The sequence below is a fragment of the Phaethon aethereus genome, assembly GCF_964289735.1.
Source record: "Phaethon aethereus genome assembly, chromosome: Z".
NCBI classification, from domain to species: Eukaryota; Metazoa; Chordata; class Aves; order Phaethontiformes; family Phaethontidae; genus Phaethon; species Phaethon aethereus.
In genome coordinates, this window is record NC_138577.1 from 48,151,294 (window position 1) to 48,256,915 (window position 105,622).

The 105,622-nt window shown below is 42.0% G+C and overlaps 3 protein-coding genes across 3 annotated transcripts; all 3 read right to left on the bottom strand.

Moving 5' to 3' along the window:
• Positions 1–43,116: 43,116 nt before the first annotated feature.
• Positions 43,117–66,080, bottom strand: HSD17B3 (hydroxysteroid 17-beta dehydrogenase 3; the record flags this gene model as incomplete). Its single annotated transcript, XM_082013047.1, has 11 exons — positions 43,117–43,227; positions 43,910–44,059; positions 44,364–44,429; positions 45,581–45,662; positions 46,688–46,722; positions 48,802–48,837; positions 49,981–50,048; positions 50,766–50,873; positions 57,629–57,704; positions 63,809–63,855; positions 65,927–66,080. The coding sequence occupies 11 exons, from the start codon at positions 66,078–66,080 to the stop codon at positions 43,117–43,119; spliced, it is 933 nt and encodes a 310-aa protein (XP_081869173.1).
• Positions 66,081–70,939: 4,859 nt separating this feature from the next.
• SLC35D2 (solute carrier family 35 member D2) lies at positions 70,940–92,066 on the bottom strand (the record flags this gene model as incomplete). The annotated part of the gene is made up of 12 exons (XM_082013553.1): positions 70,940–71,042; positions 71,642–71,724; positions 73,549–73,627; positions 74,390–74,457; positions 78,242–78,334; positions 79,731–79,833; positions 80,877–80,945; positions 82,826–82,897; positions 84,963–85,030; positions 87,845–87,931; positions 89,542–89,575; positions 91,927–92,066. The coding sequence occupies 12 exons, from the start codon at positions 92,064–92,066 to the stop codon at positions 70,940–70,942; spliced, it is 999 nt and encodes a 332-aa protein (XP_081869679.1).
• Positions 92,067–95,310: 3,244 nt separating this feature from the next.
• Positions 95,311–99,578, bottom strand: ZNF367 (zinc finger protein 367; the record flags this gene model as incomplete). The annotated part of the gene is made up of 5 exons (XM_082012766.1): positions 99,222–99,578; positions 98,521–98,671; positions 96,689–96,808; positions 96,136–96,274; positions 95,311–95,548 (listed from the first exon to the last, which is right to left on the bottom strand). The coding sequence occupies exons 1-5, from the start codon at positions 99,567–99,569 to the stop codon at positions 95,311–95,313; spliced, it is 996 nt and encodes a 331-aa protein (XP_081868892.1). The 5' UTR covers positions 99,570–99,578.
• Between the last annotated feature and the right edge of the window lie 6,044 nt (positions 99,579–105,622).

Here is a 105,622-nt window from a genome sequence, read left to right on the forward strand (position 1 = left end):
TGAATTTTCCTACCTCTCTTTACATTATAGAACAAAGATGCTATTTTCAAGGGGAACTTCTTGCTGTTTCTTTTTCTAAAGAGCCCAAGTATGTATTTAGGCAAACCTGTTTCATATTTCATGCTTCATTGGTGCTTTGCATCATTTTAAATAAGTTTGAGTTCACAGAATTCTGTGAAGTCAAAACCAGATTTTCTAATGATTAGTGGAAAGGTATGAGGGCAAATTCTCCTATGGACTGTGGTCATCATCATCCAAACCCAAACCTCAGAATGGAATATGCAGACCTACAAAGATCGCTCAAATCCCAGTGAGGTTTTCAGGCGGTATTGAGTTGGCTTGGAGGCTGTTGGATTCTCCTTCCCTGCTGTCCGCAGCAGGAGAAAAAGGGCCAGGCTGAACCTGTCCCTTACCAATTTGTGGATATGGTTTTAATTCCTTGGGGCTGAGAGCTGTAGTTGGCATTAGGTTGCTCTGACTGAGTATAGGAAATCAGAATGTAACTGAAACAGGAAAGGGATTAGAAGGATGGAAAAAAAGAGAAGGGACACAACCACAACCCCAAAACAGTTCCTACTGCATGCAATTCAACCCGCGCCTATTGTGCTGAGCTGCCTTTTCCCATGCACTTGTTTTTGATCTATAACACACGCGACGGTGGTAAATACTAAAACCAAGGGAACATTTGCAAGCTATCAAAGGAGGTGGAGTCACTCAGGCAACTGGAAAGGGAAACTCTGCTATTTCTCAGGATATTTATAGAAGGGTACCCCCACTGCCATTTGTGCTTCAGGGAGGTCCTTCCCTTGATTGCTGATAGTGTGTACTTTAGCCATGTGTGGTGCAGCAGATTGGGCTCAGCGCTGTGAGCCACAGTTCTCCTTTCCCAGAGCTTCCTTTGAACTTTGCAGCCCTATGCAATAAAGTTACGTGTGGTGCTGGGCTGGCCCACCCAGAGAGCGAGATATTTCTTGGAAGCTGGCTTCCACTTCCCTATGGCAAGCTACTGTGAAAATAACTATGGTAGGCTCTCTGTGTCAACACTGCCTCTCCTTCCCCTCCTCGCTCCAGCCTGCCCACTGGAGGCAGACTATCCCAGCTGGAGCAGCACCCTTTGCTCAGTGTTGACTCTGATCTGGGACCTTTCATTACTGTCCCACTCTGTGTGGCTTGCTTGCGAAGCAGGGTGTTCAGTGACAACATCGCATTTGCCCAAAGCTATTGTTTCAGCTTTTGTTTTTAATTGCAGCGTTCTCAATAGCTGGCCTTTTTTCCTTTTCTTTGATTATGAGAGAAATGGGGCTATGTTCCATGTGTTTCGTTAGTGACGGTGCCTTTTAAATCTCCTGCCCATTCTCAAAACAACAGTTGGAAAATACTTTTCAGGTCCCTCTCCCCGACGGCAGCTGGTGCGTTTTCAAGGACTTTGGTTTAAGATGAGAGAAACGAAGGGAACACCAGAAGGAGTGAGCAAGCCCGTCAGCTCTCTTATCCAAACACACTGTCATTCCCATGATTGATGGGGTCCTTGGCCAAAGTCTGGAAGGCTTTCAAACACACTCTGTTCTGGGGTGGTGTGAGTTTCAGAGGGTCATTCTGGCAGGTGTGACTATACACAAATTAAGTGTTAGCTCCCCAAATAAGTACTGACTCCAGGAAGAAAACAAGTACAAAATTTTCACAACTCTCTACCTTTGAGCAAAGCAAATTGTCTTAGAGCTTAAGTATATGCAGGAAAGACTAAGAAGTTGACAGTTCACTAGGCACCAAGCATTAAGTAAGTTAATTATTTACTACTTCTGCCAGTAAATATATGCTTCACAGCCAAAACTGGGAATGTATGTTTTTATTCTATGCCTTTAAAAACAAACAAACAAACAAACAAAACCCAAACAACAAAAACAACAACACCCCCACCACCACCAAAAAACCAAAACATACAGTCAAAGTAATATTTTAGTCTTGTATTCAGGAAAATATCCTGTTTACTCAAAAACATCTTCAAGGACAAGCTTATCAGCAGGAAGGAGCTTGTGATATAGCTATCTTTTCACTGAGTAGAAAAAACCTAACTTCAGATGGCTTTCAGAGTCCCAAGCTTGAAGAGAAGTAGCCTTATGTTCATTGTTGATACAAAACAAACATTTGATACAATGCACAAATTTAAATGAAAATTTGAGTGACTCAATTTGACAATTTCAAACACACTATCTGAGTGGAAGGGTCAAATAACGATGCACAGCTTTTAAACTGGACTCTTGATTTTGATGCCCATAAATTAGAAATACATATATTTCTAGTGTTTTGTTCTACTGCGAACTATGACTAAAAGTGTGTGTCAGCCTATAAATGCGTTGCTCGGACACCTGTTTCAATGTCAAACAAAAGCACTTCCTTCTGCTTCCAGAAAGTGAATCACCATCTTTTTTCTTTTATAAAAAGTACTTTGCACATACAACACCTTCCCCCAAAATCTCCAGAAGTGGGAAAAGTCTCCTTATACCTTTGGGAGACCGGAAAATGTGAAGCGAGGAAGAGAGAAGGTGTTAGGTTCCCAGCGACCTAGGCACAGTCAGAGCAGATGTAAAGAATCAATTCCAGTTCACCCCTCTGCTAACGTGTTGCTGTAACTATTAAACCTTACCCTCCTCATATTAATAACAGGAAGTCAGTGGAGAGTTACCCACCCGGCTCATGGATCCACTTGGAAATACGCTTTTTCTGTGTTTTCCCAGGGTTCTCTGGAGAACAATAGACTCATAGGTTTTCTCTGGAATTGGCATAGGCGGATTAAAAGGAGAAACCCCAAATACTGTGTGATATTTGTGAGTCTATACATTTGGTGGGGCTCTTGGTTTTGCCAGCAGGCAGATGGGTAGAAATCAAAGACTGTATTCAGTCACTGTATGAGCTTTGCGGCTCCTTCCAGATGAAATACCCTGGGAATTTGCCATTATACTGGAAAATGCTGGAATTAATTTTGCTTTTACAATTGCACTAACCATGGTCAGTGCTTCATCCCCTGTCACTGAAGGACAAGAGAAATTTTCTGCCACGGATGAGTCAGATTTGTCATGCGCAAAAATCTTGCTCTTGGCAGATCCTCATAATCAAGTCCATTTCTCGTTAACATGGATGCTGCAGTATTGTTTCTTCTGCTCCGGCAGCTGCCTCAGATCCCTGCCTCTTTAAAAGTCCCAACTAACTTGTCGTGGGGGCCCAAACTCCTGCACGTGTCTGAGACTGGAACATTTTAGCACTTTACAGCCTACTCAAATCGGATCATTGTGCATGTGCCTCCGGTCTGCCCTGGCACATGAATCACCCTTTAAAAGAGGACTCTTATTTACCATTATACAACTTTAATGGTATAAAGGCATCTAGATGTTCCGTTTACAACTGGGTTCTGAATCCTGGCCTTGAGGATCTCATTCTGGTTTTAATTTCTGGAATACTTTTGTTTTGAATACATTGTCAGTGATTGAAAGTGTATACAGGGTGGGAAGGCGAAAGGCAGCAGAAGAGTTACCACTTTACATAACTTGTGAAAGGCTGGAACAGGACGGCTGCTGTAGAACAATGCACATTTAGAAAGGCGCAGAGCCTGTGCTGGCAACTTTAGGGACATTTAAAGTGATGTGGATATAGTGTGTCCCCGGCATGAGGCTGTGTTACCCTGCCAGAGTACTGCGATGGAGACGTACTGCCAGAGGCGTAAATGCAGAAAAGCTCCCAGTGTCTCCCTGAACACGGAGCTATGAAAAGCAGTCACAGAGGGTGCTTTGTGGCTCAGGAGGGGCAGGGCTGATAAAGGGAGGGAATTACTTTCTTCCACCACCCCTGCCCCCATATATGTTGACAGTGTTGCCTCTATGATCCTTTTATAGATAATGGAGATAAATCAGCCCTCTGTGGGAAATACCAGGCTATTTCAGAACCTACTTTTAAGAGGAATAAATCATTCCCTACGCCACGCTGTATATGGACTTGATAGCTACTGACTATGAAAAGACTTTGGAGTGACTAGCTCATAGACAGATGTCTACGTTGTAGACTTTATCTGACTGCAGTTAGATAAAATCCCACAGAAAATAACTCAGCACTGCAAGGACATCTTCCAGAATTGCTTCATATACCCCTTGACCTCACTGAGTCTTTTGTTAGGGAGGGCCTTTGATGCCAGCATGGCAAATAGTAACTTTTGTATTGCTTGAGGTCTTTGGACTGGGCTCTGCAGCCTTTCCGTAGGTCTTCCTGAACAGATACTCCTGTGGTCAAAGCTGAATGAAAGACTATACATATATACACATTTCTATAAAAGACATACAAACATGTATGTGTACAAATACGGAGATGAAAAGTTGGATTTTTGTTTTGAGTTTGGAAAAAGCATTGTAAATGTGTAGGTACTTCATTAATAAGAACTCATTTATCCCTTACTAGTCCTTACTGGTGTCATGACACTGGGGACATGGCACAGTGATAGCACTGCTTGATTATGCATGCACCCAGTGTGAGACGGGTTACAAAAAAGAAGAGACGCACTGAGCGTCATGTATGTAAAATTAATAAAACTGAAGTGCTGTTTCTTGTCACTTTACATATATGACTACAAAATTTCTGCTAAACTAGTTCCTTATGTGTGGGATATTGTTTTCTGGTACTGAATATGGTCTGGTCATGAGTTACCATTCTAGAGTTCATCATGTCGTATTTTAGGGACTAGTTAATTTACAATAAAGTTTTAATTATGTTATACTCATAGTTTATTTGGAAAAAAAAAAGAACAAAAAACTACTTACCCCCAAAACATCCAAGCAGAAATGTTCAAATTTAATTTATTAGATCTAAAAAATCAATTAAGTAGTAGCAGCACTATGGATGTTCTTTTCTTCCTTGTTGGGCAGTTGGCTAATAGATTGGATTGCTCTGAAGGTTGTTCCCAAATATTGGTTTTGATCTGTGGCAGGATTCCAAATTAAACTTACATGTGTTTCTAGTAATGTAGTAGTACAGCGATTACTTAAATAAAGGAAATATGCTACCTAAACTTGTTATGCACTCCAAAGGTGAGCTGAAGCTTTCTGAAGATGATGGGGGTCAAACTTCTATTAATTTCCTTTCACAATCAGTTTCATTTTTGTCTTTAGGGCAGACCCTCAGTATTCTAAAATTAGGATGTTGGTTTGTTGTTTTTTTTTTAATAAAAGGGGATGTTTGTTATATTAGACTTTTATTCACCCAAGTGCAGGCAGAAAGGGGGTAAGTCAAATAATATTTTTTGAAGAGGAAAACCTACAGAGAATCAACCTTAGAAATAATGAAGTTAGGTGGATAAACATTTGCCAACGTTCCTATAGTAGCCCAAAATATCTGAGCCTCAAGAAGAGGTGTGAGAAGCAAAGGGGACGCAGAGGAAGGAAAACATATAAGCACGGGAAACAGGCTGTTTGGAAGATTGTTATTTTTAAATGACCTCAATATTACGCTTCAAAGAACAGTTCAGGGTTACTATTAAAAGAAAGGAATAAAATCAGTCAAAGAGTGAGAAATTAGGGTAAGAGTAGTTTCTTTTCACTCATGTGTCATCTACTTCTGTGAAAATACCTACTTTCTGGTTTATTTAAATATGAATGTCCACCTTGAAAAGTGTGGAACAACGAATTTCCTATCAAGCCTAGGCAGAGACTTTAATAGTTTTTAATAATTTATATGGCTTTAGTGAAAGCTGTTATTGTTTAGATCCTACGCAAATAAAAAGCATTGCTATCACCTGTCATAATACTCTATATTGTTGTAGGTTAAGATAAAAGTCCATTAGAGTGATTGGCTGACTCACTGCAAGAATTCAAAGGCTGTTTATCTCGATTAGTTAAAGACCTGTAATTACAGCAGTTTGACCTCGAGGAAGGTAATTACTCCACAAAAGCTCTCTACAGGAAACCAGACATTAGCCTTGGCTAATTAGCTTGACATTCACAAGCTGCCCGTATCAGAATGCAGATGGTTTAGCAACACCAGCATGCAAACAGCATCTACAAATGCTGCGTGAACAGCCCCCAGAAAAGCAACTGCCTGTCAATGATGGCTAAGAGTGAAATTATTTTCCTGACGGCTTTTATAACTTGTTTTAAGAAAAATCCTTTTCCCAGAGACAATTTCCCATGGAGGAAGATGGAAGAAGTGGATGGCAGCCTGGGAGACTGACTCAATTTATTATGGGAAAGAGTAGATGAAGCTGGTTCCGTAAACTTTTCTGTTATTCCTGGTCCTTCTGACAGTGATTAGTCTTCTCATGCCTATTGGCACATTCTTCAATCCTTCTTCTTTTCACTGTCTATAGGGTTTATATTTAGGATGCAGTAGGCTCCCTGCATATGGTCCAAATACATCTCAGCAGCAATCAAAGAAAAAAAATAACATTTAAATTATGCTAAAAGTTGCATCATTTGCACACAAAATAAAGCTGAGTTTTGGTTTATATTTGGTTCCAACTTCCATAGACGTATAAATAATGTCTCAATTTGTCCTGTAGAGATGTTTTAACATGTACTCAGCATGTAGCTCAAAATAAGCTCTGAGTTCACACTTTTTTAAGAAAAGAGAATTTAGAATTATTTATTTCTTGTCCTTCCCAAGTGACAGCCAAATTTTAACCTATCTTTGTTTTTTTTTTTTTCTCCAACACAGCTTTATACTGCATGCCTTACCAGGTTATTGATGTGGTGTCATTTGTGTGAGCACAGTATAATGAAAGAAGAAAATGGTCGTTCGGCAGCATGGCAATGTACGGTGGGCCTAGACACTGAAATGCCAAACTTCTTTATATTGCTCCAGCAGCAACTACAGAACAAGGGATTTATCTGTTGCAAATGGGTGTTCAGCAAATGACCAGCCTGTGAATTTGGGTGGCTGCCCGATAACCCACATCAGCAGCCAGAATGCCTTGGCCCTGCTCTGAAGGCATAATAGTTGAGAGATAAGAGAGTTGCCCATTCCTCTGCACGTGCGGTGTGCCCCACAGCACTGTTGGGGTGTCTGCCCATTCGGGTTGGCAGCAGATCCTGCCAGCTAGAGATTACAGTGGCACGACACCTCACCAGGAAGGGTCGGTACAATGCAAGCGGTTTGCCGTGTCCCTGATGAAATGGTAGACGCTGGTAGGTGTCTGGATCAAACAGCAGCTTTGCCCAGACCTTGCTAAGATCCCAAACATGTGAGGTGTCTTTCATGGCTCTAACCTTTCCCCTATCGTCTTTGGGAAGCCTGACCTCATCTTTCACGCATCTCTCCTCTGGACATTGCATATTAATGGACAAGTGGTTTGGTGGAAACAGAGCCAGCACACTGCTTCCTGCTGCCACCAGGTAAAATTACACTCTGAACTTCAGGGAAAAAGCATTTGAGAAGACCTAAACTTGAAATTGCTCTGAACCAGCCACTTTCCTTTGCAGTTTTACTGGAAGACACATGTGTCACACATACAAATGGTATTAGGTTCAGATCCTATGTCAAAATTGTCATATGTATTACTAGTGAAAGAGTGGACCTTTGGAGAATTTATCTGGACATTTTTGGTTAAAACTTCTCATGCTATTAAAAAAAATTAAAATGATATTTTAAAAATATTTCATATTAAAGTAACATTTTAGAATAGGTTATAATATATATAAAGGTTTGAGGAGCTTACTAGTAAAAATGTAGACACAGAAGTTAAAGCTATAATAACACATATTCTTACAGCATGCCTAAAATTTATAATGTGGTAGGTATCCTGGTGAGAAGCAAGATAACTGCTACACAGGAATATTAGAGACATACCTGCTTTTCCTTTTTCATTGGTTGTGTTACTTTATTTTATTATCTCAAACACAATTTTAAAAGCAAAATGTTACAATGTCATTTTGTTCTTCCTGCCACAGACATGTTTTGTGATGGAAGACATTCTTCACAAGTCAGTAAAGGATCCAAAAGGAGAATAAATCAAAAAAAGGGAATGAGTAATTGAAGTGCTGGTAAATGAGTGTTCGTGGGTGTTGCTGGGGAACTTTTCTGCCTGCTTCTTCTGTCTGTCTCTGAACATTACAGTGTTTAGCTTTCCATCAGCTAAACTGCTTTTGCTAGGCCTTCTGCAATTGTCCATAAACTTAATAGAAGAAAGGACCAGATTATCTTGCAACTTTTATGAGATGCAGATGAAACAGGGATCAGGGAAGAAGAAATCCCCCCTGTGGAGTTAAATATGTTTTGTAGTCCTTTCTTTTAACTAATTTCTTTCCCCTCTGCAAGATGTGAGATGGATGAAGAATGCTGGAATAAATATTAACAAATGTACTTCTCCTGTGTTTATTTGTCGTTCACTTATTTTCCAGCCTCAGCACAAGCAATATTTTATTGCTCAACTAACTGAGAAATATCTACATTTGTTAAGTGTTGTTTGAACCTCCATAGAAGTAAAAAACAAAGGAAGCTTTTGTTACACTGAAAAATGTCGAATAGCCCTGTGGAAGAATATGCTAATCAAAGAAGATTTGAAGATATGTAGGGAGTAATTTGACAGACAAAATGAATGTTCTTCCTCTCATCATTCCCAACATTCACTCCTGCCCCAGATTTACCTCTCTATTATGTTAAAGATTCTTTAAAAACTTCATGAAATAATTGTTCATTATGTTCACAGACATTCACAGCATATCTCGAATGTGATTGTTTTGCAGGCAGGTCCAGAATCTGCAATGGCACATTTATATTACTCCATGGAAGGCTATGGAAATGCAGGCAAAGACTTGGTCCTTTCCTGGGGCAGCTGCAATTCTCTGCTGAAACAATTCAGCATCACTGAACATGGTTCTGGTGGTTCTGCCAGCACTACCAGAGCTAGCCGGTCTAAACCTGACTCAGGTATGTCTCATGATATTCAACCATTTTTCTGGTTATAGCACAGGTCGATCTCAAAGAAAATGGAAGGATTGTAAAACAGATAAATTTTGACAAAAAAACAGCCCGTCCACAATCCCTCCCAACCTCCCCTTCCAAACATTTGTGGTCTGTTGGTCTGTCAGAAATACCTCCTTCCAAGGCCATACACAGCATCTCTCTGCTGGGGTACACACAACTACATCAGTGCAGTCACAGGGCACTTTCTTAGGGTAGAGAGAAAATTAAGACCTATACTATTCACAAAAACACACAGAAAGCACAGTAAAATAATTTCCCCTTGTCTGCCCTTAATTCTGTCTCTTGCCTTAACTCTGATTTGTTCTTGCCTTAATTCTGACTCATGGCAACTCCCCTCAATGTAAGAACATCCTAAAAGTAAATGCTCCTCTGGCCGCTTGAGATTTCTGTGTGGAGCCAAAAGTTAGGTGTTGCCCTCAAACACCAACTGGTGAATTCCTCCCAGCATGAAGCATTTCAGGGAAATGAAGGGGTAACAGAAGCTATGGAGGCTCAGGACTACAAAGGATGACCTTGTGTGGGTCCCTGACCTTCTAGGTAACATTGCCACCTCTTATGGTTGCCTCACCTGGCCTCCAAATCCCATGCTTCATGACATATCCAGAAACATGAATGACATCCCGGCAAACATGCAGACATCCATCCAGCCTGCCTGCAGGGCACTGAAAATCCACAGAGCAGGACTTATTACAAATTACACTCTCTGCCAACACTGGAAATTAATATGCTAGTTGAAGGCACCTTTTCCAGTTTCTCAGTTCCATTCCACGCCATGAAGTTTCACAGGGCAGAGCACCATCCAAGCTGCCTCCAAGTCCTAAGAGACATTATTACAGTGAAGTGAGAAGAGGACACATACCTACTTTTCCACTCCATGCAGCCATGAATTTTAAGTCTACCTGCTTTCTAGATGCTCCAGCCCATGCAAAAAGGGAGAAGCAAACAGCTGCTGTCGTTATTCTTGACAGTCTTTGCCAAAAAGACTATCAAACACAGTGGCGGGGCATGGGGGGCTGGAAGTGGGGGAGGGAAGTCAGAGATGGCTATTTTTCCTTCAGGAAATATGCTAAATGATGAAGAAGAGCCACTGGACCCAAACCAGTGACCCTGAGTGTGATGCCTTCCAAGTCTGCTTTTGGAAAGGTAGCTTTTTATGCATATGTGATGAAAAAAATATATCCTGGAAAAACACAGAAAGTAAATATTTAAAGAAAAAGAAACACAATGAAATAAATGCCTTGTGCTTGTATTTCCATGGGCCACTGCCAAGTATGTCTCCGCCTGTTACCCATCTAATGTTTAGTGTACCATATGTTTTTTAAACCAGTGGATTAAACTCCTCCATGGTTGTGAAAAACATCAGTGTATTTGTTCTGGACTTCCTCTCTCTACATTTGTTGTCAATTTACAAGTTTCTCACATCCCTCTGACAATTTCTGTCTGTTTACATGTTTTGGATTTCTGATGGAATGTATATATAGCTCTTACTGCCACCCAGGATCTGTTATCCCCAGGAACATCAAATGTCGCTCAGCCGTATTTTAGTGGACATCTGAAAACACAGACCAGGAGTATCTGTGGTGCCTTTTAAGTCCCAAGCAACTTGATGCCTGCCTTTTAATGCTCAGAGCACCATCTCCCTTCAAAGAGAGGAAGACTGTCAGGTCTCAACCTCTGTTCAAACCTCAGCAAAATCTTAATACAAATCTTTTTTCAATGAGTAAGAATGAGAACCATACATCCTAATTCTAACTTAGCCTCTCTCACAGCTATTTCAGCTGCCTACTTCACTTCATGACATTCGGTGGTCAAACAACATGTCAGAAGGCAACTAGGGAGCTGGTTTTTTGCACATCATATTTTTACACATCTCTGCATAGCTGGAGATGCACACATCCTCTCAGTCTCAGAAGCTCATCTGTTGAAGGTACAACCACCAGTGCCACTCCTTTTTCCTCCTCTCAGCACTCTGGTGTGTGAAATGGAGAAAGGGGTTCTATTAACTCCCATTGATATGGGTCTGTGAAATACACAGCAATATTAATATAAGGCACAGCTTTAAAACTCCTTAAAACTGTATCTGTGCTGAGGCTTAGGGAACTTGGATGAAGCATAAACATTCCTCTGTGTGGTTTCTAATTTCCCTGGAAGCAGAAAATATGAAGCACAAACAGAACTGGAGTAAAGACTAGCAGAACTGCTACCCTCCTTTTGAATGCATAAACAATTGGTGTCATGTTTGTAATGACTTGCAGTAAATATTCTGGAGAATGTGTTTGTTAGTGAAAACCTGATTGGAGCAACAAGGATAGACAAATGACACATTTTGATTTGTAAATGTGACTGTTCTCTGCAGGAATCCCCTTGTCAGAGGGGCACTCACCCTCGCCGGAGACATGCGGGTATGCCACGTGCAACGTGCACGTCAAACATCACAAAATATTTGGCTCTGGGTGCCTCCAAGGGAGTGAGTTGGTCACGAGAGGTCACTTCCACCCCTGAGCAAACAGCCTTGCCCACGCACATCCTACGCAGTCGCAGGTACGGTGCTTGGATAGATGTTTGATCGCCTCCGCTCTTGGATGTGACTGGACAGGTCACGCCAATACTGACCCCAGCCAGTCCATGGTGTGCCGGGAATTTGCTCATTCACGGTGGGAAAAATGATGAGGCTGTTTCATTAAACCAGAATAGCAATCTTTTTCAGTGTTAGATCGTGAGTGAGAGCTCACTTCTGATGTGAGGGCAAGCAGTGAGCTGTGTCTAAATATTTTGAAAATGCATTCATTTACTTGAAAAGCTCTGACTAGGCTTAGGCGATGTGATAAATGTTTGGTTGTCACATTACCTAGCCTGGAAAAATCTGCATCTCTTCCTGGGAACCAAGGCAATGGGAAAAATGTCAAAAATTCATTGTTTCATGTAGGAAAACAAATTGAAAACCTTCTCACAGATTGTGGCTGGGAAGAATATTAGCTGGTGCTTAGCTGCTCCTAAGTGTTTAGTACCAAACGCCCATTGATTTCAATAATGTGACATTCCAACAGGAATTAGACTCTTGAATCTTTTTGAGGAGCTGGCCTATCTTTCTCATAGCCTGAGCCTTTGACAGAATATGAGGCATCAAAAACTGTTTTGACATAAGCACTTCAGTTTGGCTATTTTGCTGTTGCCCCCCAGAAAGGACTGGGAATGTTCCTGCAATTGTTCATCAAAATCCAGAGCCGAGACTGGCTGACAAGTCTCAGTGATACGTCAGTGCTTCGTTCCCATTGCTTCCCAGAGCAAACAGCAGTCCACACGCCTCTGTTGACTTGCCCTGTTCAGCCTGGACCATTGCTTTCCATCAAATGGATGAGAACTGTGGAGGAAACGATCTTGTTCAGACCACATCAAGCGCAAAGACCACTACGGTCTGATTTAGGGTTTCCTTTCTTCCCTATGTATTTCACTCTGTTTTGCATGCCTTCTGTCAGTAAAAGATACAACCGCACAGCTCCTTTTTTTGGAATAAAGTCTGAACATAAACCCAACTCTTACTCTGAACTCCAGAGCGGTGAAAAAAGATCTCAGTCATCACTGGGTACAACGGTTACAAACACAGCACCACAGCATTCAGTAGGGCAAGGTTTCCATCCAGTGTGGCATCTTCTAAATAATCTGCTCTCAGTGTCCATGACAGATAGGACACAACTACAAGAAGGATGCTGAGGTGCTGGAGCGTGTCCAAAGAAAGGCAACAAAGCTGGTGAGGGGTCTAGAGCACAAGTTGTATGAGGAACAGCTGAGAGAACTGGGGTTGTTCAGTCTGGAGTAGAGGATGCTGAGGGGAGACCTTATCGCTCACTATGACTACCTGAAAGGGGGTTGTGGTGAGGTGGCTGTTGGTCTTTTCTCCCAAGTAACTAGCGATAGGACAAGAGGAAACAGCCTCATGTTGCGCCAGGGGAGGTTTAGATTGGGTATTAGGAAAAATGTCTTGACTGAGAGAGTGGTCAAATATTGGAACAGGCTGCCCAGGGAGGTGGTGGAGTCATCATCACTGGAAGTGTTCAAAAAGTGTGTAGACGTGGCACTTAGGGACATGGTTTAGTGGGCATGGCGGTGTTGCATTGATGGTTGGACTTGATGAACTTAGAGATCTTTTCCAACCTTAATGATTTTGTGATTCTATGAAATCCTAGCAAGAGAGATTCATACCTGATTTTAAGAAAGCATTTCTAAAGGTACGGCTGGTGAAGCACTGGCATGGATCATCACAAGGGCCTGGGAATTCCCCATGCTTAAGCTTGGCAAATGTCTGACAAATGTCAGTCAAGGAATAATGTAATTCTGTGAGATATTTGGGTCTTACCAGGCTTCTCTGCCTACTACTGATATTTTCAGAAGCAAGCTGCATGGTTTAAGCCCAGCCACTAACTAAGCACCACACAGCCGCTTGCTTACGCCCCCGTGGTGGGATGGGGGAAAGAATTGGAAGAGTAAAAGTGAGAAAAGTCGTGGGTTGAGATAAAGACAGTTTAATAGGTGAAGCAAAAGCTGCGCACAGAAGCAAAGCAAAACAAGGAATTAATTCACCACTCCCCATGGGCAGGCAGGGGTTCAGCCATCTCCAGGGAAGCAGGGCTCCATCATGCCTAACAGTTACTTGGGAAGACAACACCATCACTCTGAACGTCCCCCACTTCCTCCTTCTTCCCCCAGCTTTATATGCTAAGCATGACATCATATGGTACGGACTATCCCTTTGGTCCGTTGGGGTCAGCTGTCCCAGCTGTGTCCCCTCCCAACTTCTTGTGCACCCCCAGCCTACTCACTAGTGGTGTGGGGTGAGAAACAGAAAAGACCTTGACTCTCTGCAAGCACTGCTCAGCAATAACTAAAACATCCCTGTATTATCAACACTGTTTCCAGCACAAATCCAAACCATAGCCTCATACTAGCTACTATGAAGAAAATTAACTCTATCGCAGCCAAAACCAGCACATAAGCCGAGTAAAAATCTCTTTTACTCTGTACAGCTCGGCAGGGAAGAACTAGGGCTTTGGGGGAGGAAGAGTATCCTCTAGTCACAAGACAGCAAATCCCATCAGCCTCATGCCAGCTTCGGGCATGGTCAGACCCAGCTGCCGGAACAGACACAGAAGCTGGACTGCCACGGTTTGTGCAGAGGATGTAGGGATCAGCCCTTTGCACTGCTCACACGTGTCTGCAGCACCACTGCCACAGCTCCCACCAGGACGAGCCCCGGTGATGCCCCTTGCGTTGTCATTAATGCCACTTACGTACATTTAAGGAATAAAAAGGCACCTTCAGTCTAGACAGTCCCTTGCACCTTCCTAACAGCCTCCTCCTCTGCTGGGTCTGGACTTACTCCCAAGGGGAAGAGATGCATGGAGAGCCTGCAGATGCCTATCGCAGCCCAAATGCATGTATGCACACATGTTCAAGGGAAGTTTGCAGCTGGGATATTAGACTATCCCTGCCTCCAAGGCCATCTTGTTGGTCCTCCAGGCAAGGAAATTGCTGTGAGGTTGCAGGTGGAGCATATTTGTGTGGTACGGTGGGAAGGGACTCTGCATTCTGAGCTTCTGCATTGAAATACGGACTAAGTCCTGAGAATGCAAGTGTTGCCATCTTCTTTACAAAACCAGCACAGGAATGTAAAGGTTGTTTAAAAACTAGATAGGCAATGTCTAGTCAAAATGCTGTCTGGAGAAATGGCAGGTGTTTGTTCTCATGGGACCTCTTCATGTCACAGCTCGTCTGAATATTAAAAGGGATCATTTGTGTGTGAAGGGGTAAAGAAGGGTCAGGGTCACATTGTTCTTTGCTCTCTTTGTTCTGTTAGAACAAAGCAAGGAGTCAAACTTGAATCCACAGAGCGGAGGGGCAGCCAAACTGTGTGCTTGGGAACCTGTTTGCATTTGTAACTAGCGTAGTGTTAATTAAATTGAAATGGATTCACAGGCGTACTTTCTGTGCTGGTTTGTTTTTCTATAAAACTTTGTTTCAGGGGTAGGAAACGTTCCTTTTGTGCATGCATGTGACAATTTAAGCACAGTTACTTAACTTTAACTCCAGCTTTCTCTGCATGCATGGTGCAAATCACAAAAAGGCAATTCACAGTCTAGAATATTATTATAGTTCTCACAATAACGATACTTTAGCTTTGCACTTTCACCAGAAATTGTACAAGGAGTAAAATAGTTACGTTGTCAGGTAACTAAACTCGAGGTTTAGCTAAATTAAAGTGTATGCTTCCTATGAATAACAGCTCCAAATTTCAGCTGGGATTGAATTACATTTTATCTCATTAGTATTCAACATCATCAGTACAGCCTTCAGTTGCAGCTCAGCCCTATAAAGTCTCTGTGTGAACACATCATTTAACAGGTCCTGTGTTTCTAAATCAGTCTGTATCAAGTTAGTTCAGTGACACACACACCAAACAGGCTTTCTGCCTGGTGCTCTGCTACTAGCCTGTGCTTGCAAGGCCAAGGGATGCCCACAACGCATTTGACTTCAATCTGTGAGACACATGATAAGTACATTTCCATTTTAAAGCTATTCTCCAGAGCTGAAACTGATTAAAAAAGCTCTATACTTACTGAAAAAAACAAAAAAATTTAAAAAGAAAAAGAAATTATGTCGCTCAAGTAGGCAGAAAGATGACATTTAGCTAGGTTATGAGGTGGCTAGCACTGCTGTGTTCGTAATGCCGTTCGTACCTGGTTTGGCTGTGAGGAGGGCTATACAGTGAGCCGTGGAACTTACACTGCTCTGAAGTGTTTGCAGCCAAAGCCAGGGCTCACGCAGCAGGCTAGAAAGGTTGGCTCCAGAGCCACTGTCCTGCCTATCACTAAAGCAAGATGCTACAGACCAGCTAGGTCACTCTGTAGACCTGACTGCAGTGTAAAGCCAGGAGGAGCTGGGAGATGGTGTCTGGGAAAGGACAGGCGCTTCTGCATCCTGCTGAGTCTTCAAATCAGGTGGAGAAGGGAAGACATGTTTCCATGCTTGATCAGGAGAGGAAGACCCCAGTGCCATCAAGACAGGAACTTGGCCAAGGACATGGACAAGAAGCACTCACCATTTCCATAGTAAGGACCTGACCACTGGGAACAGCAGTGTGTCCCTGCTCTGAAAGGGTTGAGGAATGGGTGGAAGAAGCTGTACCCTACCATTCCCAGACTGTCAGCTGAAGCTTCATACAAAATACAGAACAAAAACTGACTGCAAAATGTGACATGCTTGATCTGCAACGATGCTTTGCTCAACCCCTAATATACACTTCTATGTACATGTGGTCATTTGCTAAAAACACTGAGCATTCAGAATTTGGTTCATGACATATATGGATGATTTCTTAAAGGTAAGGATAGTGGCTGCCCTGAAACCAAACCAATTTGTTGCCTATTGCATCAGGAGGGATGTGGAATCCAGCATTATTTGTTATTTGTGGAAGTCTGACTCCTATAGCCAGTATGATTCCAAAAGGCTTTGAAGAGCTTAGGACCATATTATTTGCTATGCTTTCACTTATTTACACTTCTTTAATTATGCCAGTACTGGCTTGACCTGCCACCTGAGGATTTTTTCTGCATGAGGGAATCTGAGAGCTAAGATTTTCTTTGCGACTTGTATTAGTTTTCTTAAGTTCTGCAATAAATGAAACCTTTTTTTTGTGTGTGTGTGTGTATCCCTTTTTGTTCTGATTTTTTGTTTCAGTCAAAGTAAATGCAATTGAAATATTAAATTTTGCTTGATTTGAAAGGAAGGAGGAAGGAGAAATGTGATCTCATTAAGCCACTTCATTTCTCCCTGAGAGCAACAAAGCTTTCTTTCCAGTGATTTCAAAGCTTCCTTAAACTTTGCTGGAATCTTTGTCAAATGCAGGATGTGCTTCAGTTTCGCCATGAAATATACAGCTAGGATGTTGAGAAGTTCAAAGCAGGCCCCCAGGAACTGCTAAAGATGCTGCGATCAAGGACTCATGGCTCTGTTGTTACTTTCTGTGATTATCCATGGTGTGTCCTAAATTTGTCATTAAACTTATTTTCTTTTATATAGCCTATTTGTAGAAGTGAAAAACACCTTTGTGGTGACAAGACTCCCTGTTGAGGATTGTGGGAAAGACTTTGAATGGAAGGATAGAAATGGTCCTTAGCCAACTCCTAGGTGTTGGGTTTTCAAAGTATGGGGGTTTTCGGGGGGTTTTTTTGTATGAGTTTCAGATGCTGATGAAGTTCATATGGTGGCAAACACTGCTGAATTCAAAAGAAACAGATCTAAGAATCTGCCTCTAAGTTATGAATCTTGGTCCTTTTGAGAACAGGAGATACAAGTAGTATGATGAGAGACAATGTGATTTGTGGGGGCCCGGGGTTCAGAGAAGAGATTTCCAGTAGCCTGTTTGTGCTCCCTGCTGCCTCTCTTGACAGATACCAGGAGCTGAGCCCTCCCAGCCTGTGGGCTTAGCCTTGTTGCCCTGATTCTCTAATTGAGAGGTGCTGATAACTGGGAGAAGTGTCTTTTTCAGATTGTTTATGAATGACTGTATTGAGAGACTAGGGAAATCAATGAGCCATCACCACAGATTTATGACAACTTCACTGAATCAAGCACTTCTGGAAGCCAGTTTTGGTAGGCACCCTACAAAAACAGGATGCATCTAGTGACAGAGTTGATCTATGCCTTACCTCTTGTTGTGGTTGAGGTTCATCAATCAACTCTCAAAACAGATGACCATGTCAGAACCAATAGAACATACCCTTTTGATCTGTCACCTTTCTGTATTTTTCCCTTAATTAACTTTGTCTGCACAATGAATAGACAAAGGATTTCTCCAGAAAGTGTTTCAGCAAGAAACTCTGTTCCTGGGTAGCAGATAGGCATAAAGACTAATGTGCAAAGAAGTCATTTAATTTATTAAATCACTCACATTTTGTAGATCCAGCTAGCTTTCCCAGGCTCCCAGTATAGGCAGTGGAAAGGGGGAAAGGAGGAGAGAGGGAGAGAGAGAGAAAATGCAGAAGGTGATTTCAAAGAGGAGTTACTGGTATTATTCTGATTTGCCCTGATTTTTTCTCACTGAGTACATATGGAGTTAAGGTGGCTAACCAGCTGGTTTAGTTAATGAGGTGTCTACATTTGGGTGAGATGAATACCCGTGGATTTAGCAACAGAAGTATATGAAAAACTATACGCTGTGCCAGCCAAAATGAAAAGTTCCTATTAACACTAGAGAGAATCTCTGTTGTAGCAGACATCTGTGTTCCCTGATGTAGCTTAATATTGAGATAAGAAAAAAATGCAGTGGGGATGATGTAAAACACAAATTAAACTGGTTTGCAATCTTGCTTGTGCACCCTTGACAAAACAGGTGCAGACTCATGGTCTTGCATCTCCCTTCTATACCAAATACATCCCCCAGCCTAGAAAGGAGGCAGGCTGACAGAAGGGCTTCAAACAGTATTCCTTCAGCCTTGGTGAAGCTAACCACTTACTTGGAACGTGAAAGGTTCATTTGGAAGAAACAAGGAAAACTGAAGTATCTTGTGACAGCCGTTTCCGAGAATCTTCTTTCTAAAAGAGACAGGAAAGGTGGTTCCGAAATCACCTCCACCATGGACTTCCCATAGGAAGGCTGAGTGCTGACAGGATGTTGGGGCCTCTAATGACACCATTTGGTCACTGATTATTAGTAGGTTGGGGCTTAGTGGGTGGCATCGGAACTCTCTGTGAACTTTTTCATCTTCTTGTTGCTGTTGGCTGTTTTCTTCTTTTTTTTTTTTCTCTCCTGTTCCCTGGAGTGGCCGGGAAAGGGTGGTGGTGGGCGGACACAGCATTCACAGATAGCCTGAGACACCGGCCAGTTTATTTACTTAAACAACAAACATCCAGCATGCCAGGAGAGCAGTGACAGAGGGCAGTTCCTCAATGGGATGAGACAGTATGTCTTCTAAAGCGCCCACCCACGTAGCCTGAAAGGGTTTAGCGGTGCTGACTCCTTGTGAGGAAATGACAGCCTGTGTGTTCAGAAACGTCACAGGCTACCCAGCAATGTGTGTGATGTGAGGATCTCACAAGCTGTTTGCAAATGGCCGGAGGCAAAACTCTGCTTATTTTCCCTTTATTTTCTTCAGTCCTCTGTGTCCCCCTCCCCTGGCCCCCTTTTGGAGGCTGTCATTCTTCTCACCATCCTGTGAGCAGCTGGCATTAAGCAGCAGAGCTCATTCTCCATCAGATGGAAGGGGAAGGGGGTTATATAAACAAACAGAACAACAAGAACATTTCTAGGAGCAACATCAAACCTGACCTTTTGTTTTATGGCAAAAAGTAACAAAGATGTTCTTGGGAAAACAGCTTAGCTGAGAGGGGAATAAACACGAACCTTTGAACTGTTGTGCCTGTGTGGAGCTGACCAAGCAGCGCTTTGCTTTCTTACCAGGGCTCTGAACTCTGCTGGACTATAAAAATGTACATTGTCGTTGTCATTCGGTGAAGGCTGGTAACCTCAAAACTCAGCTGAAATGAAGCAAAACAAACCTTTTGCTATCTGTTGTTTTTCTAGCAATCCTTGAATTGGATTTCTGCTGACAACTCCTCAGCACAGCAACATGTGACACCAGTGCTCTGTGATCTCTGCTGCTTGCCTGCTGCTTTTCCAGATTGAAGTGAATGTGTTGACTTTGACCTACAAAGCCCTACAAGACTTTGGACTTTCCTACTTGATTTTCTCCTTCTGCTAGCTGTGATCGGCACAGGTGCCCAGATACTATGTTTAAAAGAGTGGTGAGAGCAGTTTCTCAGGAAAGATGCCTGATAGATGGCATGAACTCCTCCATATCCACTCCAAAATATTCACATGAACCCTGATCATGTGAAAACCTTGCAAAAGAACAAGCTATTTCCTCTGGGTCCTGTCATAAGCCTGATGCACCCTTGAAAGAGGACCAGGGAACTGAGAAGTTTAGTCCTGGGTCTTCTAAACACCAACCCAGCAGCTCTGTTAGAGGAGTTTTAACTACTTGGGTACTGGTAATGAAGGACCAACTTCAGTTCAGTTTCAGCAGCATTTGAAAGACTCATTTCCTCAGTCACAGGGTGACTAAAATTTAGACATCAACATTATTAATGAGTACTTGTCACTTAATACTGCTGCATCTAGATGTTAGTTGATATGAACTATCAGCAGCCAATGGGAACGAATTTTTGTGATGTACCTAGACACCTGCCATGGGATTAGAGGACCCATGCCCCAGAACTTCCCTTTTCACTGATTAAAAAAAAGCTCAGTGAATATTCATATGCATCTGAAAGTCAATTATCTAAATAAACTTAGACAAGTGTCAGACAGTGGGTAACATAAAAATTAATGTTTTACCATTCGCTTTTAATAAAATACCTTTCTGTGGTGTATATTCTTTTCCAAAATATTTATGACTGCTTGCTAATACTGTGTTCTTTTTATCCAAAACCCTTAGGCTGGGATCAACAGCAGTGGTTAGCTGTCTTACGCCCACACAGCACCTAAATGGTTTTCTGGACCTGGACTTTACTACCCTAAATCACAGTCTATCTACCTCATCCACTCTTGCTTTGTCAGCCTTGGCGTTATACAAAACCACGTGAGACATCCCTTTCTGTTCCTCATTCTTATGAGAAGCAGGCAAGCTAAAGCTCATTCTCAAAGTACACATTCTTGGGCAGTTTTGAAATCTACTAGAACAGAAGCAGCAGCACCCACCTGTACCCCATGTTTTTAGGGGACCAGTGAAAGCAAGTTCTGAAGTGGCATCAGAGCAAAGCTCATCAGCCTTCTCTGAGAAGGGCACTTCTCTGCCTGCTTTTCCCACAAAATACTGCAGCAAGCTAGTAAATACTTGGTACAGCTACAGAATGCTTCACAGATTATTCATGTAATAATTATGTATTTTGAGCAAGGAAGGCCAGACTTCTGTGCACATATGTACACCTGCAGTTGTGAATCTATTTCTTTACATGTGCGACCACACCTCTAAATGAAATTAATTGAACTGCTTGAATAAATGGAAAAGCTAAGCCCCAGAACTGGGGATAGACAGAGCTGATTCTCTGCACTCTGACCAGGTACTGTGAGGACTCCCTTCTCCATAGGGAATCATGACATAAAGAAGACACAGATACTCTGACACCTCTGTGGTCTAGTCCACTGTAGCAGCTAAAGGTATACAAATACCTACATACACACCCAGATTAACCACACATTCACAGAAGTCTATTGGCTGAATGAAACTGATCAAAAAGCAGTACTCCTTGTATCTGGCTTTTCCAGAAGATGTCTTGAAATAAACAGTGTCCTTCCATTCCATGTAGACTGTAAAGCTAGCTTGCCTCTTTTGTCAAAGCTGAGATTTATCAGCAGGCACAATGTCTCTTGGCCTTGTCACTGATCTCTCGTGGCCGTGCCACTGAACACCATTTCCTAGATTGTTACCTGTCCTAGAGTTGACAGCTGGTGCCTGGTTTTACCATCAACCAACTTTCCTATTCTGCAGTCTCCGTGCTGATCATATGCATAACTAAAGCATCTGCCTGAGAGATGTAATCCTGCACCCCTGCCTGCACATAGGGTATAGCCCTATGTATTGAGAGACAAAACCTCTACTAATAGAGCATTTTGAGTCATGTACTGCTACTCCAGTTTGTGTTTCTTCAGTTGCTGTTTGCTGTGTGTGCGTACCGAGCCTCACACAACATCACTGAAGCACCGAGCTACTGCTAAATGCTCTCTTCAGAAAAGACAAAGGGCATTTATAAACATTGGTACCTTTGTTTGGGTCTCTGAAAACATTTGCCCTGACCATTACACCATGCAGACAGTTTTAATGGTCAGATGCTTGAACTACAGTAAATACATGCTTCTATGTTTCATTAATAAACCATAGCACAATCATTCCCTGGTATAATTTTAATTGGATCATCAGACTGTCCCTGGGGAAGGGAGAAGGAGAGGCTAGTCCAGATTTTTAAACGGACATTTGTTCTGCTCTCTGACGGAGGGAGAAGACACTTGTATTACCTGACAAGTAATGACTGAATCTGAACAATTGCCTTTAGGCATATGTTTTACCTGGCAAATTTTGTCCCATTTCAAAGTGATCACATGAGAAGCAGTAGGAATCCTGTTTCTTCACAAACCTCAAGTGAATAACAAACCTCTAAGCTAGTATTGCCAACGGCACACATTCTAGTTGTGCTAAGAGTATGAACCCTTAATCAACACTTGGTACATCTACAGCAAGCTTCACAGATTATTCATGTAATACTCACAATTATTAATGCAATTCCTACACATATGAAAATTCTCCAAATGGGGGAGCAGAGTACTGTAAATGATGCAGGAATTTTTCCAGGAAACTATATTGCCTCATTTACATAGAAGGTCAAAATAAATTATAATACCCATCTCCCATGGCCTTAAGAATCCATTAAATCTAAATAAGTCTAGAAATAAGTACAGTTAGAGAGAGATGAAAGAGGAAAGAGGTGGGCAACCAACACCTGAAATCTGTTTGCACTTCAATAAACTATTGCCTTCTGCCCACACCAGCCAGGAGCAACAGAGCTTTATGGCAAGTATGTTTTGGGAACAAGTGTTTTTCTCCTAAGTATCTCTGCATGCTTCTTGGTGCAGCTCCAGCAGTGGACTTCTGTAGGACAGTATTCTGATTGCTGTGCTTCTCAAATTTGTGAGATAGCATGCAGCCCAAATTATCTAAACCGCATGACTTGTTTTGAAGCTAGAGTGGAAAATATGACTGCAAAACAATAGAGTAGATACAGACATAGATGATGAATAGCTCTTCCACATAATAAGAATACCCTTAATACCTTAATCCTAAAATATGTAGAACAAAATGAAGCAACATCATATTAATACACAAACTGCCACTCTATCATGTGAATATATGATTGTAAAAATACAGCTCTTGTTCTGAAGATACTAATGTGGTGGGAAGTCTGCTGAAATCTGTGTGGAATGCAGATAAATTCCAATTGTCCAAGTAGCTCCAGGACAATCTGAGAGTCATGATTTCAAATAAATTCAAATACTCCATCAGTTTTAGAATTGAAGGATATACTTGGCACCTGTGTAATCTTAAATCTGGTTACATTAAATCTGAACTGTCTGAGATTACCACAGTGCTGTATTACCAATATCTCTATTATGGATTTACAGCATTATCAATTTCAGACTCTTGCAATCAGATACAGTCCACCCACCCCAGCTATCTGCCAGAAGAGAAAGCAGCTGTTTTCTGCTAAGAGACCTGCCACACATACTGATTTTGCCATTATGGATTGCAAGTTTTTGGCAGAGACTGGGCATCGTTAGCTTCACTACAATTCTCAGAGCAATTCCTACACATATGAAAATTCTCCAAATGGGGGACCAGAGTACTGTAAATGATGCAGGAATTTTTCCAGGGAACTATATTGCCTCAGTTACGTAGGTCAAAATAAATGATAATAACAATCTCCCATGGCCTTAAAAATCCATTAAATCTAAACAAATCTAGAAGTAAGTACAGTTAGAGACAGATGAACCACATTTTCAGTGAAGTTATTTTTTGCTCATGTTTACTTTCTAACAAGTAAGCTGGAATTCACACTGAACTTGTCGAGTTGTTTTAGCCACACAGAGAAAAGCAAAAGTTCTATTAGACATCCTAAATAAAAATTTGAGAAATTTGCTTTGGTGTTTTGAAGTGATACTCTGTTTAGAAATTTATCCAGCTTTATTTTTCTGAAAGAGAAAAATCTCCAAACGAAACTCTGCATTTTGGGGTTAAAGAAAATGCCTTGTCCATTCTTCTCAACAATACTTTTCCAACTTCCTGGTTTGCCTGTGATTGGAAACCCAACAAATCCTACAGGTCGAATATAGGAAGATGCATTTTTTTCATGAAATCTGAAATTTGTTCGCAGGAACACATCCTGCCAGGGCACAGCAGCAGCAACGAATGCATTCGCAGCGGCATGCTGATGAACCCCTGACTGCACTCTCGGCAAGAGACAACAGGAACATGTGGTACACAACCCACTGCACATGCCCTTTCAGTTGGAGAAAGCAAGGCAACTGATGAACTTAGACTGTATGAAGTGGAAATACATTTCATCTCCACTGTTTTCTAATTTACTGACTCTTAGATAAAGGAAAATAGGATTGAGACTACAAGTATTTCTATTTTTTTTCTTTTCTGTTGAAACAAACACATGAGCTTCAATTTCCATAAAAAATCTTGGGCTATATTTTTTGAATTCATCATAGTGTTCTTTAGATAAATACACAATACTGACATTAATTGTCATATGGGACTGCAAACCAACTTGTCTGCTTCAGGAAGCTCAGATAGTCCTCTTGTAAACTGCCACCCTACTGCGAAACCATTTACAGCCTTAATAAGTGGGACTCCTGTCTACTTCCCAATAAAAAAAAAAAAAAGATAATAGGCAATGCCTCCCCCCACAAGCTATGCTAAAAATTTATCTCTTCTGTGTCCTGTCTGATAGACACTATAATGGAAGTCTGTGAAAAACATGACAAAATTTCACACAGATAGACAGACCCACAACAGAGCACTTTCAACAGCTGCTAAACCTATAGAAGTCGCGCTGTTGCTTGCACTGATTGTTTGAGGATCTGAGCTTATTGAAGCCAGGGTGATTTGGAACAGCTTAGAGAGGAACTATTGACTGAAGAGCTCTTTTGTATGGAAAACCATTGTTCAGTAAAATTTTATGACTTCACAGCTTTTTAACAAGAGGAATTTTAACATGGAAAGTTTCCTTCGAGGTTTCTTTATGAAGTGGGTGAGCCGAGTTCCTCATTTCTCCACAGATTAAGCTCTGTTCTAAGAAGCTTTCTCATCTTTCACCTACTGGAAAAAACAAAAAGCATAGCCCTGGTTTAGCAGTGCAAGCCCCTCATCATGAATCAATCCCACCCGCCTAAAAAGAGGAAGAAGAATTGCCAGCATAATTGTTATTAAGGTTGTTATGTTTTTTAGAGGAGCTGCTGGTGGTAACCAGGCTATGTTATCTGACTAATAGTTACATTATCAGGAATCCCCTCGCAGTTGGCCAGGACATTTCCAAGCAAGAAAGGCTTCAAGTTTCTCTTCATCATAGTGTCATTCCAACAGGGGGGCAGAAGGTACAACTAATGACTGCCAAGTCTTGTCCCATATGGCATTCAGAGATCCAGAGGTAAAGGATCTTTCACCAGAAGCAAAAAGGTGAGAAGACTTGGACTAACCAAAACACACCACAAAATAGACTCTGGGCACATGTGTGCTCTCTTGACTCATCCCATGGCTGAAAGGAGGTTATACTCTGTGGCAGGGCTTTCTTCAGTGGCTTGTCCACAGGGGACAATCCAGCAGTTAAAACAGTGCAGTATCATGTGCATAGTAGCGCTCATTCAGCATTTCTAATCCTGCAGCATTAGCCCTGGAGCACATAGAAGGAGACTCAGATACCAAAATATGTAGACATCAAAAGTACCCTCATTACATTCCAAAGTCTTATTAAAATCCACCATAATCCTCCTTGCCAGGACCTTTCTGCCAGACTATCACTCATGGTCTTTACAACCCATACTCATAAACCTGAAGAATTATGTTTCGTCTCGCATTAGATTTTAAGTGCCACTTCTAAAATGCTGTTCTATGTCAGGACCCACCCGGGACACTATCTGATGAGAAACTAAAGTGTAACTTTTTATTATACTTTCAAAATATATCTAAATGGAGACTGAAAGACTTTCATGCTTCTACAAGCATAAAAATATTCTAAGCTACCATGTTCCAATGCAACATATTTTTCTTAGTGCTGTCTTTCCCCGATACCAGAGATATTTTCCTGATCATATGTCCTTTATGCTTCACTCTGGTTTTTTTCCCCTGACTCAAGGAAACTTCATGTTAATTAGAATAAGCCATGGTCAGAGCAGAGGACATGAGTGAATGTAACAAAGGGAAGACTCTTTTTCAATATATTTTAATATCCTAAAGCTTCACGCTTTTTAAATTGCATCGTTGTAGGATTTATTCTCCCCATTTTTTCCAGTGTTTGAACTTGATAGAAAAGCCTAATGGTCTCAAAAGAAAAAAGCTGCATCTTGAAAGGCAACAATTGCTCCCTATGTGGTGGTGAACTCCCACAACTACAAATTGATGTCAGTGCGCCGCACAGCCGGCTGTGAGGGGCAGGGCAGCTAGAAACACACCTCGGGGACAAATGCCATTTATCCGTCATTTTGCTGGCGAAGCACCACGCAGAATCTTGCCTCAGCTGAGCAGTAAAACGGCAGGTCCGCTGGCGCTCTCTTTTTTCCTGCAGGTCGCCTGCGTATTTAGAGTAGCACCACAGAAAATATTTGAACAAGCCACGAGCTTATTTCCTCTTCCTGGCATTTGAAGCTCTGTGCTCTACCAGCAGCGTGGAAACCTCAGAGAAACCCACCCGTAATGCCCTGGCGCTGTGCCCTGGGGGGAGGCTCCCCGGTAGGGCCACGCCGGCAGCGGTGGCAGCTACAGCAGCTTCCCCCTCCGCTCCCACCGCCTCTGCAGCTGCCGCTCAAGCCACTGTGAGCTCTGGGTTTGATAAGTGCTGCTGTGGTTACTGTGGTCCATGCGGGGTCTGGAGGGGGAGAGGCTTTTCCTTGGGGGACAGCAGCACGAGCGCCACGCGCTTCAAGCGAGGCAGCTTGGGGCTGCTCTGGCGTCATCTCGCTTTTGTACGTGGGGGGACGTTGCCTCAGTTGGGTCACTTATGCCTTCATTCTTGCCAGAATTTTACTTTAAGATACTTTCTCCTGTAACACAGTCTCTGCTGTAACAGCCTTTCGGAGTGGGTATGAGCCTTGCGACTTACGGAGTGCCAGGAATGTGAACGGTGCCACAAGTATATGGTTCTTGCAGCTTATTATCAAACCAAAGTATTATTACAGCAGCAGCAGCAGCGAAGAGCTGAATTCCAAAGATCAGCAGCTCAGCTGTTTCTTTAATACTGTTATCTCTGAGCTCAAAACATATTTGATAAGCGGGTATTTTACCCAGCAACATTTCTTTATTTCCTTCTATCAGTGGAAAATAATCGTCACACTTCCGCAACCTTGCGGATCAATACTGCTCTTTCAAAGGAAATAATGGGAGAAAGGAAAATGGGATATATAAGAATTGCAGCACCATTATGGCCAGGTGCATGAGAATATTTATTACTTTACAACAGCTGAAAATAATTTGTGAATATGCAAGATGTGTACATGAACAATTTTGTGTCTACTTGGTAATAAAAACCAAACAGCGTTATAAACGACCTGACAGTCTCAGAGCATTCACGTCATGCATGTGTGTCGAGGGGGAGACGTGACATATGTTTCACACATACTTTATTCCTGTGAATGCTAAAGGGCCTAGTCCCCCCAGAAGTGGAAGAGGACTTAACATGGCCCTGAGACCGCTTGGGCTTAGCCAGGTGTTACGCTGGCCTCCAAGCTGAGGTGTAGCCTCCCGACGTCAGCGCCGCACACGGTGCCGCTGGACCCGTCGGAGCGGTGGCCCCAGCCGGGTGCGAGCGGTGCCTAGAGGAGCCCTGCTTCCCTCCTGAACCCTGTAGCCACATTCAGCGGAGCTGAACCATGCTGCTCGCGCACGCAGGCCGCGTCCCTCTCTCTGGCCAGGCCCGTCCGCCACAGCCTGGTCAGCGCTGGGGCTCGGGGGAGCTGCCCGGCCCCCAGAGGGGCCAGCCCGTCACCTGACATGGCGTTACACGGCGCAGTTCCAGGTTGCTCAGGGCCAGGCTCAGCGGCGCCGTTTCGGAGGGACCGCGAGTAGTCTTGTCAGACAGAAGAGGAGGGGTGCCCCGTCCGGGTGCCAGCCCCGGGTGCAGCAGGGAGTCAGGCGATGGTGCCCAGACCAGGCGGGCACTACCTCAAACCCTGTGAGAGGTTGTATCTGCTCTTCGCACTGCTTCCTGGAGGAGGGAAGAGACGTCCCGCAAGAGGAAGGAAGGTTTCATAAGAAGGTGGTTGATAAAGAAAAAGGAGAAGGCCAAGTCCATGTGCAGGACCGGCTTTAAAGCAGGAGTCAGCCACCTTCAGCATAGGCATGGATGCAACAGCTGGATGTCCACAGTTAACGAAGGATGTGAAGACGCACTGAAAGAGCAGTTATCACCTTCTTGTGGCGTTTGTGAGCACCCCCACCATATCAGACAGTGCTGGGTGGCCCTTCTTTTGTAGAAAAAGTAGTAAATTACTTCACATTCAAATGGGATTAAGAATATGCCCGCTGCAAGAACTACACAGCACCTGGGAGAGCCAGAGGCTGTCTCTACAGAGTCATTAAGAAGCCGTTAAGGAAAGCAAACCTGTTGCTGACATTAAGCAGAGTATTGCATCTACACTGGATAATATCCAAAAGCCTAAAAATTAAAAAAAAAAATTGAAAATACATTGATTTTCATTTTTACTGTAAAGCCTGCAACATTGCAGGATGTAAAAAAAAAAAAAAAGCCAGAGGTGGGTGAGAGTGTACTCTTAGAAACACCAAAAGCAGCATCTGAAACTTTCAACTAGCAAATGAGTACCTGTGCCCATTGTCCACAAGCGTGTGGATCCATTATACTAACAGTTGTGTTGACGTTGCTGTAATGGTACAAGGGTAAAAGCAGACAAGGTTTGCCAGGAAAGGCAATATCTTTTATTACATTAGGACATGAAGGAGGGCATATGTGCTGGTAAGATTGCCTGTTTTTTCCAAGAGTCCATCTAATAAAGGACATTAGCTCCCCTGACAAACTTTGCCTCATTCTTATTACACTATGCAGTTTTCTTTCTGCCACACTTGCTTATGCTTTAAAAAAAGTTGGTTTTGTACAACATTTATTTAACATTGCTTTAATACTATCCTAAAAGGCGGGTAGGGGGTGGGGGGAGGAGGGGAAGATGTTCCTCTGCTATAACATCCTTCTCTCCCAACAAACCATCACAAGTCATTTATTAGCAATGGATTTGTCTGGACTGAAACTGCTGGAAACAAACTAAAACAATAGGTTCAGAGTACAACATGTTGTTCATGTGCTTGCCATATGCCTATGTTGCAAGCACTGCCAGGTCCACACACAGTTATTCAATATTGAAAGAATATTATTCAACTTTTACTGAAATCCTCTGTGATTTCATCAGTAAGATGGGTTTCTGCAATCCAGATGGGATCAGTGACACAGCTTAATAACAGAGGCAGCTCTGGAAATCAAGGTGATTATCAACGTACGGGCCACCCACTCTGTGCCATTCATGGGCATCTGCCAAACAGAACAGGAAGAGAAACTGGCATCTACTGTGTATCAGCAGCGGAGACATTTTGTTACTTTATTTATTGATCTATTTATTGATTTATGATGTGGGTGGAGCTCGGGGGGGGGGGAAGAAAGCTGCCTTTTAAAGCCTGGATCTATAAAATCAGCATGTGAGGATAGTTAGACACTGTTCTGCTAACATTTGTGTCAGACACCAAGAGCTTCTGCTGGTTTTTTTTGTACAGAATACGTCATTAAACATCCTCCTTTTCAAAAATTTTGCTGCTATGAAAATAAAGCAGAATGTGCTTTGTTTATCCACTCTGAGTAATTCACATATTGGTTTTGGGTGCAAGTGGTTAAGTGTGATATACATAAACCATCTTCAGAAGCTTTTAGTAGCTACAGTCTGGAGAACTTCCTTACCAAAAAATTTCAAGTTTTAATTAAAACTGTGGTCTGTGGGCTGTACTACATTGTCTTGCAGGGAAACAGCCCCAGAAGAAACGCGTTTAGAACTCAGGTGGAGTTAATGTAAACTATCGAAATTAGGAGAGACAGTTAAACGTGAAGTTGCCCTAATGCTATCACAGCCATACACCCAAACAAGCGCATTTCACTGGCTCACATGTCTAAGCACCATGTCTCAAAAACGGAGACCTACAATAGCTGCTATGCCATGGGAGAACCTGCTGTCTGTGGGGCAGTCCACACAGCTCATTGCAGAGAGCAGCAAGGGCCACATAACCTCCAGCTCTTTCCCATTGCATGACTGAAGTCACGTTTGCAACATACGCCAAAATTCCAGAGCAGGAGAAAGAAGAAATGGGATGGGCCAGGGTTTTGGCCACTGATGGGCACATACTTCAAGCCATGTGGCAGGGAGGAGTTTTCACGGCCCTTAGTAACAAGGGAGGCCAGAAGTGAGCTGCCAGAGCAAATCCACAAGCCTGCAGCCTTGTGGAGAATCAATGGGACAGAGAGTAATAACTTAGATGTTTATAGATTTTGATTGCTCTTAAAGCACAAGAGCCAGAAACAAATGATCTTGCCTGTTGCTACTTTTTCAATCTCTTCTCTACAGAGACTCCATCCACTTGCCCCTGGGAATTAGGTATTTGCCTCACAAGCTGATTTCCACCTTCATGCTTATTTCTTTTGCTCTCCTAGGTCTGTGCTCTCGTCCCTCAACTGTGATACATGTCTTATCTGTCTGCAACTCTCATCCTTAGGTTGTTCCACTGAAGGTTATGTCCAGAACTCACACCTTGCAGGATCTCTCCAAGCCTCTTTTGCAGCTAGGTCCACTTCTTCTCCTGTAAGTCGCTCACTCCTTTCTCTAGACACCTTCTTCTCCACTAGATGCCTTCCTGTCTTCGCTGGGTGAGGAACTGGTTGGATGGCTGAGCCCAGAAAGTTGTGGTGAACGGCGTTAAATCCGGCTGGCAGCCGGTCACAAGCGGTGTTCCCAAGGGCTCAGTTCTGGGTCCAGTCTTGTTCAATATCTTTATTGATGATCTAGATGAGGGAATCGAGTGCTCCCTCAGTAAGTTTGCAGATGACACCAAGTTGGGTGGGAGTGTTAATCTGCTGGAGGGTAGGAGGGCTCTGCAGAGGGATCTGGACAGGCTGGATCCATGGGCAGAGGCCAACTGTATGAGGTTTAATAAGGCCAAGTGCAGGGTCCTGCACTTCGGCCACAGCAACCCCATGCAACTCTTGGGGAGGAGTGGCTGGAGAGCTGCCTGGCAGAAAAGGACCTGGGGGTGCTGGTTGACAGCCGGCTGAATATGAGCCAGCAGTGTGCCCAGGTGTCCAAGAGGGCCAACAGCGTCCTGGTCTGTATCGGAAACAGTGTGACCAGCAGGAGTAGGGAAGTGATCATGCCCCTGTACTCGGCGCTGGTGAGGCCTGTGTTCAGTTTTGGGCCCCTCACTACAAGAAGGATGCTGAGGTGCTGGAGCGTGTCCAGAGAAGGGCAACGAAGCTGGTGAGGGGGCTGGAGCACAAGTCTTATGAGGAGTGGCTGAGGGAACTGGGGTTGTTTAGTGTGGAGAAAAGGAGACTGAGGGGAGACCTTATGACTCTCTACAACTACCTGAAAGGGGGTTGTGGCGACGAGGGTGTTGGCCTCTTCTCCCAAGTAACTAGTGATAGGATGAGAGGAAATGGCCTCATGTTGCGCCAGGGGAGGTTTAGGTTGGATATTAGGAAAAATTTCTTCACCGAGAGGGTGGTCAGGCATTGGAACAGGCTGCCCAGGGAGGTGGTGGAGTCACCATCTCTGGAAGTGTTCAAAAAACGTGTGGATGTGGCACTTCAGGACATGGTTTAGGGAACATGGTGGCTGGATTAATGGTTGGACTTGATGATCTGGAAGGTCCTTTCCAACCTAGTGATTCTGTGATTCTGTGATACCTTTCTTCAGTAAAAGGCTCTCTTTCCAGGTGTCCGAGACATCTTGCCACTGGAAAATAGAGGACAGAAGAGAGAAACTATAGGTAAAGTTAGGCCCTTGATTGAAGTTACAAAGTTTTTGACTCATGTTAGGAAAAAGATTTCATTTATCTTCATTTTAAAGGGGTTTTAATTTTCTTAGATATTGATCCCATCCAAGCACCAAAACAAATTGAGGAAGTCAAGAAGCCATTTCCCAGATCAAGAAAACAAAAGAAACAGAGCAGACGTAGCACAAGCTGCAGCAAACCCTGGAAGAGTTCACTGGGATGAGCTCTTTCAGTTGTTTAAGCTGACATGGGTTCTTTACACTAGAATATTATGCAATCAGGACTTACATGTTTAAAACAGATATTTTCCCCTCAGGTGACTTAAATTGACTCAAATTACAAGCTTTGCTTGTCTTGTAACTCTCACATGGACTCACAACTCCATTTACATGTTTAGAAAGTCAGCCCTGGATTCTTCAATTCAAGGTGATTCAGGTTGAAGCACGTTCTAAAAGTGCTGCTGAGAAGTCTGTGTGTGACTGTTTTTGCTGTGCTGCTGAGGGCAGCATGAAAACTTGCTCCATGGCCTATGCGGCCCCTGACCGTGCCCAAAAAGGCTCCAGGCAACTTGCAGCTGCCAGTCTGCCCAGGGAACTCCAACCTCTTTCTGGCTGCTAATGCTGGAATTCAATTCCTTTTCCAGCCTACTTCTTCTCCCTACTTTTCCTTCTCCCTCTCTCACGTGCATAGTCAGGTCCCTTTGCCACTGTCCCCTTGTGTGTGAAGGCAAATACCATTCTGGTCAACATCTGACAGGTTTCCATTCTGTTTGAAGTGAAATGTTTACTATAATCTTAAATCACCAGTGCTGCTCAGCTGATACACATAGACCGGAGAGTAGAGAGTGGAGTGGATTAGAAAGGAGATGCAGGGCTAGAATAAAAAGGGAGCTCAGTTACACTTTCACACTAAACCTTATTGGTCAAAGCAGAGATAAAATCAAACCCAGATAAAATAGGAAATTTGAGTGACAGATTAAAATGGCCTTAAATGCTGTAAATATTCAATGAATACAACAGCAAATGTGTATCTGTTACAAAAAGGGCAATATAACCACCTTTGATCAGCGAAAGCATATACAACATTCCTGTTTTTCAAAAGCAAAAAGATGTTTTATTTACCTTATGTCACTTGAAAACAATGTCACATTATTTGCTCTACCAGAGCAAGATCTAGAAGTATTTCTGCTTATGTGGAGCACAAGTGAAAGATAAGAGCACATAAAGTAGTCAGATGATCCGACTCCTAGCCATATGTTAGCCTGTGGGTAGGAACAGAACAACACAGGGGATTTAGACCAAAGTCTGCAAGCAGAGCAGACATAAACCAGAACCAGGTGTGCCCCTATGGGCTGATCTTCTGTAGTGTTGATCCTTCTTCAATATTGTGTTGACATCAGTGGGCCTTTGGTGTGAGCATGCCCAGTTGGCTCTTTCGGAAGTTATTAATGTGGACAGCATGCTGTTGAGAGGTGTATGAAAGGCAGGACTTTCTGTGGGATTGTCAGACTTTCCAGCTCAGTATGGAGGTGAAATGTGCTGTGGTCTGTGTATGGCTGAGGTCAGAACAAAGATTGCAAGCTCTGATGCCTTTACCTGGGTTTCACTGAGTTCTGGACCAAGAAAAACACCTTTGAAATCAGCATTTGATTTGTTTTTTGAGTTTTCCCTTTAAAAAAAAAAAAAAAAAAAGACTGTATATACTCTTGGAGAGAGAGGTTGAATGAATGTGTGAAGCTTACAGTGACATTAGAAGAAACGAAAGAGGGGAATAAAAATAATTGGCAAATCTGGCAGGTTTTTATTTTGTGTCACAGTGCCCCCCTGAGGTATCTGTGTTCAGAGAGCTGCATAGCTCCCCATCAATTTTAAGCTTATTTGTTCATAATGCAGTGTACATAAACCCTAAAGATCTAACTCATTCTCCTAACCCTGACTTGTTCTGCTTTTTGTGCAATTCGGTGTGCTCCTGAATAACTCCAGCTTCCGCAGGTGTTGGCAACACGCAACAGGTATTTTCCACGCACAAGCGGCAGTTATCTTGCCGCGTGTGTTTCAGTTCCACACTCTCGTAGCACCCCTTAGTGGCGAGGCCACCTCTTGATGTACTGCTTCCCGGCAGGCAGCGTCAGCCGCCAAGGCAATGCCTCTCTTTTTGCAGAATGACGCAAGAAGAAGGAGCGTGCTTGGAGCCAGCAGCACAAAGGCGTCTCCGCGGCACTCACCGACTTCACCCTGCCTGGTTCCCCACCGGGCGCATCCTTGCCGTGCCTGGGTCTGTCCCAGGAGGGAGGCCAGCCTGCACCTCTTTCCCAGAAAACGGGTCAGTGGTCCTGGCCTACATGAGCATTTTAAGATCATTTTAAGATGTCTTGTTCTCTTAGTTTCCGTAACAGCAGTTCAATATTCAGTAAGGGGTATCAGCTGGTCCGATTAACACTGTCACTTCCCTGCAAGAAATTTGTGCTACCTCAGATATCCTATAAGGCCTGAGTATCTAAGTGAGCTGGATCACAACACTATACTTTTACTTGAAATACAATATCCATTCTCAGCAGAAGATGTCTGGTTTTATGCAAGGAGTCCTTCTGTCTCACTAGGGATTGACCCAAAGCCCACTGAGGTCACTGGAGATCTTTCTCCTGCCTTCCCTTCTGTACAGATAGATCAGCACTTTCTAAAGCACACTTGTAGAAGTTGACCTAGCCTGCGCAGGGGAATTCGAGCAACTGTAATGCTACTATATGCTGCGTCTTTTTTCTTCAAGAAGTTATTTTAGCCTGTACATTCTTTAGGGCAAGAATTACATTTTCCAGCGTTCAAAGTGCTAACATATTCTAAGTCATTAAAACAGCAGTAATACTAACCAGACATCCCTACACTTGTGTTAACAAGTCTTCCATGAAAATGGCTTCACATCTTAGTATCTCTGATGCGGGATAAATGTTCTTGTCTCCACAGTGAGACACTTGGCCCCAGAGACCATAATGACCACCTCTGACCACACACTGAGTCTGTGCCAGCATCAGTCCTCAGCATAGATCACTTCCCTTCTCTTGCTCCAGCTCAGGCACCTCTCTTGCTCTTCCCTGCTCTTTCTGCCACCTCCCACCCCCCAAATATGCTTTAGTCTATGTCAAAGCAAAACTCCCTTTGACTGCTTCCTTTCCTTTGCCAAATAATATTGCATTACTATGTTTTTACCATTATTTCTTTCCACTAGTTACTTACATTGTAAATCCTGGGTCCCCTGGCTATTTGGAGTCAGTGAGCAGAAATTCAACGTCCCTTTATTTAATTTCATTGAGCTGTTCACTGAAGATATTACCCCAGCACAAATTCACACTGCTCACAAGGTAGGAAGGTCAGGAGGACCTCTCCTTCTAGGTGACAGCATTTCAGCAAAGTCTCTCTTTGTACTGAAATAGGCCTTTATCATCTCAAACAGTAACAAGCATAATTATTTGGCTACATGGAATTTTGCCATCCTTGACATTTCCAAAAAGTTCCCTGGGAAAGCCCAAAAGATTTTTAATCTGTTCACAGGGAGTAGCAATCCTAGCTGCCTTGATACTGCAGGGAGGTAAGAACTGCAGTAGGTCTACCTCCAGTGGGTTTTACACTCTCCCCTTGTCCTAGCGAAGCTACCCAGTTGGGGACTGTGGCATCTAAAGCTGTGTTTGACCTTGCTCCCCCACTCCTTCTCTCTGCACCATTCAGCTTGGATGTTTGGAAGAGAAGGGGAGAGAGGAATGTAATAGCCCTCTCAGGCTGGCTGCCTTCCCTGAGTTTTTCTTCACCGAGCAAGTAGCCAGTAACGCTAGCCAGACTTTTTTCATTCAGCTTGCTTTCTTGGCAACAACAACAACAACAAACCCACACAAACAACATTTTGGAGAAGCAGAACTGTTTTACAGGTTGTTTCTTTTTTGGTCCATTTGCCGCAGTTTTTCATGACAAATTCCCAGATTCACTTAGACCTGAAACATCATAAAAGTTTAGATCACTTTTGTTTGAAACATGCTCTATATAAACATTTCATGTGCTCTTGTTTTTAATCATTTCTGAAAGGTTAAAATACACCAAAATCAATATAGGAGACTTTGGACAGAAGTGTGTTTTGCTGTCACTCTCTCAACTTGCTGAGTAAGCTGGCCAGCAATTTGAATGTAAACCCCACATATTGTTCTAAAATGGGAACCTAAGCATGTAAGTGTGGATGTAGGTACCTAGCTTTAATAGCCGAGACTGAAAATGTGGTTTAGAAAGCTCTCATTGTCTCATGGTTGTCCCACGAGGTGCAGGGGGATGTCAAGGGGCAGTTTATACGATGTCTGCCATGCTTCTTCTGCAGCCACTGACAGTGACTGATAGTCTGTCTCACTTTGGAAAATGCTTAGTTGTAATGTTGAACTCTGCCTTCACCCTCAGAAACCCAAATGTACCAAAATAGATGCTACCATGGTTTAAAGAACATGTACAGGGTCTGCAAGTATGCTCTTAACCAAGAAAGTTGGGGTTTTTTTTAAAAAAAAAAAAGGACAATTGGCCCTTTACACACAGGTTATGATTAATTTGTGATTCTTGAAATGCCATTATAATGGGAAGATGAGAGGGCAGAGCAGAAGAGCCAGGGACACCATTTGCATCCTCTCTGTCTTTCTCCTGTGTTTTAGGAGGACTGACATTTTCTGAAGGGCATACTGCAGTCACTGTCAAGGCCAATCCCATCAGCTGCTTCCTCAGCAAAGCACTCTTCCCTCAGCTCTTTCATGCTGTTACCACATACTAGCGTATCGCAAATAAATTTTTCAGGCAAGTTGCCATATCAAATTCTTTCTCTTGTGGGTGGTCCTTGAGAACAGTAGGGCCTTGTCTGTATTACTGGTCTTGATAACAGACTGTTTACAACATTAGGATTCAATGGTTTAGATTTTTTTTCCCCCTGCTGTAAATTGCTTGTCTAGACAGATTTGGAACTCCAATCTTTGTGAAAGTAAGGCTTTGACTCAGTTTCTGATGTAATCTATGATTGAGTACATCATATTGCTAAAAGCAATCTGCACTGCATAGTTCCCATTTTCCTTAATCTAGTAGTCTTGCAGACTGACTAACTAAATTTTTTTCTTGAGTGATTGTCTCCTTTCCCTGAACAGGGGACTAGTTCTATAACTGAAATCCATGGGAGTCAAAGATTTCCTGTTTGCTTCCCACAACTGCAAATTGTTTTAGCTTGGAACCTTTTTACTCAACAAGCAATGATTTTTGGGAAAAAAATAGAGAGACAAAATTTAAAAAAGTCACCCAAAACTCTATACCAGCCTACACATTCAAAACCCTTAGTGGACAGTTGCTTTGTGATACTTAAGAGGAGCCTGAAGTTCAGAAAGACCCAATTTTCTGTGAACTGGGACCCTTACTGAACCCCAAATTCAAGGAAACCCAAGCCACTAACACTTTGGCATCACACCTGGGTGATAGGCACATGCACAGACACAGGGACAAATCAGGGGAACGTAATCAGCACGAGCGTATGAAAGAAAGAAAATGACACCTTAGTGCAACCTTTCAATACATTAAGGGGACTTATAGGAAAGATGGAGGGAGACTTTTTACCAGGGTCTGTAGTGACGGGACAATGGGCAACAGTTTTAAACTGAAGGGGGGTAGAGTTAGACTAGATGTAAGAAAGAAATTTTTTACAATGAGTGTGGTGAGACACTGGAACAGGTTGCCCAGAAAAGTTGTGGATGCCCCATCCCTGGAGGTGTTCAAGATCAGGTTGGAGGGGGCTTTGAGCAACCGGGTTTAGTGAAAGATACCCCTGCCCATGGTGGGAGGGTTGGACTAGATGATCTTTGAAGGTCTTTTCCAAACCAAAACATGCTGTGATTCTGTGACCCTTGGGAAAGGAGGCATAACCCCCCATTTAAGACCTGGAGGGCAATTTTACCTCAGACTCCCAGCTGAAGTCAGGGTATAAGCACATAAGCACAGCAGGGTTTGGCTCTAGGTGGTTAGTCTATTTTTTTTTTTTAATTAATTTGATGATGTTTGACTTTCTGAGCCCTGGGGCTCCCTGGCAGGTCAGGTGTGTGGCTGGGGCTGAGGAAAGGTGGACGGTGTTTGTCTCAAGGTGATCCTCTTTCCCCTCGGTGGCTTGGGGCAGGGGCTTCACCTCTCTACACCTCTCCTTCCTGCTCTGTAAAACAGGGGTAACACTGAGTCCTTCCACAAAATCCACAGAGAGCCACTGCTCCAGTGTGCAGGCTTTTTTATTGTTATTAGCAATGTTTTATCACAAAACAGGAAATCCCATGTGATGGGTGCTAGGGAGAAGCAAGAGGCCTGACCTGCTGGTCTGGTCCTCCACCTTCTCCCCAGGCAGGGAGTGCTTGGAAAAACTCTGTCATTTTCCCCATCTGTTTCTTTTTCCCCATCAGCCAGGTCCAAGCTTAGCAGCAAGAGCAGATGATACAACTTTCAAGTTGTTTCTCTGGCACTCAGAGGAGACATACGGCCTAAAAAACGAAGAGGAAGGCTCAATTGCTTCTCCTCCAGGCTTATGCGCTGATGGCTGATCCACTCACCAACTTCTCCGAAGGGCCAAAGGAGGAGAAACCTCTCTCTGCAGCCTTACATTAATGCACTATCAGAGCGAGCACCCCAAAGATTGCAAGTCAGCAAGATCCCAGCCTAATATTGTGTAAATAACCAGCCAAAAGGTCAAAACATGGCTACTTTAAGAGAGTGACCATGCAAGAGCAGCGAGTGACAAGATCCTCCTGTTCCTCAAGAGAAACAAATCTACGCTGAGCCGATTGCCCAACTTCAGTAACAGCCTGCAAGACTCACATGGCATGCACAACCATAAACAAATGCAAGACAAGAAATATGGAAATGTGACTTGTCATAGATTACAGGACTTGTAAACTCTGGAAACCAAGTCTCCATTGCTCACTAGCCTCTGCCTCTGCCAACGCTACTTCTGTGTTACTGGGGTCCCTGTACATCGGATAAGCGGGTATTTTTCCCCAGCTGCAAACGTACAAATCTCTTGTCGCGGTGGGGAGGGTGATGGAGTGTTCTGCTCTGTAGGAGCTGCTTCCCCTTGCTGGGACTACTCACAGGTGTACATCAAAAATTCAAGCGCTGCCTGTGGGCAAGGCCTCGGTATGTGTGTGGAGCGGAGAAATGAGGGAGAGAGATGTGCGCTGCATTTCACCAGCGAGAACGTATTGCTTGAAAATACGCACCCATGGAGAAATGAGCACTTACGCCAACGGCAAACACACGCTCTGCATTCCACGCTCAGGCCTCCTATTGAATGTGTATTTCCTGCAGGGACTTCAGCTTTTGGCCCACATGTAATATGTATCATATATTATACTCCTTACTTATTTGCTGCACAGCTGCACAAATACCACGCTTAGAAGAATATAGTTTAATCACTTGAAAACGTAGTCTTTATGGAGTGATGAACAAACCATTCCCATTCCTTGCTTTTCAACCAGCAATGCTGAAATGTCCAGCACAGATGTCTCATTTTCACTTCCAGATGTTTTCTACATTGGGTGGTAATATTCAGTAGTAGTTTTATTTGGAGAATTATTTTATATTAAGGCATGAAATACAAGAGGCCATAGAGAAATATACCAACCATTTAATTAAAAAAGCTATGCAATGTGATGGGCATATAGTACAAGAGGAGTTTTTTAAAAAATTTCAACAGTCATAGAAAGAAATGGTTTCCTATTCCAAAGAACAGAATGTCATAATTTGATGATGAGACACAACTGAAGAGAAATTAATTAGTAAACATTTTGAAAAGACTGAACAGATTTTGTACTCTAAGAATCAGGGATACTTTTGTTCCTGAACCACAGAATTATTTTAAAAAAAACCTTTATCCAACACTTGTACTTCTAATGATTAAAAGCACCAAAAGAAATGTCTCTCTCACTCCTTCCTTATAAAACAGCAAACCAATCTTGAAATATACACTTCCACATGCACAAAGTGGAAGTTACAGCTTCTGCTTACCGACCATTAAAATTAGTAGGCAAAATTTATTCTGAGGACTGGAGGTAATATTTATTAACTTTACCCCCTGCAGATGTAATTGCAGCTATTTCACCTCAGGGGAATTCTGGAGAAAGGTTCCACACAGGGATGACCTCCCAGGTGAACACTGCTGCTGTGACATTGCAGCATTCCCACATCTCAACACTTTTTCTACTGTCCTTCAGCAGTATGGCTCAGATACTATTTTTATTCAAAGGCAGGATTTCATTTTCAGCACATTCAAAAGACTAATTTAAAATCCCATCTCAAGGGAGAAATGTTAACATTGGCACTGACGTAATTTTATCAAGATCCATGTTTGCTTATGTTCTCGTTAAAGCACCAAATTCTAGAATCATGTCATTATGTATGAGTTGGAGCTTACCCTCTTAAATATATATAAAATAAATTTTTGTGGAGTTTTGGTGTTTGTTTCTTTTTTTCTGGAGGGGGGAACAGAAAAAGCATTGAATGTGTGAATTTCAAGGTTAAAAAAAACTCCAAACCATAAATACAGAATATTTACAGTATATTAAAATTTCACCATTTTAGGTGTGAACCAAGCCTTTTTTGATGCTGGGGTTTAGCAATACTCATCTCTAAGTGAGTTACTTCTCCATTTCCAATTCTGATGTGAAGGAATGTAAGTGTATCAGCAGCTTCATTGAATTCAATAGCAGGACCTGGGAACTCATGTGAATAAGATGATTTTTTATGACTGTTGGCAGACCTGGATCAAATCTGATTTTACTGCAGGAAAGGTACGTATCACAGTTTTTGTTATTTCAGTTCAGAGATCTCAGCACAATCCCTAGCTGTTCTTTTTGAGAATTACAGCAAAACGTATAGGAGGCATATGCAGAAAGTTAGGACCCCATGGTGCTGTATTACAAGCCTATGTGGTGTTGCCTATATATGTCACTATCTTAAATGCAGCAGACGGGAGTTTCTGGAGCCAGTGGGATACATTTTGTGATTCCTCTTCATCCTGTGTGGCAAAGATTACAGAGACTCTTCCTCATATTTGGCAAAAAAACACCAACATATACTTATTTTTATTAATAAGGTATTTGTTATCTTAATGCAGCTTTACAAAAAAACTTGAAATGCAGAAGTAAAATAAACCTGAAAAATGAAAGGCTGCATTAAAATTCCTGATTTTTACAAATAGAAGTATATCTGATTAAATAGAAGAATAGAATAGAATAGAATAGAATAGAATAGAATAGAATAGAATAGAACAGAACAGAACAGAACAGAACAGAATAGAATAGAACAGAACAGAACAGAACAGAACAGAACAGAACAGAACAGAACAAAATAGTTCTGTTGGAAGGGACGTACAACGATCATCTGATCATTTCAGGGCTGACCAAAAGTTCAAGCATATTATGAAGGGCATTGTCCAAATGCCTTTTAAATGCTGACAGGCATGGGGCATTGACCACCTGTCTAGGAAGCCTGTTCCAGTGTCTGACCACCCTCTCCGTAGAGAAATGCTTCCTAAAGTCCAGTCTAAACCTGCCCTGATGCAGTTTTGAACCATTCCCACAGGTCCTATCACTGGATCCCAGGGAAAAGAGCTCAGCACCTCCCTCTCCACCTCCCCTCCTCAGGAAGCTGTAGAGAGCAATGAGGTCGTTCCTCAGCCACCTTCTCTCCAAACTAGACAAACCCAGAGTCCTCAGCCGCTCCTCACAGGACATGCCTTCCAGCCCTTCCACAGGCTTTGTTGCCCTCCTTTGAAGGCATTCAAGGACCTTCACATCCTTAAATTGTGGGGCCCAGAACTGCACACAGTGCTCAAGGTGAGGCCACACCAACACTGAACATAGCGGGATAATCCCCTCTCTTGACCGGCTGGTTACGCTGTGTTGATGCACCCCAGGATGGGGTTTGCCCTCCTGGCTGCCAGGACACGCTGCGGACTCACACTGAGCCTGCTGTCACCCAGCACCCCCAGATCCCTTTCTGCAGGGCTGCTCTCCAGACATTTGTCTCCCAATTTATACTTGTGCCTGGCGTTACTGTGCCCCAGGTGCAGAATTTGGCATTTGTTCTTGTTAAATTTCATGTTATTGATGATTGCCCAAAGCTCCAATCTATTTAGATCCCTCTGCAAGGCCTCTTGTCCCTCAACAGAGTAAACAGCACCTCCCAGTTTGGTGTCACCAGCAAGCTTGCTAATGGTGCATCCAACTCCTGCATCCAGATCACTGATAAACACATTGAACAGAATGGGCCCTACAACTGAGCCCTGAGGAGCACTGTCAGTGACTGGTCACCATCCAGATGTAGCCCCATTCACAACAATCCTTTGAGCCCTGCCCTTCAACCAGTTCTTCACTCAGTGCACCGTGTACCTGCTCATCTCACCGTTGAACAACTTGTGCAGAAAGAGGCTGTGAGGGACGGTATAAAAAGCCTTACTAACATAGAGAAAAACTACACCCACTGCCTTCCCTTCATCCACTAGGTGAGTGACTTTATCATAGAAAGATGTCAAATTAATTAAACAGGACTTTCCCGTTGTAAACCCATGCTGACTGTGCCTGACGATTGCATTGTCCTTGAAACACTTTGTATTAGTACCCACTATGATCTTCATAGGTATCTACAATCAAAAGGTTTGACTTCTGCATTCATCCAGGAATGTAGAATTACTGCATATCTTCTGCCTCCTCCAGCACATATCAGATATTGCAGAGTATTAAGTCATTCAAAGGTTTTCCACAGAAAGACATTTTTTAAGGCTGCAGGCTTCCAAAGGTCCAGTGTGTACTTTACACCTTGAAAGCTTTCTTTTTTAATTCTTGCAAGTTTCCTTGACTTTTCAGAAGAAACCAAAGACACAAAACACTCACTGAAAGCATCAAAATACACTGTGAACAAGTTTGGAAATAAAGGAAATTATTGTTTTATTCATGAACATCAAATAAGCATAAGTATTTGTGGCCTTCAAGCTTATGTTAAAATAGTAGCATAAATTTCTTAGAACCCAAGCCCACAGAAGTCACTGGGACAGCTCTAGCAAATTTTATGGCCTTTGGAAAGAGATAGGAATGAATTTACTTAATAGATTCATTGGATCAAGTCACATATCACTTGATAGGTGATTTGGATGGAGCTATGCCTCAAACTGATTCGATTCCGTCCACATTCACACACACAGAGACACAGTAAAATGCATCCTGCTGGGGTTTCCCATTGCACATCTTCTGAAAAGAATGACTCTGTTAGGGGTTCCTCCACCTCTTCTTCAGATAACCAGTAAAAGCATGTAGGACCGCTTCTTGAAATCTGTCGCTGTGGAATACCCATAAAGGGACAAACTGCAGGACACATGCCTTCAGAATAATCAAGCAGAAAAAATACAAAAGCAAAGGGTTATAGAAACCTCTTGAAAGAAATTAAGTGAGTGTTCAGCAAGGTCACAGAAAACAGTAAATGCAAAAGCTTTTACTTCGTACTTTCAGTATATATGTTTCTCTTAGAGGGAAATGTTCACTCCTCTCAATTTTCAGCAAATCCGTTCTCTTCCCTATAGTTTCATTTAATGCTCACCATTAACAGCTGCCATGTGTAAATATTTATCCTATTTTGTTAGCTTGGTATCCTAAGAAAATTATGTTTATGTGTCAGCACAGTCTGTTTTTATGTCCTTCCCCACTAATAACTTTTAAATCTGCTGGCCAATTCCTGTAAAAGAGTAGGGTCTCAGAAATATTCCTAATAGGGTCATGAAAACAGGCAGCTAGAGAAAGGATAAAGACTAACCATATATCAAACTGAGCTCAGCTCAAGACACAAAAGTGGAGAAAGCCACACTGTGCTGATACCACTATGCTTCACCCATGTATTGCTCTCTTCATAGCTTACTGGTGCCATATTAGCCTTAACAACCTGTTCACTGTTTCTCATTTGATGACCAACGTTAAGGTCTCTGAAATCAGTCAAAAGAATCTGCTGAGCCCAGATAGCCTTGGTTCAGCCTTTGGGACCCATTTACACACTATCAAATTCAATTACCAGCATTTCATGGGCTAAACATCCAAAAATCTCAGCTCCAAAGGTGACATAATTCAGTGATTCACTAACAAACTCTTCTGGCATCTTTGTAATAAGACCGGGTTTTTGGTACATTGTCATTGGAGTAGAAACACCATAAGGAGCCACTACCTAAAATAAGAAATCATAATACCAGTGTAATGTCATCCAACATTTACATAAGGCCATTCACTCTGCAGAATCCCACAGCATCTGACCAATTTTAACAGATATTTGCAATGGGTTAAGGTACTATGTGAAATAAATAATGGTACTACGGTGGAATAGGAAAAAAGCTGCATACAGGGAGGAGACAGAGCTTTCACAGGGTCACCCGGCACTTCACCAAGGATGGCTACACAATACAGATTTAGGCATCTGAGATACTGTTGAAGAATTTGTTAAAATTCTTCCATATGGCAAGATATAGCATTACCTGTATGATAATTCCCTTTGCCTTATACTCTGCTTGTAGTGCTTTGGAGAAAGTGCTTATAAAAGCCTAGAATAAGATAAAACAAAATAACATTTGCATAGGGAACTAAGTACTTTCACATATCCTCACAAATATGTGTGAACAGGTCCTTAACAAAAATGGCCAAGCATTATACAACCTAAGGCACAGTGCAATGGTGAAAAACACAGAAATTAACTTTTCAAGGCACAGTTCTTTGAGAAATATTCAGAAACAACAACATTGGATCAGTCCTCTATAATTAAAAATACAAAAGTCCTACTAACAAGAAAAAATGGCAGTGTTTCAAAGCCATCATTTGATAGGTTTTACAATTTAAACACCAATAGTGTCGTGATACTGCATGAAACGTCAATATGCTGACAAGTAAAATGGTTTCCTTTCAGGGCATTGCAAAAAAAAAAGAATTTAAAAAGAAACAAAGGTAGCAGATACCCAAGAATGAAAAAAGACAAAATACTAGAACGAATGTACCATACCACTTCAAAATAATGTTAACTAAACGTTTTTAAGGAACTAAAATTGTCTGGCTTGAATGTAGTTCAAGTTTTGAGTAATGAGAAACTTACATTAAAAAGAGAAAAAGGAAATGGAAAAATAGTCTTTCTTACCAAGAATAACTAGCTTTTTCTCTACCAAGCTGAACTTTAGCTATGTTCAAGCAAATATTGTTAGCATTTTTCATTTGAAGCAAACCTGAGCTGAACAAGTTGCTTCTGGAGTTTCAGTAAAAATCATTCACTCCTCATTTTTATAAGCTCTGGGGTTTTAAGTCAGAGCAAAATTTCAAAGTGAAATCTATGAAGGCAGGCAACTCACCACCCACCTACCAGGAATGTTATTCTTGGTTCCATAAGCAAAATCTAGCACTTTTGTGCATCTACAGTTTTGAGTAAACTAGCTAAGCCAGCCATCACTTCCCGGAATGAGGACAGATTGTCAGCACTGTTATAATACTATTTAATCAAAGGCAAAAATGTTCCAGTGATCAGACATAGCTTCAGCCGAATTTCATGTACATAGCTTCACTGCTTCTTAGTTCTCAGCTAATCTACATTACTTCATTATTTCAGTGGAACAACACCGACTTACATCCTGACATGTCCCTGCATCGCTGATACAAATGCTTTGGTAAACACTTGATGGGGATTTCTTTACAAAGCAATGTAAAGACTTACCTTAGAAGCAGAGTACATTGTGTATAATGGACAAGGGAAAGTACCCAGACCAGAGGACAGATTCAGAATAAGACCTCTCTGTCTGAAATTTAATTTAAACAGTTACATTCAATTTACATTTGACAGTATTATAGCAAAAGCCTGCACAAGTAGAAAACAACTTTTTTACCCCCAGAAGGCACAGCTCTCCTATTATACCGTCGACTACACTTTCAAAAGACCCAATTTTTACAGTTTAGTTAAGTGCAATTAAGTCTAAAACGTCTAGGAATAATGTCATAAGTGAAATTTAAATCCCTAGTGCAATCAGAACCATGGGAACATTGTACATTCTATTGTACATCTAACAATGTAGATTGAGAGCAAAAAATGCCATCAGAGGAAAGATTTTATGCTTCTAAGTAATTGGTAGGTCCCCTTTGCTCATTAGCCAGCACATTCTTTTTCCTCCTCCATGCATCTGTTGTTTTAGCTTCCGTATTCACAACTCCCTGTATAAATCACTAAAAACAATTCATTCAGCAACAACCAGGAAAAAAACAAACCAAGACAATTAAACAGTAACAAAAAGCATGCACCGGCCTCTAAAATGCAGTAGTTAACAATGTTTTCTAGAAACTCTATCTGAAGACCTTAACTTCTGGTTTAAGGACCCCCATGTCTAAAATACACATTGTATTAAGAAGAGAAAAGGGTTCCTTAATTGCATAGCTGAATTAATCTCTCTGATGTAGCACAGGTATTTCCAGAGCTTGTAAAGTATTATTCCAAACACAGCTACTACCCTTAGAAGAATACAACAGTATATTCAAATGCTGTTTCTTGCCTAATTAGACCCATGACATGCCATTTAATTTCTGCAAAACCTGCAAGTTTTTACTGGACACAGACCAATATTTTATATTTTCTGTCTTGTTCTACAGTTGACTGACAATTTGTGGCAGTTCCTATCATTCATTTACACAGCACTAAGAGCAACAGAAAAAATCTTACTGATTGACATACTGCAAAGTGCAGAAGTTAACCATGAAAAAGCATAGATACCACTGAATAAACTGGAGGTAGCAGCTAAAAGCTATTGAAAGTTCTAGAAAAAAATATTTTTACCTTGGCTCCATTTGTTTCAAAATTATTTTTGTCATCTGTAAGATAGGTATGTTAAAAATTAGATCTATTCTCCCTCTTTCTGACCATATTTTTCAACTGATCTGTCTTACTCACAAGATTTTGCACTTGCTCAAGCCTCAGCCATATGTATACAGTTCAAATAGCTAAAATGTGGCACATTCAATGTTTTGGAAAACATTTTAGAAATGCTAATGGCCTGCAAATCTTCTGAATCGTCAAAAAATTCCAAAAGTTAGTTTTCTAAGCAGTGAAAGTCTTATGTTTATCCACAGCTTTTCAACAGTATCTGAATTTCATCATTCTTCGATACTGAATCATAACTGTAAGGACACAGTAAACTTCAGTGTTTTTGCATTTTTGCTTCTGCTTCTACCTGGATCAGACATAACAGAAAATCATAAAAGACAACTTTTTTCCTGCTACCAAAAAGAACTCCAGGATCTTTTTTGATGCTAATTATTTAATCATCCATCCATCCATCCATCCATCCTTATTTTAACAATAGACTTAATCACGCTTCTGATTTTTAAAGTGCAATTAAGTACTACTGACTCTTTATAAAAACACACATAGTGTATGAATCTTTTCAGGATAAGAGTGTGACCTAACTTGTAAAGGGCAGTAATGAAAAGTAGCGCAAATGAATGACGCAGCTTAATTCTATCCCTGTTAATTCCCTATTTTTTCGGTAGTATCACTGTGCATAACAGGATAGTGGGAGCAGGGTGGGGTTCACAAGCTTTGTTTTCAGAAAGGACGACAATGCAGGTGGGTCACACATCGCTTTGGGTGAAGGGGAATTTCCAAGTAAAGTGGAAAACATAGGAAAAGGGCCTGCTTTTGCAGTGCTGAAAAATCCGCTGACTTCTGTGGGAGCCAGGAACAAACTCCTGGTGCTTGGGCATCCCACTGCAAGAAGCGATGAGCCCGATCCCAGCAGGAATCAAGGTGCGGGACGATGACGACCCAAACAGGTTTAAAGATGATTTGGACCTAACCATGAGGAATGCTGGTTAGGAGGATGATTTCTTCTTTGTATTTTGGAGGAAGGTGAATGTTCATGACAGACTGAAAAGGACATGTTTGCAGCAGTGGGGGAAAGGAATCCCCACGCCCTGGTGAAGCAGAGGTTGATTCTGAGGTATGTGTAAGGTGGGAAACGATAAAGGAAGCAACCTTTGGTATGCAGACTGAGAGGGTACAAAATGTTCACCTGTTTTTGTGAGGCATATATACACAGCATTCAGATACTGCAGATATTTCTGTTCTTTTGACGTATAAATAGAATAAAACCTAGGACCAGAAAGTTGACCAAACAACCTCATGGAAGAAACTGGTTCAATTGACTGACGTTGCATCATTTATTATCTGAAGTCATTAAGCAGCGGTACAAATTTGGGATGTCAAGTTTGCTAGCCAAAGAAAGATGAACATCTGTTGATAATTTTCATGTCATGTTTAGAAAGACATTAGCCAAGGTTGAGATGAACTACAAAGCTCTTGTTCTGCTCTTGTTCATGTTAACATGCTGCTTGCAAACGGCAGAGAAATACAAATCTTAGAGGTGGAAAGCATGAAATACTAACTGTTCTTTTAAGGGAAGGAGCCAACCAAAATTAGCACCAAGAGATGACAATACAGAATTGGAAGTCAGCTCCTTAAGTTCCTGTCCTGCACTGATACAAAAATGTTTTTGCCAAACAGAACTGTGACAAAAAACGCAAGTACGGTACAAAAAGTCAAACTGCAGATCTTCCCGTCTTGAAGATTGTGATGCTGAAACACATCTCCCTGTTTACCAAAGCAAACACGTTTTTGCAAAATGTTTCAGCTGCAGCGCAATCATGTGTCTCAACCAAGCAACTGTGTTAAAACATCTCCTGGCAGGTCTTGATCAAAATATTTCATAGGCAGTAGAAACAGATGGGGTCCTTAAACTAATGCTGACATTCCTGCTGAAAATTACTATCTGCTGGAAACTTAAACGGAAATACAGACCAGATAGCCGGTCACTCTTGTGTGGCACTGATTTTTTTTCAATAAAATACATTACGCATGTAACATAGGTGCGCGTGTGTCTTTGTCTCACCTACCTTTGTAACAGAAATAATATTGCAGTTGATGAGGTTCTGCAGGAAGCAAGAAAACTTGTTAAGTTATAGTTCATAGTTAACTTCAGAGGGTTCGTAGCTTATCTGGGTAGCAAAGCTAGCACTTCCAACTGAAAAGCTTCCTAGCAAGGCGGCTGCCTTCAGAGCTGCTTAGCTTGCCTCCAACTGTCCCTGGCTCTGCCTATGATACGGGATATTCAAAGGCAGGTAAGTCCCAGTCCATTTTGTTCTAAACGCGACGTTCAAATGTGCTTTGCATCCCTCTGATCCCACGCCCCCCCTTTGGTGAGACCCGGGCGCCTGGTGTCCAGGCAGTGATGGCACCAGCAAACCAAGCTGGATGCACACCCACCACAAACCACAGGGGTGTCAGGCGGAGTCCGAGGGGCTCTCAGTGACAGAGGGGGACTGACTGTGCAGCAAAAGCACTGCCACCTCCTGCCAGGACCAGCGAGCAAACACGAGTGGTGTCAGCAGCGGGGACGCCATCGTACGCCTGCAGCCCTGCGGGAAGCAGCCTGCGTGGGGATCTCCGGTTTGTTACGGGTGACGATGTATAGACTGAATGGATCCCGAAACAGGCGCTCGCAAAAAACACATAGAAATTCTGTTTTGTCCATGGCTAATGCTACAGAGGCAAGTAACAACAAGGCAATGAATAACTCGATCACCTCCTTAATCCCGTCAAAACTATTTTCCACGTGTAAGTTAATTCCCCCCCGCCAAAGTAAACTGTATTTAAATGAGATTTATTTATATCCTCAGTTTTTCACATACTTAAGCAATGGTATTGCACAGTTTTAATAATGCTGAGAAGAACCCAAGACTTCAGTTGCGGCTGTGGCCAGGCAAGACCCCGGTACGTTTCGGGCGAGCCGTGAGCCAGAGGGGCTGCCGGTCCCTGCTGCAACCAGGTCAGCCGCACTCTCCCCTCGCTCGCTGGGTGCTGGCTGCAGTTCAGCTGAAATCTACCCTTCTTTATCTCCTGCAGGCTCTCCCGAGCATAAAAAACAAATCAAAACATGCTCCTTCAGGCCCAGTTCTTTTCCCACTCAACTGAACAGCTAAATACGCACTGATTGTAGCAGGGGCAGAATCCTGGAATGGAATTACAATCCCTCATTGTTATATTGGAAGTAGAAACCCGCAGAGTAATCCTACCTCATCTATGTCTGGTCCATTAAGAAAACGGCACGGAAGAGGATTATGAAGCATTCCAACATTGTTAACTAAGAAAAGGAAATATAATGATAAGAACCAAATCTAGACAAAGTGCATAGTTCAACCAGTTAAACAAATGGCTTCTCCTTGAGACCCAAAAGCTTTTGAGCTGCAAGTGAAGAGAAATGCTGTTAAGCATCGAGTCTTGTTCCACTGAAGTCAGGGGTACCAATCAGTGCTGATTTCAGGGAAGAGAAAAACAGTTTGTTGCTACAGTTTGGGTTTTTGTTTGTTTGTTTTTGTTGTTGTTGTTTCATTTGTTTCACTATTAAAAAGATTATTTTCTTTACAAAAGAAACCCCAAAAAATCTTCCCCCAAAAAACATGTTTTCATTGTTGCTGCATGGATCGTAACAATTAGTGTTAGCCACAGGCTCATTTCAGATTGAATATAAGAATTGCACACAGCTATAAAACAACTAATAGTGAAAATTAAGCCCTTGAGGCCAAATAGGGAAGAAGTCACCCCACAAGCTGGATGTTGCTTATAAAGCAGCAGAAAAAGTTTCACAGTAAAGAAGCCACTGTACAAGAGAAACATAGGAGAATCCTAACTCACGGTTAACACTTGTTCATGATAAGTAATGCTCAAACGCATTAGGCAGCTGTATGCTTAGTTTTAAGTGTTGGCTAACAAGTTGTTATGGCACATCATTTATAGAATTCTCTGTTTAATACACCGCAGCTATAACATACTCTTCAATTAACAGACCTTAATGACTCACCCAGAACACCAATATCCAAGCCTTGCAGACTTTTTTCAATGTTCTCGTATACTGAGTTTTTAGTGAAATCAGCTTGTATAACCTTCACCTTTTGACCTGTGGCCTGCTCTGTAATTAAGAAAAAAAAATAGAAGACCTGTTTGCATCTACGCAGACAGAGGGAAAGCTGTATTAAGTAATGAGAGAAACAATCAGATGTCTCATTTAGTAATGCCCGTTGTACAGTAAGCAATTGTTTCAACTTTCCTACTTTAAGAAATACTACAACACAAGCAAAACACTCTCACTGTACCCAGTTATTTTCAGAGAAATGGCCTGGCAAATACAGGGTTAATTTATGCCCTAAAATCAATGGAAGTTCTGCCACAAAACCTAAACACTATTTGCTCCTTCAGTAAGAAAGAGGAAAAAAAAAAACCAACCCAGAAATAAACAACACAGGACTTCTTACCCTGGTTATGCTAATATTTATAAATGAACACTGTCAGCATATGTTTGACAAGTGAGTGTGGGTGCCAGATCCCATAAGCACAGTTTTGCAGAATGGTTTAAAAGTGTTTTCATGTATAAGATGAACATTTTAACCAGCAGAGCTTATCTTTTCACATAGGAGGTGAAAACAGGGCTGGATGTGATGCAGTATTTTCTACATTATTTTCAAACAACTCCTCTCCTGTTTTGACATTTGCACTCCCATGGACTGAACCTTCCCCAGGATTTTGCAGGACTAAAAGGCATTTTAGGGAGGGTATAGCTTAAATTTTACAAGGTCAATTTACACAGAAAGGAAAGGGAAATGTGTGTGATTTTTCCAGTGTCATTGCTATGCAGGAGTGGAGCCCAGCTGTACATTACCATTTTTCTCAGCAGTTGATTTATTGCTGTTCATATTTTCAATGAAGTTTCATGAGGAAAAGAGGTAGAGGCACTTATTTACTCATTTTTAAAGGCAAGGTTCTCCTTTAAAAGGGGCCCAGTAAGGTCTCTTCTAACTAGATGTTCACATTGTAAATTCTTGCTACTAAACCTGCTTTCAAGTTTTATGGGAAACCTGAAATCCAGATGAAGTTTGCTGAAAAAGTGACAGGTGAAGCTGGAAATGTCAATAGATGATTGGATTGCAGACTCGCTGCAAGTGGCAGGAATTCGGGTGCACATGGATGGCAGAAAGTCTGCTTTGGGTCCTGTTTGGGAAACCACCTCTGCTTCTCTGGAGCCTGATTTTATCTTACAGGAGACAGAGAGCATGGCCTTGATAGGCACCAGACTTGCTCATTTCTACCCAGGGATCTTGCCTCGTCCCTTGGTGTACATTCAGAACTCGGGAAGAGGCCTGGCATCAGCTTCCGCAGGAGAGCAAGGCTGGCAGAAATCTGGGTTTGGGTCCAGCAGACGAGTTTGCAACGAAACAGAGCCTCCACCGGAGGATGAGGGAACGTTGTTCCCTCCCGGCTGTGCCTCCTTGCCTTCAAAATACCGCAAGTCTCAGCCACCTTACGCTACTCAAGTCACGCCAGCAGCCTGAGGAAACAGCAGACGCTCTGACTCCAGATCTGAAATGTGGGCTGCGTCTTCTGTGCAATTTTAGAGGACATCTGTCTCCGTGACAGAAGAAAGGAGGAAGCAGTGCCCTTTTTCTTGCCCTCTTTCCAAGCTGCAGTTGTGTGTGTGAAAGGGATGAAACACCCTTTGAACCTTCAACCTATAAAAACAACTCTAGTGGCAAATTACCCCTTCGCAGTCCCAGGCTGGGGGAATGGTACAACTCTAAAGAAAAGGACATTATGAGTATAAATGCAGTGAGTGGGAAAGAACAGAGCAACAGCTGGAGCAGACACCTACAGTGACCTTCTGATGGAAAAGCTCTATAAACAAAATGAGATGGTCTTAAAAATTGTAGTGATGTAGTGGCCATCTTTCTTGCGGGCAATCAGAAGGGCAGCCAAAACTAGAGCTACATAAAAATGAGGATCAAACAAACCACTTGGACTTTCTCTGCATCCCTTCGTCTGTACAGAACTGCACTGCTGCAACCAGCACTGTCAGCCAACAAACAAGTCCTCCAGATGGCTTTCCTCTGTCTCATTTAAGAATAAAACAATATATTAAAAAACAATAAAACTATCATGCTGATAAATGAATTATCCAGGGATAGCTCTTCAGAAAACGATAACAAATCTGCAAAGGAGAGAGCCAAAAAATAATTTCCAATGTTTCTTATGTCTCTCTCTCTCTCTGTGACAAAGATTTATGACAGTCTTTGAAGATATAAGCCATTCCAACTCTTTTTTAAAGTCCTAAGTGTGCCAGAAGCAAAAAGCCTACGTTTTCTAATATCAGGACAGGTTATTCTCTTTTTTTAAAGTTAAGAGAAAACTAATATAAGGAAAATTAAAAACTTGAACTGAGCTGTTTAATCTGATGTGTTATAAATTGTATCATTAAGAAGGATACATCTAACTCTTTCTGACCTCAGACCACTTGGGAATCCCACTTGTCAGACAGGATAATGTGCTGCTTTTTGAAATTTACCAAGAAGAGAATAAATCACGATGAACCATGAAGTTGATTAGGACATGCAGTCTGCCAGAAACTCTCCCTTTCTGTTCAGAGAGTTATGAAGACCTCCTGAAAACCTAAGGTAGCAAAATGAATGCCCAATTGGCACAAGAACTGATCTTTGTAGAAAGAGGTGACCCTTTTGAAGTACTACAGCAAAATCCGAATATGAAGAGAGAAGCACTCAGGCTAAGATGGCATTCATATTCAGTGGACATTTGCAGAGAGGAGAGCAAAATGAAGAGTTATTTTAAAAACAGAAAGACGTTTAAAAAAGATTTAAGACTGGGGAGCAATATAAAAATTTCTGTTAGATTATAAAGCACAAGTTCTGGCTACATTTCGAGAGTGTTTTGGAGAAATGCATCTCCTCAGAAACATAAGGTAACTCCGTTTCAGAAATAACAGGAAAAGAGAGAAGAAACAAAAAGAATTAAGGTAAAAGCAGAACTGCAGAAGATAATAGAAGATACCAGAGAACACAAACTCAATGAAAAAACAACCAGCATGGGAACTGCTACTAGTTAGCAGAGAACTTGGAAAATTGGTGCAGGCCCTCAAGTGCTCTGTTCTGTAGTACTCAGCTCATTACCTGCTTGGCTCATGGACCAGGAAGGACAAGAGGCAGAGGACACAGTACAGCAGATTGGAAACTGAACCTGTAGCAGGGGGGTCAGCTAAATGAATTAGCACCTTCACGGGCATTAGCGGGAGCAAGGCACACTTGGTTCTCAGCTGTCTCGGGTGATTTTTTTTTTCACTGCTTTCTTCTATATTAACAGGCATAATTTCAGGAGGGAGAGGTGGATAAGCTACTTCCTGCCTCACCAAACCCAAATTCATTAACCACATGCTCAGCTAGTCTAAACTGATGCAGCTGTATTTTCCGCTGCTTTTGAGGATCACACAGTTTATCTTTCCTTAAATACAGATTTGTTTCTTCTAAAAAAATTCTAAAAACCCCAAACAACAAACAAGAAAACCCAACCAAATGCCCCAAAACCCAACAAACCTTGTTAGGAACAGTTTTTATGTCTTACAGAAGTGGCTTTTTGCTTTGGCATTAACAGCTAAACAGTACAGACCCTGGTCATATATATAGATCCTAAGGTGTCACTTTTCAGTCAGGACCTAGCTCTGCTTGTACCACTTGCTTAGGAAATGTAGGCAGAATAAATAAACATAGGATTGCAGTTAATAGCATTCCATCATTTCTAATCTTCTGGTTTCATGATCAATATTTCACAACCACCGTACTAAATGTGTTAAATAAGCAGTATACCTGCTGTAATGCTGCTCTCTGCCTGCCCTCCACAAGACTTATTTTGTTATCTTTTATCTCATTCTGAATGAGCTTTCCAGTCTGAGTGGATGGAAATCTGGTTTTCAATTCCAGTGCTGCTTTAGAGAAATGTTTCTCTTATTGTGGATTTCTGCCTGCTCCAGCCTTGAGCGCTGTTCTCAGGAACACCTGTGGCCCACAGGACTTGGAAAGCCAAACACTGAGATCTCTGAAATTACCCACAGTTTAGACTCCTTTAATTTATATTATTCTGGGGACAGACTTTTTAGCAGGGCCTGTTGGGATAGGACAAGGGGTAACGGTTTTAAACTAAAAGAGGGTAGATTTAGACTGTATATAAGGAAGAAATTTTTCACAATGAGGGTGGCACAGGTTGCCCAGAGAGGTGGCAGATGCCCCATCCCTGGAAACATTCCAGGTCAGGTTGGACGGGGCTCTGAGCAACCTGATCTAGTTGAAGATGTCCCCGTTCATTGCAGGGGGGTTGGACTAGACGGCCTTTAAAGGTCCCTTCTGACCCAAACTATTCTGTGATTCTGTGATAATGAACTGTGACAGTATGATTAAGCAAATAATAACACCAGTTTGAAAAGGGAGGTAAGTCTTTTAATTATGGTGTCCAACTGACTGAAAAAAGATACATGACATAGCTATTAAGAAAAAGGAAACAGGAGTAAAATGTCCAGTCCTGCAACAAATCCACATAGCCTACAACAAACTTTCTCTCTCTCTCTCTCTCTCTCTCTCTCTCTCTCTGCCTTAACCTCCTTGCATATTAGTTCAGGGTAATGATAGCCACTTGGAGCGAGATACTGCTTGTTTAAGCAGTTTAGAAAGAAAAAGTCAGTGAGGGAAAATTTAGAGAAGAGTACAATTATTCTAGTTAGGTGTCTGCTTCATTTTTGGTTTCCGTTGTTTATTTACTCACATAACATCACAGTATGTTTAACTTCTCTTCCTTCCCAATGACTGCTTAGCTTAATTACAGCAAAGCCCGAGTCCGAAAATTGGAATCAGTGGAACATTTCCAAAGCTTTAACATAAGCCCACATCCAGAGCTCCCTGCTGATTTTAGTGGCCTCCAAGTCAGATACTCTGTGGTTTTCATCACATTATCTTCCTCTCTTTCCTTTTGTTTGTGCCATCTACTTCTTGTTACATACTCATTTCCAACCTGACACAATAAATAACAGATGAGCCACTCTGGGCTTCAGCCAAAACCTACCGAAAACAATGGAAAAACCTCTCTGGGATTTGCCACCACTTTCAGCAAGCTTTGGGGAAGACTCTTTATGCCCACAACCCAGCTGAACACAGTGTGGAAACCTGATCAGTGTAGCCTGAGCTCCTGGGGTCACGCCACCCAGCTCCCCGCACCTTGGATTACGTGGGTAACACCGCTGCAGTCAGTGAAGCTTCCTCACGTCCGAAGAGCCACGTGTCACTTTTGCACCAGGCGTAGGGGTGTTTGCAGGGTAGGCTGCCTCGGCAGTACCTTGCAGGACATGGCAAGTCCTTCATTACATGCTGCTACATAATTCAGCACAGCATGGCCTCACTTAGGAAGGTGGCCAGTGGATGGCCTTATAATAAATCACAGTGCAGAGGAATTTACAGTATGTAATCTTTCCAGCCCTCCACCACTTTTTTTATTTACTTAGCTATGTTAGTCTCAGGAATCTTATTGTTTTCATTCTTTGCTTCTGATTATAATTTACAATGCAAAGAAACTGTAAAACCTCTTTAGCCTTTTTTATTTCAGGTTTCTATTATTGTAATTCTTTAACATTTAGCTGCAGAGAAATGCATCAATGACACCAGACCTGACCTAATTCCCGCAGAAATTATTTTTTTATGGTTGTTTACTTAAGAGGAGTAGTGTAGGCCACAGTCACATTGGTCTCACGGATACGACTGCTTATAGAGACTACTCAGGGAGCTGGTGCTTTCCTCCTCTGACACCCCTTGCTTCCCAAGGGAAAACAAGTCTACCCTTGGAAAAAAAAATGGAGGGAAAATGGATAGAAAATTTTCAGGGTCCAATCCTTGACTTTTGGTAGCTGCAGGTTCAGAAGTTACAGACTTTTTACCCACCTCAAGTCTGCCACGTCCCTCAGAGATGCACTGCTCTCTCTGCAGGAAGTATCCTGGACCTGATACTCCGTTGGAGTCAGGTGCTAAGCCTTGCTTAAAGGCAAGTCTTTCTGACAGAGGTGTAGTCTTGGAGTGACACATGCTTAACACAAGAACCTGTGAATCAAGGAATCTGGTGGATAGAAGCCTTGTATAGAAAGAGACAGTGGGAAGAATAACCTTGATTACAGCCATCTTTAAAGTTAATGGAGGATATAAACTCATTCGACTCCTAAAGAAATCCTAACCATCTTTAAAGTTAATGGAGGATATAAACTCAATTGACTCCTAAAGAAATCCTAACCTTCAGTCTTAACATATTTAAACAAGAAATTCCCTGGGGTAAATGGCTAACTGCCTTTGAAGAAAAGAAAGGGAACATTAAGCCTGAAGACACACTCTTTAACTGTTTTATTGAAAGCCAAATGTAACTTGAAAACTTTAAAAAAATCAAACAAACCAGGTACCTTGATTCCATTTTTTACTCCTCCTTTGCTATATTCCAAGAACTAGCCTAAAGGTAACCTAATTTTCCCAAGCATAGACTGTTTCATAGATCCCCCCAACAACTCTTGTATTACATTTCCTTTGCCTGTATTTATAGATTTTAAGGGCAGATGAAGCCAGTAAAGAATGTACATTCACTTTTTTATCAAACCCATTGCACTGTTTGAATGATAGCATATATTTTTAAAGCTATCTGTGACTAGAAGTGTTCAAGAAACACAGTAATACCAAAAATTATTTGTAGCATTGGAGCAATATCTGGGGCCCTACTATACTAGATACACTACCAAGGGAAGAGACCTCCAGATCCCTGTAAAGCCAGCCTGCTAAACGGGAAGGTAAGTTTGAGACAAACACTTACCAACTTCAGAGGCTACTCTCTGCAGTTTTTCAAGAGTTCTGCTTATCATAACTACATTTAATCCACGTTTTGCCAGCTACAAGAGAGGAATACAAAAGTTGTTAGGAAACAGTAAGGTGACAAGAACCTTTCCATTTTTTCCAGTTTTGCAATAAAAGCAATTGCGGATTTTTTAAATTGCTGTCATTCATGTGTCACCTGCCTAATGGGTAAACAACAGACATTAAAACCAGAACAAACACATATCACAACTTCTAATAGTCTTCCAAAACCTCCACTGTATAATCTTGGACCCTTAAGAAAGGGGTCCAAGATTGTAAGAAAAATATAGTGGACAGCAATCAAACCCCAATAATACAAACAAAAATAAATAATCTGAGCCAATTTCAAATGAATGAAAGTCTGCAGGGAGTGAAAGCAACATGACATTTCCCAGAAGACATTTTTATTTCTACTTGGGATTTGGGAGGCCAAATATGCTGATGACTTCCTAGTCATTTTACAACATCACCTTCCACACACATTTTTTTTATCCTGAGGAAGTAGATTAAGCACATTGAATTGAAGGCTCGAGAGTTTGAAAGAATTTGGACTTTATCCATACATTTTTTAATAGAAATAAAATCTGATGCAGGTTAGATGGATAAATTTTAACTTTTTTTTCATTAGAAGCAAACTAAAAAAAAAGAAACCAGGGAAAAAAGGTGAAGTCCATGCATAAAAGTTCAAAATGCAGTCACACAATTGTTCATCTACAAAGGTGCTGGCAACAGTTGAAGTTTATAGCTGCAAACACTGCTCAAAACAGCAGTCCGTTTATAGTCAGTTTGATATTACCATGTGCAGAACAAATGCAGAACAAATACAGAATGGTTTTCTCCTCTTTTCCCGAGGCCTCCCATTCCCATCAGTTAAAGAATTTTAGGCAAAGCCTGAGAAAGAAACACGGCCCCAGCTTTTGAAACCAAATTATTAACAAGCGGAAGCTGAACGGAGTTGTGTGCATAAAGAAAGGAAAGATAAAGCTGAAACTAGAAAAATGCCCGTGAGAGCAAGGAGAAAGAGAGCTAAATTAGTCAGCACAAAAGATAAAGCCAATGTCATTTGAAAGTACCAGGTTTGCTCAGAAGAAGAAACGAACCAGCAAAGGCCACACACTGAAGACCCATTCATTTCCACAGCTCACTCGCTGCAATGCCTTCTCCTTAAACGTATTTGAGGGAAACAGTTTGTTCTGTTGGGCTCTTCTAAAACAATGCAGAGAATGTTAAGGAATAAGGACCTTTGTTCAAAAATTTGCTACATAGAGAGGACAAGGGGCAAACCATCTATTAAATACATCAGCCACAACCACTTGCATTTTCAGCACAAAGACCACACTCATAATTCTGTGCTTTTGGAGACTGGTGCTCCAAAAAGACCTGCACACACTTGGATGCTCAGGAGTTTCAAAAGCTTGTTTTAAGGGCTCCATTTGAAGTGCTCAGGAAGAGAACTCTAATTGACTACATAATGGCAGATTTCCCTTCATCCACAATGAGCTTGACTCAAGCCATTTCCAACTGGGGACATGGTCTCCGTTTCCATGGTCACTTGCTCCTTTCTGCTGTTTGGGGGGTTTGGATGAGGATTATTTTAATTTTTGTGCCTTCAGAGCCAAGACTGAATATCAGCCATGTCATATACAAAATAAAAATAAAGTTCTGCTTCACTGGGCTTCTCAATGTCATCTCAGCTATCTCTCTGTATTTCGTTTGGTAGAACAATCCCTCCTAAAACCTAAGTAAAAATTATTCCTGTTGCTTAGATTGCATTGTATTTCAGCTAAAAGCACGTGTGTGTGGCAATCTTAAAAAATTGTTAACCTTCAGGTGAGCAGACTCTCCCTTGTTACTGCACACCAGATTAACCACAAGTATAAGGCTGCAGCAGCCATTTCTCAAGGCAAAAGAGGCTATACACCTGACTACTCTTTTTTTTCTTCCTCACCTACGTAGACAATGTGCATCCTTTTCAGAAATAGGTTTCATAGGACATTGTAACCACGAGATTCAAATGCACCCTCAAGCAAACAAAAAGAACTGCGCTTAGAAAAGAATTTCCTGGCCATCCACAGGAAAGGTTAAATCAGGTTTATCACTACCACGTTTCAAATAAAGGTAATTTTTACTGTAGACGTCTTTAGCACAAAGCATTTTCCGAACATACAAGGGCTTTGACGTTAGAGGATTTTATTTCCCCTCAAAGTTAAGAATAAGAACTGGCTCCCAGCACTGTGTAAGGTGAATCTGCATGTGTTAGGAAATCCTGACTCCCAGTGGCAAAGGACTAAAATACTGCTGAACCTCAGTCTGCCAAAATGTAAGATCATTATTACTGACTCCAGTCATAATGAATTGTGACAACTTCACATTTAGAAATGGGGCTAATAATGAAGAAAGATCAGGCAGGATCTGCACTCTGGAATCTCACAAACTCATGGTTAAAAAGTTTAAACCTACATTAAATTAGTATAAAGTCACTCTGCATTTTCTAGTATGTTTTTGCAGCTTAGTCGGAGGTGAATTTTTAAACAATAAAGCTTCATGAAAGGCAAGACACAGGTTTTAGATTCAAACCACACCTATAACTATTACAGTTACCCTGACAAATTATACTCTACATGGATCATTAGATGTAATAATTTAAAATCCCTATAATGCTTCATGGAATCTGCAGCTGCCTACTGTAGTTTTCTACCTATTACAAAAGAGATTATTCTCTCTGCTCCAGGATTGTACTGATACGACCTCAGTACTTCATCCCTTTTCTTGCTTGCCTGGAATTCAGACCTCTTGGGTCTCTATGATTCCAATCTTTCAATCCCTTTTGGTCCAGCAGACCAGGACTGAGAGGACATGACAGAAAGATTCTGCAGTCTTTCTGCTAGCTCTGCACTCGTGCAATGCAAGTACAACAGCAGTATTTCCAGGAATAAATCCAAGACCAAGTGGAAAAATTAGAATATGTTCATAACTGGAGCAGGGAAACACAGATCATATTTGGCTTGTATTATACTGCTGGTAATATGATGCACAATTTCAGGAAATTAAACAAAGGTTTAAGATTTGAGAAACTGTTGTATTAATGAATGCAGTGCCTGTCTCAAAATGGTCTGCTAAAACAGTAATTAAACACAAGCACTGGCCCAACTTATAAGAGACTTATGAACTATTAACAAAAATGGTGACTAAGTGAGCCACCAACATCCTGCTTGTGCCCTGACATCAGATGAGAAGTGTGCAGAGGCTAAACCATAAATCTCCAAGTATGGCATGGCCTTGTCCATAAACCTAGTATGTTTGGGACACTAAGTCAGTAACAGGTGCTAAAGCACATCTGTAGTTATTACATCAGAAAAACAGAACAAACAAGACTGCATCAGTACCTGAAATACTAGCAGTTGAGTAGTGATGTGACAGCCTAGTAGCACGCTCACAGTTGATTTCTTTTTGTTCCTTGTTATAAGTCTGGTGAGTCTAAACCCCATGACCCCAAGAACTAATGGACCAAATCTAATAGTAACCTAGCTTTTGAAATAAGTATAGCAAACTAGATCCAAAATCCTAGTACTCCTGACATCACAGCAGCTCGTTAAAAGGTCGGCATCTTTACACTTAAGAAGGCCAGTCCTTCAAAATTACCATGATGTGCTAGAAATACAGACAGAGCCTTCATGGAAGCCTGCACTTTCATGCAGAAAAGGGTAAGCTCAAGTTCTGTATGGGCTTGCCTCTCAATACATGCTCAGGAAACCAAAGGGACAATAATCTGCTCTGAAAAATCTGTGTCCTGGCATCAACAAAGTAGTGTTCTGAGGCCTCAGAGCTGCCAGGCTCTCCACACAGACCCAGCCAGCTCTTGAGCTTAACAGACTTTGCAGAGACCTACATCTAGCCTTGGAAACAAGGCCTTCTAAAACAAGGGTACTGAACCAGTAAACACTGTAATTTTTGCGTGGACGTCAGATTTCTGGGTTTTACCCAATGAACCACCTACTGGGACAAAACACTGAACAGAGTGTCAGTGTCACACTAGCCTTCTGAAACACAAGAACGACTCTCTTTAGTCTCCTGTACCACATACTACTAAGTGTGGAGCCCTTACATTAGTTGTGAATCATTATCAGCCCATTCCTCAGCTCAGGGTGTCAGAAAGAAATTCATCATTTGGTGTCAGGGCTCAAACTCTGGAAGAATAGACACTGTGCCCATCAAAAAAGGCGTGCCTTCACATCAGCCCGTAACACCAGAGGAACCTACACCAGAAGAACATCAGAGAATTTTGTACCGTGACATCAGACCAGCAAGACAGCAGTGCTGAGCCAGAAACTCCAAAGGCACACAGATATTAAAACAGCAGGGTCAGATTTATTTATCCACAAGCCACACACAACTGTGTGCTTCGACCTCAGCCAGCAAGATGAAATGCCAAGCTATGAGCTCATGTGGTGTGGGCTTGGGATCTTCCCCACAGAGCAGTAGCTGAGCACAGCTTCAATCAAAGGGACCACCTGGGGAGGAAGGTACATCTCAGCATGGATAAATATGGCTCTCAGTCATCCCACAAAAGCCAAAAATAATGAGCAAATGTTCCACAAAATCCAGCCAGTCCCAGCCAAGTTTAAAAAAAACAAAAACACAGTAGTTGTTTTATTTTTTCTCACGGTGTAAAGCAGCCATTCATACGCTATAGCTGGCCTTTTAAACTGGATTTAGTCTTGCATAACCCATATAGCACAAAGGAAGCAGAACAATGACGGAGGCTCTGATCTAGACATTTTACAGGTTCCTGCAGCCTTCAGCATGGATAAAGTATCACCAGGTGCTCACACACGAAGTTATTCAGCAAGCTGCACAAACAGGTGACTGCACCCAGAGGCATGGTGTTAAACAAATATTTAAGCATTTCTGACAATTCCTCTCCCTGTCTCGATCCCACCCCATTCCCTCCTGACCTATGTATTCATCGGACCCTTCCTGTTTGCTCATCACTACAGCAACTCCGTGAGTAGACGGACGGCAACATTCTCCCTTCTCTCCCATGGCAGAACTAGTGATCTATATATATATAGATCACAACTATACCAAATGTTAAACTGTAATACCTGGTATTTGTCTTTGTGCTCCCTACATTCAGTGCACTTTCAAAAGTAGTTACTGTATTGCCATTCCCAGCAACGAAAATCATGAGGTAGGAGCTTAAACAACGCATACAGTTAAAAAGACTAGTTTAAAAATCCTATAAAAATTAATTCAAAAGCCACCTCATTTTCCTTTCCGGTGAGATGCATTTTATATTTATGAGCAGAAGGCATCACATCTAAACTCCTTCATATTACAGGCAGCTAACTTTCACTGGTAACCTCAGCTCTGAAGATAAAAGCTCATGTTTCATTGCTGTTCAGTGTCTAGAAAGGGAGCCAGGTTTGGATGAAGACACCAAAGGGAAAATCTACTGTCCAGGCACTATCACCAGTAGCAAGGCTGGTACAAGACAGTGCAAGGCCACACTGCCTTCAGTGTCGATTAGCATGGGCAAACAGAAAGGGACTGGTGTGGTGACTCTGCACAGCAGCAGCTACAGGGACAGCACAGTGCTCCTCTCTCCTCCTGCAGCCTCCTAGAGCTACCGATTCTTAATTAAACCATTAGGTTTCCTTATACCTTCCATAACTTGTAGTTTATATTAATTTATACAGATTTCTCCTTTATTTTTTGTGTCAGATCTTTCAAAACATGTTTGCAAGTGTAAAGGCTAGACCATTACATCTTGTATGTTAATGCTGGACCACCCCCCTGAAAGTCAAAAAGTAGATTAGCTGCAAAACTGGGGAAAAAAGCACAATTTAGGAGACTTCCTACCCCAGACAGACAATGTGAAACTTTAGGATTACTGATTTTATTTCCTTAGTCTGACAAGACCACTGTAGCATGAATGACTTTCCTCTGAAATACAGCAGCAGTTTCCTTTCAGACCTTGATTAATGCTATTCTGCACATAGAGGGGAGAAGGATTACCACCATGTTTGCCACAGTGGCTTTGAATTCTAGAATAATTTTATTAACATGCAGAGACTGATGAAAGGGTAGCAATTGCCATTTTGTTAAAATAAGCTTAAGGATAAGTAATCTATCTTACCTCAAAGGAATATGCTTTTCCAAGCCCATCTCCTGCTCCTGTGACCACTGGAGAAGTAAAAAGAGTAAGGATTACATTTGGAGCTCTGCTTTAGTTTGCTCTTTCTTGAATTCTTTGATCTTTATCATCTGTGTTTCCTGAACATTGCAACCTAAATGTTTCTGCTGGAAGCACAGAATCTTTTTAAAAATTTATTTCCTTGTGACCTTTTCATCTTTTTATTACTTCATTTAGCACTTTTTGTCTTCAAAGCAAATCTCTCCTCACAGTAACCTATCTGATGCAGTAGGTGATTATTACTCTAATTTTCAACAACAAGCAACAAGTCAATTGCCTAAGAGGGGGTAGAACTTTCTCTCATATACATATCTTTACAAGTTCTGCTTTGCAAGTTTTTCACTGCAGATGGCAGAATGGTAGGAGAAAAGGACTAAATCAGCTTGGTGACTGAAGTTGATATAACACTTTCTCACTCAAGAAATCTGTCTGCAAGGAAAACATCACAGCAAACTTACTACCATCTATAAAAGGTACTTTATAGTACTCCTTTAGAGTGGTTCTACTCAGTTTACCTTTGGATTTAGTGTTACTGGGATAGTAAAAAAGCTTGGGCATTTGTAAAGCACTCTGAACTTTAAATGTTATGCAAACAAATACCAAAGAGGAACTACAGAAGCAAAATCCTAATCACCTTAGAAATAAAGAAGAAATAAGGTAGGAAAGCTCCAAAGCATTGGCAATCCTGGTAAGTTTTCAGAGCAAAATGGAAAATTAGTCAATATCAAAAAACTGTGGGTTCTAAGTTGCAAGAGATACCATGGAAGCAAGGTCATTTTGAATGGCTAGATTTCTTCTGGTTGCCAACAGAAGAGCAATTACTCCCTCATTTCACAGAGAAAGAGACACCTCAGTGAAGCAGCAGTGGATCTTTAGCTTTCTAGCAGACCTGCATGTGAAAAGCAAGAGCCTATTGGAAACAAGCTTCCACCTGCCAACTTTAATTATTATTCAGGATTCTCAGGATCTCATGTGCCACAGGATATAGCAAATCACCCAAGCCTTATGAATTAATTTTACTAAGCCCAGAAGCCTTTGTGTTTATAAAAAGGACTGAGCATAAAAGGTCTACTAAAGGAAACAAGTCTCCTAACCTTCAGTGGAAACGAGGATTTTACACAGAAGGTGCCACATGCTTCTCCTTCCCTCATGCACAGAACAGAAGTCCTTGCCTCCTATCAAAAGGAGACCTATGTGTTGCTTCAGAAGAAGCTGATATTCAGGCAGGTCTTCTGCAGAGGGGTGGATTTAATTTATTATTAATCCACTATAAGATGTGCTTATTAAACAAATATTCAATCCAGTCACATCAAGTCTCTAATGTGGCGGAAAGGAATGAAGCACAAGTGTACTGTTCCAGTCACTTCTTAACAAGATGCCACCATCAGTGACATCTGTAGCCCAGGAACTCAGAAACTGTAGTACCTGTTCATTCTTGCTTCATACTGATAATCTAACAAAGTTAAGAAAAACATCAGTGATCAGTAGGAAGAAGAAGGTGTTTATTAAACATTTCCATTATTTTATGGGAATGCAGAATATCTTTTTAAAAGTACTGACAAGCTGCAGCCTTTGAAGTTTTTAGGCTAGAGTAGATTTGGCTCATTAACAATACCATTAAGGATAGGTCACCAATTCAGAAAAAACACACTGGAGCAACTTTGAAAAGTGGAGACCATATACTAGACATAAACTAGTTACTTCACATATCAGGAAACTAAGGATATAGGCAATCCTACTAAAACTAAAGCATTTGCGGTAGAGAAGAAACATCAGAAGTAGGAATGGGGAGAGAATTCACATCTACACACCAAGTGTGTGAGCTGTTACTAGTTTCACTATACTTCTATTCTCCGCAAGTATGCATAACCTTCAGGCTCACAAACCCGAAGTTACAAGGAGAAGACAAAAAGAAATTAAACAAAACACACCTAGTGGAAATTGTGTTTTGTTCTGAAGGGACAGGGTGAGGCAATGCAAGGAAAATCGCTCCTGATTAGTAATGTAACAATCCACCACTCAGTTACAAGAAGAAGAAGAGGGTGAAGAAGTTTCCTTTACCTGCCCATTCTCCCAGCGACCGAAAGAAAGTCTGAGGCAAAGCACTCCAGGTATGTGGGAAAATATATTTCATAAATCGGATACATTTTACCAGAGTACAGAAACAGATCAGACCCCCAGTAAGAGTGAGCAGCTGATGCTGGAACGCTTCCATGGCGAGCGAAGGCAGTAAGCTACTATGAATCAGTTGAATCAGTCGCTCTCTCCCCGGGAAATGCCTCCCTCCAGCATGCTGCTGGTCTCTGAGCACGGGCAGAGAAGTGAGAAATCTAATCAAATCACGTGATTTTCTTTTTCCAAGGAATGTCCAGCATTTAGATTAGAATTACATCTCTACGTTACACCCAGATTTGTAACTACTGAAAAAAATCCAAACTAAACAATGATTTCTTGTGCTTGCTTTAGAGGAAAGGTTTCAATCCTTTCCTGGAAATTAGCCAGGAACAAAATAAAAAAAATTTTTTTGTCATTGTTTAAGATTCATAGAGACTAAAGACGGGTCTAAACCTCGATAAGACTACTCCAAACCTTGGGGATAACACACATCAGCACTACTACTTGCAGCCAAGAGTTAAACTCTAGCCCAGACATTTCCAGAGCAAGTTCACAGTGAAACCAGAAAAATAGATTTATCTACCAATTCGAAGACAAAATAATAAAAGGTTACTGAAGTCACCTAATCCCTTCTATACAGAGAAAGCAGTATTATATAACTTTTCACACGAGCTTTCTGAAAAGAGCGTAATATCATTACGCCCATTTTACAAACAGTGCAATTATGGCATGAACAAGTACAGTAATCTATTAACGAGGGACTAGGACTTTCAGCTTTTCTGAACGAAGTATGTTTGAACCAGTATTAAAGTTGAGGATGTGACCTTGGGAAAAAATGCTTACAAGAACAGTATCTCACTGCCAAGACAGAGATTAAATCAATGAAATTTGGACTTCAAGCAATTAAAAATTTTTTAAAAAGTTAACATAGGGAATTTCTCAGGGAAGGCACAGAAACTACCTTCACTCTTCTTCGTAGTGCCAATTTGAAACATAATCCATTTTTCAAAGGTCAGTTTAAACGGGAGAAGAGAAACACTGCCACTTACAAGTGCACTTAGGAGAAGGCAAAATAAAACTTGTCTATACACTTTAATGATATCCTTCCACATTTAATACAAGCCACCTCTAAACCTCTGACACCCAAAAATCTGCAAATGAAAAGCAGCAATATATGTCAAGTGTCACATTACTGACAGCTTCAGCCAGAAAACCACAATATGCAGATGCATTAGAGTAAATATGTCTGAATCACAAGAAATGTAACACTAACTTACCTGTAACAAGAAGACATAAGAATCATCACCATCTTAACAACAACCCAGTTTCTCACAGATAAGCTCTCTTAAAATTTCACCTCGTTTTACCCTGTAAGTAAGGCCAGTCAAATAAAAGAAGGTCTGCATACTACATTTCCAAAAATATTTACAATCACAAATTCCCCAAATAATCACTCACTATTCAAGGAATATGTTAAATTTGAACAAGTTTCACTGTATTTTTCATATGCAACAAGGATGCTGAATACCTCTTTTATATGAAAAAAAAAAAATTCTATTTCATGTTGGAGCCAAAACACAAACTTCCATAGCTGCCAGTCTTCTCTTCTGTGCTTCCAGCTCTGCCCATGCTCCCTTGCTATTTTCTTTTCCAGAGGCTGGTAACAAGTCTGAGATACGTTTACAGTACTTCATGGGCCTAATATTTGTAAATCAGGTCAAGAGGAAAAATAATAAATTCTTATGAATGTGAAGAATTGGTCATCCAGCCTAGTCTAAGATTTTTTCCTGAGGTATTGCTTCTCTGACTTTCACAGGAATCACTGCAAGCACTTTACACATTGCATAGGTAGAAAGCTCCTTTGGATGACTACTGTACTTTTTCTCTCTTAATCTTGCCCCATTACAGCTAGTCCACTGCTAAAAGCATTCCCTATAAAATTCAGTGTATGAAAAGGTCAATGTACACTACAATATTCCTTTCCAGTCCAGTTACTGATTTTCTTTGTATGTTCCCTTGTAAATACACCTTGCCACCTGTAGAACTTGAAAAGTTTTAAAAATATTGGACCGACTTCTGAAAATCAAGTTTTGTAGCCATCAGCATGTAATCCCACAACACTTCTGTGAGGGCGTGTGACTTTCAGAAGTCAATCCAGCATTTCTTAACTAGCCCACTTATTAACTCTTTTAAATACGTATTCTTAAGACTAATGTTTTCTCTAACTATTTTTACTGTTTTTCCAAAAGAAAATGAAGCTTCACACAGCAAGTAAGTAAATCAGTTTTATAACTGTTTTAATATTTGATTAAACTAATACGTAATCTGTAGAAAAGAAAGATTAGGACTATTTACAGATGTATCCCAAGAGAAATCAGTATTAAATTACTACCTTGTTAACTGAAAGCCACAATTACTGAGGTTCTGAATTAAATAGCCATTTCTGCAATTGCCTAAATTCTAACATGATAGTTATGCCTCACTGAGACCATATGCCCAGAGTTTCAACCAGAAAATTTAATGGAATCAACATTGTCTCCGCAGATACAGAGGCAAATACTAAGTGACTGAAGCTTACTTGCTTTGTGAAGGGATGCAAGCACTTGCAAGTTCTTCTAGATAGCACCTACTTTTTGTTATTCCTAAATTTATTTCTTAAATGATTCTGAGTAATACTATCATAAAGACTGTGAGAATCAGGTCTGTATTTTAGGTGAGAAGTCTAAGTCTGAAGCACTTCAAAAACATGACATGAACAATGAATTAAATAAAAACCGTTCCACTATGGTACAGAATGAACTAATGAAACTGCTTCAAGTACACTGTAGCAGCTGATCATATAGCAAGCAAATATTTGTGCTATGCATGTGTGCTTGAAAGCATTTTACATGTCCATCCACACAAAAAACAAAAAGCTTGTTAGAACTGTAATCCATATCTTTTTTATTTATAAAAGGTACAGCAAAATATTCATTAATTAAATGTACACAGTAGCTGTTCCTTTGTGGGAACTACATCTTATTGAGCAGATGCCATTGTGTCCATCAGTATTGCAATCAAACGGCTCTCATAATTCTTTCACAATTAATAAAAACCTTCCAATGCCTTGTCCCACTGCAGAGAGTTGATGTTCAATAATTAGGATTCTGGAGGTAGAGATGATCTGGAAAAAGAGGAGTCCTATAAAAGAATACACTCAAAAATACCGAAGGCTTTTTAAGTATGAAGGAAATTTTAAAAATGGAAGATGTCTCTAAAATATGCGCAGCAACTCCTTCCCTCCCCGGCTCTTCAACAGGTAGAAAATGAAAGTCACATCTCTTAGCCAGCTGTGAAAAACTGGATAGCTCAGACTTCTGTTTCCACTTCAACTATGCCCTTAAATTCCACTTTTAGGATCCGCAGTCACTGCTTCTCTTGCCATTCAAATCGATGCAGGCAGTGGGCAGCCCAGTCATTCCCCTGAAGCTTCTGGTGTGAGCTACTCACATGTTTCTTCGATCTAATCCCATCTGGTCATTCACATGTTACACACAGAATAATGTTTTTCAGATTTAGTTGTATTTTAATTCAAAGGAGATCTAACAAGTCATCAGACCACCCTGGTCCCAGGTCAAGGTCTTCCAAAGCATTCTTTTGATTTGATTATTTTAAAAATTCTTGGCTCATGCTTGCAGGGAATCGAGAACTTCAATTTAATTACTCTGCTGTCTTCCAGCACTGCAATGCTTCTGCCGTGTTTGCAAAGATTAATGCTATATCCTCAGAGACACAGGTAAGCATTATCAACTGTATTTCCAGAGAAAGAAAGAAAGGTACAGAGCAGTGCCATTACTGACCCAGATGATAACCCAGACCACCACATTCTGGACCTTTTTTTTTTAACCACTGGACCAGCCTTTCCCACTGTAGCAACCACCTGTGCTTGTTATGATTCCTTGCTCTGAATTTCAAGGATAACCTAGTACCAAATAAGCTGTCTCTGCATATATAAGACACAAAAGGACACTGATCCTTTCTCCTCATTTAAACACAAATTAGTCTTCCATATATCAATCAGTTTCCCCTTTTGTAGTTTGTACACAGTAGCATCACTTCTCTGCAGCATTTAAAGGTAGTTATAGACAAAACATCAGAGTGGACTGTGATATAAAAAGATGAATGTACCTAAACAAAAACAGATTTACTTCTGTTGTCTCTTGTAACCACCTATTTGGTACTGGCTCACACACATAAAATACTTTAAAATATTAAAAAATCCGTTCTCAATTGCCTTCTCTCCTTGATCCTGCAGCAAAGTTACGAAGTTCACTTATAGCAAGAGTGACAATTGCAGCAGAACACCATGACCTTATCAACGATGAGGAAAAGACTGAGACAGAATATCTACATAATGTATACTGAACACACTAGGCTGTATCCTGAATTCTTCAGTCAACACTTACACAGGGAACAATCTGGGGGAATGTCTCCTCTTTGCCCTATATGTTCTACATCACTTACACCAGAGCACATGTGTATGTGAAATCATTCTGAATCACTAGAATCTTTCATCTCTTCACTGATATCAGAGACTGCATATGGCATAAGGCAATGGTGAATCAAGCCTCATGATCTTTACAGGGAGTTTTGCCTCAGAGACTACTGGCAGTACTCACAGATCTCCTGGAGTACAAATAGCACCGAAGTACAGGAAAATGAAGAAATTTACAACTTGAGCTTTGCTCATGGCATTCCTTCCTATAAATTAGCTACAAATTAGTGGTGTAGAAACAGCCAAAATTAAACTTGTCCACACGTAAAAAACATGGTGTGCACCAATGAACTGTGTGCACATCTGTGGCGATCGAGGTAGATTTTTTTTTCCTTGTTCCAAATATGTTCCAGCATATACTTATTTGTTCTCCACAATGCTGAACAAAGCTGTATCTTCAGCCTCTTTCAAGGCCAGCATTTTGGCTAACTCTTTGACTCAGGAAGTGAATTCTCTTCATCCCCAGGTTCTGCAGTCTTGCTGTTTCCTCTTAAGGTTAAAAACGAGTATCTCAGTCCTCCTGCCATACTAAAGAAAAGAGAATGAACAGAGGTCTTGGAGATACCTGCTATTGTATATACCATTTTATAGGTATGTACTTTTCCTTTCAAGGGATTCAAGAATGTCAGCTACATACACTAGAAGTGCCTTAGAGCTATGTAAGCCATCTGAGAAACTAGCCCTGAGGAGACAAAGGTCCATTATCAGTTGCTCCAACAGATTCATACAAACAGATGTAACACTTCATCCACGCACAAAATGTAACTACACACAAGTTATAACTCATATTCAATGGGTACAACTCATTCAGTCAGTGTCCTCACTTCCCACACCACTTGGCTTTTACTTGGAAGCCTCGCAGCTCAGAACTGCTGCTCATAAAAGAGTGAACTCAATCCCACATAGTAAAACTGCAGGCATGTTTCCATAGTTAAGATTTTACCCCAGTAAGATTCAGGATCTGAAAACAGACATGAAAAGACATAACTAACTGTAATGAACTTTACATCCTCAGGCCAGTAGTTTCAAAACTGCATCATCTAAGTGGGCGAAATGAAAACATAAAACTACATCTCACTGAGAAATTTTCAGCTTTAACAAATAAAGGCTATTCAAGTTCCACTCACCAAATATTTAGCCCTATAAAGTTTAAAATGGAGAATACGTAATCTCCACCAATCAACATTCCGATGTAAGCGATGGATATATTCTGAAAGGAAACAAAAGCCATGCAATTTGTTGAAGTCAGTTTTTATCTCAAAGAATATAAATTGTATAAATTAATTTACTTTTCTACAGAAATAGCTATACTCTGTTGCTGACCACGCTAAAATGAGTGTTTAAATTAGTTTTACGGGATGTCTGCCTTATGGGTAATGTAACAGCAAAATAAAATAATACAATCAGTATGTTTTCTAAATGCACACAATGCACTAAGAGTGACTTTCTGGAGGAAAAAAGGGAAGAAAATAAAAAAAAAATCAGCTACTTGATATTAGGCAAAATGGAGCTATGGCCATCTTCTGAAAACGTACTTCTCTAAGCTTTGGAAAGCTCCTTTCAAATCCCATTTCGTAAAAGCAGGTTTTGGGTTCTCAAGCACAAAATGTATGCTTTAATGTTACAATAAAGGCTCTTTATTATTGCTTTAAAAGGGTTACCCCCTTACTTTGCCAAGTAAATGTGCATTTGGCTCAAGTTCAAGGCAGGCACAGTTTAAAGTCACAGATTCTACCTCTCACCCCACCCCCATCAAGTTTTGGGAAAACTGTCCCCCATAGACAGAAGGAAAGCTACAGACCTGTGTGATCATTTTACCAACACTTTGTTGGTTTCACATGTTTTAGCAGCCAGCCTGGACAATGACATTTCTACCAGTTTCTACTGGGGACTACTGCATCATAAAGTGCTTCTCAACTTGAAAGCTGTTGAAAATGTCTCAAAGACTGTTATGGCTCACAAAATAGCAACAGTGTTGTTCTGTATTAATGGTTCAATGCAGACATGTAAAATTTATAAGAACGCTTTCAGGGCCACAGAATGAAAAGTACTAGATTAATCTTGCGAGCTTTCAGAAAAAATAACCACAGAAAGAGAAGTACCATCTTCCTTTTATAGATTTTGCTATCCTGGAGGTACCGTTTTCCTTAGTCACCCATGCAACGGAGTACCTTGATGACTTTAATTCCTGTGCCTAAGCTAGTTTGGATTCTGATAGTTGTCTGGTCCGCAGCTGCACAAGTTTTATCTTTTGCTAAAACTCTTCCAGCTTACAGCTCCGTGCTCCTCACCAAACTGGCCCACAAAAAGGTGCTTGGGCAGTCAGTGATGTTCACAGCTCAGACATGCTGGCCTCATCAACACAAAGGAAGTTGCACTGGTTTTAAATGAAACTGGGTTAGAGAAAACAAACTGTAAGGACACCAAGTTGAGTCTTTAAGACATGCATGTTTTGGTGTTGACCAAACTGATCAGAATTTATAGAAACCAAAATGAATTCGTCCGTTCAGGTAGAATACAAGTTCTCACACAGAAGCCAAAGCAGTCAACCATAAAGCAATACACTCCACACTACAGCTTAGCCATTACTCTGTACCTGTGAATGCCTTATGTATTAGCTGCAACAGAAATTGGTTCAGCCCAAAGTGAAAGTGGGTTAGCCTGTATCAGTTTGCAACGGATTTGCACCAGGCCACCTTGACTAACTCACAGTAACCTGATAAAGAACAGAAGCAGGTGACAGTACCTGATGAAATGTGATTAAATAAATATCTTTTAATTAAAGTGGTTAAAGTTTCTCTTATAGGAAAAATAAAAATAAATCAATACTCACATTACTTTCTAGAGTATACCTGAGGTCCAATGGAAGAAAACAAGGTCACTGTGTGATATGACCTTTTTGGCACAAGCTGTGTCTCAGTATTAGCCCTCTGTTTGAGTTTCCAGCTAAAGCATAATCAGGATCACTGCTGAGTCAATGCTCTTCCCTGTCTATTTGAGCATTCTCATCTCTCTCTTCTGCTCCATAACTCACCTTGATGGCACCAACTACTGTTGTTGTGAGCGCAGAATTGTAATGACTGCATAGGACAGTGGAATACATCAAGAGAAACCTAAATAAAGTAAAGCAGAAAATTTTGTAAGTTCCTCCCAGGAAGCTGAGAAGTTTAGCAACACTTTGAAATGTTCAACATTTTTGGATCAGTATTTTCTTGGGATCTTCAATTCCACCTGTTCCAAACCCTAAAAAATGATTCTGTGGATCTGTATTTTAAGTTAATGATGTGCACATATATTTGAGTGTACTCAAAATACACATTAAATTGTGCTGCTTGAGCTGCAGCAGCCATCCTTATTCTCTGTGCTTTTTTAAATGTCAGTAGCTGAAGTTAGTTTGACCCCTGGGTTGGTGAAAAGAACAGAACAGGATCCAACTCATTTTTCTATTCTTCCTTTGACTCTGCAGTTCCAACAGGAACAAAGCATTGTTTCATTACTTTTGAGTCTCCCATATTTTTCTGGGTACTTTAAAGAACAAATGCACTGACATAGTTCCTCTACTAAAGGACTTACATTCCACTGACTGCAAAGAAGAAGTCAGATAATCAGAAGAGAGAGCCAGCAGAGAGACACCAAGTACCGAAAGTAAAAAGCTCAGTGTCATGTTGTTGACTACTGTACTGTGAGGTCAACACAGCTAGTACTGGAACAGTTATTTACACTATTAGTAATAATTAAAAGACAAAACCGAAACGTGGGTGAAAACTATAGTTTCTTTGAATTTTAACACACCTTATTATTAAGCCTTACATTTGAGATTTGCAAATTGAAACATTGTCATTAAAACATCTTACTTGATTACCCTGTGTCCTTACCCCAACAAGCAGGAAAGAATAAACTGAAAGACAAATAAAAAATTTGTCCACTGCTGGAAATGTGTTGCCTATTACAAAAAAAAAAAAAAAAAAAAAAAAAGTGAGAACTATGTGCTATGCAATCAACTGTACACACATATAAAATGTAGCTAATATGAAAATGTGCAAAATCACAAAATATATTTGATTCATATAATTACAAAACATTTATACTACTACAGGAAACACTTTGATGCATTTAACTCCAGATGCAACAAGATGACAGCACCCATGATACCTAGACACATTCTTTTAACATGTATAGCAGTCCAGATATAAAAATGCACACTACAAGCAATGAATATAAATACAATACAGAGAATTTGTTTTTATATTTATTGATACAGATACTAACACTGTGGTTAATATTACATAATAATAGAGTTGATATGAGACTAAGAGAAAAAGAAAATATATAACCTCCTTGAAATATATTTCATACCATAGATTCATTCATGAACAGCTTTCAAGGTCCAAGCCTGCATTTTTGAGCTCAAAATTAGATTAAATAAGCATTACTAAGGTCTCTCATCAATGAAGATCAATGAAAAGGCTAAATCATCACTTTAAAGTCTGTTCCTTAGAGACATGCAGCAAACAAATACACAGCGCCACACAACAGTCATTAAGAAACATGTCACAGATTTTTTTCTATCTCTAGTAACTCCCAGATATGCCTAATTTTAATCTGATTAGTTTAAAGTCACCTGTATCAGCACAAAACCGGGGAAGATCATGGAGCGGTTTGTCTTGAGAGTGCTCACAGGGCACCTGCAGGACAACCAAGGGATCAGGCCCAGCCAGCATGGGTTCATGAAAGGCAGGTTCTGCTTGACCAACCTGATCTCCTTCTACCACCAGGTGACCTGCCTAGTGGATGAAGGAAAGGCTGTGGACATTGTCTACCTGGACTTTAGTAAAGCCTTTGACACCGTCTCCCACAGCATTCTCCTGGAGAAACTGGCGGCTTGTGGCTTGGACAGGTTTACTCTTCACTGGGTAAAGAACCAGCTGGATGGCCAAGCCCAGAGAATTGTGGTGAACGGCGTTAAATCTGGCTGGCGGCCGGTCACAAGCGGTGCTCCCCAGGGCTCAGTTCTGGGGCCGGTCTTGTTTAGTATCTTTATTGATGATCTGGATGAGGGGATCGAGTGCTCCCTCAGTAAGTTTGCAGATGACACCAAGTTGGGAAGGAGTATTAATCTGCTGGAGGGTGGGAGGGCTCTGCAGAGGGATCTGGACAGGCTGGATCCATGGGCAAAGGTCAACTGTATGAGGTTTAATAAGGCCAAGTGCAGGGTCCTGCACTTGGGTCACAACAACCCCATGCAATGCTACAGGCTTGAGGAGGAGTGGCTGGAGAGCTGCCTGGCAGAAAAGGACCTGGGGGTGCTGGCTGACAGCCGGCTGAATACGAGCCAGCAGTGTACCCAGGTGGCCAAGAAGGCCAACAGCATCCTGGCCTGTATCAGAAGCAGTGTGGCCAGCAGGAGTAGGGAAGTGATTGTGCCCCTGTACTTGGTACTGGTGAGGCCGCACCTTGAATCCTGTGTTCAGTTCTGGGCCCCTCACTAGAAGAAGGACTTGGAGGTGCTGGAGCGTGTCCAGAGAAGGGCAACAAAACTAGTGAGGGGGCTGGAGCACAAGTCTTATGAGGAGCGGCTGAGACAACTGGGGTTGTTTAGTCTGGAGAAGAGGAGGCTGAGGGGAGACCTTATCGCTCTCTACAACTACCTGAAAGGGGGTTGTGGTGAGGTGGGTGTTGGTCTCTTCTCTCAAGTAACCAGCGATAGGATGAGAGGAAATGGCCTCAAGTTGCGCCAGGGGAGGTTTAGATTGGATATTAGGAAAAATTTCTTCACCGAGAGGGTTGTCAAGCATTGGCACAGGCTGCCCAGGGAGGTGGTGGAGTCGCCATCTCTGGAAGTGTTCAAAAAACGTGTGGATGTGGCGCTTCAGGACATGGTTTAGGGAATATGGTGGCGCTGGATTAATGGTTGGACTTGACGATCTTGAAGGTCCTTTCCAACCTTAATGATTCTGTGATTCTGTGAAAACTCAGCAAAGGCTGAACACGTCCCCATGAAACAGGATAAAGGCTGTTAGTCCATGCTGAGGTGTGGCTAGCTGAGCCTCCCCCACCTGAGGCAGTAGATTAGAGGGATATCAGGCAGCTCTGCCCTGCTAGAATTGCGCTGGTGTGCAACAACAAACTGCGAAGTATTAGAGAGGCATTCTGGGGCTTCCTTTGTCTTCCACTGCATCATGCTTTCCTGTCCTCCTCATCAGCCAGCTAGTAGAGGAGAAGTGAATAACTGGGACACTCACACACTGTAGTCTCTACAAGATGTGGCATCTACCATTCCAGAACTAGCTAGACAAGTAGAAACAATCTCCCTATCACATAGACACGGTACTGACATTTTGACTGGCAAAAGATACATGTTGTGCATTGTCTGTGATGGATCAAGGCAAAAAGCTCTGCTAGGGTAAAAGCAAGCCAGCTTCTATGTCCTGAAAATCTGCTAAATGCAGGTGTTATCTACAATGATTTGTTGACTTTTCATCAGTATTTTTCCATTTTCTCTCTTTTTTCTGTGATTTAATCTCTGTGCATCACATTGACACTAGTTATCCACATCATTTAATGGGACTGTAAGAGACCAAGCCAATGCATATGCAGAATAGGCACCATGCATTTCTCTGATATTTATTTTTTTCAGGTAATTGAGCATTAAATTGTTTGTGGCAAATCAACATGTGGGCACAACACACTCTTTTATTTTTCCCATGGAATAAACCTAGAAACAAGATAAACTTCCCTGTCCAGTTCTCCCAAAATGCCTCCAGCCCTGTCTGCTAGGGAAGCAGTTGAAACCTTACAGCCATACAAATTTGGCCACCACTATGCCTGCCAAGAAGGCCATCAGCTGCATTTTCCTGAACTGGCACAAAGTCATGCCGGACCGATGTCACAAGGAGAGATTTCATACCCAGAGCAGATCTAAATCCATCATTTTCAGGGAATGACAATTTTTCCACTTAAAGCAGACTACTAAGAACACAATGACAAAATCATGTGAGTCCAGGGCACAACAACATACAACAAAGGACACTGGAATGATTTATGACACCCCCAAGCTCTGCAACAATTTTTAGTGGCAAATCTCAAACATTTGCAAAAAGGAATACGAGTGTCTAGACTCATTTTACTGGTCAGAAAAAGGCAACTCAGCAAGTCTGTGAGGGAGCCAGAAAAACACAAACCTGGTCTGATACTTTACATGCCAGGACATACTGCCTACAGTATTATACTCCATTATGATTAGCTATGGAGAATCATGTTGCCATTCCATAAGAATGTAAAATGTATGTTACTAAACTAGACTGCGACTAAACAGGAATCTGTTCTGTGCATCAGAATGAGAGAAGGACTGGAAATTGTCTGGTTTTGGTATTTGCAATCTCATTTTAGAGCACATGGCAAATGACACAGTGGAGCTGGATTCCCAACCAATTGCTCTAGCTAAGAGTTCCCAGTCATACATTAGTTCTTAAACAAAGATTTATGTAAGTTCTTAAACAAAGATTTATATAAGGGCTATCACACAAATTCAGCTTTTCCTTAAAGTGAGTAATTACAAGTTTGTACTTGTGAAGGGCAAGTCCAAGAAACATATTTCAAATACTAGTCGATAACATAGAGGTAGGATTACCTCTTCAAAAACAAACACAAACACCCAGCCACCCCCCAACTGAAAAAAATGAACAAAATACCATTATCAGCCTGAGACACACAATATTGTTCCTTACCTGCTGAAAGTCTCCAGTAGAAAAGCTAATAATAACTGTTGGAACCACCATGAAACAAGCATTATAGAAAAGGACACCGTATTTTCCCAACTCCTGTGAAAAATAAAACATGGTGTTTGGAATTACAAGCCATTTGGGAGCAAAATACTAAATATTACTCTGGCAATCCTTCTGACATTATTGTCAATGAATAGACAAAACATAATACATTTCAATTTAAAATACAAGCTTGTAGTTGTTGGATTCAGTTTTTAGTACTGAGCTGAGTTTCCACTGCAGTCACTTTGTCTGCATATTCAGCAGAGTATTACTGCTCTGCTATACCTTGAACAGTTTCTACACAACACCAGCTAGTCAGAAACTTCCCAAGGCACTGGGCCAGAATTGCTTTGTGTTAAGATTCCACCTAAGTCTCTGCCTGGTCAAGGGATTACCCATTCCATCTAGTGCAAGCCAACCATGAAAGCACAGCGCAGGGTAGCTCCCTGGGACCAGCATAGCGGGAAAATTAATGAAGTCTGACTCCTAGATGGTGCATCTGTAATCACTGGTAACTGATGTAACTTCAAGCAACTTGAGGGGATGCCTTACATTCTGTTGGTTAACTTGCTTAACACAAGGGCAGAAGATTAGGGGAATGAAAAAGCAGCCTTCCCTTTCTCCAGATTAAGCCATGCTACTTATCAAATCTCTCCATCTTATCTCTTACTTTAACATGAAACCCCATTATTTTGCAGAAAACGGTGATGCTGTTAAGTGCTGCTCAGAATACAGAGTCTGGATTTGATGTGACTCCTGAGATTATGAAAAGATATATATTTCCACTGTACAGACTGAATCACAAAAGTCAGTGATAAAAGCTCTATCCAGCATCTCCAAGACTGCTCTTTGCTATGGCTTGTTATGTTTTCATGGTACTGTATTTGAAAAGCAGCCTGCTCAATGTTTACATAAAATATAGTGTATCAAGGTATCACCTAATTCTTTGGCATACCTGGGTTTGTAGATAGCCAAAAAAGATATACGTTGTTGCGGTTCTTGACACGAACTGGACAGGTCTCTGTTACCTACCCACAAGTTTATTTTACATAAAACTCACTTAAAGTGTGTTTCAAGTCAAAAAGTCATCTTCCTTAGATAAATACATATCTCATGTTTACAGGTAAACAATTTGCTTTTGGTTTGGATTTTTTTTTTTTTTTTTTTTTTTTTTTTTTTGCCAAAAGCAATGTTTTAAAACCACTACAAACTCTGCCTAAAAGACTTGGAAGAAAATAAAATACACTGTTTACCTCAGCCTTGCCTGAGATACTAATAACAAGTTTTTCTCAGGCTGTTCTGTATTAAGGATGCATGTATCAACTCAAATATGAAAGCAAATGAAACTATTTATTACTTCTTAACTGTATGTTCATAAGTCATATAATAAGTAACCCACTGTTACCACATTGTCAAAATGTTAAAGTCAATGTAATTACCCCACAGATACCTTTGGATCAATTTTCTGCTTTGTGTAAACTCCATTTGCCGCTGTGAAGATATCATTTAGCAATACAAAGGTGTAGCCCTCCAGATTAAAAGACAGATCAGATCTGGAAAAGAAATACTACAGTGTAAATAAGCAAACAGTGTGCAATGCATTGCATCACCTTGTTTACCTACAGAAATATCATAAATGAGAAACGCAAATCCTGAGAACTCCAGCAAGTCACAGGTTTTACTTTAAGTCTTCTTTATAAGTCACAGTACTTCACATTTCTCCACTCATGGGACCATCACAAATGAGTCATCACAGAGTTCCCGGGACTCAGTGCGGAAGTGGCAGGAAATGTTCAGTTTTCATTCCGTGAAAAATTCCATCTGTCTCAATCTTGACAACTTGTCCAATTATTACTGAGTATACTTAGTTATTTCTTTTAAGACACAAAGTAGCTAGGGAATAGTGTCTGACTACTTGTTTTTTACAGTCAGACCAGACATATTGTCATCCTTTCTGTTTTGACTAGTTACCTCACAGATATAGGGTAATCCATTTAATAGGACATGGCTCTGAGTCACATCACACAGAAATTATTTACCTTTGTACATACCAAAGCCAAGAAACAAAAAATAGCATTACATTTCCAGTTAAGTAAAGGAATATTTGAACAGAAAGTAAACAGAGGAAACTAGTATATGAGTGCTTTTTGAACTTAATCTCACACTTGAACTTGCTCTATGTGATTAAAAAAATAGACATTGCGTAACTTAAAAACAGTATTTGACAAGCAAAAGAATCAGCCTTTCTATCCAGAAGAGGAATATATTTTTCTAAGATTATTAAAATACACTGATACTATGAAATAAAAGCAACATCCCTCATGCAGTTTTACTTTGTTTCATTTACAGTCCTGCAAACACAGAAAACCTGGTGGGGGCACAGAAAGAAGCACCCAAATATTTCCAGCTGGAGTTAAATTCTTCCCTTTGTATCCTGCACCTCCCAATGATGTCAGTAAATAGATTTTCCAAATCAACTTAATCCACAGTCACTGATCTCAACTTAGGTTTGTCTACTTGGCACTTAACAAGGGAAAAATCCTCTTGTTGTCCCTCCTCTCGTAACATGACTTCGTGTAACAAATTAAAACCTTACCCAGCTGCTATGAAAGCCCCAAGAATGATGGCAAATACGCTGACTATAATACTCAGTGGGTATCGTTTCCTGTGGACAAAGATTGGACAGTTCACGTTTTCATTATTTAAAGACGAGATTAAACAGCTGTCTGCCTGAAAAGTTTCAAAGCAATTAGTAATTACAAAACATTTAACAGGTGGGCACAGTCTTGATAACCTTACAGAAACAATGTGATTCACCATGTGCCATGCTGTCAGACCTGGGCCCTAAGAAGAGGGATTGAAAAAGCATTGAAAGCATTCTGCTACTAGATAATTTTAAAAGTAAAGATTAAAGATTTAAAAGTAACAGCGCTGGAACAAACTGTAATTTACCGTGCATTGGTATTCATAGTGGACATATTTTGGTGTCTTCCAGTAATCCAATAAAGGAAAATTACTACACATCTCATGTAATTTTTCATCTCACCTTTCTTGGGGAGATGCTGTACAGCACACTATCTGGGCTATTTTTCAAATAGAGACATATTTTGAAGTCAAACTGAAACCTTGTACTTGAAGGGGAAAGCATGGAAGCTTATGATATTTTTCACTATGTCTACATCACCACTGCCACAGAGTAGGGAAAAGTAGACCATAAAACTATTTTGCTTCTTCTACCTGTACTACTTTATTTAGAAATGCCTTAAGTACTTATTTTTGCACCATACTGCAATGTGCCTTGCAGACATTCCCCTAGTCACTCTCTCATGCTAGTCCCCAGCTCTGAGCTGGCCTGTGAGAAAAAATCCATCAAAAGAAAATGTACAAAGCTCTTGGAGAAATCCTGAATGTCAAAGGAGCACAGCTGTGGACCACTATCCCAACAACAAAGCTGTATGCAGTATCTAGATATATTAGCTTTTGATCACAATGACTCTCCACAGTACCAACCCAAACCTTGACTGCTGTTGAAATCCTAAAGTAAGTCAGTACAGACTTTCGTGAGTCCTTTTGTTTTCAGCCTTGAGGAAATACACTGTGGCAGTCTGTATGAATACAGCATTCTGCTCTTAAGCTCCCCTTAGGCTAGGCTGTCGCTTGCACTACATTGCTGTAGTCCAGCTGAGAACTGATGACAACCTCGCTGACTCACATCTTCCTTGCTTGCGGGAGTCCTCAGGCTAACAGAATACTGCAAGTTCTGCTTTCCCTATGAGAACTTACACCTAGAAAAGAATACCAGAGCATCCTGAAATACGAATCACATTGATCAACTGCTGCTTCAGCCAAAAGGAGATGACGGTCTACTTGTGGGCTTTTTGGAAAGCTTTTCCCCTGACCACCACTCTCATGTTGCCTGGGCGCAGCTTCCATAAGCTGCTTTTCCCCTTGTGACCTCACCTGAACCGAGCACAAGCCATGTGGTTAGAACTATGGTGGTGAAAGAGTACCATGTATTTATATTCCTGTTCTTCCAAGTCAGTACAACTGAAACTATTGATCCCAAGCTGCAGTAGCATACACTTCTTAATTTCTCATTAAAAATAATGGAGATATCTATAATTAAGGAGTTTCCTGATCTAACAGCACACTGGTAGATAACATTTTGCTTCATTAAACTGGTGTTTTTAGACTTGACCCAGAAAGTTACTGTACACAAGCAGACTGCTTACACTATCATCACTGTTGTGAGACATAAGGATCTGTCTGTTTGAAGCAGTTTGCAGCTTAGGGGCCTCCAGATGAGACACAAATCATAACCATTAAAGTGTCTGGGTTGTGCTCTGCTTACCTGATTCCTGTGCAACAGTCAAAAGAATAAGCTGTGTATGAGAGCAAGCTGATTTTTTTTGTTCCCGTATATCTGTCTTTAAAAAAAGCTACAGTAAAAAGCACTCATTCAATATTCTGATGAGATGCCGTAAGTAATCCATATGATATGATCTAAAATAAAGGTATCTTAAATGAAACAACAAAAAGGATCACCCAAGTATGATGATTTCCAGCAGTAAAGTAAGTGGAATGGTAAACTTCCTGAGCACTGTAAACATCGGCAAACTGTCAAAAAAAAAAAAAAAAAAAAAAATCCAAGCATACTGTCAGATTAACAGCATTTTTATGTTCTAATTCTTATCTAATTTTACTAAACAGAGGATGAAGTTCAGCAACAAGCAACCAAAACAAATTCCCAGTCACTTAGCATATACAAAAAATTGTCAAGTCTGACAGTAGAGGCAGATTAGATAACCAAATAACTGAAAAATAGCAAGATTTGCCAGTTTGTAAAACAATGCAACTGACTACCTTCTAAGAGGTTCCTCTGCATCAGTGAAATGGAGTATAAAAGCTGTTTTCTACCTAGCACAGCCTCTATGATATAATTACTTCTGTAGAATTCATGGGTAGGGTAAGTAAAAATGAGTTCTATTGTAAACTTAGAGGACACGCAATAAACCTGTCTCTGAACACATATAACAAAGCAAACATGCTTAGTAAACAAGTTGTACTTTCAAAAAAATAAAATAAATCCACAAGAAAAAATCAGAGAAAGTACAAGAAGCATGAAAAGTGGGACCAGCTGCAACTACCAAACAGCTACTTTTGAACAACATATTGTTGGGCTACATGAAGTAATGCAGATGGAAACCTTTTTGATTAATTTGAGAAAACACTTGCATCTGACACTTTGGAAATCTGACAGCATGGCCATATGGACCAGTTAATCTTCTATTTAAGAAAACTATTAGCAACTGCATTTATAATTGATACAAATCCTAACACAGAGTTTAATTACAACAGAAATTCTGAAGTTATGCATAGGATCATCTACACCTTACAGACAACCCAGACAAGGTGGAAAATTCCATAATGTAAACAAATGTCACGTAATATAACAAAATGTTAATGAAACACTGCAGCAACACTGCAGCCATTTTTACTTTTCTGTTATAAAAATTAGTTATGAATAATAAATCTGAAAGAGGTATGTCAGCCATAGGGGGAAGAGATAGCGCACTTATGTTTAAAATAACCTACTAAACGTCTTTTTTTAAAAAATTACAGACAGGGAAATGGGAAAGAAGAACCCATGAATCAAGCTCTTACAGGATTGAAACTACTTCCCTGTATGCAATGGCTGAAGAGCTACTAGGGCCAGTACAGCTGAAGTCCTTATGTCTGCCTGAACAGTCACTTCAGTGGAACAACTTCTGAATGTGTACAACAAAGAGTTGCAGAATCAAGGCGTCTAATGCTGCTAGTCAGAGAAAATTAATTCTATAAATAAAAAGGTAAACAAGTTTAAAGTAATAATTTTCTCTCCCAGCATGTGTCTCAAAGTTATGAAATGCAAAACCTGCAAAATTCTCTGTTTTGGTTTAGCTCACTACCAAATCCTCAGGAGCCTGTAATAACATACAAGAGACCACCGCAACGGTCGTACTACATCCTCCAATACTGGTGCAGCTGTGATGCTTCTGCACTCCTCTTCCACAGAAAATTTGGTTATTCAATCTATTACAGCAGGTCCTCTACATAACTTACACTTTTTTAGCCCTAGCAAGGAAGCAATTCTCATGGATCTATGCTTATGGGCATACTGGAGCCACCAAGGCCTTCAGCAATCTCCCCGCAATCCGCTTTTGCTGCTCAGCGGGGACAGACTACCACCACCACCCCGCTACACAGTAGTTTTTCCATCTCTTTGTGACTCCTAAATAACCTGCACCAACATCATGGTACAAATCTTTCCCTTATTCTTCCTCCTTCAAAAATGTCTTTTTTACAGCTTTCAAACTCTCTCGTTAGGACACCCAGGAAAAGCTGGGTGCTTGCGTGTGAGGGGAAAGTGAAAGCACTTTCATTTTCACAGAGAGTATTGTGACTTTCTGTCAGTACAGGCCTGGCTAAGCCCCCCTTAAAAGAAGCATTCAACTGGTAAACAGATCAAATGTTTGGGTAAGAATTTTGTACTAATTTTGTAATAATTTCAGGGGTTTAGACAGACAGACATCATATGCATTTAAGTCCCTTCACAATGCTGCTCTTTAGTGTTTATTATTTACCCCCAAAAAAGAAAAGGGTAAAATCCAAACAGTCTACTTATAACTTCCATTTACTGTACCTGAGTTTGCTGGTACTTGATAATCCACTTATGTGGTTTCCAACATAAATCAGAGGCAGAGGAAACAACTGTGATAAAATTAAAAGCACAACTCAGATTACTATGTTTTGAAGCACTGCTGAGAAACTTTACTTGATAGAATTTGATAACTATAATATCAGATGTATTTTTAACAAGAGGGTTTTTTTTAAAGAAAAAAATCTAACTATGCTGCACACTGATCTGCAGCTCTCGTTCACATGACGATTCATGACCACAGCTTTGCTGACTTCATCAGAAGAGTCGCAATCTACCTCTAATGAGAGTCAGACTCCATTTAGAGTACGTTAATCAGTTTTATTTTAACTACTATAATCCTCAGATTAATACCCATTCTAACATTTGAATTGTAGGTATAAAAGTAATACTAATAACAGTAGCTAAATAAGTAAAATAACAGGTGGAATAAAAGAATAAATAAACTGTAAGTACACTGTGCTTCTCCAGGTACTCCACGTATATTAGTATGCCTGGAAGATACACCATTTTAGATCTATCCAACAAATTATGCTATGTGAGACACTAGAAAGGAAAGCTAACTATTTAGGGGTAAATTAAACTTTATCTTTTCCAGCTTCTAGCATAATGAGACTGACACACAGAAAAACATATGGGCCCTAACACAATATGGAGAAACAACAACAGAACTTCAGAGACTTAAGAAAATGTACAAGAAGTCAGGGATCCCTATACAATATACGGCTGCAGCTCAAAGCTGTTAATTCTCACACTACAGAAAAGCTGCAGAAGATTAAAACTAACCGAAGTAATCAGTGGGGACAAAGGTGGCATGTACCTGTAGCCCCACTCACTATCAGTCAAGCGGAGCTGAAATGGCAGTCAGACAAAACAGCTCCTCTATCCTAACGTGTGTAATAACTGCTGCTGTTGTGCCCATACATGCTTCAGGAGACACTGCGTGTGTTGGAGGCTATGCCCTTTCAAAGCATTGTGTGCTGGAAAAGCATACAGAAGAGTAGGCTGCATTTTATCTATGTTGAAAATTCTGCATCTTTTCACAGCAAAGAGGAAAGAGGAGGAAAGTGCAGTAAAAGTTAACTATAGTTAATGAAAGTTAACTTCTAAGTTAAAGTACAGTAAAAGTAAACTATAAAGTAAACAGGAGCATAAGTAACAATAAATATTAAACCTGTTAACATAAGTTTGCAAAAATTTTGTAATGCATTATCTCTTCTGTAGACTTTTATTTAGAAAATTTGTTTTATTTCATTCATAGGATGAAAACAGAGCTGACATTACATTCCCTTTTCTCTGAAAATCGTCTGTTGTAAAGACAAAATTACAACATCCAGCACAACATCAGAGACCAGTGAAACATTTACTTAGAAAGGGTCAAGAGCACCAAAGCTTCGTCACTAAACTAAGCACTTTGCTACTTTAAAACTCTTGCTGAAATCACTGAGGACATAAACCAATCTGGGAGTGAAAGCAGTGATAATCTTAGTGTCAATGAAAGCAGAAGTTGCAAAAGGATAAAGAGTTGGTCAAAGGGTGGTTTTGCTTTTTAAAGTAATCAACAATGAGCAATCCAGCAATCCACTGTGACTAGTCAAATCCAGCACTACAAGCAGTATGCCAAGTCCTGGATTCTGCAGTGCTGACAGCTCCCAGCATATCCAGGAAAATCTTCCAAAGTACAGATACTATTAGCACAAAGAAAATGGGTGCTGTATTTTTTAATGCCTTTGTAATGACGTTAAAGTGAAGGCAACAGCAGAGAGAGAGAGTCGAGGGACTGGGGGAGGTGGAGAGAAGAAACTTCTTGAGCTCTCAAGAAGCTGATTATACGCAGAACTCAAAACTACCCACTGGGAAACCTTGTTCTTTCATATTTTGAGAAAAATAAGGATTGTCCATTTTGTAATTGATGCTACAGATATTCCTACAATATTTTTACATGCAGAAATGCCAATGATTTCAACATGCATTAAGAATAAACAGCATTCACCAATGGTTGTGAGATGTTCATAGTAAACCTCATAGTGATAGTAAGACAAGATTGTGCAATGAAGATGCTGGCCTGAAAAGCTACAATATCCCCTGCAACAGAGCTGGGAGCTAACTCTCTCGGCATCTCTCAGCAAACACTGACCAATACCCTGCAACAAGACATAAATACATAAGCTTATGCATCAAAGTAAAGCTCCAGCAACATTGCACTTGGATGCAAAAATCTGTAAGGATCATTACTGTAGTCATTTCAGATCCTAGTTTCCAATTTGAGATAATAAAAGACCTTCTCATATTTTCTCTGTCCTGCTTCTTTAGACCATACACATTCAAGGTCTGTATGACGCAGCTAGCCCTTACCTATAGTGTTTTCAGTGGGCATTATTTTAGCCCCTCCTATGGAACATAAATCTTATACTTGGAATCAACTGTTGTCATGGTTTTTGGTCTATCACATACTGATTTGCTATTGTTTTATCATGTTGCATTCAAATTTCCAAGCAGCCTCTCTCCCTTCACGCTGTGATCAAAATTCACTCTTAAATCTCCCGTTGATCCTGCAGGGAGCTGTACACAACCAGAAAAATACTTCAGGAATCTGAAGGAGTTCGTCCAGCTGTATGCACCCTTTCCCATGTACTGCATAACAAAATGGCACCAGATTTTTTTGCAAACAAAAGGCCAGAATACTGCAGTGAAATTAAAATAATCAAATACAATATTAAATGAAACAAAGATATACAAACAATCACATTTGACAAACAAATGCAAAATTTTTTCCGTTCTTCTTTTCTATCTTGCCGGCATAAGAAAAACTGCCACTGGAAGAGGTAACATTTTCTTATTAATATCAGGACCTACATAATCCTTACCTTCACAGGTATGCTTTTGTCAAAATCAGGGAAGTGAACAATCTTATTTAATTTTGACACATACAAGATAAGTATAGTGGCTGCCATCTAAACAAAAAGAAAAAAACAAGAAGGTCATGTAAGAGCAAAATTTTAATATATGAATGAAAAGAAGGGCTTCAAAGACAAAATCTTTATATGCATTTGACAAATGCTAGGTATTACAAATTTCTTTCAAAGAACAAGAAAGCATACAACTGACAAACTGGAATAACTTTATTCTTATCAATTTTGCCAGCTATTTATTTAAAAGTACAACACAGACATATGCTTTACTAGCTTAGGAAAATGAGTGGCACTCTGTGAAACAATGCACGCTGAGAAGGAGCCAAGAAAATAAAACAGGACACAATCCCAGAATAATCATGCCATTTTCACTCAAAGCATTGCTTAGTCTGTGGAATCACTCCTACAGCTTTTTTGGTAATGTGAGATGGGGGTTGTGCATTGATCCATCTGTTGACAACATGAGGAAGAAATAATAAAGATACGGACAGAATGAAGGACAGTATCTGAGCAATCACACGTCGTTAAGAGTTAATGATGGCCCCAGGGAGGAAAAAAAAATATTTGCATTTTCCTTATAAAAGATACAACAATTGACTATCTAAAGGATGGGGTGGAGTCATGTTCTGCAGACTAAAGCATTACACCATATTATATGTACTTTACAAAGTGTTCAAGGAAATCTTGGAAGAATCAGTCAACAAAAAATGGAAATGCCATTCAGTCTTAGGTTCTGCAAAGAAACAAAGCTGTATCATTGTCCTTAACATGAATTATTGCCACATTTTCTAGTCCTTGGCTTCCATTGAAACATGATGTGTGGTTCCTTGAGCAGTCAGGATGTGTGAAACTCTCTCTCCGCATCTTGCACAGTAAGGACTTTACAAGATATTTTACTCTCTTTGGCACCAAACAGCAGAGATGTCAGCCTTGCAGTCCCCTGTTTTCACTTCTTCCTCACTACACCTTAGCTTGTAACCTTGGCAGAAAGTAAATCCTCTCTTTTAAATGTATTTGGCTAAACAACACTTGCTTCAAGGCTCCATCTTTCCCAGACATCCCTTTGTGGAGTCACATGTTCTTATTTATGGACCACACACACAAACATATGAACTTTGGTTTTACTATGACGCCTACTAACAGCAAAAAAACCCCAAAAAACATACTTCTGCTTCAGTCCTGCAAATGGCCCACATGCACATAAGGCAACAAAGAACCAAAATTGTGTAGTAGTCCTACTGGAAAACTGCTGGGAAAGTGGGGAGAGATTTATGAGGAAATACACTGTTTGTATACAAATAGGGGGAATATCTCTGCATATAATCCACAAATGCTCAAGGATCCTCACAGGAAGCATTTGCTAGAACAAATCCTGACAGTTTTGAAGGCCAGATCTCTAATTACTGTACTATACAAGCGGAAAAAAATGGCATTTCAAGTCCTTTACGTGACACTTCCCAGGCAAGATTTTTGATTCAAGCTGAAACTTCCTTGATCTCACTAAAACAAATCACTTTTCCTTACAGAAAATGAAGATGAGCAGTGCAGTATAACAGAGATTTCCCGCCCCCAAAATGTAGTATCTCTATGCTAACATTAGTTTAACTTACCAAATAATGAGTACATTTAGTATGCTTTACTTGTGAACATACCTGTCCAATTCCAAGAAACATTGGTGATGGAAAGCTGAAAAGCATAAACAGATATTTAATACTGAGGCGGGGAGGGAAGGGAAAGAAGAGTTTAAATTTAGGACCAAAGTCAAAACTGGACATGTGGATGACTGGCCTGTCTTTCAGAAGAGCTCAGGAACTGCTACATTTATTGGAGTCCTAGTATTTTATTTCTACAGCAAAACACAAGCTGCATCAATAATGTAACATACGTACAGCTGATCAATTCTAAATTGCTAATTGTTTCGGAGATATTTGTAAGTGAAGGTAACACACTGGCAGAATTCTAACGATGCATAATTTTTTGAGTGGCTTCACATATACACTATACATCTTGAGATGGTATAGTAAGTTAAATCTCTTGAACTTGTCCTAACTTGGAAGCTTATCTCCACAGTCCAAACACACTAGCAATACATTTTTATGAAAATAAAGTACCTAGGTAAATCTTGTAGAAACATGTACAGTCTGCTAAACCAGCTAAATTCCCTATCATATTCTGCAGTTAGCTTTAGCTTAAAGCATGGATACTTGAATGTTAAGTAAGCAGAAACTTTAGCAGGACACCTCAAGAGTCCAAGCCTCTCCATTTTTTCCCCTAAATCTACATCACATTGAAACCAATAAAGATGTGGCAGTAACTTATAATTCTCTGTATATATACTGAAATACAAGCAAAGAAGTTAGTTATGATGAATAGCTGCTTTATGTCATAACCAGTAGTGTCTGGAGCCTCTCTGTCAAAAAGCCCTAGGTGTCAAGGAGCTCCCTGAACCTGACAGCCCTTCTGCCTCCCAAGGGCCATGCAGTATTTTGCTGGACTGCACTATCAGGGATGGTGACACACAAACCTGCATCCAGGGAATCTAAATAAACCCGTTTTCATTCTCTGTGCACATCTGCACTAACAAATGCCTCAAGAGGGTCCACGTTCACCACAAGCTTTGTAATTTTCCATTATCAAGGCTCCTTGAGGTTGTGGCCATTTATCATGGAACCCACCAGGAACTACTTGGTGTGCTGAGAAACGTACACCTCAAACGAGCACCACTGGGATGGTAACACAGTATTAGCAAAAGAAACACTCTGAACCGCAGCAGGAAGGCCACAAGGACATTGGTGGCATAACATTGATAAAGGGTGAAGAGCAGCCAGTAGTCAAAGATATTCCAGAAATCAGAGGTATTGGAGAGGGTGGGGAAGAAGAAACAGGATTTACATTTATAATCATGTGACACCTAAACTGTGGTTTAGTTTGTACTTATAGCTACACCATATAAAGATGGAGACTTCACTCATCTTTACTACACAGATTTCTCCGTATGTTCTTGATTTGCAGAGCCCTAAACATTCCCAGCAAAGCTGTAAGGTTTTTATACAAAATTTAGGCTTACTGATGGGTATTGCTGTCCTTGATTGGATGGGCGAGATGAATTTGAGGGACTTACAGGCAGCTGCAGATTGTACGATGAAAATCACTATAAGACAAAATCTCAACTTGCCTCGTATCATTTCTTGGAGATGTTATATACCACTGTTACGTGTTCAAATAGCACTGAACATTATAAAATAACAGGAACTTTTGCCTTTTAACTTTTTTCCTTTAGTTTTGTGGTTTTTTTTCCTTTTCTGTTTTTAGTTCATAATGAGATAAATACAGCAAAACCAGAGCAAACCTCTTAAGTAAGGAATATTAATAGTGAGAAGATCACAGCTACAGGACAATTCCATATGGGATGCCCCACCAAGTCAAAGACGTAGTTCCTCAGTGTTTTTATGATTAAGACATTTTCTGAGGTTCACTTTTTGTCTTCGGCTACCTCAGAAAAGAAGGGTGCTCGCAGGAAAGGAGCATGGCTGTTTTGGCAGGAACAGTTCAGCGAAAAGGGTCAGAGCCAGTGCAACCAGCGAAACGCCAGCCTCGAGGCTGGCAATAACAACAAGGTCTTTGAGGAAATGGCTGGCGTACTTCTCAAGCATGACCCTGCCGTCGGGCGGTGTTGCAGAAGTGGTACATACTGGGCATAAGCGGCCCTTGAAATTGGAAGACACCGACTGGAGCCTCAGCACACTCCCCGACATCTCGGGTGCTAAAGCGCCGGTGCCCCTGTGCCAGCTGATCGCCCCGGGACTGGAGCTGCACGAACACCCCCCGGTTATCCTAACGGTAATGAAAGCACCCGCCCGGCCGGCGGTGCGGTGGGGCCCCGCTCCGCTCGGGGACCGAGGTGCAGCCTGCCGTCGCCGGGAGAGAAGCGGCGCCGCCGCCAGCCCGCGGGATGGCCGCCCCGCGACAGAGCCGGGACAGGCCCCGCCGCCCGCTCTGCCGCGGCCTGCGGCCCGGCCCGCGCCGTCGACCCTCACCTGTAGGCGCTGAGCAAGGCCTTGTTGACCAGCACGATAAGGAAGGAGCACGTCCCGTAGAAAAGGGCTGAGAGCACCCTAGGCAGCGCCGAGGGCGCGACGGCGCCCGCTGCCTCCTCCGCGGCCTGCCCGGCGCTCATGGCGGCGAGGAGCAGCGGCGGCGGCGGGCAGGTCCCCACCGCGGGCTGTAACAAGCGCAGCCGGCCGGGCCGCCGCCCCTCCTCCCCGGCCCGGCCCGGCCCGGCCCGCCTCGGCCCCGAGCAGTGAGGGCCGGTGGCGGCCGCAGGGCTCCCCCTGGCGGGGCGGGCCGCTGTGCCGAGCCTGGACCGGCGGCGCTCCCGCAGCCGCGCCGCGGGGGCCAGGGCGCTGCCGCCCGTCCCGATACCCGGCAGCCGCAGATCTCCGACCGCGCTAACCCACCGCCAGCGCGGCTTTCCGGGGCTCGGCCGAGAAGCACGGTCAGGCGGGGTAAAAATCCAGCGCGACATGCCGCCGCCGCCCTCGCGGGACGGCAGGCCAGCAGGGCAGCTCCCGCCGTTCTCTGGTACCCTCTGCCCCCATCCGGCACCAAACCGGCCTCACGGGAACGGGGTTCAGCACCTCTGAGCATTCGCCCGCAGGGGCAGGGAGAGGGGCAAAGCACCCCAAGGCAGACACCCGGCCCGGGGCTGCAGCCCAGCATGGCGCCGGGACGAGGGCCGCTGCAGCACACTGGGCCTCGAAATCTCACAAGTTTGTCATATTGTAAGAAAAGCTCTAAAAAAATAGCTTTGGGTGGTTAACGTGTCAAATTTCAACAGACAGGGAAAATAAACACCTTCATGCTCCGTGACAAGTCAGGCTGACAGGATTACAGAAACGAGGAAAAGCCCAAGTATTTAACAATTTCCAAACAACACACACTAGGCTTGAAAAGTAAACCAAGTTTTTATTCAAAGCGTCTATTACAATGACAGCACATCCCCTCTTCTCCTGTTAAGTCATGCCAAACTACAACTTAACTCTTTCAAAGCAATGAGCACTTGAAGATTTCTTGTATGTAATCACTTAATAAAACAAAAAGCATTCTTGAACATCTCAGTATTTTTTTTACCTGGTACTTAACCCCAAACTTGTCATGACAAAACTGCTTCAAGCTGTCTGAATTTTGTCTACAGCCAAGTAGAACTCCATCTACTTGTCATACTTGAAGGAATACTCTGCAAGTTGCCTGAAGCATTACAGCTGACTGGAAAAAAAAAGGTTTAAAATATCAAACCAATCCTAATGAAGTTATGATTGCAGTCTGCAACTGACTGGTAATTACAGAGTCTTGTGCCCTGTGAAATACTCAGGAGCAATTCTGAGTTACAAGGCAGAAGTACAACAAATTTATGCTCAGGGCTCATTCTGGGATCAGACTGTTTGCATGCAGCCAACTGAAGAGTCAAAAGCATGTAACTTGCTGTAGAAACACCAAACCTACACACACAAATTACCAGTTTTACATAGGCTAAGCAGCCTAGCATAACTACAGTGTTTCATATTTTTAAGACTAAAAGACTTAAAGAAACAAATGAGCCTGATGTCAGCTAAGTTGAGGAGCTGAAAGCAACAGTTAAACCGTATCACTGGTGCAAAACTATTTACATTCAATGAAATTGTTGTTTTCCTTAATTATTCAATTACTCTCAAGTGCATCAATACACAATTTAAACCAACTGGGTTAGTGAAATTTTCAACCACAAGTTACCAATTCTAAGAGAACACAATCCAACAGTTGCAGCTTCTGGTGTAAAATCACACTAATTTTCTGGAACAGCTGTACGCATCTGACATACGGTCAGTCTATATCAAATGATTTCTCCCTATTAAGCGAGAGGGAAAGTGGCTGCCCTTCCCATCTGAATTTCCTGATCTTTAATGGGAGGAAGGAATTAAAGCAAGCAGGTCAGTAAACACAAAGTTATTAATATCCCCAAAAGCAGTAGCTTAACAAAAAAAAAACCAAACACAAAACCAAACCACAAACACACAACACACACCAAAAAGTCCAATCTGAAAACAAAGTTTCGTTAACATATTGGGAATCTCTGGTTGCCTTCAAAGCAAAATACAGAGAAAGATCACCATGAGACAATGCTATTTGAAAGTATACAACATTCAAAGTGACAAGATATCCTGCTAAACATTTTATATCAGCATCTGAGTACTAGGCAGCGTTCTGTAACTTCATTTATTGGGAAATACATGAAATCACACTGTTAACACACTTTTAACTATCTTTGGAAGCCTATTTTCTAGTTGTATAGTGAATATTTTTCTGCAGTGTTTAATTGATAGCTGTGCTATAGTTAGCGAACACAAAATTGGCATGTTATCCTGAAGTAAAGCAATAAGGTGGCTTTATGCACAGAAAATACGGAGGCTTCTATTTGCTAATAATCATACAAAAGCAATACTTTAAAACTTAGTGTTTGCTAATAGGAGATCTAGAATAGTTTCCTACATATCCATACCACCCTGTAAATACCCCCTTTATTAACAAAATCAAGTGCCAAATCACTACAGGGTCCAAAATTATCTCAAAAAAAAAATTTACCAATTGTTTACCTTTTTCTAGACTTTGCAAGACTAATCATTTTCAGATAAACCCAACAATGTGCAAAACTTCCTAACATCACGTGCTAGGAATAACAAGTGCTACCAAGAGATTCTGCTGAAACCAACTCAGAAAACGTAAAACAGCAAAGTCAAGCCTCATACCTTGAGCAGTCACCATGAAGATCGTGATCAATCTTAGCGTTTCCTGCATGAAGCAGTTTCATCCCCTTTACTAGTTGAGATAACTAAGCTTTGTCTTCCACGAAGCAGTTTCATCCCCTTTACTAGTTGAGATAACTAAACTTTGTCTTCCACCTCAGCGATGCTAGGTAAAGACATATTGACATTAGAAAAACATGGTTTCACTGCTGCTTAACAATATCTTCAGACCTACCACAATATAAATTTGCTTAAATAAATACTTTTCTATTTGTCAGCCTTCTTTGGCCACATGTACCATTCTGCTAATCACGAACACTTTGTTCAGAAAGTGCTTCCTGTGAAAACTGCTTCAGATAAATGAGTTAACCTTGCAAAATCTAGCTCCCCACAACATGTAAATTTGTCAACCCTGCATTATGCAGTCCCATATTTACAAAATACTTAGAAACTTTACACCTGTCTTTTACCTTACAAAAAGTGCAATTCTCTCACCCCATGTTATGGGGCAACAACATTCTTCATAAATTCTACAGAATAGCAGCCTATGATAAGCAAGTAAGGTGCTTAGCTTATGCCCAGGATCTAACTGGTTAAGTACCACCAGGAAGTACATTTTGTATAGGCAGACTCTGTTGCTATCTACTGTCGAAGTGGTGCCGCAGCTAGGTTCGCAAGCTCAATGAGAGCCAGCGCGCCATGCATGCGTTCGCGCTGCTCCTGGAGGCGGCGGCGAGCAGCTGAATGAGCGCCGTTTTTCTCTTCATCATCCTCTTCATCAGACTGAAGATACTCCATTGGATCCTGCTGTTCCTGATCCGTTTTCTGGATTGTTTTAGTTTTCAAAGCAGGGGCACGCTGTTCTCTACTCTCCCAGTATCTACGAAAAATCAAACGTGGGGAATGCTTTTAGAGTATGTACAAACTAACTCACACAACCACAATGCAAAGTACCCCAAGTACTATCTTGCGTCTGACTAAGCACTGCATTTGGCTTTATCTTTCAGCCCTTATACGGTAGCATTGAAGATGTCAGAAACCTCCTTTATTTGGTATTTTAAGTGTAAAGTGCCCAAATTAACATCTGTGACAGATCTCTCCTCCACATGGTGTTCCCAGCAGGCGTTTCTCCCAGGGCATACACAATTTTTGCCTCTCATAAGGATGCAAATTCAGCAAGACTGCGGCACTAACTAACAAGGTATTAGCAGGTGTTGATCAAGCAAAAAGAAGCATTTAAGCAGAGACAACAACAAAATAGATAAGAAAAAGTCTCACAAGGAACTTTGTCTTGACCAGGAGTTAGCTCTTCTTTCAGGAAAGGCAAGGCTGGGCTGGTTTGTACTGGAGGAACAGCTGGTTTTGGCTTGTCAGGGTGGCGGGTTTTTTTTGCACATAAGAATGAAATGCTCTCTTAGGCCATCCTTGTAATTATTTAGAGAAAGATGACACCATGAGGGAACTTACTTTGCTAGCCACTCAGCCACAGCTTTATTGTCAGCCGTCTCCTTTTTACTCCGCCTGTCTGTGAGCTCTTCCCTCTTCAGTCGGGCATATGGATGGTTGGGGCAATGACGGTTTGCATGCGTGAATCTGCTTAAACAGCCTTAAAAAATACGAAATGACAACGAAGAACACATTGTGGAAAGCAGTCAACCAATGAGTAAGCATAGTATCTGTGGGGTGAAGGTGCTGCTGAATCCAACCTTTCTCACTCACAAAACCCCAGGTTCAGTTGAAAACAGCAAGCTGTAGTTGCAAGGTTCATATGTCATCATTTCATACATTAGGATCAACTGACAGAATTACTGATAACCTACTTAAATAAGAACATATGCGATCCTTAGATACATATTTGCATGATTATGCAGATTCTGCATGGCTCCTCCCTTCCCTTGAAGCTCCTCCAAAATTAAAATCTGAAGCTTTTATGTATCTTTGCCACCGTGAACGTGCAAACATTTCCAGTACTACACTGACCCTAGTTCTGAACGCCAGAAATTGGTCTCTGATGGCTCACCATTCTCTGAGCAGACGAAAGGTTTCTCCCCGGTGTGGAGACGCTGGTGAGTTTTGAGCTGCCCACTCTGAACAAAGGCTTTTCCGCAATCTGGGTAGTCACACAAATAAGGCCTTTCACCTTAAAAATAATAACGGAACGGATTTATGAATGCTGAATATAAAAGAGCAGCGATAGTATCCAGTCGTGGTCCCTGGCTTGAGTCTTACACAAGCAAGCTCTCTTACTCAGATGCTTGTGCCTACTCAAAGATAACAGAGATCTGCTTTTACCCCAAACAGATCTTTACTTTGATGTATACTTTCAATGCTACTGGATAATACAATTATTTCCAGAGGGGAAAAAACACCACAAAGTTTTATTTTTCCTTGCTACATTTTCTGATTTAAGCCTGTTGCACAGCACTACATAAGTTTTGTCTCATGAAACTATGCAACTATAGAGCAAGAAATATATGAAGTGAAATGAGTACATAGATAAGTAGTGTAATTCAAGTCGTAACCAGATCAATTTTATTCTTAACATAGGCTGAAGTTGGGTAAAATAACTGAGGTCAACAGTATAGTAACATAGGAAGTTGCAGAAGTATCTCATTAGGGAAGGCTATTTGAGAAAAGTTGTAACGTGTAAATGGAGTTAGCAAGAGAAACCTGTTCCCGACTTAAGCCAAGAAAGTTTTCTTAGGCCAGTCATCAAGGAAGACTTTCCCATCCAATCTGCAATGAGAAGAACAGAGGATCTGACTATGTGCAACTACGCAGAGGCATGCCATGCCACCTCTCCTCAGGAAGGATGAAAAAATGAGGGTGATGCTGACTTACTAAGTCAGAGGAATAACACCAGGGTAAGCTCTGCTCATTTAAGTAGTTCATACAAGTTCAATACCCAATACAACCACGTGAAATAAAAATATCTTTTGACCAAAAAGCATGAGGAAACTGCTGTTTAATATTAGTATCTAGAGTAGTCTTAGTGAATTGACTCAGAATAAGAGACCATGGGAGCCATGTTTTTTTCTGGGGTTGTGTTTGTTTGATTTAGGCACTTGGGTGGAGGGCAGGGGGACCGTTGGTGGTTGTGTCTGTATTGTGAGCTACATTAGTTCACACTTCATTGCAAAAACAGAGTCCTGTTGGAACATGGAAGAAAAAAAAAACATTATTTGCTTGCTTTACAGAAAAAAGAGCATCTCCTGTTCATTTCAAGCTACCGAGTGAGGCAAATGCGAATTGCCTTATAGAAACAGTTTGTTAAATTAGCATGACCCCCTCCACCCCAGAAAATGAATTCTAGGTGGTGGGAAAGACAACTGGATTGTGATTTTAAGCATTTTAATTCTTTTTTCAACATTTAAGCTACACTTCTGGGGTGTTACACTGCCCAAGTTACCAACCACTTTTTAAGTTACTGACTAGTCTTACAGCTAGACTTCAACTGCTGTGTGAAAAGTACACCAGCAAGAAGGAAACAAATCGGAGAGAAGAGGCAGTCAGAATACAAAGTGTTACCACATAGAGAGCCCCGAGCTCAAGAGAAGTCCTCCCTCTTGCAGGGTGAGCCTGTGACAGCAGCAGATAAAACACTTACACAATTTGCCTGTGCTGTTAAAGCCAAAATTGCTGCTATGCTTTCCCATGACAAATGTGGTTACAAAGACTTTGATTGCACTAACAAGCCTCAGAAGAAAAGTATGATTAATTTAACAGTTACAATAAAGTATTAACAGGTCGAGTTGGGGGGGGGGGTGTTTGCTTGTTTGTTTGTTTTTTAAATTCCTTCCCTGCTGCTTCGGAAGCTGCTCACAGCAGTATTCACCCCTTCCCGTTACTCACCGGTATGGGTTCGTTTGTGGGCCTGCAGGGATTTCTCTCGTGGAAAGACCCTGTTGCAGATATTGCAACGTATTCTGCTGGAAGAGTGCTCTCCTTCACTGATGAGGTCACGGACGGTGTCTGCTCGCGGACGGCCACGCCTTATCCCATCCTGCATTGAGATAATTACGGAACTGAACTCCCGCACATGCCTACCTCTGCAGTTTGGCCAAACCGCACAACTTTCCCTGAAGTGCCTTGTAAGTGACACGTGCGACCGAGGCCCGGTGCCATGACGGCGTCAGCGATGTGGCCGTTAACCAAGCCGGAGCGTGCCCAGCCCTTACCTAACTCCCTCCTCACAGCCAGGCTACGGCGGGCGTGTGCAGGTGAGGAAACGTCAGGCACCGCCAGCGCTGACGTGCACTTAGTGAAATGGGGAAATAGAAAACACTTCCCCCCGCGCCTTTTTTTTTTTTTTTTTAAACTTTAAACGCAGGGAGGAGGGGCAGGAGCCCCGCCGGCGCCGCTCCGCCTGCGGGCGGCTCCCGGTTCCCCGCCTCGCCTTCCCCGCCCGCCGGACGGCACCGGGGAGCGCGCGCCGGTGCCGGAAGTGACTTCACCTTAAATCTCCGGGCGGAGGCGGGGGAGGGGCACGCGGCGCGGAGTCACCGCTCACTCCACCGCCCGCCCTGCCCAGCCCGCCCCGGGCCCGCACTCACCTTCAGGTGCCGGTGCCTGCTGCCGCCGCCGCCCGGGCTCCCCGCCTCCTCCTTGTCCCCAGAGGGTGCTCTGCCCGCTCCCCCGCGGGGCGGCGGGAGGGCGGAGGGGGCGGCGGTGCCGCCGGGGCTGAGGGTCACGTTGTGGGCGTTTTCGCCCCAGCGCCAGGGGTAGACCATGAAGTCGCTGAAGCCGGGGCTGGTGGGGACGGGTGGGGCGGGCGCCGGCTCCTCGCCGCCCCCCCGCACAGAAGGTTTGATCGGGGTGGTTTTGATAACTGAAACCAGGACACGCTTCGGAGAGTCCTGGCAAAAAATCACCGGGGGGCCCGGCGGCAGCCGTTCCGCCATCGCCGACCCCTCGCGAGCACTGGCGCGGGAAGCGGGGTGAGGAGGGAGCGTGGGCGCTCCGCGGCGGCTCAGCCCCGTTGTCCGAGCCCGCGTCCCGGGATGGGGGTGTGTGGTGCCGGGGTCCCGCGGCCGCCACCACCTGTTGCCTCCCGAGCCCACCTCAGCCGCTCATCGCCGAGGACGGCAGCTCCCGGCGGGGTCTCGGTGCCTCCCCTCCTCCGCGGCCACCCCCGAGCGGATCCGCAAAGTCAGCGGCAGCCCCAGGCCATAGCAGCGGCCGGGGTGAAGCAGCCGCAGCCTCCCCACACCTTTCCGAAGCGGCGCCGGCCCCGCTGGCAGCCCCGGTCCCGGCGATGCCTGAGAAGGAGCCGCCGCGACCCCTCCGCGGCCACAGCACAGGCCGAGCCCCAGATTTTCCCGCGTTACATTTCGCGCCTGGGCGTAACCAATCACCCAACTCGGTGGAGCGTCACGGAGCGGCGTTTCCCGCCGACCAACCGCTAGGCGGGGAAGTCAGCGGCCCCACCCCTAGGGGCGGAATCCGAGCGGGACGCGGCTTCGTTTCTGCCGTTCTATTGGACAGACGCCCGGCTCACCGGATGAATTCGAAACTGAGTGGGCTCGCGGGCCGCTGGGCCCGCCCCGCCCCGCCACGGCTCCCTGCCTGGGGAGGAGATGCTGATTGGGCCGCCGCGGCGGCGGGGGCGGGGAGGTGTGGTTGGCGCGCCCGCGGAGGCTTGGCGCGCTGGCTGCAGCCGGTCTGCCTGGGCCAATCGCCGCGGCGGCCCGGGCACCTTGGCGCGCTCGGCTCGCGGCGCGGCCCGTCATGTGCGCGGTTTAAAGGGGCGGCCTCGCCGGGCCGCGCTGCCCGGCATGGCGGTAGGGCGCCTCCCTGCGGCGGGGGAAGCCCTACCTCCTCCCCTGCCGCGGCTCTGCCCTCGGCGACAGGCAGGGCTGGGCGCGCAGTTGTTGGCAAGGGAGGGTTCCCCCGTGCGGTGCCGCCGCCGCGGCGCTGGTAGGGCGAGAGTGCGCTGGGGAGGCGTCGGCGCGGCCGTTGGCGGCGGTTGCGGAGCGCCGGCGGGGGTGCGTGGAGAGACGCCGCTTCCAGCAGCGGCCCCCCCGCAGCCGTTAGCCGCCGACGGCCCGGCCTGGCGCGGGCCCTGCAGCCGGCGGGGCTGGCCTGCCGGGGCTGCCCGACTCCGCCGCCCGAGCGGTGCTGCCGCCGGGTTGCTGCAGCGCAGCAGGCACCGGTCGCAGGTGCGTGAGGAGACCCGCCAAATGGCTGCGAGGGCGGCCCCGGGCCGCAGCCGCTTTACGGGCCCCCGCGAGTCGGGAGTTCCAGGCCTTTTTTCAGGCACGTGATATTAAAAGTTTGTGCAGGTTACTAACTTTAAGTATATTGCTGTTTGAGGGATGGTGGGTTTTGTTCCCCGCCGCCCCCCGCCCGATGTAATATAGCTGTTCAGGTATTCATACTGCGATTACTAAAATGGTATCTTAAAACCTGGATTTCCAGCCTACACCCTTCGAAACTGAGTCCCAGCCGAGTTCTGCAGCCTGTGAGCACAAGCTGCCTCACGCAGGGAGGCTGCAGGTCGGTTTGGGGGCAAGACTTCCACGGGCACAGGGAAGGGGGATTTGTGTCGGCTTTAACCCATCTACACGAGTAAGAGGTATGTGGCTGATCTGTGAAGGATTTGGTGGTAGCGAGGAATGATTTGGAAACACGGTGGCATACACCGATCTGGCTTTAGCTGGTAAAAACATGAAACAGGTTATACGTTCAGTTTTTAAATCTGCAAGTAGCCTGAATCGTTTGGAAATACGGTTACTTGAAACTAAAAAGGCTTTAGCTTTTTCGAGTACAGCAGTACTTCATTTATTTGGTGCAGGTTTTCTGTGTTTTTTATGCGGTAGATCTCACTGTTCTAAAGCAGGAGCACATTTCTTGGCACTTGGAGCGGGCCTGTTACGCTGAAGCTAACGTGTAGCATTACATTAACACGCTACTTTTGCCTTACTGTCTTACCATCACAGTGAGTTCTACTGGCTAGTTATAGGTTGCAAAATAAGTAACTCGCGTTTCTTACATTAATAGCTAAATTTTTAGACAACTATTGCGAGCACAGGGAAGCCATGAAACTGTAAAAACAGTGAAGGTTTTATTTCCCTGTTCTGCTTTGTTCACTGCAGTTTGTATGCTGTAGACTGCTGCCTTGTAAGGGTGTTAGCAGCCATCACTGCTGACAGGAACAGGAAAGTGCAGGGGAGAGCAAATTTGTGGTGTATGACTACTAACTAACACCCCTCTGGATAATGAGAAACTCCTACCAGCTCTTCCAGTGTAGAGGCTATACTACTGGACTGCAGTATTAAGTATCCATCCAGGGATAGGCAGCCCTTTTAAAATAACTAAAAAAAAAACAAACTGATTTTTGCTTAAATAAATTCTTGTTCATAGTAATGACACTCTAGCTTCTCAAACTCGGTGTTACGTGTCAAAGTCCTACCACCGCTTTGCCAGGTCAGGCTGTGCTTACCAGGCCAGAAAGAAAACACTACAGCCTGTAGCTTTTGTTTCCAAAATGAGCAAACAGGTTTCCACATGCTTAGATCTGACCCACTTTGGCCCTAAAAATAACCCATGGAAGAAAGAGAACTGAAGTAAGAGAACAATGTTGTAGAGGAGTGGTAATACAGAAAGCTATGTTAAAATCTATTTGGGAAAAAAATGGCATCCCATTTTGCATCCCAAAACCAAACTGTGAGTAACATTCATGACTTCGCAAAACTACACAACTAATGCTTCAAATAGTACATGTAGGTGTTGGGTAGGTAAGCATGCAGGAGGAGGTCTTTTGGTGAAAATGCCGTATCGATACCTGCTTGGGAAGCTTATGTAGGGCTGCTGCTCTGCACATGTGAAAAATCCATTTATGGAGAGAACCTGGATGGAGGAGGAACTTTGTCAGGCACCCCTGACCTCGACTGAAATAAGGTGAGTAATCTGGTGTCAGAAGAGTTAGTAGACACCCATGCTCAGCACTGCAAATGTGAGATTCAGGCTTTGTGTGTAAATATGTAACCATACCGAATCCAACACTGTTACTTATTCAGCATAAAAATCCAGGCAGGATGCTTGGTTTCATGTCAACTGTGAAATTCAGATTTTCTTTGTCCATCTCTTGTTGTTTGTAAGTATCTCTTGTCTTTGTGCAAGTACGTAACTTGACAATCACACACTGATTGCACATAGTGAAAAGCTGCCAATGAAGAGATTACAGATTACTTTCATCTGTCATGCAAGACTTTTAATCAGTTTGGGGTTTGAAGTCTATATTACAGAAATTTTGCTTTGATTGATAACTCAGAGCATCAGAAAACTAAGAACTTTTTGTAAAGGTTTACATCCATTTTAGAAAACAATTATGCAAAGACAAGGTGCATTTATAACTACTGCTACTTTTGGCTATGATTGTGGAATCTCTTTGAGAAGTTACGCTTTTTTTTTCTGTCTTGAAATTTCGTGAAAACAAAGCCGTATTCCACAAAACAGAAAATATCTAATTGTACCACTGAAAGATTCTGAATTCCTTGTATTTGTCACTCTCCAAAGATACTATGACCTTCAAAATGCCTATCAAAGCTGCAAGGACATTGTCTCTACAGGCAGTAGTAAGAGCCTTTTGTCTGCTGTCTTTCATATACAGCATAACTTCAGGAGGGTTTGATTCAAGCTTGTAGAATGTTTTAAATAAAAATAATGTTTCAAAAGTTTCTAAAAAGCTTTCTGGATACAGTGTTTGTTTGAGGAAATCCAGTGTGGATGCTGCGGTTGATATCAAAAGGCTCCACAAAGGCCTGCAAAAAATCTGGTGGTTTTTTTGCTGATGTCTTGTGGTAATGTGGTGGTGTTAATGTGTTTGTCCAGACTAGAACAGGACAAAGTAGCTTTCCAATTCCTTCTTTTCACTGAAAATACATGTGGTTTCATCTTCCTACAAAATGAAGCAACTATTCAGAAGGAAGCACAGTTGATCTAGATAAACATTTCTTCTACAGTATTTTACCCCTCTATCATATTAATGGAAATATCTTCAGAAGTCTTCTGTCTGGAGAAGAGGAGGCTGAGGGGAGACCTTATCAGTCTCTACAACTATCTGAAAGGGGACTGTGGTGAGGTGGGTGTTGGTCTGTTCTCCCAAGAAACTAGTGATAGGATGAGAAGAAATGGCCTCAAGTTGTGCCAGGGGAGGTTTAGATTGGATATTAGGAAAAATTTTACTTTACTGAGAGAGTGGTCAAGCATTGGAACAGGCTGCCCAGGGAGGTGGTGGAGTCACCATCTCTGGAAGTGTTCAAAAAAACATGTGGATGTGGCACTTGGACATGGTTTAGGGGGCATGGTGGTGTTGTGTTGATGGTTGGACTTGATGATCTTACAGGTCTTTTCCAACCTTAACGATTCTGTGATTCTGTGAACACTCCGGCCCAACTTGGTGTCATCTGCAAACTTACTGAGGGAGCACTCGATCCCCTCATCCAGATCATCAATAAAGATACTAAACAAGACCGGCCCCAGAACTGAGCCCTGGGGAGCACCGCTTGTGACCGGCCGCCAGCCAGATTTAACGCCGTTCACCACAATTCTCTGGGCTTGGCCATCCAGCTGGTTCTTTACCCAGCAAAGAGTAAACCTGTCCAAGCCACAAGCCGCCAGTTTCTCCAGGAGAATGCTGTGGGAGACACTGTCAAAGGCTTTACTAAAGTCCAAGTAGACAACATCCACAGCCTTTCCCTCATCCACTAGCTGGGTCACCTGGTGATAGAAGGAAATCAGGTTGGTCAAGCAGGACCTGCCTTTCATGAACCCATGCTGGCTGGGCCTGACGCCTTGGTTGTCCTGCACATGCCCTGTGAGTGCCCTCAAGATGAGCCTCTCTATAATCTTCCCCAGCTCGGAGGTCAGGCTGACAGGCCTGTAGTTCTCAGGATCCACCCTCCAGCCCTTCTTGTAGATGGGTGTCACACTGGCAAGCCTCCAGTTGTCTGGGACCTCCCCTGTTAACCAGCACTGCTGATAAATGATGGAGAGTGACTTGGCAAGCTCCTCCACCAGCTCTCTCAGTACTCTCGGGTGGATCCCATCAGGGTCCATAGACTTGTGAGTGTTCAGGTGGCTTAGCAGGTCCTTAACTGCTTCCTGCAGGGTTATGAGGAGTTTATTGTGCTCTCCATACCTGTCTTCCAGCTCAGGGGGCTGAATACCCTGTGGATACCTGGTCTGGCTATTAAAGGCTGAGGCAAAGAAGGCATTAAGTACCTCAGCCTTGTCCTTATCCTTGGAGACAATGTTCCCCGTCATATCCAGTAAAGGGTGGATATTCTCCTTGGCTCTCTTTTTGTTGTTAATATACTCGTAAAAACATTTTTTCTTATCCCTTATGACCGTGGCCTGATTGAGTGCTAGCTGGGCATTTGCCTTTCTCATTTTCTCTCTGCATCACCTGATGAGATCCCTGTACTCTTCCTGAGTTGCCTGCCCCTTCTTCCAGAGGTGATAAACTCTCCTTTTTTTCCCCAAATCCCAGCAAAAGCTCCCTGTTCAGCCAGGCTTCCTCGCCAGCTCATCTTATGACACATGGCATCTGCCTGCTCCTGCGCCTTTAGGATTTCCTTCTTGAAGACTGTCCAGCCTTCCTGGACCCTTTTGCCCTCTAGGACTGTCTCCCAAGGAACTCTCTCAACCAGTGTCCTGAACAGGCCAAAGTCTGCCCTCCGGAAATCCATGGTAGTGGTTTTGCTGACTCCCCTCCTAACTTCACCAAAAACTGAGAATTCTGTAATTTCATGGTTACTAAGGCCAAGACAGCCTCTGACCACCACATGTCTCACCAGTCCTTCCCTGTTCGTAAACAGCAGGTCAAGTGAGGCACCTCCCCTGGTGGGCTCACTTACCAGCTGTGTCAGGAAGTTATCCTCCACACAGGCCAGGAACCTCCTAGACTGTTTCCTCTCTGCTGTGTTGTATTTCCAGCAGAAATTTGAAGGAT